The sequence below is a fragment of the Polypterus senegalus genome, chromosome 6, assembly GCF_016835505.1.
Source record: "Polypterus senegalus isolate Bchr_013 chromosome 6, ASM1683550v1, whole genome shotgun sequence".
Taxonomy (NCBI): Eukaryota; Metazoa; Chordata; class Cladistia; order Polypteriformes; family Polypteridae; genus Polypterus; species Polypterus senegalus.
Window position 1 is genome coordinate 35,563,205 of NC_053159.1, and position 144,179 is coordinate 35,707,383.

The window sequence follows — 144,179 nt, forward strand, 5'->3', positions numbered from 1 at the left end:
GTTCCACTTCATTTGAACTATTGTGTGGTGCTGAGGTGTCACCCACGGCATGGCTAAACTCAAGTCCTCATTTGGGATCCTGAGCTGGTTCATTGTGTGGTGGGTGCAGCAACATGCTGTATCAGTGCATGTGCTCCTAACCTTCTCCCTCTTGAGGCCCGGGGCTTTTCTGTAGCCCCCCCCTTGTGCAGTTTTTTTTTTTTTTTTTTTTAAAGATAATCCTTTAATTTGTGCTCAGCCCTTCGGCAGCTGCAAATGCCCTACAGCATATATTTAATGTTGCATTGGGCTTATCTTGACAGATGGGGTCAGGGAAGTTGTACTCTTTCTTAATATCTGTGGTACACAGTTTCCCTTTGCAGTCAGATGAAGGTAATGTCTGTGAATTGTGGACAAGTTGTAATTGTCTGCAGGATGAACTGGCAACTCCTATACAGACAGGCCCGTGGAGAGCTGAACTACCCGTCTCTGATGACACTTGTGGCTTCTCACTCTCTGATGCCAGCCCTGTAGTCCTGTCCAAGACAGCTTGTGATTAGGAAAACAATTAATAACGGGACAGCTGCAGCCAGAGCCTCACGGGTGCAGTTAGCTCTCATTAAGCTGGAGATGCTGCCAAAGCACAGCATACTAGGCTCATCTCTCGGGGCTCTTCATTCTGCTAATCGATGCTTCAGGAAGCTTGTGTTCCCTCTCTTGGCCTTCACAGGCGCCCCTGGTACTCTGGCTGGCAGACGAGCTTCTGCAGCTTTGGTTCTCAGCCATTACCGATACATTTACCGGGGGACGTGTCTTAGCCAGTTGAGCCAATCAGGGTCACCAAACAGCCCTACAATACACTTCAGTGGTCACACACACACACACACACACACACACACCAGTGTTCCCAATCCTCACCCATTGCATCCCAAGGCCACCTAACTCCGAGCCTGCAAGCTGCAGCTTTTAGCTCCTGGTTTTCAATTAAAAACACAAACAAGAGTCCTGTTTTAATTTCTTTTATTTGCCATGAAAATATTTTTTTTTGTCTTAGCTGTCATGTTGTGCAAGAAGAGAATAGGAGGGTATGTCATCTCCAGCTCGACCCGCTTGACCACTTCAAGTGCTACTCAGATCAGTATTAAGACTACGCCGTGGTCTAATCAGCAGCCGAGCAGGACCACCCCACTCCCCCAGTCAGACACAATAAAAAGCAGCAACACCATCAGATATATTAGAAAAGAAAATCAACCCAGACCAACAGTTGGTGGTGAAGCAGAGACCAAGTAGCATTGTGTTCTGGGAAAATTTGGGACCTTCTTTTGAAAAAAGGGTCGAAGGGTTCAGCAGTCAAATTAATGGTTCGGAGCCTGAGGAGACCGCGGCAACAAAATAGGTACAAAGCAACGAGATGGTACCTCAGAGTGCAAAGAGCAAGAGATGGGAGTGAAGGTGGTAAGAACGCAGACAAGCAGCCCTCCAGCTGTATTCGACACGGACCCACGGAAGAGCATGCGGGAGGAAGGCACATGTGTTTTGTGGGATTAATGCATGAAGTGTGTGGCCCTGTGACATCCTTGAGAAGAAAAGCTGGAAGATGCTGCTTGTAGAACCACACAAGTAGAGGAAGAGTTGTTGTCATTGTTTCTGCTCACTATCACCCCATTCAGCAAGTCCATCTGGTCAAGTAGAATTAAACAGGTCCATGCTTTTAAACCTGAATTCTAAACACACACACACACACACACACACACACACACAAATACATATAGATATTTATATTTAGATATGACTAGAAACCCTTCCCAGCAGCAAGAGAGAAAACCACAACCCAGGATCCCCAAGACTCCAGCAGCACTCTCTTTAAAGTCGAACTGTGTTAATCCGTAACGGCTGAACATTCTTTCCGTTGGCATGACTCTGCCCAGGGCTGAAGTATGGGTAGAGCTTGCCAGGGAATTTCTCCCGGAAAGTGTACAACCAGGACATGTCATCAGCATTGTAAAAGATAAGTAGGCCCTTGGCATGGTCCAAGAAGACGCCCACCTTCTCCAGTTTGCTTTTCACATTTAGCCGGGTCCAGGGCTCAGTGCAGGCACTGTACTGGTTTCCATCATGCATCACAATGCAGAAGAAGCCTCTACTCGGCTGTATCTGGATGCTGCCCTTCCGGCTCACCGCTTCATGAGCTACACCAATCATCCACTGAGTCTTCTCAGATACCATCACCTCCCAGTAATGGATGCCCCCTGAGAAGCCTTCAGAGCCGAGGACAGACACCTCAACATCAAATCGGCGAGGAGAGTCCTGGAGGGGTTGTGGGTGCAGGTTACCATATGCCACAATGGTACAGTCATCAGACAATATCAGCCTCTGGTGGGCAGTGATGGGATCCAGAGTCAGCGCAGCAGGCACTGAAAAACAAAAGCAGGTGCCATTAGGAATGAGCTAACAAGCTCATTGCTGGGCCACCTAAGATTCCAACCACTCTTTGCCATCTCATTCCCTCATGGTCTAAAAAGTTTCCCTCTCCATTAACCAATGTTTGTTTCCTTCAGGTGTACTAACCCCCATAACATAAATCCCAATGAAAGCTACCTGGAGAGATGTCCTGGTACAGGGACTTCCAGATCGTGTACTGCAGGGGGCCCATGTACTTGGGTGTGGGGAAGTCTTCATAGGTGAGATTTGTTTCATGGATTTTGCCTTTTACCCTAAAGAAGAGATGCTTAATTAACAAGTTGGACACTGAGCAGTTATCTAATGAGGTAAAACTCGAAACACCTTAACCAATTCCCATTCTTTCAAGCAACAAAGAAAAAAAGTGAACATGAAATGGATAATACACAGAATACTGGTTCAGGTAGAGTAACACTGGAGAAGGCAGCCATTGTGGAAAGCAAGTCACCATGGACAGAGAATCAAATGACGGAGAAAAGTGATCAGCAGACAGAAAAAATGAACTAGACTGGCTTCACATTTTGAACAGTGCCTACAAATTTGTCAGACTAAAAAAATTAATAAGTTAGCATGGAATGCCCACCCAGCACAAGCCCCTACCTTTTGGATGTCAAGGCTACACCTTCAAGGAAGCCATGTTTGTCAGTTTCTCCCAGTTTCTCTTGGAGAATCTGAATGCCCTCCTGTACATCCCGTAGCTGCTGGCTATAGCGCTGGATTTTCTGCTCTATATCATTCAGCGTCCGAGCCGTGTCGGTCTCTAGTTCTTCCAGCATCTGCTTCTGGCGTTCCCTCAGGAAACGGTGCAGACGTTCAAAGGCTTCAGCGATGGTTGCTCGTAGGCTCTTGGCGGAGGACTGCAGAGACACAAGATGTTAAAGAAAAAATCTGTTACTAGTCGGAAAATATACAGCCATATTGACCTGGACATCAACAGAAATTGATGAACATACATAAGCCTGGTCTCCCTGCTCTGTACCACAGTAAATACACTATCATCAATACACTAATAGTCCAATTGCCCTTCATTCACTCACACTATGGAACCAATGCAGGAAGCTCTTCAAGGCAGAGAAGCTCTTATCAGTTGCACCTCTACATGAGGACCACTCTTTTCCACCTTCTCAACATGCACAGTATTTAATATCAGGAAAAACTATGAGCTTAAAACATCTAGAGGTTTATACATGGATAACGTTTTTGCATCCTAAGAGCAATTATACTTATCAACACGATTTTTTCTATTACTTTCAAGCTACTTTGCTAAATGGAGCCTGCCCAATTTTCCTCACCTCCCATCTGTTTCTATTCCAGAAACATTGGTCAGATGTGAAGACCCAGCTAGCAGGTCTACAATTTATAAAAAAAAAAAACATTTTAAATCCTCATTCTTTCAAAGATACCAGAGTACAATGGGGAAAGGATCTTTCATTTAGTATTTCACAAAAGAAGTGGAAGGCAGCCAGGCACGGAATACACTCTAGCTCTGCATATGCAAAGCACTCAATCATTCAACTTAAAATCTTCTATTGAGTGCATTTATATTCATTTAAAAATTGTCCAAAAAGTTTTCAGGGCAATAATTCAACCTGTGAAATTTGCAATTTAGCTTCTGCCTCGCTAAGCCACATGTTCTGGGTGTGCACCAAATTAACAACATTTTGGACAAAAATCTCTGAATGACTACCAGACAGCCTTGGTGTTACAATCCCTCCTAACTAGGGAATCCATTCCCGGGCTCGTTCATTCCCGGATTCCTGGGAATGAAACTGCTGTAATTCCCGGGAAACTGGGAATGGCCAAGCTTGTATATATAGCGCGTGTAGAAGTGTAAAAATCGATCAAGAAATAACAGAGTTATAGTTGAAAATAATTAAGTGGCACGGTTTTTTGGCCCACAGTGTAGTGTGTTGCACATTAATTCAGTCAACCAGCAGCAGTCGTCAGTCTTCCGGCTCCGACTAAGACTGAGTATAGTGGACTGGAAGGAGTCTGCACTCTGAGGCTCACAAATGCAGGAACAGGGCAGACTTCAGTGACGTCTGTCAGACAACATCTTTGAAAAGCAACTTGAAATTGCAATGCGGTCAGTCTGTTGCATCCGCATTATCTGTGCCAAGAAACTTGCCATCACAGAATGATGACAAGAAACTGGATGCATCAGTAAAAGCTGAAATGGCGGTGTTTTAGAGCAACGGCAAGCGCGGGCGTTTTTTTAGAACAAGTGTATCAGTATCTGATCAGGTAGATCGTGTTGCATTCAAAATTTTTTTTTTTTTTTTAAATGTTAGTCTATCATATATCCTCCCTATGGCATTTGCCACTTGATTGACATACAGGGCGGCCAGTCTGAGATCTCTTTTCTTCTAACACATTGGTCATCCCACATGCACCCATACAATCAGATTGTGACTCAGACTACGAATGCCATGAATGTAATTACCCCGATCTACATGCTGTCAAATAAATGAACCACACACCGTGGCGCAACATAAAGGGCGAAACACGTGTCACGTACTCTTTGCATTATTTGACAGTAAAACTATGCAATATCTATATCTATATATAATAGATAGATAGATAGATAGATAGATAGATAGATATATACATACATACATACAGGTGCCGGTCATAAAATTAGAATATCATGATGTTGATATATTTCAGTTGATTTATTTCAGTAATTCCATTCAAAAAGTGAAACTTGTTTATTAGATTCATTCATTACACACAGACTGATGTATTTCAAATGTTTATTTCTTTTAAATTTGATTTAAACAACTAATGAAAGTCCCAAATTCAATATCTCGGAAAATTAGAATATTGTGAAAAGGTTCAATATTGAAGACACCTGGTGCCACACTCTAATCAGCTAATTAACTCAAAACACCTGCAAAAGCCTTTAAATGGTCTCTCAGTCTAGTTCTGTAGGCTACACAATCATGGGGAAGACTGCTGACTTGACAGTTGTCCAAAAGATGACCATTGACACCTTTCACAAGGAGGGCAAGACACAAAAGGTCATTGCTAAAGAGGCTGGCTGTTCACAGAGCTCCGTGTCCAAGCACATTAATAGAGAGGTGAAGGGAAGGACAAGATGTGGTAGAAAAAAAGTGTACAAGCAATAGGGATGACTGCACCCTGGAGAGGATTGTGAAACAAAACCCATTCAAAACTGTGGGGGAGATTCACAAAGAGTGGACTGCAGCTGGAGTCAGTGCTTCAAGAACCACCAAAGACAGACGTATGTAAGACATGGGTTTCAGCTGTCGCATTCCTTGTGTCAAGCCACTCTTGAACAAGAGACAGTGTCAAAAACGTCTCGCCTGGGCTAAAGACAAAACTGCTGCTGAGTGGTCCAAAGTTATGTTCTCTGATGAAAGTAAATTTTGCATTTCCTTTGGAAATCAAGGTTCCAGAGTCTGGAGGAAGAGAGGAGAGGCACAGAATCCACGTTGCTTGAGGTCCAGGGTAAACTTTCCACAGTCAGTGATGGTTTGGGGTGCCATGTCATCTGCTGGTGTTGGTCCATTGTGTTTTCTGAGGTCCAAGGTCAACACAGCCGTCTACCAGGAAGTTTTAGAGCACTTCATGCTTCCTGCTGCTGACGAACTTTATGGAGATGAAGATTTCATTTTCCAACAGGACCTGGCACCTGCACACAGTGCCAAAACTACCAGTACCTGGTTTAAGGACCATGGTATTCCTGTTCATGATTGGCCAGCAAACTCGCCTGACCTTAACCTCTTAGAAAATCTATGGGGTATCGTGAAGAGGAAGATGCAATACGCCAGACCCAACAATTCAGAAGAGCTGAAGGCCACAATCAGAGCAACATGGGCTCTCATAACACCTGAGCAGTGCCACAGACTGATCGACTCCATGCCATGCCGCATTGCTGCAGTAATCCAGGCCAAACTAACTCCAACTAAATATTGAGTGCTGTACATGTTCATACTTTTCATGTTCATACCTTTTCAGCTGGCCAACATTTCTAAAAATCCTTTTTTTGCATCGGTCTTAATTGATATTCTAATTTTCTGAGATACTGAATTTGGGACTTTCATTAGTTGTCAGTTATAATCATCAAAATTAAAAGAAATAAACATTTGAAATACATCAGTCTGTGTGCAATGAATGAATCTAATATACAAGTTTCACTTTTTGAATGGAATTACTGAAATAAATCAACTTTGTCATGATATTCTAATTTTATGACCAGCACCTGTATATATATATCATTTTTAATGTAAGTAGATCATTTTGACCTGGTCATTTTAAGTAGCTCACAAGCCGAAAAAGCGTGGGCACCCCTGAACTAGATACATGTACTTATATGACAGAATGAACTGCTTGTAGATAAGGTTAGTCTTTTATTGGTGTCAACATATTGCAGTAGTTTTATTAAAAATAAGTGTCGGTCGTTCTAAAACCGTTCACATGTGAGGTGCCCGTGCACTGTGTCATCCCTGGGATTCCCGGGAATGACATGCAGGATTCCTGAATTCCTGGGAATGGATAAACCCGTTCAGGAATGGATTCCCTACTCCTAACCCATTAACAGCTGTGTTTGGTGGGCTCCCAGATGGGCTTAAAGTGGAGGACAAGCAAACCGTAATTGCCTTTACCTCACTACTAGCACGTAGACTTATCTTGCTCAAGTGGAAGAATCCCACCCCACCATTTTTAACTCAATGGGTAACTGATGTCCTACACTGTCTGGAATTGAAAAAAAAAATCTAATTCTTAGTTAGAGGATCTGCTCAAAACGTTTTAAAATATGGCAGGATCTAATTAATAACATTTTAGAATAAGCTTCTAGATTTGGGGAAAAGAATACTTTTCCTTCCTGGCTGCTTTTAAAGTTTTGCTTTGTTGGTTGGCTCTCTTCTCTTTCTTTTGGGTGGGGGGTTGAACTTCGGTTTGTTAAGTTTGATTTGAGTGTGAGGATTATTTGCTTCTAATTAAAATCAATTAAAAAAAGGTAAGTCAACTTCAATTTCAAATCCACACATGCAGTCAGACCAGAATTGGGACAGACAAACCAGTGGAGGACACAATAAGAGGAGAATCCTGAAACTAGCACCTATACTCTTCCTCTGTGTGTCTCTGAAAAGCAAGTAGCGGCATGTAAAAAACAAATTCCTAATGCAAGAAATTGTATATGGCAAATAAAGTGAATTATCATTATGATGGGTCCTACAGGATCACACATCGTAAGTTTCAGCAAGGCCTTAATCCCTAAAAACTCTGCATTGCCATTTTACTTGACCACATCTTCTCACATAACCAAAAACAACCATCTTGGAGTCTCTATCATTTTCCTTCACAAATGCTGCTCCACTAAAACTTTTACTTTGCTCAAAGGTCCACTTGGGAATGAAGGTCCAAGTGACCCTCTACACCACTGACCCAGATGGAGGCTAAGTGTAAACTATTCATAAACTCATTGCCTTGGTACTTAGGGCAGAGGCCTTATGGAGAAATGTATGCTTGCACAGGATTGGTTATTTTTAACTTGCCCAGGTCTACCCTCAACATTTTAATGTAAAAGTGAAACACACTGACATCATGCTCAAACACCACTTGGCACAAAAGAGTGGTAACTGGATATCCCAGTTAGTCTTTTATGACACATCCTTAAACACTTTTCACAATGCTTGCTTATGGACCAACTTCATTTCCCACTTATCCATTTTTCACATTCACTAAGTGTTTAGTATGATTGGGTAAGGAGGCTTAATGCCATGGTGTCATTGTATTGACCAGGTCAGGGCTGACAGGCTTACTTTGGATGAGAATGAGCAGAAGCTACTGTAGGATTAATCTGTCCACTACAAACATTAAGGTGGGAAAGCAGCCACAATGCCACACTGCTTAATTAAGCATGTGCACGTTAGGAATGAAACTGAATTTCGCCTTCGGCCTTTTTTGACAAGTTGTTTTTTGGACTGTCTTTTTTGTTAACATGAAGAACAGTGATGCCGGTGTGATCATTAAAGATATCAGTCTTAATCTATCCAGCATCAGCATGAAAGGGCCCAGCCACTCAAGCCAATATTGCTCTTTAATTGATCAGGTCAAAGTGGACTTACTCTTGAATTAGCTAAACCTACAGTAGGTTTGCCTGGGAAGATGGGGCATATCAGCATTTCAATTGGAACTTCACTTGAATCCATAAACAATGACCTAAATGTTGCCACAATTAAAAGTGAGTAATGCCAGCATCTTAAGGTGGCCATTTTTGACAAGAAGCGAGGGTTGTGTGACTAGTTGCTCATGAAGACTCGAACTTGGTGATTCTGGGGAAAAAGAAGAGGATTGAGTCAGATTTTCCTCATCCTTCCAAGCAGCATGCAGGTGAACAACAATGCCACAAGCCAACATTATCAAAAAAATATTCCTATTATTACACTTAAGGACAACCTTTAATCAATCCAAGAATGAATTGGATTAAGTATATTTGAGAATGCTGTGTTAAGCTGGTGTTTCTAATCATGGGGATGTTACATTTAACGACTGCCAGCGGTAGATCCTGAATATGTCATATTACGTGATTACAAAGCACAGTGTATGTCACATAGACAAATGTGTGACAGCCACATCATACTTTTACATTTCCAAAGGATCACAAGATGGCCTTTTTACTACACGCTACCTGATAGAGCTGGTGCCTGTGCAAAGGCTTTAGAGGTGTGGTGAGCTCAGCTGCAGTCTTCCGTCACCATTAACCCATATTGTGTTGTAGTGTGTAAAACATGCAACATCATACAGATGAGCCTCTCTTCTGTTTGTCAGGTCCACAACACTCACGTTTCTTACTCCTCGTAGGTACATTATACATTGTATTTCTGGGTGAATGCTCCCTTGTGATGCAAGACAAAACAAGTCCTGTTTGAACTCTAAGCATGGAGATGCTGACTAATCCCCAGTTGGTGGCCTTTTTGAAGTTGGCATTTGTACCTTTGGACAGAAAGGTTCATCTTAATGCAGCATAAAACTTCAGATTTCTGGGTAACCTCTCCACAGACTGTGTTGTCATTTAACATTAAAAGCAATCCTTCATTTGTAGCTACAACTTTTTCTGACGTTTACATATGCCAGAAACATTAAAACTGACATAAAATGTACAATTAATAAGGTAGCTAAAAATTTTTATTAAATAATAAACATTTTGTTCCACCAACATCAGGGTGTCTTAATGTTAATCACAATCAACTCAAACACAAAAAACTGTGGAAGTCTAAGCAGGGCTTATGTGAAGAAAGCAATATCAAAAGTTTTCAGAAAAGAAATAGTGGAGTGAACACACAAACAAAAATGTAACTTTTGGGATTGCAAGACAGGGAATTGGACTTGCAGACATTGAAAGAGCAAAGGAGGAAGGTTATGGAAGTGCAGACAGAAGTGCAGAACTATGCTTAGCACAGTTCTCCTTTCAGCATCTGCAGAGTTGTATTAAGGGGAGCAGGTGCTGTAGACCCCAAAGTAACATTCATGTGGCAGCTGGCATCTGAATTAACAAAGACTCCACTTCTGCCGACTCCCAGAACTGGGGGCTACACTAGGAATAATGCAGGTCTTGTTGAAGTATCTTCATATACAGAGTCCCAGTGTTACCAGTGTGCCTCCATTGCTGAGGTTTGGGGTGGAAGAGAGAAAATATTCCCTGGCAGCAAAAACTATAACAGGAACGAGCAACTTGCGTGTCTCCCCAGATAATCACTATGGGAAACACCATGCTTAAGAAGCCCAGTTTGATTCCCTATATCCAACCTAAATGGGTGACTGATCAGAGAGTTGTAGTGGCTTGTAAATGTCCTTTTAGTTGTTTCATCTCCGTTTTGGCTCCAAATCTTCACAACTGGTGACAGGTCACTAAACAATAGCACCACAAATGTTAAAGCAGTGCTAAGTGATCGGCTGCAGGTTCATTTGTTCTCGAGATGATTGATTATAAGTAGTCCACAGCAATTGGAGAACATCTTGTATCAATAATTTGTAAAGCTAACCAAACAAAGAAAATAAAAGTATCCATGTGTATCTATATTTACTGTGCCCTGTATTTTTACACACCTGTCCACTTTGTTAAGTGGCTTGTTATTCATTTTTCTGTGGAAAGCAACTTACTAAATGGATCACATTTCAAGTTTTAGTAACAAACACTGATAAGAGGCTGTCAACTGCATTATTTACAATCAGATTTTAATGAGACTTTGCATTATTCACTACAACAGTAACAGTGCCAGCTGTGGGATTTATCGTAAAACCATAATGACCAGTAAATTATTTGCTTTTTGCACATGCAAGCAGCATTCAAACTGAAAAACACAATTTAAATGAATACAAGTAAGCAGCACAACAAGCACCAAGGAAAGCAGCTCTTCTATGCCCAGAACAGGGTTTTCTTTCATTGATGGTGATCATTTAGGGACTGAGATGTTGAAACGACTAGGGCCCAGCCAGGGAAGGGCCATAACACAAAGACAAACAAATCAGAGCTCAATTAAAGTCTGTATTTTTAAAATGTCCATCTCCATTGCAATTCAGAGATGCCATTTTTAGAAGTATACAGGTGTGGAGAGAACTTTCAAAAGTCTATTTTTAGGGGTTGTAAAGTGTGGATGAAAGGTGAAAATAGATAGTAATGTCTGTGTTTTTAAACAGAAACGTAGTGTGGTATAAGCCTCAGTTTAACAAAACTAAAAAGCACTTTGTTGAAAAACCACTTTGCAAAAGGCTTATGAATCAATTAAACACGAATTAAAAACTTGAATGAGAAAGACTGGGAAAAATGATAACTAAAGTAGATAAAGTAGTCAGATTCTCCTAAGAAGATTAATAGGAATGTGGCGATGGATGTCAGGGAAGTATTTACAGTGCCCCATAGAAAGTACTGTGAGACTTGCCTCGAACCCCACCAGACAGACACCGCATTTTTATAAAAAGCTCGTTTTATTTTCTTCCCAAACACACAGTCCCGCACAGTACACTGGGCTCCTCGTCCCAATCACCTTTCCTTTACGTTCCACTCTCTGTCCCTGGACCGCCTTTCCACTCTCCACGGGAGCCTTCTCTTGCTCCCACTTCCAACTCTAGCTCCCAGGCTGTAGGAAGGCGGGCCCTTTTATTCTCACCTGGATGTGCTGCAGGTGCTTCCTCCGATGTCACTTCCTGGTGTGACGGAAGAGCACTCGGAAGCACTCTGGGCGTCCCTGGAGGGATCCTCCTCCTGTGGTGTTAAGGGTCCACAGCTCGCTGAGCAAAGGCCATTTTTAAATAATCACCGCACCGAGGCGGCTTCGTGAGGGGGATGTAGCGAGCTCGCGGGGCAGTGCGTCGATGTGGGCGTTTCTCACTGTGTGCACAGGTGAGGAACTGCCCACATTCGTGATTGCTCCCGCGGCTAATGCTACAGCTGTAATGGCCCCTCACGTTATAAAAAGGAAGCGCAAGTCGGTTGAAGGGGGTGAAAGGAAACGATCGGAGAGAAAAAGGAAAGGAAAGAGGACGGAGGTTACAGGGAGCGAGGAAGCATGCGATGCAAGAGAGACGGACAGGCGGTGTGTGCGTGTGGTGAGCGCACGATCTAGGGCAGCTGTAAGGAAGCTGGGTGTTAGGCCAACACCCAGGCGTTTGAGTTGGATGTTGCTCCCGCTGAGTAACCAGGTAGCAGGAGTGACCAAGGGAAGGCGACTGGCCGCAGAGAGGCCATGGAAAGGCAGCGGAAGTCGGGAGACTTGGTGCTGGAATCCCCAACGTGGGCGACCTGGCTGTTGTGGAAAACCAAGTTCTCTGAGACTGGGATGAGTGCCAACTGAAGCCAGGGATCAGGAGGTCTCCAGTCTCGTGTGAGTGTTACAGGAGGGCAGCTGCAGAGAGCGTCTTGCCTGCTGCTAAGCCCTAACAGGATAAGCAGGTGAGACGCTAACAGAAACGTTACACCGGATTTGTTGTTTTAAAGACTGCTTCCTAGAGAAGATTTTACCTCTCGTTTTAAAGGATTGTTTTTTCCAATGGTTTTAACCTCCACTTTTCATCTTAAAGTATTTATTTATTGAAGAACTGCACTTTATGAACACTGTTTTTTTTGTTGACTGTTTTTAATAAAAGCACTGTTTTCACTTTTAACCATCCCCTTGTTCAGATGCTCAATTATTTGCCTTCACTGACTAGCTCACTCGGTAACATTATCGACGGTGTGGGGTTCAAGGGTTCCCAAACATCAAAGGGAGCGTGGAGCCAGAACCCACATCGTCACACCTCCATGTTCCCGGGTGTGGCGGAAGTAAACAGTCCCGAGCCCTCTGTGACTCAGGGCGCCCCCTGGCGGTGGCCACGGGTCCCAATAGGCGTAAGACTCCTTGTTCTTCTCCCGTGGTCCTCCTCTGATCCAGGGCAGTTGCCCCCTCGTGGCCCAGAGGATGTACATGCTACCCTCAGTTCCTTCCAGGTATCCCAGCCAGTCGCAGCCCCAGTGACTCGCCACAGTATTTACACTCTTGGAAGTTTTCAGTGGGAGGCACGGTGGCACAGTGGATAGCACTGCTGCCTCGCAGTTAGGAGTTAGTGGAGTTTGCATGTTCTCCACATGTCTGCGTGGGTTTCCTCCCACAGTCCAAAGACATGCAGGTTAGGTGCATTGGCGATTCTAAATTGTCCCTAGTGTGTGTGTGTGTGTGTGTGTGTGTGTGTGTGTGTGTGTGTGCCCTGCCCGGGGTTTGTTTCCTTCCTTGTGCCCTGTGTTAGCTGGGATTGGCTCCAGCAGACCTCCGTGACCCTGTAGTTAGGATATAGCAGGTTGGATAATGGATGGATGGATGGATGGATGGAAGTTTTCAGAATAATACAACATTGACGCACAGAGGATTATTTGATTTTTTGACACTTCTCAATAGAAAAGTCTCTGTAACATTAAACTGAAAATAGATCTCAACAAAGTGGACTAAATTAATTACAAAAATAAAATGCAGAATAACAGATTGCATAAGTATACAGTAGGGTGTCTTGCATTGAAATCTGCTGCAATGACCCGGTTACTGCGTTCACCAGACATCAACACAATTTCTATCCGCTCCTCACGTGTTAACCTCTGCGACATGTCAATGGCTGTAAACAAAGAGAAACTTGTAAATAACTCATGAAAGAATAAAGTTACGTTAAAACCAAGCACACCATTGTTTTTCTTGTGAAATTCCCAATAAGTTTGATGTGTCACATGACCCTCTTCCTATTGAAAAAACAAAAGTTGGATCCAAAATGGCCGACTTCAAAATGGCCACCATGGTCACCACCCATCTTGAAAAGTTTTCCCCCTCACATATACTAATGTGCCACAAACAGGAAGTTAATATCAATAACCATTCCCATTTTATTAAGGTGTATCCATATAAATGGCCCACCCTGTATATGTACATATATGTATTGTACATATGTTTTCAACAATTTACTTCACTTGTAATGGTTTCAAATCATTTGTATATAAGTGTCTTTTTTGACACTGATGATATTTGTATAAGTGGTCTTAAATAAATGTTGAAAGAAAACAGTTAAACGACACCAGACGATGAGGATAACACAATACAGTAACTTTACAAGTGCTTTTTCAGAGTTCAAGTTAAAACAGTTTTGAAAAAAGTTAAACAATTCTTGAAATGGAATTGGAAAAGAAAACCAATAAATTAACAGAACCCATCTTTATATATAATACACTACCGTGACTGTTCGTTTGTCTGTCCAGGATTTTAAATCACCTGTAGCTCGCAAACCGTTTGACCTATTGACCTGAAATTTGGTACACATATACTATGTGATGTCTACTATCCGCTTTTGGGGTGATTGACCTCCATGGTTTTCCTCTTTTTTTTTTTTTATTGTAGAAACAATTGTCGGCAGCAGACAGTAGGGTGGCCGTGCAGAGCATGCATATGGGCGCCATTCTCAACCCTACCACCTTCGCCGTATCTTCGCCTACCTCTGCATATCTTAAACCATTCTTGAGGCAGATTGAAGACTTAAGTGCCAGATTAAGTGAAAATTTAAAGAAAACCTACTAATTGCAACAAAAACACTGACTTAATCTGTTTTAACATGAAAAGATGCAGACGAAACAAGAGAAGAAGCGGGCCGCTAGGGTAGAGAAAAGAAGAGCTACTGAGGAAGCAGCAAGCATATCAACCTCTGAGCAAACGAATGCTAAACGTACAGAGAAAGAGGACAAAAACTATGAATGCTCAAGTCAAGTGCATTCACTGCACGTTCTCATAATAAAAAAAAAAAAAAAAAATTCTGAAGGATGCCGTTTTAATTCCTGCTTGTAATATTTCAGTATTTGAGAGGTCTATGAAATGAAGGGATGAGGGGTTTACACTCTGCACAGATGTCTCACTTCTGGTGTGATGTGAATTACTGGTTAGTGAACTTATTTGATATTGGCAAAAGTTCCGGTATTTGCTAGGTGCAAGTTAAGTGCACAAAAGTGTGTTTAGAAATGGGGTAATTACTTTAGTTCTTAAACCCCTGAACCACTGCTTATCGTCTGCTCATAAGCTACCATACGTATAACAACAGGAAACATTCTATGAAACTTTGCTTAGCAGGAATCCATTTTGCCAGGGATCCAGAAGAGTACACTGCAGGAGATGAACATGCTACGATGTCCTTTTCAGATACGGTTGCATGTTTTATTCTTTACATGCTGTACTGCTTGAACTGTCATCCTGGGAAAAATCAGGCCATTTGCAAACAGCAGCACTAACCCTATCTATTCTAAATGTTTCTTCTTCTATTTTTTTCCCCTCACGCTTAAAACTGCCAGGCTACATGGGTGAAGTTAACATAGACAGGTTTAGAAAGAGTGCTGGAGATTGTGTAGATTTTATTTAACGTTCAGAAGTAGTTGTGGAAAATTAAAGTGCTGAACATTGTGATACTGGCTTTTGCATACTGATTTTTATTAAATATCAAATCAAAAATTTCATACAGTATATCACCCAACCCTAGCTACATCTCCTAAACACTGACGTAAAGGGAGCGAATATTTATGTGATAAATTATTTTGTGTACTATGTTTGTCATTAATTTAGACCAGTTTCCAGGGATATGTGTTCAGTTTGACATTGAAGAATCTTTTCCTGGTGATCAATGTCAAAAAAAGGCAAAATAAAGTTACTGTGATTCAATGTTGTATAATAAAAAAATGCAAAAATTTCCAAGAGAGGTCAATTCTTTATAGGCACTTTGTCTACTAATCATACACACATCTTGTCCAGCCTGGCCTTTTCCTGGAGAACCACTTTAAGAAATATATATATATATATACACTAATTCTCAAGTAGTTACTTCTTGCTCCAGGTTGTCTGGTCTATTGACCCGTCTGTCCACTTTTAGTAGATTGGTTTACTCATTATTCTGGTGCCTTGTGCAGGTGAGCACCAGACAGAAACCAATGCCGAAATGTTACTGGCTCTCACATTGCTCACTGAGACTGGGATTGAGCACATATTTACTGGTGCACTATATACAGTATATAAATGCTTTGCTTTCTGAATGGCACACAAGCAGTTGCTGCCAGGCTAAGGCACCTGGGCCTGAGGTGGTTACACCAATAGTGAGCTGAACACAAAGCAGCATTTCTTTGACATGGCAGTCAGGAACCCCTGCAGGGAGATGAAACAAAAAGCAATGGTCTGGAGGGCACAATGTCCGCTATGCTTTAGCCATCTCTGGTGGGGGGGGGGCACTCCAGTGTTACTGTTGCTAGGCAGCTGGTTCTCAACACATCCTTCAGACAAGTGCCACTGTATTAGTGTGCTGCTCAGACAGCACAATGCCACCAACGACAGACTGCTTGCTTCAGCTGGATCATGTTGGATTGTGTGTGAAGGGCTATGAAGCACACTGCTGCCTGGAAACACGACAGTCCAAGGACGACAACTCATAGGAATTACAGGACAAACCTCAAGGGATAGAGAGTAGCAAGGACAGGAGAGCTTAGGACCACAGAGAATCCTGACTAATCGCAGGCTAATCCCAAAATATGGACTTCCTGATTAACAAAGATATCCTTATACTCTAACACATAATGGATACATAGTTACAGACTAAGATGAAAAAGAGCAGTGTATTTTATGCACTTCTAAGTTTCATTTTTACTCAGGTTTTATTCCAGGTAAAAAATTTTGTTCACTTACAGTGGCCACACAGAAATCTTTACATGTTGTTAGTTAAGTTCTGTGTTTAGAATACTACTATGTGTTGCTTGCTGATGTGGAACAGAAGTTCATTTAAACGGGTTATTCTTTTACTTGTCACCATTGGATGATGCAATCAGAAGCAATTTGTATGAAGCAGCATGGCTTGTTTTGACACTTAATCCTCTTCCATCTATTTTCGGTTCAAGCCACTCAAAGCATCATCTGTACATTTAATAGTCTTTATTTGTGTGTTTGCTGCAAGGTCTAAATTGTGATATTTCTTTCACTAGCGCTGTTTAAAAGTTGCATATTTAGCTTTGCTATTTCAAAAGAACTCTGACATGTGCTGTGTACTCTATAACAGTAACATATATGTTTAACTCTTTGAGGGCTGAATATTTTTTCCAAAGAAACAATGGTTTCACACTGAAATCAACATAAAACGTCTGTTGCTGCATGCTGTGGCTGCCAATTTGCTACGAATGTGCAGCAGACTCGCTTCCAGGCTGTCTTTGTATGGCTGGGACTTCAGCAGCGGCAGTCACGGTCGCAGTGCATTACAATCTGATTTTTAAGTGGCAGTCCTCCCTGGCAAACATTGTCAGTAGCACAACTAGCTGGGGACCGATCAGCTGAAGCTGGAACCTCACATTCGTTTTCAATCACTTATATCAAAATCTGAGTCTGACAAGTCATAGTCCAGTTCAGAGATAATAGGCAAGACATCATCCACAGAGTATTTTGATCTCTCGCCAGATGTCAGTGCCATTTTTGCTGTTGTGTGCGCCTTGCTACTCACGTGAGCACATGGAATCTCAGTCAAACCAATGAATCTAACTTTCCTTCTAGTAATGAGAGTCCAACATAACGGATGGTTTTGTCACAGTTTACAGTTGATTACCATCATCAACTCCTCATTTTGACAAAAGTCGACATCAGCCCTGAAAGAGTTAATAGCAGTAACAGTTATCTGTTTTACTTAATCTTTGTTTTCTGTGGCTTAATACTTATTGTTTCAGCTTTACCTTTTCCCAATTATTACACTAAATGGGTTAACCAAACTTCTCCAGTGTGATAAAAGGGGAATGAGTATAAGCTGCCTGTCATTTATGCAGGGTATGAGGTTGAATTCATCAGATAACTGCACAAAAAAATATGCAACAACACTCACCTCCTGACCTAGGACATCGCAGGACAACTGGCAACAGCAGCCATTCTTGGAATTAGGCACAGATATAACCATACCTTCCCAAACTAAAATGGCAGAGAGTATGAAAGAGAGGAAGCCTACTCAGAAACCTCCATCTGAAATGTCTCAAGTAGAATTTAACAGATACCTGTACATAATTTCCAGTTATCCCTTTTACTTTTGTAGAGGCTGGAGACTATCCTGGCAGTTTGAAAACAAAACAGAAATCAGGTATAGAGAGTGCACCAGTCCACAGCAGGACACACAAACACACTTTCTGGGCAAAATGATATGCAGCCTTTTCTTTCCCAAATATAAATACACATCCGCTTGAACATGTGAACTAGACCTTTGTGGATGGTAAAGATTTTCCAGTAACAAGCTCACCTTTGTTTCTGTTAGTTGTCTTTGCAGCAGCTGCAATGCTTCAGTGTGGCCCACCTCACTGTCCTGCAGGGCAACGAGCTGTTCCTTCATCTCCCTCTGGAAGGAACAAAAGACTACTGTCACAATAATGCGGATATGTTAGCTGCCTAAGGACACATCTTAACAAATACAGCAAGTGACAGCATACTGTGAAAAAGAGAACAGTGCACAGAACCCAGTAGGCAAAGGGACAAAGACAACTACAATCTAAAATGCTCCAGGGGACCATCACCGAATTAACATTGTAAGCATTTTCAGTAGCTTTAAAAATACATTTAGCTTATAACATTCAGCCCTTCGGGAGCCAAAGCACTTTCACATTAGCTATTCGCATGCTAGATGATACTCCTATACATTGAACAAGTTGTGCTTCAAACCACCCTTCCTTGACAAACCAGAAAGTCATCAGTTGCATCAGAAAGTAGATGTAGTTCAGCTATACAGCAAAGTACCAGGCAGCCACTGGCCCCCGAGCAGCTCAGAAGAAACTGAATCTAAGCTTTTTAACAGTTGCCTTTTATTCAGCTTGACAAAGGAAAGATGACCATGTTTCTAGGCCTTTGATTACATCCTACCCATCAATCCATATTATTTAAACCCTCTTCCTTGAAGAAACTGACACTTGGGACTGGAGCTAATAACTGCACGATTTTGTGTAAGATGGGCATCAATCTTGGATAGAAATCAATCAGAGGACATATTCACACATCAGGTCAATATAAATTTAGCATGCACATTTGAAATGCAAGAAGAAACCATAGAAAACTGTATGAGTGTGCAAACAGACTGCAGTTGGGCTCCAAGTCAAATGAAGCTCAGAGCCAACAACACCGATTACAGTGCTGCCACCTCCACATTACCCTTCTACTGTCACTTAGGACATATTGTCTGTACTAGCAAATAACCTTAAGGAATGAGTAAAATCCAAAATAAAAATGTCCACTTCTGCGTTTTTAAATAATGAAACTTCCTTTCAGTGAGTGGCTGCATGTGTGAAAGCTGCAGTCACTTCTTTGGTCGTCAGACTAGTGAAGTCAACTTTGACAAGAAACTTCTTAAGTATGCGTTTGTAGAAGCTTCTTTGTGTGACCAACTGACCCTCTGTGACTAGTAAAGCTCACCAATTTTCATGACTTTGAAAATTACTTTCTTCCAATAGCATGCTGAATTTCCAAAACATTTAAATATGTCAATGATTAAAAATAGAAGCAAATAATACTTTATTAGCAAGCACCTTCCATGCTCAGGACAGTATGTTCTTATTCTTTTTCAGATGAAACAGCCAGATTGGATTTTTCTCACTGATATTTAACTACCTCATCTATTTCAAGATATTGAGGAAGGACAGACATTTGACTAACCTTATAGTCAAAACCCCGTAAGTTTTAGTTACAGATTAATTGAATGCCTACACAAAATAAGTGAACTCATAAACCAACACAACTTTGTGGACAGTTTTGCCAAAGAGTTGTAGTCACCCTTTACCTGGCTAATGGCAAGGGACTTGAATGAAGTTTTTTGAACAGGGGATAATTAGAGAAGACTGCATTCACAATGCATGCTATAACATAAAATCCCACCCAGTAACATACGCATCCGGACTTGCACGCCTAAATGTGTTTACTTTTTCTATAGACAGTTGTCGACACAAACGAAGTTTTGTTATCATATTACACTGTAATGTTCATTATATTTACTACTCTTTTCTTACTTTTAAACACTCAATTTGCTGTCTGTTGTTAATATGTTTGATCATCCAGTTGCCACACTATTTTTCACTGTGCAGCAGACATATACAGGTGCCGGTCATAAAATTAGAATATCATGACAAAGTTGATTTATTTCAGTAATTCCGTTCAAAAAGTGAAACTTGTATATTAGATTCATTCATTACACACAGACTGATGTATTTCAAATGTTTATTTCTGTTAATTTTGATGATCATAACTGACAACTAATGAAAGTCCCAAATTCAGTATCTCGGAAAATTAGAATATTGTGAAAAGGTTCAATATTGAAGACACCTGGTGCCACACTCTAATCAGCTACTTAACTCAAAACACCTGCAAAAGTCTTTAAATGGTCTCTCAGTCTAGTTCTGTAGGCTACACAATCATGGGGAAGACTGCTGACTTGACAGTTGTCCAAAAGATGACCATTGACACCTTGCACAAGGAGGGCAAGACACAAAAGGTCATTGCTAAAGAGGCTGGCTGTTCACAGAGCTCTGTGTCCAAGCACATAAATAGAGAGGTGAAGGGAAGGACAAGATGTGGTACAAAAAAAGTGTACAAGCAATAGGGATGACCGCACCCTGGAGAGGATTGTGAAACAAAACCCATTCAAAACTGTGGGGGAGATTCAGAAAGAGTGGACTGCAGCTGGAGTCAGTGCTTCAAGAACCACCACAGACAGACATATGCAAGACAGGGGTTTCAGCTGTCGCATTCCTTGTGTCAAGTCACTCTTGAACAAGAGACAGCGTTAGAAACGTCTCGCCTGGGCTAAAGACAAAACTGCTGCTGAGTGGTCCAAAGTTACAGTCATGTGAAAACATTAGGACACCCTTTGAAAGCATGTGGTTTTTTGTAACATTTTTAATAAATGGTTATTTCATCTCCGTTTCAACAATACAGAGAGATTAAAGTAATCCAACTAAACAAAGAAAACTGAGGAAAAGTCTTTTCAAGATCTTCTGTAAATGTCATTCTACAAAAATGCCTATTCTAACTGAGGAAAAAGATAGGACACCCTTGCCCCTAATAGCGAGTGTTACCTCCTTTGGCTGAAATAACTGCAGTGAGACGGTTCTTGTAGCCATCTACCAGTCTTCGACATCGGTCTGAGGAAATTTTACCCCACTCCTCAATGCAGAACTTTTTCAGCTGTGAGATGTTTGAGGGGTTTCTTGCACGTACAGCCCTTTTCAAGTCACCCCACAGCATCTCAATGGGATTCAAATCTGGACTTTGACTTGGCCATTCCAGGACTCTCCATTTCTTCTTTTCAGCCAATCTTTGGTTGATTTACTAGTATGTTTTGGGTCATTGTCATGTTGCATGGTCCAGTTCCGCTTCAGCTTTAATTTTCTAACTGATGGTCTCACATGTTCTTCAAGCACCTTCTGATACACAGTAGAATTCATCGTGGATTCTATGATGGTGAGCTGACCAGGTCCTGCTGCAGCAAAGCAGCCCCAAACCATGACACTTCCACCTCCATGCTTCACAGTTGGTATGAGGTTCTTTTCTTGGAATGCTGTGTTTGGTTTACGCCAAACATGTCCTCTGCTGTTGTGTCCAAATAATTCAATTTTGGACTCATCTGTCCAAAGAACATTATTCCAGAAGTCCTGGTCTTTGTCAACTTTATCTCTGGCAAATGTCAGTCTGGCCTCGATGTTTCTCTTGGAAAGCAAAGGTTTCCTCCTTGCACACCTCCCATGCAAGTTAAACTTGTACAGTCTCTTTCTGATTGTAGAGGCATGTACTTCTACATCAACAGTAGCCAGAGCCTGCTGTAGTTCTCGAGATGACACTTTAGGGTTTTGGAGACCTCTTTAGCATCTTGCGGTCTGCTCTTGGGGTGAACTTGCTGGGGCGACCAGTCCTGGGCATGTTGGCAGTTGTTTTGAAAGCCCTCCACTTGTAGACTATCTTCCGGACAGTGGAATGGCTGATTTCAAAATCTTTTGAGATCTTTTTAAATCCCTTCCCAGACTCATAGGCTGCTACAATCTTTTTTCTGAAGTCCTCTGACAGCTCTTTTGTTCTCACCATGGTGCTCACTCTCACTTCAACAGTCAGGAGCACACCAAACTAAATGTCTGAGGTTTAAATAGGGCAAGCCTCATTCAACATGCAGAGTAACGATCTACTAATTATGTGCACCTGGTGTGATATACCTGTGTGAGATCTGAGCCAATTTAAGAGGGAATACATGTGAGGGTGTCCTATCTTTTTCCTCAGTTAGAATAGGCATTTTTGTAGAATGACATTTACAGAAGATCTTGAAAAGACTTTTCTTCAGTTTTCTTTGTTTAGTTGGATTACTTTAATCTCTCTGTATTGTTGAAACGGAGATGAAATAACCATTTATTAAAAATGTTACAAAAAACCACATGCTTTCAAAGGGTGTCCTAATGTTTTCACATGACTGTATGTTCAAAGTTATGTTCTCTGATGAAAGTAAATTTTGCATTTCATTTGGAAATCAAAGTCCCAGAGTCTGGAGGAAGAGAGGAGAGGCACAGAATCCACGTGGCTTGAGGTCCAGTGTAAAGTTTTCACAGTCAATGATGGTTTGGGGTGCCATGTCATCTGCTGGTGTTGGTCCATTGTGTTTTCTGAGGTCCAAGGTCAACGCAGCCGTCTACCAGGAAGTTTTAGAGAACTTCATGCTTCCTGCTGCTGACGAACTTTATGGAGATGAAGATTTCATTTTCCAACATGACCTGGCACCTGCACAAAGTGCCAAAGCTACCAGTACCTGGTTTAAGGACCATGGTATCCCTGTTCTTGATTGGCCAGCAAACTCGCCTGACCTTAACCTCTTAGAAAATCTATGGGGTATCGTGAAGAGGAAGATGCAATACGCCAGACCCAACAATTCAGAAGAGCTGAAGGCCACTATCAGAGCAACATGGGCTCTCATAACACCTGAGCAGTGCCACAGACTGATTGACTCCATGCCACGCAGCATTGCTGCAGTAATCCAGGCCAAAGGAGCCCCAACTAAATATTGAATGCTGCACAAGTTCATACTTTTCATGTTCATACCTTTCAGTTGGCCAACATTTCTAAAAGTCCTTTTTTTGCATTGGTCTTAATTGATATTCTAATTTTCCGAGATACTGAATTTGGGACTTTCATTAGTTGTCAGTTATAATCATCAAAATTAAAAGAAATAAACATTTGAAATACATCAGTCTGTGTGTAATGAATGAATCTAATATACAAGATTCACTTTTTAAATGGAATTACTGAAATAAATCAACTTTGTCATGATATTCTAATTTTATGACCGGCACCTGTATCTTCACCTGCAGTCAATGGCAAAGGACACTTGAATATGGCTATTTATCACATGGTTGTTAACTTTTAAAGCAACAGACAAAGAGGAAGAGACTACAGACTTGGGCAAAAGAGCATGGGATTGTTTGACTGAGCTACACACCTGACACCACACACTCACTGTAATGGAGGATGGAGAAATGTAGCTTCTTTAATGCATTGCAAGCTGTGGATCGGTTTTCCTTTTGGTTGTAACCATGCTACACTTTTACTTGTTAAGCTATTTGCCATGTTTGATATGTTGCAACCATCTCATCTGCAATGTTGATCATGCAATACTGTAGCTTCCAAACTCGAAAAATTAAAGGAGCCTTTGCTTTAGAGCTACAAAAGCCTTCACTGGAGAGGCAAGGTGACATGTTTGCAGTTTTCCATGTCACAGCTGAAAATAAACTTAAGTTTTAATGTTGTGCTGCCCAGCCTACAAAGAAGCTTTCAAACCACCCACTGTAATTTGAGCTATCATAGTTAGAGCACACAAGACAATGTGTTTTATTCTGTAGGATATTTTTAAACAAGATGTGACTCAGAAAAATTCAATTTATTTTTGTACAGTGCTTTTCAGAGTTACATGCATGGCGCATTTGCATGGTTTTTTAGCTATGATGCTATAAACCACATATCAATTACATAGACTAATACACGAATTATATTAAACACAATAAAACTGACCAAATATAATTTTATTTGATGAAAAAAATTCATTACATCATAACTGAAATATGGCTAGTTGAGAACTGTGGAGGAAAAAAAAAAAAACTCAAAAAGTCAGTTGCACTGCTGGATAAAACAAGACTGTGTGGTCAGTTGCAATAGATTAAATCACAGTTCTAATAGCCTAGACCAACTTGCCATCCACCCTCGGATTGGGCATTTTGTACTATTTTAAGTAAGTGCTGAGCTGTCTGATACTTCTAATGTGCCTGCTATCTCAGTGTCACTTCCCATGAGCAGAAACTATGGTGCAAAGGCCACACTAGGATACCAAGAAGATCATCAGAGCAGAGGAAGTTCAATAACTGTTCCTGATTGTCACAGATGTACTGTTGTGGAAATGAGTAGAAAACTGAGATGCATTAATCTGGCTATAATTGACTAAATTAATGGTACTTTATTCAAAATGAAAATGCAGAGGCTGGTGGAGAATGTATACAACACGCAAGAAGATCATTTCAAAGCTTTGAGCCATGTAGCTAAAAGTTTGACCTCCACTAATTGTTTTACAAAACTATGAAATCTTTAGTAAATCTGCATGAGGGCATTGTAAAATACACTCCATTGTGCAAATACTGATACGATCAGATACTGTACGTAAGTAGAGCCTGGGCCAATTACTGCTTTGTATGTTAGGAGTTTGAAATTAGCTCCAAACTGGGTGCCAGTGTAAAGACTTAAAGAAATACACCACCCAAAAATCACATTTTGTTATATGTTACTTAGCCCATGTGCTTTATAGTGATGGTCAATAAAAAGTTTTAGTCTAATGTTTATACACACAGCAGAAATAAAGTTTCAGTCTAATGTGACCAGCACTGGACATAACCTAACAACATCAAAAAGTCCTGAAAGAAATATCACGATAATCATGCTGCGCAATGCACATATCAAGTCACTCAGTCATATGGTCACAATGTCCCTAATACATGCATTTTTACTAAAATATTGTTAAATAAACCATTTACAGAAAATACTCTTGTAAACAAAAATGGAATGCACTCAGAAGCACCAGAGCACTTGAAATGTGCTCACCTGGGAGTGCAATGCAGGTAATGCAGCCTCGAGGTAATAAGGTAATTGCTTATTTGGGACTTGAGACATCAGACAGACAAGCCTCTCTTTTGTTTGTCATGTTTTAAAATATCAAACAGAATGGAAGAAAGAAAACACATACTGAGGCTGAACTCACCATACCTGGAAAACATTCATTGAACACTGCTGCGGTCATGCAGAACTATAAGAAAATAAGAGGCAAGCTCATGATACTCTGATTTGTGAAACCATTCTAGAAAGTCATAGAGTGGTTTAAAGTGTCATACCCTGCAATTTATAGTCACAGAATTTAACATCCCCAGGCAAAAAGATTAAGAACCACAGTCTTCAAGTGTGACATCCCTTCCAATTAAAAGTTCTGTAAATGACGTGGTCTTAAATTGCATGCGGTTTCAGTAAAACTAAACAAAAATAGGCCTACTGAGTACAATAGTCACAGAACCTTGAAGCTACTGGTATCATTCCCACTAATTATTAAGATTGTTTATTTCTATATTCAGTGATACACTATGTGGACAAAAGTTTGCAGTCACCTGACTATCAAATCTATATGAGTTTGTTGGACATCCATCATTAACATGGAGTTAGCCATGTCTTTGCAACTATAATGGCCTCCAATCTACTGGGAAGGCTTTCCTTAAGATTTTGAGGTGTGTCTGTGGAAATCTGTGCCCATTCAGCCAAAAGTGAATTTGCAAGATCAGGTGATATTGGACGAGAAGACCTGGCTCGCAATCAACATTCCAATCCACCCCAAGGGTATTTAATAAGGTTGAGGTCAGGGCTCTGTGCAGGCCACTTGAGTTCTTCCACGTCTGTATGAAGTTGGCTTTGTGCACAGTGGCAGTTATGCTGAAACTGCAAAAGGGGGTCACCAAACTGTTGCCATAAACTGGAAGCAAACAACAGAGTAAAATGTGTTAGTTATCCATACCATTAACATTACCCTTCACTGGTAGACATTATGCAGTCCAGGAGGTGGCGTTTCCCTGGCATCTGCAAAATCCAGATTCATCCATCACACTGCTAGATAACGATGTATGGTTTATTACTACATCTTGCCTGAAGAAGGGGCCTGAGTTGCCTCGAAAGCTTGCATACTGTAATCTTTTTAGTTAGCCAATAAAAAGGTGTCATATTGCTTGGCTTTGCTCTACTACAAAGAACAAATTCCCATTGCTCCAAAGTCCAATGGTGGCAATGCTTATCACTTCTCCAACCAACATCTGTCATAGCACAAAGCCATGGAAACCAATTTCATGAAGCTCCTGACACACAGGTTATATGCTGATGTTGCTTCCAGGAGCTGTTTAGAACTCTTTTGCATGTGACACCACAGTGAATTGGCAGTTTTTAGACTATGCTATGCACTTCAGCACTCAATGGCCCTGCTCTTGGAGTTTGTCTAGTCTAGCACTTCTCTCAGCTGTTGTTGCTCCTACATGCTTCCACAGGAAAGTTGCATATACTTGGCTATATATAAGTGAATATGATTTTTTTCATTTATTTATTTATTTATAAATCTCACTAAAGGGTCCACATACAAACAGAAAACTAATATCAGAGTACTAAGCCCTGAGGCACACCATATATCTAACACTTCAGATTACATTAAAGTAAAAAAAAAAAAAACTGACATCTATTAAATATGCATTTAGTAAACCATGTGAGAATAGCATTTGTAAGAACAATATTATTTCCAAATATGTGCAACAGAATAGGATGGCCAATGTTGTCAAAGACTGCTCTTAAATTTACCAACATAACTAGCATTTTCTGATTCTGGTAGCCCCAAATAACAGTGACTAGCTGACACTTATAGTGCATTAAGAACACAACCAGTCAATAATGATCTATTAATAATTTAAAAATGGATGCAGCTTGAACAGTAATCAAGCATTTCAGTAGTTCTGTTGGGTTTTAGCCAAAAGGACAAGTAGTAGATTTCATATTCTTAGATTAGATTCTGCTAGAAGGTTAGCATTTCTAATGCAGTATGTACAAGAACCGATAGGGTTTGACACTGTAAGATTAAATATACAATATGGTATTGAAATATGATCATATAATGTCAATTCCATTTCCAAAGAAGTATATAAAAAGGTAATGTGCACATCAGTTTAGATTTCCAATTTCACTTTCAGCATTCTAATTTAGGAACAACAGTGTACTTAAACTAGGGTTGTCGAAGTCAGGTTAAAGGTCTGCAGATGCTGTAGGTTTTTATTCCATTTACTTTCTTAATTAGTAACCAATCTCTGTCGCTACTGGAGGAAACTTCTGCGTTAAAAACAGCCTGGTTTTTAAATTGATAATGCTAAATTGTTTGTTTTTCCTTAATCAGTAGCCAATGATATACTCAGTTCCCAAACAGGTTTTGCTCTAAAAAAAATAAGTCAATTGTTGCTGTTAAAGAAATTTCATATTTAATTCTATGCTTTGTTAGCGCTTTCATGCTGCAAAACCAGTATTTTCAAAACCTGTTGATTTCCTTTTTTCTGAAAGCAAGATCCAAATGCTTTGTAGACCAAAGCCAACCAATTACCTCGAAGATCTTCACCTTTTTTCAAATATGCTATAGAAACAAATATTTTAAGATTGATACATAGATAAAGTCAGCCAGTCATCTGTTGGCTCATTTTGCATCTCATGGCTGTCTGGCTAATAGTTAAGGAAAAAAGAATGGCTCTGAATTTTAAAAAGCAAGCCAATTACAGCAAAAATGTTCTAGCAGCAACAGTAATTGGTTACTAATTAAGAAAATGGAAGAACAACAGGTGAAGAACAGGTTTAACAGGAAACTGGCTATGTTTTAAAAATCACAAGGTTGTGACATGTTTGGTGCTCTAATTAGTTACCTAGAAAAGTTTGGTGCCATATTCTGGCATAAAATTTAAATTCCTTCCAGTTTGGAAGACAACCATTTTACACTATATTTTAAAAAAAAAAAAAAAAGTTATATTTATATCCAGGCCCCAAAAATCATTATAATTATTTGAAAAGGCTATGCTTTTGCTTGCAGAGCAGGCCGCTAGCCACCACTGAAGAGAACACAGCCTGCTATAGATGAAATTAACTCTGTAATCTTGGTAAGCGGCCAGACACAATTTCCAACATTTTTTTTTTTCAGCTTGCTTAATATTGCTGTAGAAAGACAATGGTAGTGTCAACAAGCAGCGATAAGGGGAAAACTTCATTGCTGGCCTCAAAGTCCAGTTTAGTCTCATCATCAGAAACCTTGATGGTTGACCAACATTAAATTTTAAGTGCTGGAATTACATAGCTTGGAATGATAATATTTTGCAATATGTTGTCACTGATTATCAATCCTGATAATTCTTAACTGACCTGCTCCTAAGTGTGGGTACCAATTTTTGGTCTGAACTGGTAACATGGGTACTACCCTAGGGACTAAATTTGATTTCTTAGACTCTCAAATTAGTGTTACCCAATTATTCTGTGGCGGAATTTGGGCAGAGGACTTTGGCTATGCTTAGAATAAAGTAAGAACTGGAGAGAGTGAAACCAAACCAGAAATAGTTAAATTTAAAAAAAAAAAAAAACACACACACACAATCCAATTAGCATTTTGACTAATCACTATTATGTTTCTAACACAGTCTTCAAAAGGCACAAAAATCTGCCACCATCCTAAGCACTTTTGACACATCTTTACTCTTGGCTCTAAAACTAACACATATTACAAGACACAAAATATTTAAATATGACTTCAACAGATCCAAAATTCTGTTTGTTCTGTGTTAGTGGCAAGTCCTTCTTCAATTGTCTTCTGCCTCCAAAGGATCTGACTAGCCAGTGAAGTTCAAAGATGTCAGCTCTTGCAACAGACTGTAATTGGTTCTGTGTGGTATGTTATGCTTTCCTTTCGGTACAGAACTGCGGTCTAATCATTTGTTGAAGCTAATCAAGTTTTAAGTTGGCTTTCAGCATTGTCAGTTTCTGACTTTGCTTAGCTGAATTATATACTCTTGTTAAGTTATCTGAGCATTCCTGATAAGTTAATAGAGAATTTGCTGAATAGCAGCCAAAGATGGAAATCAGTCACTCATTTGTTTGTAAATAAAAACCAATGTCTCCACAGAATGATATTGGGTAAACCTTTGCACAGTCTGCCAATATAAAAATACTATCCTCATAGAGTTGCATTATTTCTTAAATATTGAATCTTCTGAAGACAGTTGTGAATCTCATAATTAAATATGTTCAAGCCATTGCTAAATCAGATCTACCAGATGGTGGAAAATATGGTACAATGTTTGTGGTTTGGCATTTCAAATTCTCAGCCTGTTTTGCTGGAAAGTGAGAGTGAAAACATTTTTACAGCTTTCCACCATTTTCTCTTCAAAAAATGCTGTAATGGGTAACTAATACTGAAGGTGTTTAGGCACAAAGTTACCTGTATGCATCCCAAATATTTCAAAACAAAGTAATATTGAAGTAATTTACTGGGTTGGAGGCTTGGTGTGTGCAGAAACAACTATTTGTTGGGACAGGATAGTAGGTAGGGATGGATGGATGGATATACACACACACAGAAAAATAAATAAATACATACACATATCTCGCACACACATATATACTGAGAATAAATGAGTTTTGCAATAGAATGACTTGCTATGGTGAAAATGGGGTTTGCTAGCTCCTGCTTAATAAAAGCATTTTTAGGGTATCCACACAGGCCATAGCAATTATTATATGTCAAGACTTAACAGATCTTTATCTTTAAAGCTATGATCCATTGCAATATTTCACAACATTGTTGAGTCTGGGAGATGGCCATTTGTGGTCATAACATGTGTGTAGTCATATATTATTTATACTTAATCTTAAGGTATTATTTATTTATGTCAAAAACTATCCTTATGCAAATTTGACCTATAAAGAGCAAAATAAAGTCGTAGATTAGAGTAGGCAGTTGGCCAAAAATCCATACATCATGGTACAACTGAAAATTGTGATGGATACCAGTATAATGCATTTGTATATACAGTACTTCTCAGACAGAAACATTTTATACATCATAAGTCTTACTAATTAATGTAATTTTTTAATTATAATTAGCACACCCACACCAGTTATCCACAGAAAAGGTGTTGAGACTTTACTACTAGAACTGACAAACAGAACCGACTACATGTTTTCACCTCTCTTGAACTGAAAAAAATAAAGCTGTTCTTTCTCCCAATTACTCCACCGTCAAGCAAACTGAGCACAAAACGAGGCTTCTTCCTGTTTTGCACTTAATCAGGCTGAACCACACAGCACTCTGGACAATTCTCTTAAAGAGTAGGCTCACTTACAATACAAAATTCATTTACAAGTCCATGTCCACACACACACACACACACACACACACACACACACACACACACACACACACACACAAAACAACACACATCTTTAACACAGGCGTTAGAAACTATTTCATTTTAAATTTTGGTTCACTCTGATCAGAAACTATTTTTTTACATTTCTGCTCCAGCATTCCTCCCCCTTTACTTAGTTTTAATCAGAACTAATAGAAAAAATGGTTTAAAAGTTTATTTGCAGATAAGATACATTGCTTATGTAAAATAAGTACGGTATTAAATCAATGACTTGCCTTGAATCAAAAACGTGTTTGTTAAGCAGGTTTAATTACAATATTCTGTATAATTTTAAACAAAAATGTATATAATAATATGCACAATTAAAAATAAAAACCACTTTAAACTAAAGGATTGTTAGATTATAGCTGTAACAAGCTATCGTGCTTACATCACTAAACAAAAAGAAATTGAAAAAAGCAAAAGATAGGCTGTAGAAGAATGCAGTAGCCTGCAAATTTTAGCAAAACTGTCAAGGTAACTAACTGACTACAACTTTATCACAACAGAAACATAAAACTGAGGAGAAACATTTATATCGAGCGTCATAAAAAAGTGTCACAGAACATGTGAACAAAGTTTTAGGAGCCTAATATCCAACAGTTACTGCTTTTATAGTATTGGCAATTTGCATCTTTTAATCAGGTTGCTTACATTAACTTTTTTGCCATTTTTGAAGAACATTGAATTAAGTGTGTTTTTAGTCTACTCACCATACATTAACTTGACCTGAGCAACAGAGAGAGGAAGCACACTCACTGCCTGTTTGTGCAACTCTGAATATGGCACTGTTGATTTACACCACAGTTATTGCCAGCTGTTATGTCAGTACATCCCTCCACCTTGCAGTACCACTTGTTGGTGGCACAGTCATAGCTAAAACAAAATGTTGTATGGATTTGCCTGCCACCACCCATGTTTGAAAATCAATTAGATGATGTAATTCCATCCATCCATCCATTTTCCAACCCGCTGAATCCGAACACAGGGTCACGGGGGTCTGCTGGAGCCAATCCCAGCCAACACAGGGCACAAGGCAGGAACCAATCCTTGGCAGGGTGCCAATCCACCGCAGGACACACACAAACACACACTAGGGCCAATTTAGAATCGCCAATCCACCTAACCGGCATGTCTTTGGACTGTGGGAGGAAACCGGAGCGCCCGGGAAACCCACGCAGACACGGGGAGAACATGCAAACTCCACGCAGGGAAGACCCGGGAAGCGAACCCGGGTCCCCTAACTGCGAGGCAGCAGCGCTACCACTGCGCCACCGTGCCGCCCCTTGATGTAATTCCACATAATGCAATTCTGGAGAAATATTAAAGCTTACAGGGAAAACTTTTATGCTACATAAAACTACTTTCTTTAAAACTAATGGGAACGAAAAATATCATCATTAACCAGTTAACATGTTTTTAAAATACTGATTTCACTCTGGAACATTTTTGGTTTGCTTTGTTCCTGATTTAAAATTATCTTCGGTGAAAAATTGCATTTATTTTCAGTTATCATTCCATTTAACATTTCTAATCCCTGCTTTAATACTCTTAACATACCAACATTAAATTACATTTCCCATTTCCTTTCACATGCATGTTTTATGTTTAAATGTATCTGCAAGTTTTTTGTACACCAATAAAATCATATTTTCAAAATCTACACTGGAAGAAGAATTTCATCGGGTACACCGGATAAGCTGGTATAGGTATATTGCCCACTACCATCAGAGGGGATTGAGAGAGGCTCTACATGTTTTCTTGCTGTTTCCACTACATTTTTTGTCGTACTAGACATTTGTGTGTATTTTTGCAAGATCTGCATGATGTCACTGGTATTGATCCTGTTCAAGTGTCAAATCATGATCATAAGAACAATCCAAAAGAAAGCACAACTTTCATGACTGGGGTGAATGCAAAAGAGATGACTCCTTTGAAAAGAAAAGAAGAAAAATACAAAGACCTTGAAACTATTTGTTTAAGTTGTTGATAATAAAAAAACCTGAAAAGTCAGAATTAAGTACCGATTCCCAGAGAATAGATTCAAGAGATTCATGGCTTAAATTTTGCATCTGATGTTTCACTGAGTGGTGGCTGCTCTGTTTTGTTGGTCTATCCGTGTCTCACCAAGTGGATGCTGTGCTGTCTTATTAAGACAGGTATTTGTTTCTCTTTGGACACTTATCCAGCAAGGTGCCATCAATCTTAATTTGTCCAAAATTCAATGCAATTAAGTACATAAAGCAAGCATGGTGGTGCAGTGGTTAGCAATTCTGGCACAGAGGTCCAGCAACCTGGTTTAGTCTCCTAGCATGATCACAGATACTTGAGCTGTGTGTAGTTTACATGTTTCTGCATGTCTAGGTGTTTTTTCTTTCTTAACCCTAAAAAAGTGAATGTCAGGCTGATCAGCAACTACTGTATGAACGAGTGTTGGAGTATACATGTGTGTCATGCAACAGACAGTTTCATTCCTCCACTTTCCTTATGGAGCTAGTTTATAGTTGAGCAAAAGGCTGGAGGGGAGTTGTAGTTCTACCCTCAAATTGCTTGGATGCAACTGGCATATCCAGCACACTACTAATTTTACAAATTAGTAATTTAGAATCTGAAGTGGAAACCACAGATTCATTTGTTATACAATTCAAATCTATCTGTAATACATACACAACAAAGGAATCCTGCACTAGTACAAGCATATGATAATGTAAAACACTTTAAAGCTAAGCCAAGGCCAGATGGCAACAGAGGAATGAAAACTAGATTCTAATGCACACAGATGTCAAGTTAAATTTTAACACACTGCATACAGTGTACTTCTGAGGTTATTACAGCAAGTGTACTTCAGGAAAGTAATTATGGGGCACCTGTGCTTTCCAATGGTCATTAATCTTGTCTGCAAATATACAGCATCTATCAAGAAAGCGGTCTGTAATGTCATAACAAAATTTGTGTCCAGATGTGGCCAGCATAGCTCATCTGCAGCAACAAAACTGATAGAGGAAAATTCAAAGAGAAAAAGAGGGAAGAGAGCCATGAGCAGCACTGGTGAGGACATTCATTCAGATCAAAAGTATAGCTATTGACAATGACAGCACAACAATCAGTTTGCTGCCAAGAAGAAAAAGGGCAGGTACATGTAGGAACAAGAGTTCTTCTCTGGTGAGTATCACCCTCCAGTAGCACTCTCCTATCCACAGAAGCAGTAAATAATAATTCTTCATAAATTTCAGGTTTTTTTGTGGACTCTAACAAATCAAGGATATGTATTTCAGCTGTGTTAATTTCATGTGTAAATCAAGTGCGTCATGCCTGAGATTTGGTTTTGAGGACGTTATTTGCTCTCAATGTGGGTTTTTTCATATTTTCTTTCATAAAAATATCTCCTTGTTTCACTTTGACTGTACAGTATTAGCTTTTCATTAAGTGCATTATGATTGCCAGCTAGTATTTCAGAGAAGAAATATCATGTGTTACAACATTAAGTCTACCTCAACTAAGCCTAAGTAAGTAGCGGCAGGCTCTGTTGTGCTAAAGTCTAGATAATGAGGCTCACACTCATTCATTGAAGGCCACAGTTGCTGTAGGATTTTGTTCCAATCCAGTTCCTTCATTAAAAGCCAACTGTTGCTAATAACATAACATTTAACTTACTGGCTTGTTAGCGTTTTCATTCTGCCATATCAGGTCATTTTTATATTGCAGATTTTTTCTTTCTGAGGATATCTTCTGAACGAAGTGCGTCCTGGACCAGATTAGTAAATCAATTTCTTTCCACTTTTTCTCTTCCATTTCTTTCCAAATATTTGATCATTTTTGTAAATGTTTAATTGTTAGGTGGTTTTAAAAACCCAAAAAGGTAATTAACAGTGGTTAATGTAGCCACTTAAGACTCTGGGCTTGAATTTCACGTGTAACAAAGAGGCGGAATCTCCCCAAAGTAACAACAAAATTGAGGGTTTTATTGGTTTGGGGAATTTCAGTGTAGGATTTTTTTAAAGAATGATACTGTTATTATGCCGTAGTTGTTGCCAAGCAAAATCTACAGGGACCTCCTTATTTGGCTGAGCAGCAAGCCAGGCTCTTTGCTGGTGCACTCAGCAAAGGCACACTTACTTCAGCAAATTCCTGGGAGAAACCTGCTGACTTCAGGGGGAACAGGCCCTCAAAAATGGAAACTGGCCACAGCAATTAATAAGTCCCAATACACAGTAGCTCATGCCCCCAACAGAGAAAGGGTAACCATCAACCTTTGGTTGTATATAACTGGCAGATGAAGAATGTTTATAAAAATAGAAGATTGATTTTCCAAAAGCTCTTTTATTACTAACCTGCTCACAAGAGAGCAAAAGTCATACAGTGCATATGGATATGCCCAAAGGCAATCCATAAACTAACAAAGTCCCAAAACAGAATCCAATATTTGTGGTCAAAAACAGAGCAGAGGTCAGAATCAAATAACAACACTCCAATACACACAAAGAGGACTCAACAACACCATGTGTAAATAACAATAAACCACATTAGACCAGTGGGTCCCATGGTTCAAACATTTATATGCACATGGACGTTTATATAATCAATAAAATGTTTACCAATAAGACGCTCTAGACTGGGATGTGCTGGGTCGACAGCGTCTCTTTAGCGGTAGAATGGATGGTGGATGTGCGCCAATGATTTGTACTACAAGCTGGCATGTAAAGTTTGCATAAGATACAGTTTCAACAGCTTTTTGTTTGTATAAAACAAATGCATTCCAAATGCACTGTTCCACCAGATGACGAAATATCTTTTTGCAGTATTTCTTTGGTTGCCTCTGCATAACACAATAGGAAGTCAATTTCTGATCTGCACGATCTACGCGGACCATCATGCTATTGTAGTCAACCAAACCACAAGGCTTCATAACCTGCTTATTGCCATTAGCCTGTACAGTAACCGTAGCTGCATTATGTAAAGTGCTAAGAAGACAAACATCTTTGTCTTTCCATTTCAGTGCAAGCACTGTGCCCTTTTGCCAAGCTACTTGGGCACCTTGCTGTAATTTAGCTCTGCCAAAGTTTTCAGGCACGCCACAACGGTTAGGTTGCACTGTTCCATATGCATCAGTCTTTCTTTGCAGCAAGATGTCAAATAGCTCTGGCGAAGTATAAAAATTATCCATGGTTACACAGCAATCTTGATCCAGCAGATAATCTATCAAAGTCAGCATCAATGACGTAGCAACGAAGTACTAATTGTATTTTGGATCAAACATTGTCCCTTTCCCTGTGTACAGAACAGAATTCCAATTGCATCCCGTTTTAGACAAAGCTTGTAAAACTTTATAGCAATTCTTGCTCTTTTTAATGCAATGTACTGTATCCATGATAGTCTGCCCTTATAACTCATGAGACTTTCATCAATGCGGACATCACGGTCCGGAATGTAAACACTCCAGGAATATCTCCCAAATTTTCTTCTGTTTGGGTGCTGGATGGGTATTCTCAAAGTCTTCATTGTTGGTAAAGTGCAAATGTTTCATAATTAGTGAAAAACCTTCACTCAGACATAATTTCTCCTAAAAAACGGCAGCACTGACAGCACTTTCACAGCCCGAGTGATTCTCGGTTCTAACGTGTACACAAGATGTATCTGTACAGTAGCCAGTGTGACACGCAAGACTAACGGTTTTCACAGCCTGAGTAACGCTCGGGTCTAATCCTGAGGAGATTACCAACATATTAAAGCCATAAATCTAACATCCTCATTAAATTAAAAAAATAACCATTTAATCATTCATTACATGCAACAAACTGCATCACAAGACAGATCTGAGAGTATAGGTACTCTGGTCATGTGTGACTGTGCATGTTGTGAACATTGAAGGTGGGCATCAACAGGTGTGTGTGTGTGTGTGAGAGAGAGACACAGAGACAGAGAGAGAGAGACAGAACACAAGCTATAGCTTCCTTTTTGCTGCATGGTACTGATCTCATTTTAAAAATAGCACAATTTTGCCTTCAGCATGAGTCAACTTTTTCAATTTTTGAGATATCACAAGCACTTTCCACTTTAAATCAGAACCTCTTTAAACGGTTGACAGAACCAATCCGTTTTTGTTTTTTTTTGTTTTTTTATTTATAAGCAGTATGAAATCTTGTTCTAGTGTAAAATGACACTAAACATTCTAATACAAAACCTGTGCATTTTTCTGTAAAAAAAAAAATTTAGTGCTGCTATGTAAATCACCTTTCACATAGCATCATATTTATAAATGCAAATTTACAATCTTAAGAAAATGGCATAAGATCATTTGGCATGCTTACGTGCTATTTTATATGGAGGGAATTGAAATGTTGCTAAGAATTTTTTCGGAACCAAATACATGAATAGAGGGCTGAAAAGTGTTATACAGTAGGTTGTAATTTTCTTCCCTTGAAACAAAAGGGTTATCGTTACATATCTCAATTAAAAAAAAAATTCAAAACCGTTGAAAAATGCACTTGTCTGTTACCAAAGGCCCTTTATCACTTTGAAGTTCATTTATTTAGATCAATGACAAAAATAAAGCATTCATAAAAGAAAGTTTGTTAATGGTGTTAAGCGATGCCTCCTCAAAGGACCAGAAAGGAACAAAGGTTCCAACATCCCATATACAATAATCAAGATTTTGCAAATAAAAACATACATATAAACACCGTTGCTATGAAGATGAGAAAGAAAGACTTGGGGGAAAATAAAGCGTAAAAATTGGAATTTTAAAAGCAAACCTGGCTGAAGCAATGCAGTTCAAGCACGAGAAGTATTAACATATAAGACATGAAATAGGTAAAAAGCTTGTTAAAAGAAAGCTAATATATACAATATATTGAAAAAACACTAATATATACACAATATAAAGAAAATCTTACATATACAATATTTTTACCAAATATACACACTTAAGATTCCACAGAAACTGAACTTGTATTTTGCTGGCAGGATGTGGCAATAAAAGACTTTGATCAAACAAATAACCATACAGACTGCCACAGCTATCATGAAGTGTTTGTACAAATGGCATACAGGTTGGGAATTCATTCTGAGGCACACATCTTCCATCAAGAAGCAAAGTGTAGTGCTGTGATCTTGCACATGGGCCCAAAAACAACCATTGATATTATAAATGCTGCAGAAGACAGGGCACCAATTCCACCTGACCATAAAAGATTCTCAGAGAGAGACACACATAAAAATTACTTCATTTGTATGAGAACACCACAGTGCCTTTACTCTGTCAGGGGGCCGAGTTTGAATCCCAGACCCAGAACCAGTTTCAGCAGAGTGCTCACATTCTTCCAGTGCCTGCATAGGTTTTTCCACCATGTACACTGGTTTACCTCCCGTAACAACTGTAAATGTGCCCATTATGAGTGTATGTCTCAGGAGCGCACGCTGCAATGGACTGGCTACTTGTGCAGAGTAGGTTCCTGTTTTGTGTAAGATGCTATCTGGATAGTCACGGTACCTCATAACCCTGAAAAGAATATAAAAGAAAAAAAATGAATGAAGAGGTATTTTTATGATAAAAATAAACAATACACTGCAAAAATGGAAAAATGTATGAAGAGAGGCAAAAACAATGCCTTTGCTAACATACAGAAGTGAGTCAGTTAATGAGCAGCTAGCCCTATCAATAAGTCAACTAATCATTGTGCTTTCTGCTCTCCTTAAACTGCTCACCACAAGCTACATTTGACACTGCTAACTATTTGATATTAATTCAGAAACACTGCTATTTATAAAGCAGCAATTATTGGCATGGAAAGTAGCTATGAACTTTACCAAGAGTAGAATGATACAGAAACTTGAAACAGAAATACTGCAACTGACTAATGTTTAAAATGAAAAAATAATAATAATTCAACTGACTGCCTATGGCAAGGTTTTTAGTTTTTGGTAAATGTGACAATTCAGTCATGGTGGGAAATAAAACAAAAAGCCAAGAGGGTAAACAAAAATATTTTAAAATGATAGTAGCATAAGGTATCACTTACAACAACTGCTAATAGTGTATCCATCAAGCCATGGAGTCCAAACTTGATTAATGAAATTGCAGTATAGGGTTTGTAGCAGCCCTCAAACATTGCCATAGTGGGTAAAATTACAATCTTGAATTCATCTATCATGAAGATCTTTGTTATGTGGGAGAAAAATCATAGCACCCAGAGAAAAAATACACATAGCCATGGAGGTACTATGCAAAGTTCATACAGTCAGTGGCCAAGCTGCGATTTAAAATAAGACTCCGGCACCTTTGAATCAGCACAACTAACTCAGGGTTTTTTCAAAATTATCTCTGTAAGAGTGAGCCCATGTATAATCATTATCAGGAATGGTGCCCCATCAAGCAGGGTGATAGAGAAGCTAAACCACTTCCTTTCTCCAACAAAACATGCCAGCTTCACCTTCTCCAAAAAATATTTAGTACAGAACTAAATTTAAAAATCTTCAATTCCTTCTTCTGTGACTTCTTATTCAATTAAAGGATTATTGGACACACCATCAGTGTGGACATCACAGCAGGAACCAAGTCCCTACAATATTGTTGACTGCCAGTTATGTCACCACAGCTGGACCTTATTTAATCATCCTTTGATTAATAAGAATCCACACAAGGATCAACTTTAAAATATGACCGCATCAGCTCATTATGTGTGTAGGTTATGTGTGTTACAAACCAGCAAAGTGAATACACTTTGTTTTTTTAAAAAACATTAAAAATGTTGAGCAAATATTGTGACTGATAGGGGGCGATATCGCTCCCTTGAACCCTCAGATTTTACTCCAGACACCAGGTAAAAGTCTAATAATCGACTTTATTAATAATGCACAGTGCACAAAGCACCCTCCTCTCCACAATACTCATAAATCACTCACAATAATAATAAACCAATCCTCCACTCCTAGACGCATTGCCACCCTTCCACCCAGCTCAGCTCACCATCTGGGAGTTTTCCCAGTCTTTTTATAGTCCCTGACCCGGAAGTGTTTCCAATCCCCAGTCCACGTGATCTCCTATCACTTCCGGGTCAGATAAAAAGTCGTCTTCTTCACCCCGGTAGCACGTCATTCTTCTCGTCCATGTGACTCGGACGTACTTCCGGGGCGCAAGGCAAATAATTGCTGTTCCTCCCTGCAGCGTTTCCTAGCGGCTCTCATGGTATCCAGCAGGGCTGTGAATAAAGACTCCAATGTCCATGATGCCCTGCTGGCATTCGGGGCACCTCCATGCTGCAGGGAGGGCTCCACCTGGCGGCGTGGGGGTATTGGCAGGAATGAACGGCCGGCCATATATCACAATATATACAGAGTAAACCTTGCATTTCAAAGAAAACAGTGAAATTGTGACAAACAGGTCATGTAGTATAACACTTTAAAGGATGATTAAACCCAATTAGCAGAAAACAATGAGAAACAAAGAAGGCAAAGATGGAGTAATGCAAGGAAACATGAAGTTGTTGAAATGTACTAGAAAAAGAAAGAGATATTGGGTATATGAATGAATGAATGAATGAATGAATGATCCTTTATTGTCATTGTCACAAGTACGTCTATATCTATCTAATGCTAGAGTGGTCTATGTGCATTCCATCAGCCAAGACATTTACGCCTTCTTTTCAATTACTCACTTTTTTTTTTTTTTTTTAACTCTTAACTTCAAAATATCTCAGCTTTACTTGATGACCAGCAGCTTAGATTAGCATGGAAAATATATGCTGTGCGTGTCGGCTACAATGTCAACTACTCAGTAGCACGCCTTGTGATCATAATACCTACAGTACTAACATAAAGGTTGATTAAGCAGAAGCGAGGAGCTAACAGCATTGGAAGCAGTAGCATGCAAATTATTCCAACTCTGTGAAGGGGCCATCTCTTTAGTTAAATTAAATTTGTCTAGCAAAGAGAAGCCATTCTAAAAGTACAACTGAAAACAGAAGAATATGCTAGCAATCTCTTCTCAGGTGGAACAGCAGACCTGGGACAAACCTATGAAAATCCTGATATGAGAAGGATCCTAGCTGTGCATTGGGTAGCACCATGGAGCTTATTTCAACATACCCATACTTACTTTACAGCATAAGGTGCTTTTCACTTCAGCTTTAAAAAGTCAGTATTCAACTCCGATACTTCAGCCATTTCTGGCTTTTGCTAATTAAAGACACAAAAAAAATGGGCCAAAGCCATTAATTCTGCTCTGCTGCTGCTTGATGCTGCCTGGAGCCAAAATAAATCCTCCTGCTGATGCGACAGCTCTGTAGTAGCACAGACAAGAACTAGAAAAATGCACGCTCAGGAGAACATGTTCAGACTGCTCAGAAACAGGCTTAAAGAATGTCTGGAACGCAAGTTGGAACAGTTAGCTCTTAGACTGTGCTCAAAAACTAGGCAAATTTAAAGGGCACTGTCAGAGTACCTAGACTGGGTTCAAGGGGGTGAAAAAACAAGTTCAAAAGAATACCTTATTGACCAGAAGCAAGAAAGTGCCTGCAGGAAACTCAGCTCGAGTTAATTTTATTCTGTATATTTTGCCGTTTGCACTCCAAGCAATATGTTGCTATGGAAACAGGATCTCTCAATGCATTTTTTTAAAGGAACATGTTGAGTAAATAGAAAGTGTTCACCTACCTCAACAGCATGTCAGCATTCATTTAGGGACATGCTACATGCCTGAGGGAAACACTGCTCAAAAATTACTTAAGACGTTTTTGTTATATGGCACCTGTCATACTAAAGTGATGCATGTCAGCATATACAAAATGCCCCGATGCTTAATTTATCTACAGTGCATCCGGAAAGTATTCACATCACTTTTTCCACGTTTTGTTATGTTACAACCTTATTCCAAAATGGATTAAATTCATTTTTTTCCTCAGAATTCTACACACAACACCCCATAATGACAACGTGAAAAAAGTTTACTTGAGGTTTTTACAAATTTATTAAAAATAAAAAAAACTGAGCAATCACATGTACATAAGTATTCACAGCCTTTGCTCAATACTTTGTCGATGCACCTTTGGCAGCAATTACAGCCTCAAGTCTTTTTGAATATGATGCCACAAGCTTGGCACACCTATCCTTGGTCAGTTTCGCCCATTCCTCTTTGCAGCACCTCTCAAGCTCTATCAGGTAGGATGGGAAGCGTTGGTGCACAGCCATTTTAAGATCTCTCCAGAGATGTTCAATCGGATTCTGGGCTCTGGCTGGGCCACTCAAGGACATTTACTGAGTTGTCCTGAAGCAACTCCCTTGATAACTTGGCTGTGTGCTTAGGGTCGTTGTCCTGCTGAAAGATGTACCGTCGCCCCAGTCTGAGGTCAAGAGCGCTCTGGAGCAGGTTTTCATCCAGGATGTCTCTGTACATTGCTGCAGTCATCTTTCCCTTTATCCTGACTAGTCTCCCAGTTCCTGCCGCTGAAAAACATCCCCACAGCATGATGCTGCCACCACCGTGCTTCACTGTAGGGATGGTACTGGCCTGGTGATGAGCGGTGCCTGGTTTCCTCCAAACGTGATGCCTAGCATTCACACCAAAGAGTTCAATCTTTGTCTCATCAGACAAGAGAATTTTGTTTCTCATGGTCTGAGAGTCCTTCAGGTGCCTTTTGGCAAACTCCAGGCGGGATGCCATGTGCCTTTTACTAAGGAGTGGCTTCCGTCTGGCCACTCTACCATGCAGGCCTTATTGGTGGATTGCTGCAGAGGTGGTTGTCCTTCTGGAAGGTTCTCCTCTCTCCACAGAGGACCTCTGGAGCTGTGACAGAGTGACCATCGGGTTCTTGGTCTAAGGACTAAGGCCCTTCTCCCCCGATCGCTCAGTTTAGATGGCCGGCCAGCTCTAGGAAGAGTCCTGGTATTTCTGAACTTCTTCCACTTAAGGATGATAGAGGCCAATGTGCTCATTGGGACCTTCAAAGCACCAGAAGTTTTTCTGTAACCTTCCCCAGATTTGTGCCTCGAGACAATCCTGTCTCGGAGGTCTACAGACAATTCCTTTGACTTCATGCTTGGTTTGTGCTCTGACATGAACTGTCTACTGTGGGACCTTATATAGACAGGTGTGTGCCTTTCCAAATTATGTCCAATCAACTGAATTTACCACAGGTGGACTCCAACTAAGCTGCAGAAACATCTCAAGGATGATCAGGGGAAACAGGATGCACCTGAGCTCAATTTTGAGCTTCATGGCAAAGGCTGTGAATACTTATGTAATGTGCTTTTTCAGTTTTTTTATTTTTAATAAATTTGCAAAAACCTCAAGTAAACCTTTTTTCACATTATCATTATGGGGTGTTGTGTGTAGAATTCTGAGGAAAAAATGAATTTAATCCATTTTGGAATAAGGCTGTAACATAACAAAATGTGGAAAAGGTGATGCGCTGTGAATACTTTCCGGATGCACTGTAAGTGCACTTGATGGCAAACATAATTTTAAGCAACAGAACCTTAACTTCTACAAATGCCTGGTTGCCACAAGTGGCAGATTCTTTAGGGCAGAGGGCAGAAAAACCTCGATCATGAAAAGCTACAGTGGTTGGTAGTTTTCATTTCAATCAGCTTCTAAATTTGAAGTCAATATCTGACATAAAACTGTAGCTTAAATATATGAACTGCTGTAAGTGTTGCAATTACCAACGCAGTGTTTTTTTTCCTTTATAATATTCAGAACATCACTGAATGTTGTCATAAATATAAGAGCTCAAAACTCAAAATCGGTCATGTTTTTTCGGTCACATGATGGCAGAGGTCAAGATTTTAATTGTTTCCTTTCTCTTAACAAGCAGCCAATTAATGTGGAAATAAAAAAGCAGGCAACAGTGAATCCATTAGCTAGGCACCTTTTGTATCTTGTGTGCTCTTTACAAAATATCGCAAAATATCTGTATAATAAAATAGTCTGAAAGAGAGAAAATGCCTAGAACTGGCAAATTATAGAAGGGATCCACAAAACATTTTCAAATTGTTCTCAAAGTACACTCACTCTAAATAAATGAAATGTTTCACTTAACAGTCACTTATAAGAATATGCTTTTACAAACCCCTATAGGGTGGTCCAGATCTAATTATGCAATTTTCATTATGCTCTAACTTAAGTTTATTACATAGAAAATCACCTGAAAAATCCCAGACCATCGAGAAATGTGCAAACTGACAACATGAAGAATCGTCTTTGCGCCAAACTGGAATCGCCCCGCATAAATCAAAGTCATCCAGACGATCTGGGTCTGCATAATTGGATCTGGACCACCCTGTACATATGGGAACCTGGCATGTTGTAAACATTGGAGCGGAGGGGTAGGTAGAGAGAAGCCCCTTTCACATGGCAACCAAATTCAAGCGTGTGAAAGAGCACTTTCCCAGATTAGAAGGGTGTTAACCCAAATCAGACTCAATTAATTTTGTATGTTAACTGAAGCAGGAAGACGCAAAGTATCATCAAATGGAAAATCATGTGGCAGCAAAAAGCTCCACATTGAAATTGCTCAAATTCTATAAATAAGGGTTTTGTTTGCAAGTTTCCGCATGACTGCATTTCCAATGAACCAAACAAAATCTTTTAGCAACATACTTAAAAATTTGCTAATTTTTAGGTTTGCTCAGATATACTGCAAAATGCACTTACTGTAGTAGCTTTTAGCCTGCCCACATGAAAGTTTCCAGCATCTGATTTTGTTCAAATTTGACATGCTTTCCTTCAAGGATATTTGACAGAAAAGTTCAGTTTTTACTGAGATATTATTTCCAATAGTGTATGCTATACACATTTTTGAAATATTGAATATCTCCCAATGGTGAGCAATGGTGAATTTTCAAACTCACCTACTTTCAGACAAAGAAAAATTATGTGCAACATCAATTAAGGATTAGTTTTACTATTTTAAATTTACTTTGACAGAGTTCACTTTAGCTTGTGTGTTTTATATATTTTTATCTTTAACTCATCCAACAGCTGCTCCCAATGACAGAAAAAGCATTCAGACAAAAACTGGGAAACAAAAATGTGACAGATTCTTTAGTGTAGGAACCAAAAAAAAAAAATTTTAAATGCTCTGACTTTGTTAAACGAGTCCTCAAACTTTGAATTTCTCCATGGAATTAGTTTATCTGAACTAATCTAAACACATCAATGTAATACAATACTAAATGTATTATTTGCTCCTTTATGGAAAGGATCATGGAAAGAACTTCAAAAGAGGGGCAAGTCAAAACATCTGCATTGCGATTTCTTGACACGTTAATGGAATAGGAAATCTCTTTATATAAAATGCAGAGTAAAACAAAATGACAACTTGAGCTGAAAATGTTCAGATTATAGGTTGTTTAGGGAAAAAGAAACCAAGTACCACTTAATACATTACAATTCCATCCCCAAATGTCTTCTACTAGCATTCTGTTAGCTTTCAACTATACTATGATTTTTAAGAAGATATGGGTGGTTGGGGTTCCTTATTTTTTTTTAATTTTACTCAAAGAAAATAACATTCTTTGTGATCAAGTGTAAATCAAGTGTAAAGAAAGCCAACAGCAGCAAATCCATAAAAACAACAAAGGCGGCAGAATGTCCTTTTCCCAGAAATAAGTGCTTATTCAAGAAAGTTATTAATTAGATCTTGCTATATTTTAAAATAAGTTTTGAAGAGATCTAAGTAAGAATTAGATTTTTTCCAGTTTCAAACAGTATAGAACAGGGATGGGCAATGTTGGTCCTGGAGAGCCGCAGTGGCTATGGATTTTCATTCCAACCTGCTTAAATATAAACCCATCTTTTCCAATCTCAGACCTTATTTAAATTTTATGGCTTGTTAGTTAGTCTGCAATGCAAGGTTCTTATATTGTACATTTTTTCCTTTCCAAGGACATCATCAAAATGATTTGGATATTAATTGTTTTATTAAATCAGTGCATGATGAACACACAAAGATGTAAATCGAAACAAGCTACATGGTGAACTGCTGACTGCTTTGTTATTTACATCTTATTGCAAATAAGGAGCCATTAAAACAGTGAATGTAGCTGTTTAAGATTGAAATAAGCAATTAAGGGGAACCCAAAAATCAAGCATCAAAATGTAACTTAAGCAATAACTAATTCATCAGCAATAGCTGACTTTTCATTAAGAAACTGGGTTGGAACAAAAACCTGCAGCCACTTTGACTCTTCATGACCGAAATTGCCCACCCCTGGTATAGAACATCAGTCACCTACTGACTTTTAATAGGTGGGCTGGGAATCTTCCAGTTGAGCAAGATAAGTCTACATGCTAGGTAGTGTTACAGGAAAAGGAAATTACAATCAATCAATTTGTCTTTCTCCACTTTAAACCCATCTGGTACACCAAACACAGCTTCCGATTTTCATTATAAAAGTCATAATGATCAGCAAACAGTACTTTGACCCATGACAAAAAAAAAAAAAAAAATTCCCCAACATCTGCTTTTCTATGCTTTACAGTAATTTTGCGGTTATGCTCCTTTACACGAAGTATTATTGTAGTTGAACTTGTAAATAGAAAGCAGTAAGGCAGAATTTATCAGAGACAGAGAAGACAGTAAAATTAGCCTTTACATTAAAGAAAGTGGAGTAATCAACTAAGAAAAAAGCAATCTCAGGATTCAACATATGTAATTAAACACACAGCAAGAAAAGCTGCTTTAATGAATTAAGACCTTTTTATTTTGACCTTTAAGTAAAGCTACATCAGGAAAGATCTGTGGTCTATATTATAAAAATAACAAAGTTAAGACTTTAATATAGAATGTAACCAAGTGTCTGGTTATGCCGAAGCTTAGTGTAGACATTTTTTAAAGTGACAAATTAAGAAAATAAAAATGGAATTAGCTGATCAGTGATTTGGCATGGTCCTTAAAAAAAACAAACAAAAAAAAAAAAACCCTGATTGGAGCATCCCTACTGCGCACTCAAGTAAATGGATTACTTTTTGCACCATAACTGATACAAATGAGAGCTCTTGGCATGGAGGTGAAGGAGAAACTCTACTTGACCCTAGAAGTTTTGCCAGAATTCATTTTGGCTGATTTTATTAAGGCAGTGATAATATATGATGTGATCTTCATATAAGCATGGAGTTCACATCACAACAGGCTGTGATGTAGAAGAATTAGTCAAGATTTCAATGCTGGTTACAATTTTGTCTATGACTGACTTCACATCATAGATTCAATTATTTATCTGCACCTTTCAAAAAACATTAGCGCTGCAGCACAATTAAAAAAGTTAATTGCAATAAAATGAAAAGATTAAACTTATTATTCAAAATTAACTTGTAGCGGCACTACTTGAAATAGGCTACATCCAGCAGCAAACATGGCAGTAATAACACTATTGGACAGATTCGGAGGGTACAGGGGCTGCTGGAAAGAAGATCAGAAAGGTCCTTTAAAAAGAAGTCAATGACACGCCATGGGGAACACAATCATTTTTCAGTTTTGTTTCACCTTTTCACATACTCTTAGATTACAATCTACTGCTGCCTTGGATTAGTTTCATGTGCATGTATATGCTGTCCTGTGCCTGTTTTCCAGTATGAATTTGCCTTGGCTGGCTTTGTGTTCATCTGGGAAACACTCCCAATCACCTCCAATCCTCATTCTACAAAGCGAACCAAAACTTTACATTTCTTTCAGGGGGCTGTTCATAGAGATTTCATACATTCATTGTTACCTGTCCCTGTTATATTGGACAGGACTGTGCTTAACTGTGTGACACACAGGAGTCAACTCTGTAGCTGCTACCAGGAAAGGAGGAGCCATTAACTAGACTGAAAATATGCATAGATTAGGCTTTTAAAGAGTAAAATGACAGACAGAAAAAACTTCTAAATATGCAACAGATAGAGTTATTTACTTGTTGTAATATGTATAATGTTACAGAATAAATCATTTTTGAATTCTAAAATAAATTTACCTATCGTAACCATCAGCCCATATGATTTGAAATATCATGAATTTCCACTTATTTTTGCCTAGTTTTATTCGTTAAAATATATTACAGAATAATGTAGGTTATAATGCAGGCTACAGCAGGTATCCTATAATTAACTTGACAACAAGATACCATGTCTTCAATGTGGGGATGTTGGGGGGGGGGAAATGGTGGAGTTTGGAGTGTGAATGTGATATACTGTAAGAAATAGAGAGTTTCTACTCTGTGTCATCTGCTCTTCAGCTGCTTGAAAATGGTTAGCACCTGCACCATGCTGTTTAAGGTCAGGTATCCTTTCATGGGTGACCAAAAAAGCTACACAGTAAACATATTAAATCGCCAGGGACAGAGCTGATTGACTGGCATTCTGTCTCCCACCCAGACCTATAGCTCGACAGCCTCTTACATTTCAAGGGCAAACTTGCATTAACAGACATCACCGCACGTAGCACCTTGTTCTGGATGACCTGCTGTAGTGAGCATATATTTTGTAAATAATTATTTTATATTATATATATATATATATATATATATATAATTTGTAATGTCTTTCTAAAAATGCTTTACAAGTGGAGGGTAGGGCTTCGGCAAAATTTTTACATTATTAATTTGGTAACATTTTAGTTTAAGGTGTTGCAAAAATGCATTGATTACTCAAATAAAGTTATGTAATGAAATAGCAATAAAAGCTTCTGGTGTAAGCAATACAACAACTTTCATCAGTAAAATGTTTATTCATCAGTGCAATGTGGAATATTAAAATAACTATCACTTTTGAACAATAAGTGGCCTAAGTGAGATATTTCTTGATACTATGCTGTACATGTAAATCCTTCATTTCATAAAAGCAATGTTACCAGCATATCAAAGGTTCTTAATATGTCATGCTTCACATGATGAATAACCACTTTACTGACTGTTTATAAGATTATGACCAAAAGAATCATGTTTCTGTCTTATTACATAAGAATAAATGATAGATGCATTTTTACAGTACCTAAAGTCTTATTATTAATTTTGATGCAACTGGAGCCCAAAAATGCTTACTTTAGTGATAAGTTGAAATATAACCTTAAGTCACAATGCCACACCACTCCTAGACTGAAACTATGCAAGAGGATAGAAGTGCTACTATAAATCTTTTGTCTTGATTAGGTAACTTAACAGTCATTTGAGCATGCAGTTTCACCACAATCTTTGCCTTAAATGGCTTCCTGTGTCTTACACAATTGAATATATAGTCTGGCCTTGCACTAGACTATGTCAGTGACCTTCTCCATCACCATGCTCCTGTTTGCCCCTTCTTTCAGTTAAACTCTTTGTTCAGATGTTCAGGACCATTTGTGTGTGTGTGTGTGTTGATATCACAAATGATGTTGTTTGTTAAGACCTTTCTTTTAGAATTTTACTCTGGTTTATTGTTTTTTATTCTATTCAATGCTTTGTATCTCCTGTATTTAACTTTTTAGTGTTCTATGCAGAAATATTTGTATCTAATATAACATATACTCTGCTGTTTAAATAAGCGCCTTGAGTATGGGAAAGGTGTTATATAAATAAAATGTATTAACAACTGTCAATTTAGTAGAACGCTGGAGCAAAAAATACAAAAAGCCTACCAAAAAAAAAAAAATCACTGCTGCAGGTTTGATTGATGTTTTTTAAAAAATCTGGAAAAAACACGCTGTTAGGTTTTAATAATAAAATTTATATTCAAGTATATAAATATGCTCCATAATCATGTTTCTCTGTATTATTTATCAAGTCTTCAAGTGTGATTGATAACTGTTTAAAGCACAAACAGTGCATATACATATGCGCCAAAAAGAATGTGTAAAATTAAAGTAACTTTGTAGGTGGGGGAAATGATTATACCTACCAGCTTCCCCAAGCCCCCAATCACATATGCACAAGACTCCTCCCTCTACACATATGTATGTGGGCCCCTCATTATCCCTACTGACTACATCAGCACCGTCTAAGTCCAGACTGACGACAAGTAGTATCTGCGCTTCACTTGTGACATACAGACTACTGGATTAACAGATACCTCCAAGCTGCTGCTACTTTCCACCTAGAAGACACTAAAGCCGCTTTGCCAAACCCCTTAGGCTAATGCCAAAAGCAGCACAGCGGGGGCAGATGGGCGATTCTCTGTGGGAGTCTGCAAAGTAGCCGATTCATAGGAAACATTTGACAGTGTGCCAGGCAGCATGCGCAGTGCAGAAGCAATGAGGGAAAGACAAGAATGCTGATAGGTGTAAGTAGGGACACAGGAATAAAAGTCTTTTGATAAGGCTGCTTATCTGCCTCCTACAATCAAACCTTATTTAATGTATCAAGTTTATCATGTCTCATAGTACAGAAAAGCAACATAACAAAAAGAAAGGCAACAAAGCAAAGCCAAAAGAAATGGTAGATTTAAGTAAAAATTTGGGTTGTGCAGAACAGATTAGCATTATATATTCTGCCAGGCTGGGACACAAGTCCTGGCTTAGCAAGCCACTGCCAGACACCCTTAATATCAGCTTCTTTTTCACTGGACTTCTCTAAGGAATATAGCACTCTGCGGCTTACCTAATAAAATGATCAGTAGTCAAGTTACATCTCTGAGCCATCTACGGTACCAGTAAAACGTTTGGCTCAAACAAAGAGCTATAACTCCAGGACTGACAACCTTGAGAGACAGAACTTTATCCAATGGACAACCTAATAGGATGGTCTTACATTCACCCAAGAAACCAATCTCAAGATGTCCAGTACTACCTTTAAAACACCCTAGCACACCCTAAATCAATGCTTCATCAAGCTCACTGCTCACCTTGGCTTTAACTTCTGCTGAGACCCCAGTGTTTATAGGGTGTGGTGGCAGCAGTATTGAAACCACACACACTTGCATATTCCCATCTCCTATTATCCTTATAAAGTGTAATATTCTGTTCATTTCAAAATTTATGTTTTAGATTATTTCTGAAATCAAGTCTATCGCCACGTCAAACCACAACAAAGTAAGTGAAAGTGTAAATGTAGACCTTTGCCTATTCATGATAATCATTCATAAATTGTGCAGATCACTCTATATTTCGGGTGTCCCATCAGAAAACAAAACAGGGATCCCACAACCTACATCTAACCTGGCATTCCTTTGGGGTGGGCATCATGGTGATTCTTTCAATTACCAGCACTGTCAAATTTAAAACTGATAAATTAACCGATGTATCATACACCAAGGTAAAACCAAAACAAGGGTGCAAATCACTTCTCCCAAACACCTACTTATGGCCCCTGTGCAGTAGGTTCTGTGGGAATGCTGATTGGCAAGTCAAGAACCTGCATCTTGACACATGCCCATAATCAAGTAATTTGTCAAATCTGTCTCTTCATCCTCACTGTAGGTCTCTCTAAAACTACATGACACATTTTACAATATGAGCCTCACATACACATACATACATCGATGCAGTGAATCAATAAAACACTGAAGCCACAACTGCCATTCACAGCAAATAGCTATCAAACTACCACTTCTCTCTTACGTTTGTCCTGGGGCATCAGTTTACCAAATCCAAATATGTATCTTATAGTCCTAGTGCTAATAAATAAATTACATTAGAAATAATATAGTACATCACCCCCAAAAGTTAATACATTTAAATCCCAGCAATCCCTTTTAAGCATGTTCTTTCACTGGAATAGATCTACCCGTATTTCGTAGAATAATTTCTCAACAGAAAAACTCCACACTCATCCTTATCCCAATACCAACAAGTTTTTCTGAAATAAGTCTCCAATGTGCTAATTGATAGAGCACTTGACATAGCGAACTAATCATTAGCTACAGGGGTCACTCTTGACTGTCTTAAGACTGCAGTTTTAAAACCCCTTCTCAAGAAAGATAATCAAGACTCCTTTGTTTTTGACAACTTTAGACCAATTTCTAACCTGCCTATCTTAAGTAAAATTCCAGAATAGGCAGTAAATAAGCAGCTGATTACTTGATTCAACATTCTGTTCTTGACAAGTTTCAGTCAAGTTTTAGAACAAATCACAGTATAGAAACTGCACTGTTTAAAGTAGTAAATGATTTGCAGATTAATGCAGACAGAGGCCATAGATCTGTTCTTGTTCTCTTAGACTTGAGTGGAGCATTTGACACCACAGACCACAGTGTTCTTATAAATTACCTTAGAAACTGGGTGGGCCTCTCTAGCAGCATGTTAAATGGGTTTCAGTCTTACTTAACAAGAAGAAAAGTCTTTGTTAGTTGTAGTGATTGTACTTCAGAGATACGCAATGTTGTACATGGTGTACCAAAAGGATCTATTCTGTGTTCCTTTATTGGGGGCAGCAACATCCTTTACATATGTTTCAACTCTGTGATAGCAAATGCAATGTTCTATGTTGTCGTGTGCTGGACTGGTAAAACCACTTCAAGAAGGACCCACCAAACAAGCTGAATAAGGCAGGCTAGTCATGGTGACCAATTTCGACATGCTTGAGGTAGTAGTGGAGGAGAGAAGAAAGATAAAACCGATGGTCATTATAAACAATGCTGCATATCCCCTCTTTAACACACAAACTATTGAGTACTTTCAGCCAAAAAAAAATTTAGCAGATGTGTGTCAAGAAACACTTCTGGGGCTCCTTCGTACCTATGGCAATTCACTTTTGTAATGCCTCACTGTGACTGTAACTGCTCTTTTATCTTTAAGTCAGAAGTTTTCTTCTTTTTTAATTCTTGTGTGCATTTGAGCAGGTTGTTTGTTCTAATACTTCTTTGGCTTCTACAAAATGCCAGATTTCCCCCTTGGGACAAAAAGTAGTATCATCTTACCTATTTATTTAAAATATACATGGGGTATAAGCATGCCATCTGTGGCCATACAAAGGCACACTAGTTAATGTGCAGTGTCTGGCCAAGCGCATCAGTGTGCAAGCAGAGGCATGAAATCGATAGGATGAAAGCAAGGCTATGCACCTAGGAGACTGTAGAAGAAACTAATTTCAAAGCTGCTTGACCAACCTGCAATGGAGGATGGGAGGAATTTAAAAAGGCACAGAGGAGTGCAGCTTTGCTCAACAGTGATAATCTTCTGTCTTTATTAATGGATATATTATGACAGGCAACAGCCACATATAGCATTATTTTGAATTTTTATTTCAATTTATTTATTCGAAATATTTTGATTATTTTGAATTTCCTACTAGAATTAATAAAGTTTATCTAATCTTACATTTGTACAAATGTAGCATTGGCTGTTGAAGTAACTTACTATCTACCATATAGCATGTGCATAATGCAGACTCAACCCACTACTTTGTTTTACCACAGTGATAGGAGGGCCCTTCAAATTGAAAGGGGGTAAAGGTAAATAAAAATACTGGCGTCACTGAAAGAAAATACAAATCACCAGGAAGGATATACACAAAGTTGATAAATGTACAAAGCAAACATAAAATTTCAAAAGCCTGCTAGAACAGGTCTTGAATACTTGTCAACATTTTCGGATACTATGTTATCATAGTACCACAGTAACACTCTCTAAGTGTCAATTTCCCTCTGACTATGGACCCCTGCCAGTTGTGCATTTGTCCTACTCTCCTCCCGACTCTGAACTAATAAGCCCTGGTGGTTAAACAGATCTAAACTTCAACCTAGGTTCACTTTCAAGGTCACCAGTCACCATGCTGTGACCCTGACAGAACCAGGCTAAAACTCCCTTTAGCAGCAAATAGTATGTCGGATCTTGAAGGCATAGCACAACAAAGGTCCATACATACAGTTTCATTATGCAAATTTACAGATGATTTTCAGTTGTAGCCTTCATTTACATAATCTCAGAGTGTCAAAGACCATTCCAGTGCATACTCATGACCATCAGCCATACAGTGGAAAATCCCCAGCAACTCAGTCAGAACACCCTGTGGCTCTACACCGTCTCAATTTGTAGGCGTGGGCTACTTGGTGTGCAAGATTTGACAACCAATGCAGGCTTAACAAGAAGCACAATATGAATGATGCAGCTGCAAGAAAACAAGAAAATCGGGCATTTTGGACAGAAAAAGAAGACAGACCTGGCAAACTGATGTCTCCGTGTTTGTCATAAAGAATGAATGAAGAAAAAATAAAATAGGTTAAGACTGCAGCTGAACTCTCCCTCTAACAAGAAAATGTTAGTATCGCCATTGATGTGGTCCGACAGCACATTAAATTGGCTGTCAAGATGAGAGGGACTTGTGATACTTTAAAATTTTGAGACTATACTGAAAACTCGTCAGGCAGTTGTGTTAACTGTATTTTCTGTGATCATTAACTGTGTGTCATTTACTGTAATTCCAAGCCATATAATCCAGGGGTGCGGAAATTTAACGCCCGACTCGTCCGACACGGGTAAATTGACCTTCAGACAAGCATGTTTTTCTGGTTTCAGTTGTCCGTGGACAAGTGCAATTTTCTGGAGAAAAAAGAATTAAATGTACTATGCAGGGCACATTTTTACCACTACTTTCTAATTTTAAACATTTGGGTAGTACTTCATGCGGAAACAGTCTACTTAGGCATGTTTGGCATGTTCGTCATGTCTCAAATTAGTCTTCAATATTGTTTACAAAATGACGGCTGATTTTTCAAAGGGGAAGCACTCTTGTGGTCTTGCATAAGTATTTTACCCTACTATTTACACACATTTTTTTCATGCCAACATTATGATGTAATTTGATGATTTTTCATTATAAATCGATAACTTTTATATATTATTATAAAATTATTTTTTTCTACATAAAAATGAGGTAATTTCACCTACAATGCAATTGTTTTCGCCACATACAGCTTGTTAGGCAGTTAATCTTTCCTGAAATTTGCGATTTCGCGTAAGTTGTGATATATTGAGGAGTTAAGAAATTTATTGCGTGACATCAATTTTGATGAGCTGTCTATAGATCATTTTTAATTAGAGAATTTTTCATACAGAACAAGTTGGTTTCGTGCTGTCAGTTTATTAAAAATAAAGAAGAAAACATTTTAACGGTTTCCAAATGTTATGAAATATCAGTAAAAATCTTCACTTAGATGCGATTATTTTTTTCCCCCAACAACATTGGTAATATTTACTTCTTTGGAAATATACCATCTTTTGGAATTTCAAATACGTCATTAGGAATTATTTATTATTTTTCAGTTTTAAAATGGAAGGCAGTTTTGGTATCAATAAAAGAGATCAGAAAAAATAAACTATTTTTCACTTTTGTTATTTGTTTATGGGCAAGTGAATTTAACTGGCGGACAAGTGGATTTTCTAAGTTTACTTGTCCATGGACAAGCAGAAACAAATTTGATTTCCACACCCCTGTAATCTAACATCCTCAGTGGAAATGAGATTCAGTAACTGCAGCTGTAAAGTGTGATGTAATCTCCGACTCAAATTGGTATAGTGTGACACTGGCCTTACATGCTTACACTCAGCATATCTCTCTACCACACATACACTCATCCCCATGTCCACACTTGCTGCCCTTGCTTCTGACACAGTACATAAGCAGGATGTACCACCTCACCAGCATGCACTCAATCCATTCACCTACAGCCCGTGTGGAGGTCTCTCTGCTCTGCTGTGGGATTTAGCTCTGTTCTATGCCAAACTACTTCTGCTCTTGCCCTACACAACCTCTTGTCACACTGTTCAGTGCCTTAGAAACTAGAACACATATTTCCCTTCATATAGCAAACAAGTATAAACAAAAAACACAAAATAATAATAGGTATGATACAACGCATAGTTCCCTTCATATAGCAAACAAACGTAATCAAAAACACAATATAATAAAAGGTATAAAATGTAAGCAGTCCCTTGTAAATCATCTCCAAAACAAAGAAGGATTAAGATTTCTTGAGAATATTACACAGAAACATCATGTTCAGGAAATTGTTGTCAACAGTCTGCTTGGAAAAAGATGGGAGCACACAAGTTCTAACAGCTTCTTATGGAAATGGCCAGTGAAAAGAACACAGAGCTGCATCTAGCTTTAAAAATGGAGAGGCATGATCCTTTATCAGTGTGTTTGTGACAAGGAGTCAATGAGTCCTCCCAGTTTAAATGACACAGCACTGTGCCCCTCTTTAAACAATCAAGGAAATGTGTCAGCGAGTACTTCAGACCAACCACATTGGAGCGCTGCATGTGCTGTTCCTGGTCACATTGAGGGTGGGAGATTAAATGAATAAATAAAAAAAATAACACACACACACAATAAGAGCAACAAGGTGTTGTTTTCACTCAAGGGTCAGGCTCCTCTTCCCTCACCAACCTCACAGTTCTTGGCTGCACTCCACTCGATGTGATGAGATTTTGTTCAGCACGTCTAAAAGATCAATAATTACAACCTTGAGGAAAGAAAAGGCTGCTGCTTTGACGCATGTTCACTCTTTAGCATGCAGTGTAGAATAAGACAGGCTGCAATGTGCCAGTGAGGGCAGCTTGTCTTCAGTTTCATTTGTAAGCACTAATCAGAACAAGGTAAAAAATAAATCCCAATTCTCACACAGACACCAATTATTAAACGACAAAGGGAAAGCAAGCCTTGAGAAGATTGTGTCCATACAAGGCTGGCTTATGTAGAAAAAGGAAAGACTTTTGAAGAAGCAAGGCCCAAGTGTGGGAACAATGGTAGAGGAGGAACAATAGCACTAGAAAGGAGTCTTTGGGCGAAACCAGAAGAGGGCTTTAAGGGCAGTAGGATCATGTGACAGAAGAGACAGACAGGTGAATGAGAATCAAAGGAAGCATGTCAAAATGAATTAAGGTGCAAAAGTGAAAATAAAATGGTGCGAGGGGGAGAAAGGATCATGTGCAAGTACAAATTGCATTTGGGATTTAAATAAAAAAAATAAAAAAAACTGACAAAAAAAAAATGTACATGTAGAAGAAAGGGAGAATGGTGGCTGACAAAACAGGCTTTGAGGAAGGGGACTGTGTAGGAAACAAACCTGTAGGAAGCATAGAACGAGAGCTTTAAGAAAGCAACTTTCTTGTGAGAAAGGAAGAGGCTCACAGTAAAGCGAGCCCTGTCTAAGGCAGGATGCAGTAATTGGTGGACAAGGCAATTTTAAGAGTATAAAGTTATGACAGGAAAAAAAAAAAAAAGCACATTTGCATGTGACGCACACATATGCAGCAGGAAAGGTCAATCAGATATATACATATGTAACAGGAAAGGCAAAAAAAAACCCACACAATATCTGTGACAGCTAGAGTAACAAAATATGTGAAGATGTCACTAAAAAGGCAAATTATATGAAGGAGTAACAGGAAATGGTGTATTAAGTGAGTAAATGGTGTGTTACGTGAGTGACTGCCCTCCATCCAGCTTGCCCATGTGATGTACACCTGCAGCACAGATTCCTGTTTGGACAAGGTGTGGCAGACATGCTTTCTAATAAGTGTGCTGCAGATTGCTGGGCAATTCCACATTACCTGCATAACCTGTCAGTCCAGTGTTCCTTTCAAATCCTAAGAGCCAGATATCCTGTGGGTGTTTCACCTGAATCATAACAAAGTCCAAGATTATGCTTGGTGATACTTGTCTTTTTGCAGCAGATATCTGCAGTTAAATTAAAACTGGAGGACACCAGATGACTACCCAATTCTGTACCATTCAGCAGCAAGACCATGTCTTAGAAGCCAATGTCATATTACGTGATTTTTTGTTGTGGGGTACGTTAGATTTGCTGATCGCAGCATCTGATCTCATTGGCTCACCAAGTCATATTTACTGACATAGCGCCAATCATCCAACGCAGTCATGCTTACCCCTATTTCTGACAGGCAATAGCATGCAGCCTGATGGAGCCAGCGTTATAAGATGGGTTACAGGTGTGGCAAGTTCAGCAGCAATCTTTGCCCTTTATTTTTTTCTTCCATTCCCTTATGGTACATAACACACAAGACATCAGTCAGATAAACTTCTCTTCTAATTGCAAGGTTCAAAATACTTGTGTTCCTTATTCCTCATTGTTGCGTTCTATGTACAGTATTATACTGTCAGCTGAATGCTCATTGGTTCTCAACTCTTGCATGCAAAAAGTCCACTCCTCTGACCAAAGAGAAAAATCAAACCTGTTCAATTTTATCATAGCTAGTCAAAGACTAGTTGATCTTAGTCATTCGGTATGTTACATTAGACAGTCGCCTTCATGGAAGCTTGTCACTGGATGCATTCGACAGGCTAATATTAAGTAAATAAAGGCTACAACTGAAAGTTCGCTGGAAACTTTGGTTACAACCCAGCACTGAGATACATTAATCCTTTAATGAATACAGGAAAAACTCAGGAGTTAATTGGTGTAGTGTGTCTCAGAGTCCAAATTGCAGCTACTAAATCCAGACAGTGAAGGCCAAAAATAGGCATTCACCAATCCTGCACATGGCCTATTCTCCAGATTAGGACCAGGCCCAGGATTGGAAGTGCCTCATCAACATTTTTTTTTCCATTCATGCACCGAAGTGAACCAAAAAAAGCATAGCCCAAGCCCACGTCAGGGCTGATTCAGTGGCTCATACTATTGCACTAGTCTCGACATGAAGTAAGATGTCGAGGATCTTTGCTGCTTGCTCCCGCTGGTAGCAACACTCATACACGCAGGCGTGTACACCACACCCAGTCCCCTGTTACACATTAGCTGGCAGATTTTTAACATGCTGACAATTTAATCCTTTACCATTCCAGTTAGGTAGTGTTTAGGTCATTTTTAACGGAGCAGAATCATCACTTTTTCAAGCTAAAATTAAACTCTTATTATGCTGAAAATATCAAGAATTATTGTCTTCTCTCATCTTTATCTCCTGGGAATCTGGTCTTTCTTTTCTACCATGACAAAGCCTGATCCTGCAATATTTCTCTGTCTTATAATTCCACCTGTCAGAATCAATTATTCTGCAGTTTTACTTTCAGGCATGTGACTCTAAGCATCCCAATGCCGCATTCACCACTACCTTTCAACTCTTGTAGCTTTATACTGATGGAGACTGGTCTCATGAGATTTCAATACTCTGCCTGTTTACCACTTTAGATGCTCTCCAATTGCTGCATGCTACATTTGCACCTCTGGTAGATATGACCCAGAAACTGCAGCTTTTAATAGACAACATATCCTGCATAGTTTCCCGTTGAAGCTTTATTTCCAGACATATGACTGACTATCTAAGGGTCATATAATCTACTAGTGCTGGGCAGTATGACCAAAATTCTATATCATGGTATTTTTCATAATTATACCGGTTTCACGGTATTGGGCGGTATTTTTTTCCCCCCATGAATGAGTGGATGTTAACCACATTTCCAATGCAATTACTGGCTAAGAATAACCTATTCCACTGTCATGAGAACTGAACATTGTACAAAAAAACATTTTAATGTGCACACAAGTATTAATACAGGTTTGCATGGCCCCATAAAGTGATAGTTTTCAAGGGGGTGGCACTAATGAAGAGAAGGAATCACATTGCATGACGTTGCAGTCAAAATAGAGCCTTTTTATTGAACAATATTTGCAAACAACTTAAACTAAAATTTTGACAACATATTTTCTATCATCCAAAGAGGCATTTAGACTTAGTAGAATATCCAGAGGTGCTTGTCAAAAGTTGTATTGCACTGAACAATGTCTTAGAAAAGGAATAAATACAAAATGTTTTTTGTAAACCAACTACACTTTGTTAATGTTTACAATCTCTGTCCACTGACAAAGTGACTTTTTAAACAACTTTACTATCATTTAACTGCATAGTATTTAAAACTAATAAATAATAACAATAAAATAAATAGTGCAACTTCCAGTAATAATACGGTTTCTTCCAAGTCTTCTAGCCCAGGTGCATTACACAGTATTCACCAAATAAAAATAAAATAAAACAAGTGCAACTTGGTAATGACAGCTTTACTAGCTGAACCATCATTAAGGCAAACTGCATTAGTATGGACCTTGCTTCAAGCTAAGTTATATACATAAATAATAAAACTGCATAAACTTGCATTTATAATGCTATTTGTGGTATAGCCCTATGGAAATTTATTAGGGCCACAGTGAAGAAAAAAAAATACAGACGCATTGAAGAAGAAGAAAAAAAAAAAAAAACACTTTATGTCAAGATTAAAGTCCACTTTATTCTCGTAGTTTATTTTGTCAATAAAGTAGAATGTCGTAAACTAAACTTCATCCTAAAATCAATGTTTAATTCACTAGTTTTTCTTTTTGTCATAAGTTATGTAACACATTAAATGCTTTATTAAGTGTTCCCCGACCCAGTTGTTAATCGCTACGCTCTTCTTAAACTGACTTCCTCTTGCACTAAGAGGCAGCGATCACCGCACAGAATACATTCACTTCATGATATCCCTGCTCTCTGAAAATGTAGAATGCTAAGATAATTTTCATGATGAAATGCATTAAAACAGGTATTAAACATGCACAGTAGTGATGCAGTAGTGTTGCTCCCTCACAGTAAGAGGTCCCCAGGTGTAAGTTCAGTGTAGAGAACTTTATGGCAGATGTGACAAGGTCCAAAAAAAACTGGATGTATGATTGGGTAACGCACAGGTTTAACTTAAATACTGTGTAAATGTTGGGGTCGTGATCTGGTGGTCAAAGACACAAACACAGAATTCAATGGATGTTCTTCTGAACGGGCTTTCTTTATTGCATGCATGCTGGCTCTTTCTGATGTATTAAACCCCCAGTTCCTATCCTTCCTTTTTCTTTCTCCACAACCAATCCCCACACGATAAATGTCCTTGTGAAATTAAAACTAGTTATAAACTTAGACCACAGAGTGTTCAGAACTTTAAAAAAAAAAATCTTTGTTATACATGTTTAATTATGCCATCCATTCAGGGTTGCGCCCATCCCAGCAAGCATTGTGTGTGAGGCAGGAGGAAATCCTGAACGTGGCACCAGCACATCGCAGAGTGAATACGAGCAACACATACACTAGCAGGGTTAATACAGCATAACAAAACCCCACATCCTACTTGACTTTGAAAGGAAGCTGAAGCACGCCGAGTAAACTAACCAGAAAAACTTGCAAATTCAAAGCAGGGAACACCCGGGCAATGCAATCTCCACGCCACCATTCCCCCACATGATCAATACATGCTTTAATGCATTTCATCATGAAAATTATATCAAGTATTTATCTTAGCATTCTAAATGTTCAGGGAGCAGGAATATCATTAAATTAATGTATTCTGTGTGCTGTCTGTGCCTCTTCTTAGTGCAAGAGGAAGTCAGTTTAAGAAGCACATAGCGATTAACATGGCTTAGCGAACACAACACAAAGCATTTAATGTGCTACATAACTTATGACGGGATTTCAGAAAAATCTAGTAAATTAAATATTCATTTTAAGATGAAGTTTAGTTTACAATGTTCTACTTTAATAACAGATTACGAGAATAAAGTCAACATGTCAACTTTAATCTCGACAAACGGTGAGAATAAAGTAGAAATGTCAACTTTATTCTAGTCATAAGCGTCGAGATTAAAGTGGAAATGTCGAGAATAAAGTCAACATGTCGTCAACACTACTACACAGTACCCAGGTACATTACACAGTATTGAAAAAAATACAACTTGGCTTGCTGTATTATCCAGTAGTATAGAAACAGTATTCACACATTTGAACTAAATGGTCCACATCCGACCTCTTAAATCCAAAGTATCTCCAGACAACAGACGCGACTCCTTTTTCCAGCAAAAGTTCTTCTGTGTCATAATATTCAATTTTATTGTCTGCTACAGCTTTAGTTTCGGAATGTTCTCTGTCCATTTTTACCATGCAATACCTCTACTAACGCATGCACTCCATTGTATGCTTTTAGCAGTGTAGCAGTGAAAAAAGGTGCCCACTTAAACAGTTTCCTGCTGTGCCACGTTCCAAACGTTGTTTAGGCAATTTAAACCAGTGTTGCGGTACAAGAAAAATCCATATCATAACAAAAACAAAAAACGGTTTTTGGTATGAACCAGTATACTGCCCAGCACTAGAATCTATTGCCAGCATGCCTGCTCTTCTGACTTTAACCAGCCAAAGCCTTGCAACTCTACTGCTGGCCATCACCTACACTCTGACCTGGACATTCTATAGCTGCACCTTCCTGAGGTCTAATACCATCATACTTTATTAGGTTGTACCTTTGTGATTACCATAGCTGATATTGCAACATTTTAGGATCCTTTAGCAATACTCCAAGATTTTAATAAAATCTGCAGTTTTACATCCAGGGATCAGATCCAAACAGATCCAAATGGTCAAACTGCTTTACCTCCTGGATGTCTGGTCCTTGTAGCATTCCCTCAGTACAGTCCGTCGTCACTGAAATTTTAGTATATTGCAGCTCTCTGATCATAACATCCTATTATTGTACCACTATAGAGGCTGATCATGTCAAATGTTGCTCATCACCACCCTTACTATTACTAAGGTTACTCCTAGTGCTGAGAGGTATACCTGTTCATACCAAAAAGCATTTTTTAATTTTTGTTATGATATGGATTTTTCTGATACCACAATACCAGTTTAAATAGCCTAAACAACGTTCGGAATGTGGCACAGTGGAAAACTGTTTAAGGGGCTACCTTTTCACTGCTAAACACGCATGCAATGGAGTACATGCGTTAGTGGAGGTATCAAGCGGTGAAAATGGACAGAGGTCATCCAGAAACTGAAGCTGTAGCAGACGATAAAGATGAACATGATGACACAGAAGAAGTTTTGCTGAAAAAAGGAGCCATGTCTGCTGTCTGGAGATACTTTGGTTTTAAAAGGTTGGATGTAGACCAAACAACTATTTACTGCAAATGCTGTCGAGCTAAAGTTGTCGCCAGAGGCGGCAACACTAGCAATTTGCCGCACCACATCAGCCGCAAACATGCTTTGGTGTACCATGAATGTATGGAACTAAGATTGGCACCCTCCACGTTCTCAGGTAAAACTGAAAAAGCTACAGGACACTCGAGTCAGACATCACTTGTAAACGTGTTTGCTAGAGGTACTACCTACGACAAAAGAAAGCAAGCGGTGGATCGAGATAACCAACAGCATTACAATCCATATTGCTAAAGTCAGTGGACAGAGATTGTTAACATTAACAAAGTGTAGTTGGTTTACAAAAAATATTTACTATTTATTCCTTTTCAAAGACATGTTCAGTGCAATACAACTTTTGACAAGCACCTCTGGATATTTTACTAAGTCTAAATGCCTCTTTGGATGGTTGAAAGTATGTTGTCAAAATTATAGTTTAAGTTGTTTGCAAAATTCGTCCAATAAAAAGGTTCTATATTTTGACTGCAACCGTCATTCAATGTGATTCCTTCTCTTCATTAGTGCCACCCCCTTGAAAACTATCACTTTATGTGGCCGTGCAAACCTGTATTAATACTTGTGTGCACATTAAAATGTTTTTTTTTGTACAATGTACAATTCTCATGACAGTGGAATAGGTTATTCTTAGCCAGTCTACTGCAGTAATTGCAGTAGGAAAATGTGGTTAACATCCACTCATGCATGAGAAAAAATACCGCAGAATACCGTGAAACCGGGATAATTTAGAAAAATACAGCGATATTGAATTTTGGTCATACCGCCCAGCACTAGTTACTCCTGCATCATTTTAAGATATTATGGCTTTTCCTCCAAACTTTTTTACCATTCCAGATCCAACAATCCAGTCCTCCTACCTTCCTGATGTGTGTCTCAACACCTCATCTGATCAAGCTGGATACTTTCAGATGTTTTTTTTAAAGAGAGCATAGTTGGAAGTAAATGATATTTTTAAAGGAAATGTGGGGCTTTTTTCTTCACTTCGCAATGATGCCACTGAACTCTGAGGCTATGGGGTTTGACAGCTGGGCCCTACTTCACATACACTTGGTGTGCAAATTGCTGTTGGGGGTGCATGAACTGTGGCTCAGTTCCACCCTTCTACATACTTAATCTTTGTTACAGGAAACTATCCCAGGATTAAAAAAAAAAAAACACACAACCATGTTCCTTCTTCGCAACATGTATTTTTAACTCTAACAGCAGCAGAAACAGTTTCTCAATTACTACCTTCCAGTGTTATCATCAAAATTCTATAAATGCCAAAAAAAATACTTCTTTGATCCTGGTTTAATCTGTAGCCTTATAGTAAAGCTCAGGGCCATCTTAAAGGGCAAAATGAGTACAAACAGAAAAGCATGAGTGTCACAATGGCAATGCAGTGAATCAGGGTGATTTGTAACTTGAGGTAACACAGCAGTAATGTCAGTCCACACACAAACCAATTCAATAGAAACTGCTGGCAGTGTATTGGCAAGAAAACTAGTCAACAGAGCGATACGTTGGCCCAAAATTTCAATCCTGCTCGCACAAATGAGTTTCCAGACACAGGGGAAATCAGAAATGTTACAAAGCAGGATGGCGCAACCTGAAGACAAATGCAGAAATATAGGCAGCCGCAGAGCTGAAATTGATCACTCCCCTCAGATACCACTAGCAGTTCCATTTGCTCTGCTCCTGCCAAGTAGATAATTGCCGCAAAGGGAAGAGCTCAATGGCACACAAAGTCAAAGCAGGACACAGCTCTTATTATGGATATCTGTTCCAATGAGTCACATTTTAATGTTCACCGAATATGAGGGATACCTCCTTAGACACAGCATATAAAAAGATAGAACCATAACCATCATTGTAAATGTGTGCACAGAAAAACCTACAGCTTCATGCCAATAAAGGTTCATGGATTCAGTGTCTACATCATGACCTCAATTAGCCCAGAGTGTCAAACACTGTGGGAGCAGCTGGCACTTAGATTCAAGAGAACACAAATACACACACACACACACACACACACACACACACACAATCGTGTGGGCTGGAGATTTAGTCGAGACAGCGCTGGCAGCCACCCAAGCAAAGGAGCAGAAGCTCCGCTTGATGTGATCACTTGACAGCATTGATTTTTCATTGGCGCACACCTGCTTTCAACCCCCACTACTGCATAGGCAAGTGTGTGCGAGTGTGCATACATGTCAGCTTTTAGACCTGGCTAAAGACAATGCATTATCCCTTCCTTGATGCTTCATGTAGCCACATTTAAACATGAGCCAAGTGGACTGCAAACTAAGCAATGATGTGATGCTAATAAAATTGTCTGTACTCTCTTTAACCATTACCTATCCCCTTAAAAAAAAAAAAAAAAGGATAAGCTACAATTTTCAAATCCTAGGCAATCACCAAGTCCTTTAATTCCAATTCTGATGGAAAATCTGGTAATTCCTGTCATCTAGACACACAACATGTTAATCAGCTAGGGTAGGATGTGTCTGGGAGGCTCACAGACTGGAAAGAGGGGGGCAGCTAGGGATCTGTGCTATATTAACCCTTAACTACTCACACTGGTATATTTTGTATACCAATCTCAGCTATTTTTGTCCAACATCCTTTTACATGAACGTAAATCTATCCTCCGCTTGATTCACTACAAGTACAGTGTTGCAATGGTTTCCCTCCAGTGTGACCCCAGCCAGTTTTATGAGCGGATGCTCTGTCACAAGATCCATATGGTGTTTTTGGTACACTGTGCATATACTTACATAATTACGATAACGATAAGATGTTCTTCCTGCAATGACTTTGTCTGCAATGAACATTCAACAACTGAAATTAAATGTGATACATGTGCAAATCCTGCAGTGGATGAAAGTGAGACCGGTGACGAATGAGCAGTGGAGAAGTGGATCAGGTTTGTTTTAGATAGTCAAACACTGTGTCATACTATTCAGTAATACAATATTAAATTAAATTAAAAATGTGCAATTTTAAATTATTGCAATATTTTATATTACAACCTCATACAATGTATATAAATAGCCATTTTAACACTGCAGCACAAATACTTATGAGGTGAGAAATGGTGCAAGAAGTCAAGGGTTAATAAGTGGAAGTTAGAACTGTAAAATGATGCAGTAGTTGCAGAAGATAACTGCAGTGGCAACCACAGCAGTATTAGATTAGACATGCCTGCTAAGTATCATTAAGTTGCTGAAATTTGCCACCTTCTCAAAAAATAGTTTCAGCCATTTTTCATTAGGCAAACGACAGGGTTACTATAAAGCCAAGTCTGTACAGTTCATGCAGAGAACCATGAGAATATAAAGAGAAAACACAAATTCTAGTAAGATGCACAACACCTTATAGACCTGCTGCAAAACAAAATAAGTAAAATAGAAAAGTATGCAACCCTACCTACATATTTATAGGATATAAAGGTTCAGCCTGAAAAGCCGTTAATCGTAAAGCCTACGCATCCTTGACGCATATCTCTGCAGCAGGAGATTCCTTAGGATAAATATAAGAATCAAGGTGAAGGGAAGGGGCACTTCTGTCTAATCCGTTTTCCTGTCATTTAAGCTAGTCTATAAAATCCAGCTCACACAAGCCCCATCTGTGAATAAAACATTGGTTCAACTGTAAGAATCAAAAATGGCAGTCCTTGCTTCAAAAGGGGTTTCATAGACCATAAAGTAGTTCAGGGTCCTGAGCATCTGTCTTGATACTACACAGTAATGGTTTCAATTATTAACATTAGTCACGTCTGTGGTCCACATGCAAGATATATGGAAGCAGCACACAGACTGACAGTTACATAAATATGTGCACAACAGACTACTACTGTGAATGTATAACATCCTTATTTGTTTGCTGAACGAAGCTTCCTTAAAAATGTGAAGTTTGATATGCCTATTGTTGGACAAAAAAAAAAAAAAAGCTGAATTTACACTATGACAATGGAAAGGAGTATAAGAGAATTGGGTGAGTGACAAAATGAAAAAGAAAGGGATCTAAACCCCTGGGGTGCTGCAATTTAGATTCTTATTGGAAATTTAATCTAAAATCAACAAGCTGCTCAAGAGAATTTACAACAGTACAATTTTCAAAGGGGAGTAGGTCCACACAAAAGGTACCCCATAAAACATGTGCGCATTCATTCATTTTATACACCAGCTTCATCGAATTTTAGGGTCAAACTGGGGCCAAGTGCATCACTCCAGAAAATGGCAGGAGTAAGAAAACACCAGAAGAAAAGGAGAGACAAAAACCCACCAAAAACACACACAGAGACAAAATTTCAGGTTTGAAATTTAGGCTAATATGGCCTAAAAGCAAATTTTAATTGTAATCGGTAAAAAATAAAGCCTTTCATTCATCCCATATTAAACCTATTAAAAAAAGATAAAGAAAAAAAAAAAAAGACATCTGCCAAAGTAGAATGTCTTTATGAGATAATACGTACACTTGATGTAAATGTGAACATCTTTTATCAGTAATTTGTCACATTTAAAACCACCTTCCAATAACCCTAGGAGTCCACATTTCTGTGTTCACAGCATATGTGGAGAACAAGAGATTTAACTCTCACGCACAGCTACCGACGGATCCTGTGCAATTCACAGTGACGTGAGTAAGTGGCTTAACATTGCATTGTAACAGGCGCCAGCACGGAAAGAGCAAGTGGTTCAGAACAGTAACACTAATTAGGTTTTACACATGCCAGGGTGGTGTATCAGAAAGCACATCTCATATTTTTGCATGGAAATAGCATTGCAGTCATGGAACAACATTGGTTCCACTCTTATCAATAAATCTTTGTACAACTGATGTGTGGTTCAAATAAAATAAAAAAGCTAATCAGATGAATTTTGGTTTTCTGCAAACTCTTGACAAAGAGAGGAAAATAATATTTGAGTCCAGTTCCCTATCTTGCCAGGAATCAAAACTCATGTGGGGTTTGTTTCCATGGCAAACAGTTGATTTCTTCATACAAGAAGAGCAGCATCTGAAGGTCTTAAGAAACCTAAATGTAATTACTAAAAAAAGGGCATACCTTCATGGGGGAAGCATGCTGATCTACAAATCAATGTTTTTCAGTAAGATACTAAAATATTGAGATACTAACTCCAGGTTATAAAGTCCTGAATAGATTCACGTTGACTCATCTTGATGCAGAATACTCTCCTATTATAAATCGTTACAAATAGTTTAATTACACACTGGTAGGAAGAAATGTAAAAGGCGTTTCAATTGGAGATACTCGGTAGTATGGAGTAACAATGAAATACACTGAAGTCAATAGGGGTCAGAGTAACTGAGCCACACATATGAACCTATGACCCTGACAAATTAAGGCTGTTTTGTGGGTCAATGGAGGAGTAACACATTAAGTAGGCACATCTAATGAAACAGCAACACAAAGCAATAGGAAAAACATTTTACAGGATGCAGTTAATTTGCATCTAGTGTTTTCATATTGATAACTTCTACAACATTGATTAAAAAAAAAAAAAAAAAGAGGAGCATTCAACCACCATGCAAAAGAAAATAATTGTTACTCACTAACGTTACACAAACATATACACACATACAAAATTTGCATTTTTTTAATCAATAAAATAATATAAACGAATTTACAGTGGCTTGAAAACGCCTTCAACAATTTTATTTAGAACAGCATAGCCTTCGATTTTGACGTGGCCGACTGGGTACTTTTCTTTGAATCCCCAACATCAGCACAGGGCCAAACAGTCTTTGGAAGCCAGTAGTCTTTTGGGATACTACTTTAAAAATTGCATATATTCATAAAAAATAAATTACAAATTCTTCTTTGGAAAAAAAGGCAATGTAATGGCGAGCAGGTTTGAGACATTGTCCCATATTATTAAGAGCTCATGTCTGACTGGGTCTCCCAAGGACATTTACACTCTGCATTTTACGTCAGCACAGTGTTGCTCTGGCATATTTGCTTCAGCTCCTTGTCCTGTTGAAATGCAATCATTTTTCCTTCAAAAGATGTCAGGAGTGCCTGTCCCTGCTCTGGAAATGCATCATCATAACGTGACGTTACCACCACCAAGCCTTACCACTGAGATGATGTAATTTTGCTGGAATGCACGTACACTTAAATGGATGCATGATTTTGAAAATGGAAGGATGGTTAGGTCTCAGAGTTCTAGAAGAGACACTTCCCCTTTAATATTATCAGATGACAAGATATTTTACCATTTATTTACAGTAAACTTTAGGTGATGTTTTGCAAAAACTTTGTAGAGAGGATTTTTTAAGATAAGCCTTCTCCCTTTTATTCCTCACAAATGTATTCTCATCCAAGGACTAGGATCATCATCTTTAATTGCAGAAAATAACGTGTAACACAGTCACAGAGAGACTACTGCAAGACCAGCTGATACCAAGAATTGTCCTTGTTGTCCAATCACTATATAAGAGGGCCTAACTTAGCAGTACAGCAATATTTTTGTACTTTCTTCTCTTCTGTACAGGGCTTGCCTTTAGCTCAACAGGCTGACCAATGCCTTTGAAATGGTTTTGTACTTTTATTTTTGACGACTATCAACCTTAAAATTTTTTTCACATTTTGTTCCTGTTACACTTTCCAAACATAAATGTACTGAAAAAGTGTGTTACCTCTTTACCACCAGAATAAATTCAATCCATTTTTTAATGACAATATATTTTTAATTCAAGAACATCTGTTTCTCTAAAACAACACTCATTTCTCATTCATAAAAGTACTCACATCCCCGAGTCAACACTTTGTTAAATTAAATGGAGAGCATTGAAGAACAGCAGTTTTCAGGTCGTACTGTAGGACTGTCAGTTCTGGGCTCTGGTGGGGCCCTTCCTTTTTGCTATGTTACACAGGCCATTGTCCTACAGGAAAATTAATCTTTAACTTAAATGCATCTCTTTGGCTGAGCGAAACAGGAGATTCTTAAGGATTTTCCTATATTGGTAAATTGATAAGCAAGATCATCGTCTTGGTTTGCACCAAACATCATGCTTTGCATTCAGACTGAAGAGCACAACTTTAGTGTTATTAGTCCACACCATTTTCTTCCAAAAGGTTTCAGATTTTGTCACATGACATCTGGCAAATTTAACGTACAACTTAATGTTGGCCTAGTAGCTCCATTCTACTAACTCCCCCAAATAGGCCAAATCTATGAAGTGTGGAAAAGATCATCAATGTCTGGAAAAAATGTTCACATTTCATCCAAAGAGCAGTATCCAACTGCAACAGGGTAACACCTGGCCTCTTGGGGAGTTCTTTGAAAACTGCCTGTCTTGTCCAGCTGCTCAATTTGGTAGGATGGTCTGAACTTAGTGTCTATTTAGTGATACTTTTATTTTTAAATTTTGTTACAACTGTTCGCCGCATTACTAATATTTTAATACTCCAGCTTATTTTTTCCTGCCTATATCATCTGGAGGTTTCATTGGCAGCTTCCTAGTTGTACAGTCATATGAAAACGTTTGGGAACCCCTCTCAGTCTGCATAATAAATTTACTTTCAACAAAAAAAAAAAAAAAAAAGAAGATAACAGTGGTATGTCTTTCATTTCCTAGGAACATCTGAGCACTGGGGTGTTTTCCAAACAAAGATTTTTAGTGAAGAAGTATTTAGTTGTATGAAATTAAATCAAATGTGAAAAACTGCCTGTGCAAAAATTTGGGTCCCTTTGTAATTTTGCTGATTTAAATGCCTGTCACTGCTCAATCCTCATTACTTGCAACACCAAATTGGTTGGATTAGCTCGTTAAGCCTTGAATTTCATAGACAGGTGTGTCCGATCATGAGAAAAAGTATTTAAGGTGGTCAATTGCAAGTTGTGCTTCCATTTGACTCTCCTCTGAAGAGTAACAGCATGGGATGCTCAAAGCAACTCTCAAAAGATCTGAAAACAAAGATTGTTCAGTATCACGGTTTAGGGGAAGGCTACAAAAAGCTCTCTCAGAGGTTTAAACTATCAGGTTCAACTGTAAGGAATGTAGTCAGGAAATAGAAGGCCACAAGCACAGTTGCTGTTAAACCCAGCAGGTCTGGTAGGCCAAGAAAAATACAGGAGTGGCATATGCGCAGGATTGTGAGAATGGTTACAGACAGCCCACAGATCACCTCCAAAGACCTGCAAGAACATCCTTGCTGCAGATGGTGTATCTGTACGTCGCTCTGCACAACTTGTACAAAGAACATCTGTATGGCAGGGTGATGAGAAAGAAGCCCTTTCAGCACTCACACCACAAACAGAGTCGCTTGTTGTATGGAAATGCTCATTTAGACAAGCCAGATTCATTTTGGAACAAAGTGGTTTGGACTGATGAGACAAAAATTGAGTTATTTGGTCATAATAAAAAGCGCTTTGCATGGCGGAAGAACAACACCGCATTCTAAGAAAAACACCTACCTACTGTCAAATTTGGTGGAGGTTCCATCATGCTGTGGGGCTGTGTGGCTAGTTCAGGGACTGGGGTTAAAGTCGAGGGTCAACTGAATTCAACCCAATATCAACAAATTCTTCAGGTTAATGTTCAAGCATCAGTCACAAAGTTGAAGTTACACAGGGGTTGGATATTCCAACAAGACAATGACCCAAAACACAGTTCAAAATCTACAAAGGCATTCATGGCATTCATGCAGAGGGAGAAGTACAATGTTCTGGAATGGCCATCACAGTCCCCTGACTTGAATATCATCGAAAATCTATGGGATGATTTGAAGCAGGCTATCCATGCTCGGCAGCCATCAAATTTAACTGAACTGTAGAGATTTTGTATGGAAGAATGGTCAAAAATCCAGACACTCATCAAAGGCTATAGGAGGAATCTAGACGCTGTTATATTTGCAAAAGGAGGCTCAACTAAGTATTGATGTAATATCTCTGTTGGGGTGCCCAAATTTATGCACCTGTCTAATTTTGTTATGATGCACATTGCATATTTTCTTAATTTTAAGATTAAGTTCCCAAACTTTTTCATATGACTGTCTGACAGGAAGACTGATCCGATTGCGGCTTCAGTTATGAAACTTCAAGTCAATAATATTTATTATACAAATCATACAACTGAACATGAGGAGTCAAAATGAATACAGATTTACCTTGTTAACATAATTAGGGTAGTCTCTAAACATACACTCACCCATTTTATGTTGTTACAACAAAAGGGGTGAGTAGATATTAAGTAATTTTAGATTTTTATTTTTAATATAATGCTGAAGACCGTATATTTGACTCATTTAAACACTATAGAGAATTACTTCTAGACAACTACAAAAAATAAAAACCCATTTAAAGTAACTTTGCACAACAGCAAAACAAGAAATAGTCAGTGCAGGGTAATTACTTTCTGAAAGCATTGTTCGTCCGTGTCTTTACCCAGATATGTCATGTCATCGTCCAACCCGCTATATCCTAACACAGGGTCATGGGGGTCTGTAAAGTCAATCCCAGCCAGCACAGGGCACAAGGCAGGAACAAATCCCGCGCCAGCCCACTGCAGGACACACACACACACACGGGGGACAATTTAGGATCATCAATGCACCTAACCTGCATGTCTTTGGACTGTGGGAGGAAACCCATGCAGACACGGGGAGAACATGCAAACTCCATGCAGGGAGGACCCGGGAAGTGAACCCAGGTCTCCTTACTGCGAGACAGCAGCGCTACCACTATACCACAGTGCCGCCCTACCCAGATATACAACCTAATTAAAGAGCTCTTTTGTCTTCATTTTAAAGCTTACTACCAAGCTGTGGAGACTTAAGAGACAGGGAGAATAGATTTCGCCACACAGATTCATTAAAGGCAGGTGAGACACTACCTCCTAACTAATTGACTTACTGAGAGATGAACTACATCTGGCCAAACTAAGGCTCATAATTTGAAAGGGAGCGAACAGGATTAAGTGGGCTTAGAAAAATGTGTACGGTAAAGTACTTTGTGCATAGAGTTGAATGTTTTTGATATTTTGTCTGTTTAGTGTTATATGGAGTGCAAACCTTTTGGGGATTACTGGAGGAAAAAAAAAAAAAAGTAAATTAATCTATGTTCATATTCAAAGTTTAAGAAACAAAATGAAAACATTGCTGAGAGCTGAATATTTTTTTTTTTTTTTCTTTTCTTAAAGCAGTGAGGGACTGTAGCAAAGGTGACTTGTCAAGAGAGGAGTGGAAAACAAAACTTCATTCTATGCAAATCTCTGATAAAAATAAAGTTTCAGAACACACTGTCATCAGGAAGTGGGAAGTCAAAAGTAAGACGAGTCAATTCGGCCCCTCCCTTGGCATTCCACAATGCACAATAACACAACTGCATTTAGGGTGAACATAGGCAGCATGGTCATTGAGGCTGCTGATTCACAGCTCAGGAGTCCTGGGTTCATATCATATCCAGCCTGGACACTCTCTGTGGAGTCTGCACATTAAAATGGTTATAAAACGTTATGACGTTGCTTTTTGAAACTAATGGTAAGGACACGTCCTTCAGTGTAATTCATAGTGAACAAAGACATGCCTGCTCACTTGGGATTTTAATCAAGTTACAACGGAAGACAATCCACAGTGCCAACAGTCATCAGGCCAGCAGCATCAGACACGTAGGAATACATGCAAGGGGTCTTAAGGACTGCAACTCACAAAGCAGTTTCACCCTCATTTTCAGAGAAAAGGAAAAAAAAAAAAAAAAACCACCTCCATATGCAGGAGGCTATTCAAGTAGGGCAGGATCCTGCTACGGCTTTACTATTCCAAGCTGACAACTTGAATTAATTAGCCAAGCTTCACCACCCTCCTCTCTTTGGTGGTGCATTAGGGATACAGAAAAAGCTCATCAGTCCTGACACATCTGTGTCTTGATCACAGTCAGACGTGTTCTCATTTAAAAAACAAATCATCACTTTCTGATATAAAACTCCTCAAAATGAATTCCCTGGCAATCCCAACCATCAAATCACTGTAACAGATAAGAAGTACAACTACCACCGCTGCTCTGACACAAATGATTTCTTTAAAATTGAAGATGACCACACAGAGTGAGCCAATCTAGAAAACACACTCAAAACAAAATGTTACTGGAGCCTGGTGTATTTATCCCTACAATCCCTACAAACTCAAGGTCAACACAACAATAGACAGGCAAGGCAGGGCTTCTAAAGGAAACCTACTTTAAAGTATCCAACCCACGCATTAGCTATAATCTCTTTCCCTGCCATTCCTATTATCTCCTTAAATCTATATCTATATCTATAAATAAATAAATAAATAAATTTTTAACCTCATGACTTCATGCAGAATTAAGATAAATGTTATGATGGTCACCAGAGTTGACTATTCTAACACCATACTTTGAATGTCTTCAGTTCAAATGTCCATATACATCTATGCATGTTCTGTTTTACTTCACAGGAATATTTTTTTCTGGAAGTAACTTATTTAACAACGTTTTAGTAAAAAAACACACGTGTTTGAGATGTAAGAAAATGACTTGACAGGTGGATTTCACAATGCGAGTAACACAATATTTTTTTTTTTTTTTTTGATGAATGTTTTGATAATGTTTGTTGTTGTGTAACATTGGTCACCATAGGTCTTCTGTTCTAATGTTTTTATTTCCATTCTTCATGAAAATATGATAATAAATTTCTTTGACATCACTACAAAGTACATGGGATTAATAACATTAACAAAATCTTTTTGGGTGGAGTACTCTTAATTATGTTGATATGTTCACACACATATGCATACACAAACAAAAGGGTAATGTTTGCATATAGGTGGACAAACTGAATTTTTAAAAGAGAGCTGTCTTGCCCGAAACTAAATGGTCAGATAACTTCATGGTCAAATTCGGAAGCACTTCAGGAGAGCTTAAAACAACCAAAAGGCTGCTAAACACCACATTTCTGTCCACTTGTTTCCTAAAGGCTTTAAATCAGTAACATCACAGAAAGGCATTCCGAGTTGTTCAGCATTTTGTGCCATAATACAGGCTTCCACACCAAAGTTTGAAAGAAAATTCCAGATAATGATTCTCAACTGCATGATGTGCTGAAAGTCAGATTCAGTCTCAACATACAGTTCCTTTCACAGTGTGCTATAACTAAAACTGCAGAGGGGACAAGTAACTTGCTGATAATTAAGCAGAAAGCTAGCTGTCAAACTAGATTCCAAACCAGGATCTACCTGAACTTCACAGTGAACTCTTGAAAGGAGTAGGGAAAAAAGGTTTCACAGCACAACAGCAGTAATCAGATAGCCAAAACACTTATTCTTGAAAAAATTATCAGTGGAGATTTCATATTATCTCTGCCAGTCAACACCACTATAAATGAGGTTTCACAGCTTGAATCAACTGCAGGATTTGCTTTAAATTTAGTCCTTTTTTTTTTTTGTAACAGTTGTACCAGACAGACAAAGCCATTTCAAGACAGACGTTTTAAGTCACAATACCAAAATCAATTTGATTTACTTGCATCTAAAATTTTCAAACTGCAAAGCAGTACTGCAAAAAATAAATAAATAATTAAAAACACACAAAGAAAGCTGTGTGTTAACTTTACTAATCTGAATGTACAAGCCTGCGGTAAAGTAACTCCGGAAGAGACAAGGCAGAAGCAAGAGCCATGTCAGGGGCTTCTCTGCTTCACTTTAACTAACATTATAAATCAAGCATAATAAAAAAAAAAAAAGAAGCATTCAGGATTAAGAATAGTGGAAAGAGTCGGACATACCCAGAAGTATCCAACTTTGCCCTTAAATTAAAGGCAGTATGCAGTTTTAGGAAGTCAAAATGACATTCACTGTACTATGTACACTTTACAATAAACCTGATCGACTTGAAATCCCATCCATCCCCCCAAAACTATACAGTCTCGTGTATCTTACCTGAATCTCGTCGAAGGCCTCGTCAATGCTGGTCACCTGATGCTGTTCATGCAGGGCGGGCTCATCACAGAAAAAGCAGACTAAACTCTTATCACTCAGGCAGAAGAGCTTCACCTTCTCATGGTCCTTGCAAGGGTATGTGGTCCTCTGAGCATTAAGAATGGCATCCAGCGGGAAGGCAGAATATCGTTCAACAATGTTTGACAGTTTGAGACTTGGCGAGAGTAGCGGGTCAGCAAAAGTCCTGCGGCATTCGGGGCAGTCTCGTGCCCCATGGGGCTCTTGCCTGCTCCAGTGCTCCGTGATACACTTTCGGCAGAAATAGTGCTCGCAGCCAAAACTCACCGGGTCCTGATAAATGCTCAGACAGATGGAGCAAAGCAACTCATCCTTTAGACTGCACGCCATTGAAAAAGGCTGTCGTGACCAAGCACGGAGCATCCAGTTATCTAGAGGGTTGGTTTGACACCTCCAAAATGGTCATTCCCAGATAAACAAAGTAAATATATCACAGGGTCAGGATCAATGCAGGAAGGCAGCCTTTTCAAAGAAATAAAGTCCTGAGTCTACGTTTGCAGGATGTCACACTGCTCTGCTTGGAAACAAAATAATAAATTCAGACATAAAGGAGCAGCTAATTACAAGACACCTCTGTTATCCCTATCCAAAGATTAATCTTTATTTTCTAATAAAATATAAAAATAAATAAACAGTTTCGGAGCTCTTGGAATCGGTTATCACTACAGGTAGGACTTCACAGTAAAAACTCACTCTTTCTCACGACCCGACACAGTCTGCCCTAGCTGGTTTCATTGCCACTTAGGTTTCCAATCCTTTTGTTGAGTAAGCAATTCACAGCTGGTTTCCTCACCGAACTTAACTTCTCCTGGTAAGAGAAGAGTGGGGGGATTTACTCACCGACACTCTGAACCAGAGAAGAAGCAGCTCGTCTATTACGGAACTTCGCTTATTTAACTGTACGTGAATCTGTATACCATATGTCATTCACAGAAATGTACCTCGCCATACAACAAATTCAACATAATCATTCGAACCACCAGATGTCTAAACTCCCAAGCCTTAAAACACTAAAATGTTCAATTAATTATCTGAATTCTCCCTTATTTCTAGCAGCGCGACACAACACGGGCCGAACCAGCTCGGTCGGCTCGCTTTTCGGAAGAAAACTTACTCGTCGTGTCCCTGCGGTTCGATCCACGGTGTCTTTCTTCTCCGTCACTTGTGGGTTGTTGAGGCGAAGAGAGGCTACGACCTCTGATTTGTCAGCAGCAGTCGCCCACAGAACAGAGAATACAAGCAATTGGCAGCCTGTCGCCGTGGCTCCGAAGGTTTCCAAGCGATGCTTGAAGCGTCTATCTTAAGTAAGTGACTTCTTACTGCAATACTTGCTGCCAATGCAACTCTGATTTTCAGTCCAGCAAATGTTCTAAAATTATTTTTAAAAAGATTCCAGAACGCAAGCATTACATTCGTCGTCTGCACCTCATTCACTCTTCTTAACAGATATCAGGAAGGAGCAGAGCCTAGCGGACGGGACAAACCAACGGTCTACCTGCACATGAAATAAGGGGGGACGCTTAAATATTTATATAACTCTTTTCATTGTAAACATTATCATACATTTTATATAAAATATATATTAAATTTAAATCTAATTTTATATCAGGGCAATATTTTTTATCTACAGCCAATGTCAAATTTAATATTTCCTCAATATAAATATAAACTGTGTCCCCTCCTTTGCTGAAGTGGAATATCCCGAGCTTCCTTATTGTTCTGCATGCGGGCCGGTTTCCGAGGTTTCGCTTATCCTGAACCAAAAGACACAGCTGATTCTAAGTTAAAAGATGTCACGAGCGACTGGGGTCTTATAGCAGAATGAGTGATGGTGGCAGGAGACGTTGTCTCGAGACATGCTTTGTTATGAACGACCATGGACTTTGTGCTTGACCGGGCTAACTTTTATCTTTTGATGTGCATATACAGCATCTTAGGGCCTGAATGGGGTTGAAAACAGACATAAGCATTAGCAAAAATCAGCATCATTTATTTATATGTACATTTTTTATGAAAACAATTGACACATAATCCTGCACAAAAGTAACATTTAGCACAGACACTCAAATTAACCCATAAAAGAAGTTACAGGAAAATGGAAAACTACGATGAGTGTATGTTTTGGAAAATATAAACCCTTTATTAACCGAAAGTTCTGGTTTATAAGTTCCTAGCAACAATTGCATTTTGCCAGGAATTAATTCATTTTAATTTTTGCTGTTTCCCACATCCCAAAGAACAGGCAGGTGCATTGACCCACAATGGATGTGTATGCTCTGCCCTTTCCTTACCCTCACTTGTTCTAGGCAAGCTGTTGTTAACAGAGCACAAAAGTTTCAAGGTAAGTAAGTAATCTCATTGATCATGGTGTGTGGCAACAGTGGTGATATGACGCATGTGGTTTGCCACGTGCATGTAAGAATTTCCCTGTACTCTGTACATGTGACAATAATGACCCAATAAACCTATGATTTTGGGAGGATCAAATAGCCAGATTTTGTCTCTCATCTCCATAATTCACCACTTCTTTCATGTACTTTATGATGCTAACTGCCCATTATTAAACTTCACATGAATGTGCATAACTGTGTGACTTTTATAATTTATGATGGTTTTGAGTTGTTTTTTTCACTGTTGATGTAATTCTCTACCATTCTGGAATCTCATTTGAAGACTTGGTGGTGCACCTTGTTCAAGACAGAAGTGATACAAAGTGGTATAGTACGATATGAATAGGGATTCATAATAGCTAGTCCCAATGCCTGTTACACTTTTACTTTATGCAGATAATTAAAACATTTTTTTTCACTAGGAACAGCTGACCTCTCAATCTGGAGGTAAAAGTTGAATCTAGTGTACCATCCCATACACTAGCAGCCTTTTGAGTCCCTGAAGCTAAAGGCATTAACCAATCTACAATGCTTATTTCTTTTGTGAGTTCTAAGAACCTGTACCTTGTGCTCACAGTGTACACCAGGGGTATCTAGCTCCAGTCCTGGTGGGCCGCAGAGACGGCAGGTTTTCATTCGAACCATCTTCATAATTAGTAAGCCATTTTTGCATACCAATTAACTTGTTTTGCTTAGCTTTAAGTGATGTGACTCAGCCCTCTAAGTTGTTTCTTTTTTCCTTAATGAGCATCCAAACAATAATGAGACACAAAACAAGCCGCCACATGACCAGCTAACCTGAAAATAAAGAAAGGTGAAGGTCTCGGTCATGTTGGTCTGTTCAGGTCACCAAAACATCTTGACGGTGGTCTTAGAAAAAAACAGCAAATCAACAGTCTGCTGTGGCAGAATGAGAGCAGCAACAAATCATGATATTCAATAACAGCTTTAATTAAAAGTAAGAATTGGCTTCTCATTAAGAAACTGGTTGGAGTGAAATTGGCTGGAGTTTGACATTCCAATTTAGCTTGTCATCTGTTGGCTCATTTCACGTCTCATTTCTATTTGGCTGCCATATAATGAAGAAACAAATCAATTCAGAGGACTGAATCCTTAGAAACAGAGCTATTAAAATGAAATGAAAAGAAGTTAATTAGCAGTGAAAACTGCTTGCTGATTAGGAAAATGGTTAGAATGAAAACCTGCAGCCACTGCGGCCCACCAGGACCGGAGTTGGACACTCCTGGTGTAAAATTTTGAATTCATAATTTCTGCAAGTTAAAGGATACAAAGCCATTGACGGCCATTTATTTCAGAAACAGAAGTTTGCAAAGCACTGTAAGTTCTAGGAAACATTGCTTTGAGCACTTTGCTTTTTCCTCCTTTCTGCTTACAGACTCTAACTCAGAAGAAGACCTATTTGAATTTAGAACCCCAGGAAGGACTAGAACTTTACAGAAAGATGACATCCACACTCACTGAATACAAAATCCAACCCACACACATTAGAAGAGTTAACTTGAATGGGTGTTGTTTTGAGTTTCAGAAACACTGCCACATTGAGCAATGGTTAGAGAAGCCTGAAGGTCTTAAAATTGATGAGCCCATCAATTCATGGGAAGCACACAGGTTTGCAGTTTGCTTTACACTTTCCATTTCCTACTCTAGAATTATCTGGAAACTTTGAGGTTAGCAAAAACATTGTTTTTCTCTTTCTTAAATGTTCTGAACAAAGATCAAATTGTTGGATCTTATTGTTGGTTTTATCCACTGAAGTGAAAAGTGTTATGATCTCATTTTTTTGTTAAAGGTTTATTTACCATTTGGGGGGTTTGAAACATATAGAATTGAATTCAAAGTCCACATTTTGGCAATACAAATTAGTTTGAAATAGTTCAAATTTGTTGTTTTACCACAACTGCTTATTGTTTTATTATGTATGACTTACTTGGCAGACATCTTTATCCAAGGCAACTTACAACATCAGATCTACAATTGATTACTTAACCTTTTGATTTTTTAGTTTTAACACCAACTACCTTTGAACCCACAGCCTCAAGATTTAAAGGGCGTAACCTTAACTCCTATGCCACACTGTCTTTTCTTATGGCTGCCACCATATTGTAACTACAATGTTGCTATGCTCGGATGGTCCGCGATGCAAGACTGAGACTTCATCAATGCAACCATATAAGGACCAGTGAGTTGACTTCCTCATCATCTGTGATTGCAGATTAAACCTGAAATGAATGTTGATTCCCTGTTTTCAGAACTTTCGCAACAAACTTTGAGCTAGATTTTAGGCCTAAATTTTGGATTGGGTAAAAGATCAGCCTGTCCTCTTGTTTGCAGACTTTGGCTCAAATCTTAGGCTACATTTATTCTTCCAAACATTTTAGATCCAGTAAAAACATTTCTAGGTTGTTAATTATTTTAGTTTCTTTATTTTTACTATGCAACATCATACCTTATCAGAACAGGTTTTGAGACTTGTTCTGAGCTTCACAGAACCCACATTTAGTTCACACTGTATTTATATGGAATCATGGAAAAATTATTTTGATTGTAAAATGTAATATTGTTGGAAATATGCAACAAAATTCAAGCATCTCTTTAGAAAATATGAGGAATATCAAAATCGAACAGGTCTTCAAGAGAATATCATTTAAATCTCTGTTAGCAGCAACATGGCTTGACCCAAGTTTCAGGATGGTTTGACTCGTGACGCATGTGGCATTAAGGAGTAAGGAGGATCATGTAACACGAATACTAGCTTGTTGCCATTAATGCTTATCACCAATCTCTGTAACTGTTGCTGCAGTACATGTTTCAGATATACTAATATATTAAAAAACTTAAATCCAAACCCTCTTTTTAATGACACTCTCTCTTGCTCTACTAATACATATTAGTAATTAAGGCCATTTCTCATTTCTTGTGAATTTAGCTAACACAGTTATCATACATATAAGAACAAAGAAATGTACAGAATATCAATGAAGCACTTATGAACTGGAATGATTATTTTAAATTCTTAGGAAGATAATTGTGCAGGAGCAAGTTAGACATGTGAACTAATAACGAACAATGCAGGATAAACAGACCAGAGATGGTTCTCATTTCTTAAGGGACCTTAGTAATTTAAATAGTGTACATTACAGAATATGGAAGAGGACAACAGACAATTAAAAAAAAAAAAATCAAAGGGTTTCAGACAATAAAATGATAGCAAGTAAATTAATATCTCTCTATTATAATCAAAAAATCTTGGGAAGAGAGACGAGACGTGACTTTTTCAGAGAGATACTTTCACGTCCCAGGAGGCGAGACTTTGTGCCAAGAGATTTAACCATGCCTGGGGCTGGAAATAAAAGACAAAGAGTAGATGACAAAGTCGAACGTCGTAAGAATTCAAAAACGTATGCGCGATTCACATGCAGAACAGGTTAGAGATAGTGTAAGTACTAAAATTTGAAAGTCTCCAAAAAATGATTGTAAAGATCACATTAGCGGAAACAAACGGAAATTATTACTCGTTGAAATAATGGAACAGTAAAAAGAGATTGAATATATTGTTCCGATTTAAACTTTAAGTCGGAGACTTGTAGATTGTCTAATTTGTGTTGCCCTCAGGGAAAATAGTGCTTCTCCCAATGAAGAGGCGTATCTGTGAGAATTAAAAGATTTGTTGTTTGGTGAAAGTGAAATCCACATACGCTGTCACGCTTGGGTCACAGAGTTGCACAGATGCACAAGATTTTAGAGACAGAAACGATATTCAAACACTTCAAACAAATATAAGTCTCTTTCAGGAGTGAATTGAGCTCTGTGTGTAGTCGCAGGGGACAGTTCTGTCTCTCAATTAAAAGAATAGAAAACCTTCCTCTTCATAGGGGCTCGCCTCGGTAGCAGGACCCCCAACAGGAGCAGAGGATGTCTGAGGGAGAAGAGAGCCAAAGCAGTGAGACAAAAGGACAGCTGCTGTACAGGCTTTTAAATGTTTGAAGCGATGCGCGAGATGCAGATCACGCGGCACAGCAGCAGGAGGAAGCCAGCAGCTGATCGAGGAAAGAGGAGGTAAAAAAAAAAACTCTATTTGTTTCCCATTGTATCACCATTTAAGAGGGGGTTTCGGAGGAGCGACTGCATCTCCTTGGGGTGCGTTCAGCCCTCCTCACCACAACCCAGCGGCAGAGATGCTGGCGCATAGCACAGGCCAGGGGTTGGTGAGCGAAATGAGCAGGGGGCTAAGCCCCCTAGTTTTAATTAAAGATTGAATGGTGTGAATATCCTAAATTTTATATTTGGGGTAATATTTCTTCTATTATAAGAGTAATTTTAATAGTAGTCAACAATTCATTTCTGATTTAGATTTTTTTTTGCATATGTTTTTGTATTGTGGTGATCAGCCCGACTACAGACAGACACAGGACACATAGAAGTCCCAAAAACACACACGTTTAATTTTCCTCTTTGTTTTTTACAGCACCACATAATGCACAAATCCCCAAAAATGCTCACAGTCCTTCTTCTTCTTCCTTCTCTTTTTCTTCTTCTAATCTTTTCTGCCGCCTATACTCCTCTCCCGCTAGCTCTGTCCTCTGCCTCCCCACTCCGGCTCCTTTAAGTGAGGCGGCCCCTTTTATAGTTCACCCAGTTGTGCTCCCGGTACTTCCTGATGACCTTCCTGCAGCACTTCCTGATGTTGCGAAAGTGCTGCATGGGCACCCAGAAGCACTCTGGGTGTACCTGGTTTCTGTTCCAGCAGCACTTCCTGGTGTGGCGGAAGTGCTGTATTCCATGGCTGCGGAACCATCTTGTCGCCCCCTGGCGGTGGCCACGGGCCCTAACAGGTTTGAGCTTCTAAGCTCCGATCCCATGGCTCTGATCCCAACCAGGGCGGCTGCCCTCTCTGTTGTCCTGGGGGAGGTATTGTCCCTCCCCGAGTCTGTCCATCCTTCAGGCATCCCATCCCATCCACCACAGTGTATTAACCATGCAAAAGATCAAAATTAAAATAGATACAGATGGAAGCTGAACTACAATGCCACTTACTTGCTACCAATTAAGTATTTGCCACCTGGTTACATTCTACCATCTGCACTATTCATCAACAGCTGTAGACTGGCATTAAGTCTGTTAATTGTGAAGCATCATCACGTTTTTCTTTTACTTTTCATAACTTTTCGGTGATGTTGGATTTTTGTGCTCCTTATTCCTTCAGTTGCCTGCAAATAGCCAAGAATTTCTTGTCACTAAGTCAGTCAACCATGGACATGATTGCGGACATATTTGTTGGTCAACTTACAGCTCATTGAAAAAGTGATGCATGCCTTCAGAAAAGTTATGAAATAAAAAAGCAATTATCCCCTGTATGCCTTTGATGTGTGATTGAGTAAAAGCAAAGCAAGTGTGAAAAGAGATCAAGTATCGCTTATTTTACAAAGACATTCTAAAATGGCCTGGAAACATTTGTTGGTAAAGCTAGGAAAGACCATAAATAATTGGATTAGAGTGATTTTTCAAATCAGCTGTTTTCTTTAATTAATATCACAACATTTCTGCAATCGTGTAATCATTTAGCCTGTCTAAATGGAGAGAAGTAATTACTCTGCTGTTTGGTATCATTGTGTATCCCACACTGAATATGGACCAGAGGAAGGAAAGGAGTGAGTTGTTTGAGGAGATTAGAAAGAAAATTATAGACAAGCATGTCAAAGGGAAAAGCTATAAGACTATCTCCAAGCAGTTTGATGTTCTTGTGACAACAGGTGCAAATATTATTACAATGTTTAAGGTCCATGGAACTGTAGCTACCCTCCCTGAGGAAAATCGGCCCCAGAATGGGCAGAAGGATAGTGAGACAAACAGCCACGCACAGCTTCCAAAGAGATACCCGCTGAACTCCAAGGTCAAGGTCCATCAGTGTCTGATTGCATCATCCTTTGTTTTTTGAGTGACAGTGGGCTCAATGGAAGACCCAGGAAGACCCCACTGTTGAAAAAAAATCATAAAAAAGCCATACTAAAATTTGCCACATTGGGTATTGACAAGCCGCAATGCTTCTGGGAGAATGTCATTTGGACAGATGAGACACTATTGGAGCTTTTTGGCTCTATGTTCACAGAGGAAAAAATGAAGCTTTCAAAGAAGAGCACACCATACCTACTGTGAAACATGGAAGAGGCTCGGTTATGTTTTGGGGCTTCTTTGGTGCAACTGACATGGGGTGTCTTGAGTCTGTCTAGTGAACAATGACCATCAAGACATTCTGGATTGTAATGTACTGCCCAATGTCCATCTCAATTGCAGGTCATGGATCCTCCAACAGAATATTAACCCAAACATGCAGCTAAAAGCACCCAAGAATGGCTAAGGGCAAAACATTGGACTATACTGAAGTGGCCTCCTGTGAGCCCTTATTTGAATCCTGTTGAACGTAAGGGAATTAAATTAAACTTACAGTGTGGAGAAGACCCCCTTCAAACCTGACGCAGCAGGAGCAGCTTGCTCAGGAACAGTGGGACAACCCTCCAGTTGACAGGTGTAAATATCTCATGGACAGCTACAGGAATGACTTGTTTGCAGTGATTGCCTCGAAAGGTTATGCAACAAAATATTGGGTTAAGGTTCCCATCATTTTTGTCCATGCCATTTACATTTATTTATAGTGTTCTGTTGAATTAAAAGTCTGATTTTTGTTATATATAAAACAAACAATGATGGGTGCCCATTACTGTTGTCAGTTGCAAGTTATTTCAGAGACAATTGTGGGATTTTTATTTTTCATGGAGGAGTGCCAACAAATTTGCCCACATCTTTACAGGGTGTTCCAAAAATGTATACATACTTTGAATTATAAATAAAATGTTTATTAAGCTACATCTAACTTTAATAATTAAAATTTAAGAAGACAAATGCAGAATCATTTTGAGTTACCACAAGTGTTTGAACTGCTGGCCATTCTGGTCCAGGCACTGCTGATGAAACAGACCAACATTCAAAGTGTGTATACTGTACATTATTTGTAACACCCTGTATCTGGAGAGAGAGAGAGAGACTGACTGGACAGTGGTGTTTCTGTATTAAGGTCATGTGGGCTTCTGAGACTACAATTCACACAGGCTTATCAAAATTGGACAATAGAAGATTGGAAAAATGTTGCCTGGTCTGATGGATCTCGATTTCTGCTGCAACATTCAGATGGTAGGGTCAAAATTTGACATCCACAACATGAAAGCATGGATCCATCCTGCCTTGTATCAACGGTTCTGGTATGTGGTGATGATGTAAATGTGTGGGGGATATTTTCTTGGCGCACTTTGGGCCCCTTAGTACCAATTGAGCATTGTTTAAATGCCACAGCCTACCTGAGTATTGTTGCTGACCATGTCAATCCCTTTATGACCGGAGTTTACCCATCTTCTGATATCTACTTCCAGCAGGATAACATGCCATGTCACAAAGCTCAAAGCATGTCAAACTGTACTTAAATGGCCTCCACAGTCACTAGATCTCAATCCAATAGAGCACCTTTGAGATGTGGTAGAACGGGAGATTCACATCACAGACATACAGCCGAGAAATCTGTAGCAACTGCATGATTCTATCGTGTTAATATGAACCAAAAATCCATGAGCAATGTTTTCAGCACCTTGTTGAATCTGTGCCACGAAGAGTTACAGCAGTTCTGAAGGCAAAAGGGGGTCCAACCCAGTGCTAGCAAGGTGTACCTAATGAAGTGGCTGGTGAATGTATATTCCAACATATATACTTATGTGTTCATGTATATATATTGTCATTCATGGGGGCCTGAGGATCACCTTCCAGACTCTGGTATGCAATACCACCCTGGGTGAGAGGGAACATGGTCACTCACTGTGTCCTCACTACAGTGCTGTGAAACAGCCCCATGAGGGCAACTGAACTCCACCTACAGCATCCCAGAGGGCCTGCCTCACTGGTCTGGGATGCTATAAAACTGAGACTTTCCCAGAGAAGGGAATCTCACTTCAGGGTGGAATTCTCTATGACTGACCTGCTCAGACAAGTCCTTTATTCCTCAGAGCCTAGTTGGCTAGGTAGTCATAGAAGAAGTCTGTTTTCTGTTGTGCCTCCAATCGCCTGTTTCTGGACAATATAATTAAATGGCGGCAACCCAACTATTTGTTTGGCATTCATCATGATGTATACAGATGGATGGCGGGCAGGGGCTGATGTCCCAACCAGAATCGTCCAGTGTTCCTTACCTGACAATAAGGCTGTGATAGTGAATGACCACATGGAAAGACAGATTTTTCCTTTCCTTAACCAGGGGATTGGCAGGGGGTGCCAATGTGGAAGTCAATACATTGGCGTCCAGGCAGGGATGGACTAAAGATCAAAGACATCCTATTCTGACTATTTGTCCCCCTAGGTGGCAGTGTCCCTGGGCTACAATACCCATACAGACTGTCGTGGGGCATGCTGGGAGCTGCAGCCCTGTTGGGTTATGGGAATGCTGCAGGGAGTAGTAATACCTTTTTTGTGGATCTTCTGCCTGATCTAGGAGTGCTTCCTACTGCCAATGTTCAGGCACTGGATGTAATCCTAGGTCATATATATCATATATGAGCAACTCTGTTTCAACCTGGCGAATTGGAATCGGATGTGGAGGATGTTCAAAGCTCACCTGGGAAGAGTAGAGGAAGAAAGAACGAGAGAGACGAGAATTGTATTTTCTACAAAATGTCTGTGTTGAAAGTACTTTATTGTAATAAACCTTTCATCTGAACTTCATGTTTTTTGTCTGTGATGTTGTGTCTGGGGTTTAGGGCTCTGTGGCAACCACTACAGTGCACACTATAAATATAAAATAAATATATATGAAATAAATGACTAGATATTGTGATACAGGGTAGGTACTTTAGGGACTTTCAAAACTTGACTCGATGTTATTTTGGAGAATTAAGCAGGTATGATTAGAGAGCTTTCTTAGGTTGAATAGCCTGTCCTTACTGTAAATACACATGCTGTATATGTAAATATAGTGTCACACACAATGCAGTGAATAGCACTGCTGCTTCGTGAATCTAGTATTCTGTGTTTGAATCGAGCACCTGGCCATTGTCTGTGTGGAGTCTGCACATTCTCTTCATGTAAGACAGGGTTTTCCTCCCACATCCCCAAAGTCATGCAAGATGGCTAACTGGCACTTACAAATTGTTCATAATATAGAGGTGTGTAAGTGGACCGGACTGGTGTTGCTGGAATTCACTTTGAGCCCACTGTGACCACAAATTTATTGGATAAATTAATGATTTCTTCTAGGAGCATCAAAGAGTGAAGTGTTGGCCCTGAGTGACCCTCAAGGTGTCAGTCTATAAATTAACTGTCTGCCTTCACTGATGAGTTCCTTCCTTTCATTTAATTCAAAACCATCAGTTAGTGAGTAATCACAGAATCTTTTGGACAGCCTCTTATAACTGTGTCCCCAATCTACAGTGTGACCTGTAAACATGATACAAAAGGATCCCTGTTTATAAAAAGAGTTGAAGATGACATCATCCATTCAGGGATGTTAAGGTCCAAGCTTATCTTGGCAGCACTGGGCATTAGGCAAGAACCAACTCTGCACAGGACACATGTAAAGTCACAAATATCTTTGGGATGTTGAAGAAAAACTGCAGTCCCCAGAGTAAAATTGTTTTCAAACACATGGAAGAACATGCAAACTTCATATTTCCAGGTCTTGGTGCTAACCACTGCACTCTAATGCCATTTCTGCAATATTCAGTTCAATCGAAATGTGTTTAGCATTAGTTGAAAAGTTGATGGACTGATTGGTTTATTGTCCACTGCTCTTAATGACCTGCAGTGGGCTTGTGCCCTGCCCGGGGTTTGTTTCCTGCTTTGTGCCCTGTGTTGGCTGGGATTGGCTCCAGCAGACCCCCGTGGCCCTGTAGTTAGGATATGGATGGATGGATGGATGCTCTTAATGACAATACTTGACACAATTGAACCACACATGCAGTAAAATCAAGACAAGATGACTGCTGCAGTAAACTCACAGTGTGTATTTCTTGCTCAGTACACAATATATAGCAAAGCATAGGGAAAAGAAAGAAAATAAAAGATAATGTACAACAAATAGAACACTTGCATTTTCCTGCTATTCTGTCATTTCATTTAAAGCACTGGGGGATAAGACTTTAATTTAAGCAGCCTGCCACTTTGTCTTCCATTTTGCCAGGCTCCTCATTATTGTTTAGTAGGTTGTCTGATAAATCCACCTGCCTTTCTTTAAGAGACCTGGAGCAGACTGTCACCACTCCATCCTCTCTGATGTTGACCATCCAAATGTTCAGATCTGCACATTAGTCATATACTAGAAGTGTCACTTTCAGTCTTATTATTCAGTCAGTATTACTATTTTCAGCAACTAAACTATTTGCCCCCTTCCTGATTTCTTATTGTTTTGCATGTTTGTCACACAAAATGTTTCTGATCATCAAACACATTTAACCATTAGTCAAATATAAAACAAGTAAACACAAAATGCAGTTTTTAAATGATGGTTTTTATTATTTAGGGAGAAAAAAAATCCAAACCTACATGGCCCTGTGTGGAAAAGTAATTGCCCCCTTGTTAAAAAATAACCTAACTGTGGTGTATCACACCTGAGTTCAATTTCCGTAGCCACCCCCAGGCCTGATTACGGCCACACCTGTTTCGATCAAGAAATCACTTAAATAGGAGCTGCCTGACACAGAGAAGTAGACCAAAAGCACCTCAAAAGCTAGACATCATGCCAAGATCCAAAGTAATTCAGGAACAAATGATAACAGAAGTAATTGACATCTGTCAGTCTGTTAAAGGTTATAAAGCCATTTCTAAAGCTTTGGGACTCCAGCGAACCACAGTGAGAGCCATTATCCACAAATGGCAAAAACATGGAACAGTGGTGAACCTTCCCGGGAGTGGCCGGACGACCAAAATTACCCCAAGAGCGCAGAGACGACTCATCTGAGAGGTCACAAAAGACCCCAGGACAACGTCTAAAGAACTGCAGGCCTCACTTGCCTCAATTAAGGTCAGTGTTCATGACTCCACCATAAGAAAGAGACTGGGCAAAAACGGCCTGCATGGCAGATTTCCAAGACGCAAACCACTGTTAAGCAAAAAGAACATTAGGGCTCGTCTCAATTTTGCTAAGAAACATCTCAATGATTGCCAAGACTTTTGGGAAAATACCTTGTGGACTGATGAGACAAAAGTTGAACTTTTTGGAAGGCAAATGTCCTGTTACATCTGGCGTAAAAGGAACACAGTATTAGAGAAAAAAAACATCATACCAACAGTAAAATATGGTGGTGGTAGTGTGATGGTCTGGGGTTGTTTTGCTGCTTCAGAAACAGGAAGGCTTGCTGTGATAGATGGAACCACGAATTCTACTGTCTACCAAAAAATCCTGAAGGAGAATGTCCAGCCTGTTCGTCAACTCAAGCTGAAGCGATCTTGGGTGCTGCAACAGGACAATGACCCAAAACACACCAGCAAATCCACCTGTGAATGGCTGAAGAAAAACAAAATGAAGACTTTGGAGTGGCCTAGTCAAAGTCCTGACCTGAATCCAATTGAGATGCTATGGCTTGACCTTAAAAAGGCAGTTCATGCTAGAAAACCCTCAAATAAAGCTGAATTACAACAATTCTGCAAAGATGAGTGGGCCAAAATTCCTCCAGAGCTGTAAAGACTCATTGCAAGTTATCGCAAACGCTTGATTGCAGTTATTGCTGCTAAGGGTGGCCCAACCAGTTATTAGGTCCAGGGGGCAATTACTTTTTCACACAGGGCCATGTAGGTTTGGATTTTTTTTTCTCCCTAAATAATAAAAACCATCATTTAAAAACTGCATTTTGTGTTTACTTGTGTTATATTTGACTAATGGTTAGATGTGTTTGATGATCAGAAACATTTTGTGTGACAAACATGCAAAAGAATAAGAAATCAGGAAGGGGGCAAATAGTTTTTCACACCACTGTATTACATCAGATCCTTACATGCAGAGGCCCAATCAATAGCTACTGGTTCATTCAAAAAGAAGAAGCTCTTCATGTCTGTTTTCTGTGTAAACATGTCTATAAGCCCCATTTTGAGTGTTAAATCTCACACACTTCTGGTGTGATTCTAAAGCAATGTCAGCATGAGGGATGGTCATGTCACATTTTTAGAAGTAACCCAGTTACTGATACATGACAAAAATGACATGCAGAGGCAGAAATGATTTTAAGTATCCTCCAGGCTACCCAGTCAGTGATTTTGGCTTGAACTACCAACTTAAATTTTATTTCCAGATTTTGCCTCTGCACATGCTAAATCTCAATACAATTGTGCATCTTTAAAAATGAGCACTGTTGCACTTTCATTTATACGAGCTGTACTCTAAAGAAGTGCCCACTGTGAGATATGCGTCTAAGTAAAATGAGTAAATAGAAGATTATTTCTGTGCCTTTTAAAATCACTTTCACAGATATCAACAGACAAGGGTGAAGCATGACTAAGTTAAATTTCTGGTTACTTTAATGCTACACAAGAAGCTTGTAATCAAACTTTTAACTGCACTTTCTTGTTATTACAGTGTCAGTGCCTGGCATGAAATGGAAAAAAAAACAGAAAAGAGAAACCTCACTGGATGCAGTATGGCTGAGAAAGCAAGTCTTTGTGCTCCTCCATGCACATACACTGCTTAAGGGCTTGCGTGTCACTTACAGAATAAAACAGCTGCAGCTGTCGGGTGTGTCCTTTGGGGAATGCTTACATTGCCAGGAAATGAGCAACTCATTGAATATTTATGGCATTTTACAGAATATTCAAAACTCCAGGAGTGAGTATCTCATTGAATATTCAGAAATCTAGATGATGTGTACCTTACTGAATATTCATGAATCCAGAAAAATGCTACCCTATTAAACATTCATAAATCCAAAAAAAAACAAATATGGCTTCATTAAATAATCAGAAATGCAGAAGATGGAGCACCTCTTTAATTATGCATACATGCAGAAGAGATGTCATCTCACTGGATGCTCAGAACTCAAGATAATGTCCACCTCACTGATTAGTCCGAGTTTAAGCAGGTGCATAGTACACTCAAAATTCTATGTTGTACATCTGACCAACATGTAACACGTCACTGATCTCCAGCTCCAGCAAGTGTTACTTGTCAAAAGTGGACCTTAACTTGAAACCTCTGGATTCTTCTTCTTTGTAAAATCATACTCCTGTGTTTTAGAATGTTATGTTATGTTATGTTATCAAATGACCAGCTTGGTTTGTGTTACTCATTCTGCTGGGTGAACACCTCATAGAAAATTCAAAATCTTTGGAAAGAGTGTCTCATTGAATATTTATGACACAACAGTAGGAGCAACTTATGATTTATTCATAAATCCATAGGTGGGGCACTTCATTAATATTTATAACTCAGAATGAGGTGCACTTCATTGTCCACAGAGGGCATACTTCATTAAACGTTCATAAATCTGAAGGGTAAGCATCTTATGGAACAATGAAAATCCCACATATGAAGAGCTCATTGATTATTTATAACCTCAGAGGATGAGCACCTTATTTAATGTTCTTGACTCTGCAGGATAAAATCTTGTAGAACAATGAAATTTCCAAGGATGATTGTCAAATGAAATATTTAAGACTCAAGATGCTGTGCACCTGACAGAGCGCTGAAAACTCAGAAGAATGTGCACCTGATTAAATATTCATTAATGGAGAGGAAGAGCACTTTATTAGTAATCATAGCTTAAAATCATAGGTAACTCACTAGGTGTGAATAGAAAATGCATCTGTACACCTTAGAGAAGGTCCAAAACTGAAGAGGATGAGTATCTTAACTCCAGAGGATGCACACTTAACTGAATGTTCATAGATCAAGATGATGATTTGGAGGCTGCGTGGGAACCTAATCCAGGTATTTAATATCCTCAAAAGCTTTGATAAAGTAGATCCAGCAACAATCTTTCGGCCTAAAGGTGAATCACATACTCAGGACATCCGTGGAAATTAAGGGGAAGTGCATTTAAAACTAAAGTCAGGAAGCACTTCTTTTAAACAAAGAGTTGTGGGACTCTGGAACAAACTATAGAGACATGTAGCTTTTAGAAGAAACCTTGACAACCTTTAAGAAGAATCTGGATGAGATTCTTGAAAAGCTTAGCCATTAGTGAACAAACAGGATTGATGGACTGAATGATCTCCTCTCATTTGTCAAATTTCCCATTCAGGTTCAATAAAGTTCACAGTGATCTTGAACTTGAGCGTGATCTTATCTACACTTATTATTATTTACTCGAAAATGATGTGTACATTATTAAATATGACATCTTCAGCGTTCACCTCACCAATAATTAAAAACTCATGACGATGTGCACCTTATTCATAATTTAAGAGGAGGTATACCTCATTAAACAGTACTGAGGAAGAGCAACTCATTGAAACTTCATATATCCAAATTGATGTGCATTTTGTTAAATAATAATAATAATAATAATACATTTTATTTATACAAGGCGCCTTTCAGAGAACTCAAGAACACCAAACAAACAATAAATAAATAAATAAATAAAAGACACAATTATAGACAACTTAAAACATCAGAAAATCTAAAAATTAAAACCAAACAAAACCACTATAATCAGGAGGAAGAAGAAAAAGCCATTTTAAACAAATGTGTTTTAAGTTTACATTTGAAAGATGAATATGATTTGATATTTCGGAGATCCGCAGGTAATGAGTTCCAGTGCTTGGGAGCAGAACGGCTGAAAGCTCTGCTCCCCATGGTGGTTAGAGCGCAGGAGGAAGGGTCAGATGGGTGGAGGAAGAGGATCTAAGGTTACGGGAGAGAATGGCAACATGTAGAAGGTCAGACAGATATGGAGGTGCGAGGTTATGGATGGCCTTAAATGTTAGTAGCAGAATCTTAAAATCAATACGAAACTTGATCGGGAGCCAATGAAGCTGCTGCAAGACCGGAGTAATATGGTGAAAAGATGGGATTCCAGTGATGATACGTGCTGCAGAATTCTGGACTAACTGAAGCTTATGAAGAGATTTATTAGGGAGACCAAAGAGGAGTGAATTGCAGTAGTCCAGACGAGAAGTGACAAGACTATGAACAAGAATGGCAGTGGTATGAGGAGTGAGGGAGGGGCGAATGCGATTAATATTACGTAAGTGGAAGTAAGCAGACCGGGTGATGTTATTAATGTGACATTGGAAAGATAGAGTACTGTCGAGGATGACACCCAGACTCTTGACCTGAAATGATGGGGAAACAACAGAGTTATCAATAATAAAAGAAAAATTATTGGTTTTGGATAATGATGATTTTGAACCAATGAGGAGAACCTCAGTTTTATCACTGTTTAATTTAAGAAAATTTGAAGAGAACCAGAATTTAATTTCAGAAATGCAGTCAATAAGCGAGTGTGGTGGAAAAGAGGAGGTGGGTTTACCAGCAAAGTAGATCTGGGTGTCATCAGCATAACAGTGAAAATTAATGTTATATTACTACTAGCTGTAGTTGTAATACTAGCTAGACGAAGACACGTAATAGAATAAATGTAAAAATATATGAGATCTCTTGCCCAACGTGTACACTCAACGCTCCTCCTATTCTTTCCTCAGTATCCTTGTGTGTCTCTAGCCCAGTGCTTCCTCTCTCAATCACATCCTGTAAAGTCTGCTACACAGACTGTATTATTTCAAGGGGACTTTCTCATCTCCTGTATGTTTTTTGACTACCCCAATGGTAGATAGGCTCCCATTACCAGCTGTGAAAACATTATTTGTATTCTTGCAGATACTTCTTTTCTCTGAATGTCACACGGTTAGTACACCTTACTAGTATTTAGCATTTAGCAGTCCTCAGTACATTATTCACTTTGTTATCATTAAAATGCTCCATTTTAAATTCTTTTTTTGTAAAAACAAAAAAAAAAGAATGGTCTCAATCAGAAATTTAATTTTCATGTTATCAGACATAATACTGAGCCATCAAAGCCAAACCTGCCAATTAAATGGATCGGAGAGCCCAGGCACGCACACATACATAGAACAGACAATAGAATTTTATTATGTGGTAGATTAAAAAATGAAGAGAATGGACATCTCATTTGGTACATTATATGGTATTAGAATTATTATACCTTTATAATGCCTCACCTTTTTTTAATTTTGTTTCTTTTTAGTCATTCTGGTTGTCACAAAAACCAAAGACAGGGGTCATAAAAGGTTTGCGGCAGCCACCTGTATAATGTTCCCTGGCTGTAAAAGGGGTAAATTAATAGCACTGATGTGCACAGATTGGAGTCCAAAATAGAACTTATCAGGTTAGTCGAATATGGTGGCTTTAAAGGATAGAAAAGCAAGTGAGGTCATCAAGGAAGGAAGCAGAAGTGTCCTTTTCCATAGTAGTACTAAATGGTAATCAGGGTGTTGCATTTTGGACGCCAGTGTTTCTAGGTGAATAAAGTGTGCTAAATGATGCGATTTGCATTCAGAGACTTGTAAAAGTGTGACTTAGAATGATATTTGAGTGAGACCAATGGAACTGTGCTTAGAGTTTAGCCGTTTGGAGTCATGCTGTTCATACATGAGCTTCACAGTTTCAGTATTGTGTGCATAGTCCAATTTCTTGTGTGTATAAAATTGAGAAAAACTGTAAGAAGGCAGAAGAAAATTAACCTTTCAACTAGCAATCTACGGAACTATTAAATATGTCATATTGTGAGCGTATTGTCCTTTTCATTTCAGGCCTGGTTTGGGAGACTGTCTATGGCTAATAAAAATAAACTTAGGTTCTAATCTCTGTGGGAAGAGAGAAATGGGATCAGTGGTAGCCCAAGATGGAAAATTATATGCAGAGATAACCCATAGAGGTAAGTATGGATGGAAAAATTAGAAGAAGTTACCAGAAGTATTGTGTGATCAAAAAATGAAGGCAAAATTTAAAGGTAAGGTTTTATTGACACTGGTAATGAAGTGTGAAAATGAGATATGGTCAGTGAAGGAAGCACAGGAGAAGAATTTAGATGTGGCAGAAATGAGAATGTTGAGATAGATAGATAGATAGATAGATAGATAGATAGATAGATAGATAGATAGATAGATAGATAGATAGATAGATAGATAGATAGATAGATAGATAACGAAGTTTCCACAATGAAAAAGAGTTGGGGACCATCCCCGTATAATGTCCAACGGACAAATAAAGCAAAAAAGGCAAAAATGTCAATCAAAACATTTTTAACAGTAATTGACAATGGAGTTTACAAAGGTGGCGTATTTATACTGATGAAAATGGTGGGCATAAATGATGTGGCAGGAGATGATGTTGTAACTGCCAGACGGATGTGACGTCATCAAAAGGAAACTGGAAGTGATATGATGACGGAAGTGACGTCATCTTCAGGAGACCGGAAGTGACATCATCTGTGGGAGGCGGATGAGGAAGACGTTTGGTGGCCATCTTGGGAACCCGGAAGTATGAGAGGTAGGTTATTTTTCTTTTTTTTTGGTCTGATGAAAAAGAAAGTGAGGCATTAGTACTGCAAATCAACCCCTTGTCTCGCGATGTTTCACTCACTTCAGGGCTTGTTGACTGCCTCCTTAGCACACATGTGTGACAATAGATAGATAGATAGATAGATAGATAGATAGATAGATAGATAGATAGATAGTATGAAAGACACTATATAATAGATAGATAGATAGATAGATAGATAGATAGATAGATAGATAGATAGATAGATAGATAGATAGATAGATAGATAGATAATATGAAAGACACTATATAATGGATAGATAGATAGATAGATAGATAGATAGATAGATAGATAGATAGATAGATAGATAGATAGATAGATAGATAGATAGATAGATAGATAGACATACTTTGATCTGAACACACACCAGAATGACTGTAAAGTAATAAACTTAAAAAGAAAGACAAGTTCTGACTTGGCTGTCACATTCACTGTGAGGCGTTATGCAGGTATAGTGTTATGAGTATAAAGTGTTTCTTTACGCTCTTCTGTGTAAATTCCTTATTAATGTTAGTATGTCAGAAACAGGATGTGCAGCATTGTTCATAATGGCACTCAGTTTTGTTTTAATTCTGTCCTTTGCTACGACCTCCATCTGTGTCCCAAAACTGAGCTTGCCCTTTTGATTAACTTGTTGATTTGGTGGGCCTCTCTTGATGTTACCATCCCAGAAGAGTTATAGAAGATGTGAAGGATGTCACTTCCCACATTAATGGAACACAGTCTCCTAAAAAAAGAGCCTGCTCTTCCCTTTCTTATTTAGTTCCAGCATGTTGGCGAGACCAGTCCATCCCTAAGTACTTGTAAGAGTGGACCACCTCTACATCCACTTAACAGGGATGGCTAGATGATGTTAAAGACACTCGGGAATTCAAAAATCATAATCCTCACAGTGCTGCCAGTTATGTCCAGATGAGAATAAGCCTTGTAGAACAGACAGATAACTGCATCCTCCATTACTTCACTCCAGTCTTTGTCCGATAGGCACACTGCAGTGTGTCAAAATCATCTACCACAAGAGGACTCACATAGTCCAGGAAAGTGTCTGAAAGATCTTCATGATATGAGATGTAAGTTGCACTGGTCTGTAGTCATTAGATGAACAGTTGCCTGTCTTCTTTGGAACAAGAACAATGCAGGATGTTTTCCATAACAGTGGCACTTTCTGGATCCTTAGGGACAGACTGAACAGGTGACAGAGGACACCACAAAGTTGGTCAGCACAGGCCTTTAAGAACTCAGTGACTGACTCCATCTGTTGCAGATTTGGATGAAAGAATCAGAGTTACAAACAAATGTAGGAGATATATCTAAGAGAGTACAGGAAAGTAGGTTGAGGTGGTGTGGACATGAGATGAGGACAGACAATGGATATCTGGTCAAAAGACTGATGGGAATGGAAGTACAGGAGATGAGAAAGCGAAGTTAAGTTGATAAAGTAAAAGACAATCTGAAGGAAAAGGGCTTGACTGAGGAGGAGTTTTAGGACTGAGGTGTAGGGAGAAGGTTGGTCAGGCACAGCAACACCAAATAGAAATGGGAAAAACTAAAGAGGGAAAAGAAGAAGAAGAATGGGTCAGCTTTCTGTGGGCAATTGCATTTACGGCTTCAAGAATTGTGTAATAAAAGAGCAAAAAGAAAAGCAGAAACGATTGAACAGAACCAGACACACTGCTTAAATAATTCTTTCTAAATTTAACCTTTGGAAAGCAACACTTGCTGCTAAAATGTAAAAGAACTAGAGTTAGGAATAGTTTTATACTAACAGTAATAAAACTTTTAAATAAGCTAAATTTAATTTTGTTGAAATAATTGCCAGTAATTATTTTAGAATTCAGTTTTAATGTATGTAGATATGTTACTAATTTGTATTTTATTGCAGGCCTTGTATGTAGGAATGTGTTCTTGTATGTTTATGTCTGGATAAAGCATACTTCCACTTGTGGACAATACAGGTAAACTAACCATAATATCCCTAAATTCGCTGGCACTTACTTTATTAATTCAGTTCATCTGGACTGTTTATGGAAAGCTCTCAGCATCACAACAACTGTCATCTGTTTGTTAGTTTTGAAACTTCATGTTTCTTAATTACAAAAATATTTGTTATCATTTGCAGATGAAGGTTTTGTGTTTCCATCAGAAAGTTAGATTTTGTCCTGCTTGCATTGAAAGGCTTCACATACTTTAAACCCTGTGGCTAATGATCTCTCTTAATGACAGAATGCAAAAGAAAGAAGCTGAGAGTACTGTTACTCCCCCCCCCCAATTTCCACCCACACTTGGATCCACCTTTTCTCCTGAATTGAAACTATCACCCGCCACTTCAGAGTCCCAGACCTTCGACTTTCCAAATAGCAGGGCACACCAGAAACAAACAGGTCTCCCCCGACAACAGAAAAATGGTAGAAAATTAATTGTAAAGTAATTATTTCCTAATAAATAAGAAAAATGCTAAAATATTCAGTTTAAAATTACAAAAATGATCAAGTTGTGGGGAGCAGCCCAGACACAGTAGGTAGACATGATCTTATAGCACCACACACGTTTATTTACACTAATATATACAACAGTGACACACACAACCCAGTGCCGCAGCACCAATCACCCCCAAAGTCCAGGCCCTTACACAATGCCTCTTCTCTCTTCTGGTCCACCTCCATTCCTCTCCTCTCATCCGAACTCTGTCCTCTTCCACCCGACTCCAGCCATCGAATGGAGGAAGGCAGCCCCTTTTATACACACCCGGATGTGCTCCAGGTGCCTCCTCTTCCACCGGCACTCCCCAGTGTGGCCGAAGTACCGGGTCTGCATCCGGAAGCACTTCGGGTGTCCCTGATCCTCTTCCCCCCAGCACTTCCGGGTGTGGTAGAAATGCTGAGGTCCAGGGCTCCGTAGGTATCAGGGCACCCCTTGGCGGTGACCATGGGCCCCTACAGGGCTGAGCTTCAAAGCTCTGTACCCATGGTCCCCAAAGCCACCAGGGTGGTCACCCCCTCATGGTCTGGAGGAGGTGCAAGCCCCAGCCGCATGCCACAACGTATATACTGCTACATTAGCATTAGTACAAAACAGGGCTAAAGGCAATAAGTACACTAGGAGCCATAATGTAAAACGTCGGTTAATAATATCATATTGATCAGTGGTCAACTACCTGGGAAGGGGCAGCATTAAGACTGAAAATTATTATTGTCGTGAAATAAAAGGATTTTCCATAACATACAAAGAGATGGGGAATGTCCTCATATAATGTCCAGTGGACAAAGCAAAAAAATAATTGAAAAAACAATCAACAACTCAAAAAAGCGATTGACAATTAGAAACAGTGACATGGCATTTTTATAGAGAAAAAAATATGGCCAGCGAAAATGATGTGGCAGGAGATGACGCCGTAATTGGGGGGCGGAAATGACGTCATCATTGTGAGACCGGCAGTGATGTCATTGTTGATGTGACAGAAGTGACGTCATCCTCAGTGAGCCGGACATGACGTCATCCTTAGGGAGCCAGACGTGACGTCATCAGCGGGAGACCGGAAGTGACGTCATCATCTGGAGTCGGATGTGGAAGTGATGTTGGGCGGCCATCTTGGAAATCCAGAACGTTATGTGGTGAGTACATGGGATTATTTCTCTTCTTTTGGTCTGATGATAAAGAGAGAGAGGTGTTTTACTCACTTCAGGGCTTGTTGACTGCCTCCTAAGTGCACGTGTGTGTGACATTATAAAATAGCAGCAAAATACTAAACCACTAAAAATCAAACTACAGCAGAAATGTTAGACTTATCTTTTTAAAGCCGACCACTTCATTAATATTCAAAACATGTTACATATAGCAAGAAATAACTTAGTTTTCTCAAAGACCACCTTTAAAGAGCTCTAAATCCAAAGAGGACTGTTTCATTTATGTTAGGTAGAATGCCCAGAGGGGACTGGGCGGTCTCATGGTCTGGAATCCCTACAGATTTTATTTTTTCTCCAGCCGTCTGGAGTTTTTTTTTCTGTCCACCCTGGCCATCGGACCTTACTCTTATTCTATGTTAATTAATGTTGACTTATTTTATTTTTTTACTGTCTTTTATTTTTCTATTCTTCATTATGCACTTTGAGCTACTTTTTGTATGAAAATGTGCTATATAAATAAATGTTGTTGTTGTATAGTGTGTCTCATATATAGATTGGAAATAATCACAAATATAAAGGAAGCGAGCTCAAAACAGAACTGAAGTATAGTGAAGAAGATGTGGGTTGACAGGAAGGGGTGTGTCTCTGGAGTGTGGAACCGGAAGTGAGGTCAGAACAGTCAGGTGGGTCTGCAGAGGATGAAAGAGAGACGGTGTTGCCGGACAGTGCCACTCCCATTATACTTATTTAAACCAATCAGCTGCATCCCATTCACACGTGTGTGACACCATACAGAGTTTAGCTGGATTACATTTACAAATGGCATTAAAATATATATTGGGTGTCATCCTCATATCCACATAGACCGGATGGGTGCCTCACATAACACACAGCAACTCCGAGTTTAATGGTAGTTTATGTTTTTTCTGCGTAGCACAGTGCTCAGCAGCTGTTGACTCATAGTTAGCATCTGAATGGGCTACTTGTAAAGATCCAGCAAGAACAAATGGAAACAAGGTGACATACCACTCTGCCATAATGAACTTTAGTGTATTAGCATGATGGTAAAGATATGACAGTTTCTTGAAGGAACACACACAACTGTGTCCACTCTGTCACTCCTGTGACTCACCTGACTACTCCCATCACACTACACATTTCTTTTATCTTTACTGCTCACTTGATTGTTGCTTGTGGAGGGAAAACACGTTTGCATATCCACTCGTGCGGAATGTGGCCATCACTGATGGAAACGCTCTAGTGCTGACTCCAGAGGGTAATGAAGTAGCTTCACTAATCATCTTATGAAAAAATGCATGCAATTCCAAAAAATACGGTGGATTTTTTTTATTTTTGAAATTGCTTGATCGTTTTGTGCTGAAATTAAAAAGTGTTGCTTAAGGCTAGTAAGAAGTGAGCACCTTATGCTATTATGAAAAATATCTGCTGTGAGAAATTCTGTATTTTGGTAATTACCGGTTAGTATTTACTCCTAGAAAAGTCATTTTATGTTATGATTAAGGCATTCAGGTACTGGTAAAATCACTTTTATTTAAGTAAAATGTAAGGCTGTTGTTGAAATGGCGCAATAATTTTGAATTATGTTTTAAAAAGCACAGGCTGTATATTAGCACCAGCAGCAAATGTGCTTTTGTTAATAAATGTAAGTTCAAGCACCTTTGTCAAGACTGGAGCAAAAGCACAAGAAGCCTGTGAAGTGTTGCCCTAACATATTCTCATAGTACATGGAGGGACCTTGGAGGAATGATTTTTGAAAACCAACGATCGGAATACCCCACCCCAAAATGTTCATTAGAGATTATTAAAAATATTTTTTATATTTTTCATCTCATGTTTTTATGGAGAATGGACATAACAAAGTTTCTGATGGAATGAACCCCAATGGTGACCAACTCTGCACAACAGCAAACAACATCCGGTTCGAAGCTGCTAATGGGCAATGGGTAATGGGTGGTTCAAACACACACAGAGCAGCACTCTGTTGGTAGTCTAGTTGAAGTCAAGGTCAAATGAACATAGACACTGTTGGCTTGTGCAGATCAGTAAACTATTTGGGTACTCATCAGTAATAAGTACACAGTATAAGTTTAATATGTCACTGCACTCTGTACAAACAAAAACTATATTTTATAAACCCACTCACATGTACAGCTAACACAAGGCCAGATTTAGCACACGGGCTCATCATTTAGAACTGCTAGACAAGCATTAGAAGACAAGAAAGGGACAACTGCAAAATGGGCATTGTACTATTTCTGTGTGTCAGAGTCAGCCTGACATTGGATCTTCTTTTCCTTGTTTGGAATGGCATGATTTACCTAAGTGGGGGTCTGCACATGGAGAAAAAGTGTAAAGCCTTGGAACATTGCTCGGCACACCTTTGAAGCCAACGGATGGATGGGAGATACCGTCATCCGACCTGGAAAATCCTTTCGAAAATGGCAGACTGTATACATCGAGCCCCCAGTTTGGTGATAGTCTTGTCATGGCTTCCTCGTCTGTTATGTCGCGTAAACCGTCATTAAAGAAAGCTACGTTTTTTCTCCTATGTGATTTCTTACCACCGCATCACTAAGGGAGGGGTATCGTCTTTTTATTTTATATTTAAATAGTTTCGGGTTACGTAACATGTTGCAATTACAAAAGAACTTATTCCAACCAGGGAGCTAGCACTGGGGAGCTGGATTTATTTCCATAATGAGCCAACACCCTTCAGTGAATTTCAGAAGTTTTTAGTCCTTTTGTCCAAAGAAATCTCACTACAGCACATTGTTCAACAATGATAGAATACCACAGCAAAGCATCCATGCTCATTTGACCTTGGCTTCAACCAGACTAACAGCCATGTGCTGCACTGTGCGTTTTTAAACTACCCATAAACCATCATGAACATGTTGCATTGCATCAGCTTCTATCCATTGTGGTTACAACGTAATTTTCAAATGGACTTTGCTTTTTGATTTTCCATCATAAAATAAAAAGGATATTAGCAAATGTAAAAAATAAATAAATAGATATAGAATAAGGATTAATCAAGTTTAAAATGTTCACGAACGTCTCTGAACACATACAAATCGAGTTACGACCAAAAAGTTCGCCAAACATTTGCATCTGTTCACGACTACACACTCGTTATACGAACAAGCCAGTTTCCCTTTTGGTTTCTGCGTGCCGATGATTTCTGCACGTGTTCAGTCTCTCCCTGTGCATTCCCTGTGCAGCGAGCAAGCGAGAGAGAGAGAGACACAGAGACACACGAGAGAGAGACACACACATGCTCGCGCCCGCGAGAGAGGGACACACACATGCTCGCGCCTGCGAGAAAGGGCTGGCAGCATAAGGCTGAGGAGGCAGTTAAAGAATGCACCGGGCTTGTTTTTAAAGAGACGGATTCGAGCATTGTTTTAACCTCGTCGTATTCAATGAAGACATTTTTCTATTGGATTTTAACCTCCACTTTACTTCTGTTTACAGTGATCGGTTCTTAGCGTGCATTGTTGCAATTTTACTTTTCTTGGTGGTTTATTAAATTACAGATTTTTCCAACGTTCATTTTTTCCCTGTGGTTAAAACTCATTAAACAAAGTGTTTTTAGTGAGCGGTTCGTAGCGCTATAGCACGAACTCATGCAGTGTTAGTTTTCTCTGTTGTTCAAGATTTTCTCAGTGTTATTCAATGTTTTTACATTTAGTTTACAATTACGCTGTTCATTCTATGGTGTGATTAACTATATTTGTGCTTAAAAATCCTTAAAAAAATATATTTACATACAGTTCCTACGGCCTGGAACGGATTAATTGTATTTACATACAATCCTATAGGGGAAGTTACTTTGGGTCACGACCAAATCGGGTTACGACCAGAGTTTTGTAATGAATTACAGTCATGACCCGAGGTTCCATTGTATAGTGTTTTCTTATTGGTGGACTAGGTAACTTAAGAATTGATTGGATTGCACACTTTTATCATGGTGGGGTGAGCAGCTTGATGGAGAATGGAAATAAATTGCAGCTCATGGTTAAAGAAACAAAGTTTTCTTTTCTATGACTGCTCTGGTGTCTCATTCATGATTTAAATGATATAAACTGTTTTTAAAAAAAGGAATAGTCACACAACAGATATTCATAACTTTAAAAATAAACTTAGTCAGTATTTACATCCCCAGAAAAAATTCCTTAACTACCTTACTTTACTTAAGCATGCACCACTCTAGTTTCAGTACTCATTTTAGGGTGTAAGTTGCTGAAAGGATGCTTATTCATTTGGCTGATGCCTTTATCCAAGACCACTTACAACATTTATGTTACAATTAGTTACATTTCTTTTGGTTTCCTAAATGGAGCACAGGCAGGTCTTGTTTATGGTCACACAGTGTCAGTGGTGGGATTTGAACCCACAACTTCAGGGTTTGAAGTCCAAGGCCTTAACCACTACATCACACTGCCAGAACCATGTTACAGAAATAAGATGATTATTAGCTCACTCTCCATGACCAAGTGATGGTAATATTATTTTCCTTATACAGCACCACACAATGCATAAATCAGCCACAATTATTCAGTCCCTTCTTTCTTTTCTCTTTCCTTTATTCTTCTGCCGCCCTCACTCCTCCACTTGTAAGCTCTGTCCTCGTTCTCCCGACTCCAGCTTGACTAATGGAGTGAGGCGGCCCCTTTTATAATGGCGTAGATGTGCTCCAGGTGCTTCGTGATGATCTTCAGGCAGCACTTCCTCCTGTTGTGGAAGTGGCGCATTAGTGCCCGGAAGCATTCCGGGTGTGCCTGGATTCTATTCTGGCAGCACTTCCGGGTGTGGCAGATGTGCCGTAGTCCAAGGCTCTATAATCATCCGGGTGCCCCATGGCAGTGGCTACAGGCCCCAACAGTGTTGAGCTTCTGTACTTTGATCCTGTGGCCCCCTTGTGGACCAGGGCAGCTGCCCTTTCGTGGCCCAGGGGAGGTATTGTCTTTCTCCCGGTCCTTCCAGGATCCCCAGCCATCCGACACACAATCTAAGGGGGCATTGGAACAGAGCAGCTCTGCCACTGAATCACAAGAAGTTATTCGAGATGATCTGAACATCTAGACAGGATGACCCATTCTTTAGAAGGGGCTTCCTGGAATAAAGGATTACTTTATGTTGCAACTTTGGCTATTTGACCAATATTTCCCCAAAAACCTGAAATTAAGTTGTGGAGGCATAACAAGATCAAGCATTAGAAGAAAATAGCTTGTAGCTTTATTTTTAAAGTGGTTTATCTTCTTGAAGAATGTGTTTCTGGTTCAACAGATAAATGGTGTTTCTTGTCAGCCTTTGCATTCTTGGCTTCTCATTTGTGTCTTGGTCAATGGCATGGCCTGTAGAGACAAGATGTAGGAGAACATCCAGGAGATAGTGAAGGAATGAATGTAAATCACAAGCTGGTATCATTCTGGAGTGTGTTGAAACTGCTGCTGGAGACACAGAGGTCTGATGTACACTTCTTAGACAGTTCACCACAGAAGAATCAATGGGTGAGTGAGTGAACAAGAAACTCTTTAGCAGAATATACGTTCACTGAACAAATTCTTAGGTCCACTATACTAGACTAGTACTTGGTAGGACCTCCTTTTGCTCTTAAAATAGCTCTGATTCTTCGTCACATGGATTTCTCAAGATGTTGGAAACCTTCCTTTGAAGTTCTGGTTAATGTTGACGTGACTGCATCACACACTTTCTGTCAGTGCATATTCTTGCTGGGAATCTCCCTTTGTACCACATCCCAAAGGTGTTCTACTGGATTCAGAGCCAGTGACTGGGAAAGACACTGAAGAACACTGAACTCACTGTCATGTTCATGAAACCAGTTTGAGATGACTTTTGTTGTGTGACATTGCAACCCACTCATCTAGAACGGCAGCTACATAACCAAATTGAGGGAACGTTGGACTACATATGCCATACCTCTTGCAAATAACCCAGTCGATGATCAAATAGGCAAAAAAGTAAACAGTATGTGAAATCATAAAGTGAATATATATTGACAAAAAGACATGAAACAAACTCCAAACAATGTATATATATTGTGGAATATGGCTGGCCAATTATCCCGGCCAATACTCCCAGGCCGCCAGGTGGAGCCCTCCCTGCAGCACTGAGGTGCCCCGAAGGCCCGCAGGGAACCATGGACAATGGAGTTTTTATCCACAACCCTGCTGGATACCATGGGGGCCGCTAGAAGGAGCTGCAGGGAGGAACAACAATGGTTTTCCCTACAACCCGGAAGTGCGTCCGACTCACATGGACAAAGGGAATGACGTGCTTCCGGGTTGAAGAAGAGGAGTTTTTATCTGACCCGGAAGTGCTAGAAAGTCACATGGACTGCGGGTTCAAAAGCACTTCCAGGTCAAGGACTATAAAAGGACCATGGGAAATCCCAGATGTTGAGCTGAGCTGGGTGGAAGGGTGGCAATGAGTCTGGGAGTGGAGGATTGATTATTGTATTGAGTATTGATTATTTATGAGTATTGTGGAGAGGAGGGTGCTTTGTGCACTGAATAATTATAAAAAAGTCGAATTATTGGATTTTTACCTGGTGTATGATATTTTGTCTGAGGGTTCAAGAGGACGATAGCACCCTCTATCTGTCACAATATGTATATATATCACACCAAAATGACTGGCGGAATCTTCTATACTAATAAAAGGCAAAGCCCTCACTCACTCACTCACTCACTCACTCACTCACTCACTCACTCACTCACTCACTCACTCACTCACTCACTGACTCATCACTAATTCTCCAACTTCCCATGTAGGTAGAAGGCTGAAATTTGGCAGGCTCATTCCTTACAGCTTACTTACAAAGGTTGGGCAGGTTTCATTTCGAAATTCTACGCATAATGGTTATAACTGGAACCTATTTTTCTCCATATACTGTAATGGACGTTAGCCCGATGGCCGTTAGGGGCGGAGCTGCATGTGACATCATCACGCCTCCCACGTAATTACGTGAACTGACTATTACCGCAGTATGTAGAAAAGAAGGAAGAGCACCCAAAGAGCGTTGAAGAAAAACGGCGAATACTTTATTCACGAGATACAAGTTTAATGAGAAGACACGAGGTATAAACGAGACTTTGGATTACTTTGTAAAGGAGTTAAAAATTGCTGTAGCGAGAAACTTTTTAGTGCTGGGTCTTACCTAACATTAAATAATGCCGTGGACATCGCGAGATCGCACGAGATAGCACAGGCACAGCTCAGAAGCTTCGATGCATGTACTCCGAGCGGCTCACGTGAACTGAACTATGAACGCAGTACGCAGAGAAAGCAAGACCTCTAAAGAGAGCAGAGAGTTTTGCTCACGTGAACGTGTCTGCAAAAAGTGGGGTTTCCTGCACTGCAAATATACTACAAAAGTCGGGCAGCGTGTGCACGCGCGCGCACGCGTGCGTAGCTGTGCCGGCCTTTGAGACGCTGACTGCGCCTCTGCCTTAAGTCAAAGTGAGCACTTTTAATTTTTTTCATCCTCCCCCTGCGTTATAGCCCAGACAAGTGCAAACACAGGACCCCTTTTCTACACCGCAGCAAACTAATATTAAGGTGCTTCGCACTTTTTTTTGCACGTATACTATTATGAGGTCGTCAGCTCGGATTATAAAGACACGCACAGGAGTGGAGGACTGACAGTGCCATCACAGCCGATTAATGGCAGGGACGTCTCACCAGTCTACACAAGACCCACCCAAAAGGCGCACATATCGTCAGCAAAGACATCTCTCTACACCATATAAAACAAAAAGGCAACTTTCCTTTCTTTACACCTTTTTTCCTTTTATCCCAAACCAAAGCCTTTCTCTCTTAACACTGCAGAGGACACAAAACTAATTTTCTTTAATTGCTGGTAATGCCGGTAAGGCACATTACCAGAGGCAGAAATTTGAACGTTCACATAGAAAACGTAATTTCTATACCACAGCCGTCGTGTAGCGCCTTTCAAAAGGGATCAACTACCGAGAGATCATCCATATACATTTTAGCTGCTGTTAGTACTATTTACCTGTTGTGTTACACCGTCTTTAAAATGTAGTTTACCCGCAACCACTCCAGTAGTGCTCAATGTACCTGTACTTCTTAAAACGTTAATGTTTTACTGTTTAATAACTTATAGACTATATTTTATTATTTTTCCCTTGCACTCAGTGACCAAAGCTATACACACACATATAGACACATACATATATATATACACATATATATACCTGTGTGTATGTATATATTTATGTATGTATGTGTGAGAAAACACTAAAAAGGAGGCGTGTCAGACGTCGTGGTACATTTTCTGATGCAACTAGACGAAAACAACTTCGTGACGCTGCCGCCAAATACACGAAACAATTAATTGACAATCATGTTACGTTATTTTCAAAATGTTTCCTTTTCTTTTTCTTTACTTCTTTAACACACTACTTCTCCACTGCCAAGCGTGGGTATTTTGCTAGTATAATAATAAAAGGTGCTGCAAGAAATATACAAACAAAAATCCCTCCCTTGTCCCGAAACTGAACATGAAACAGATACGACACACGGAGAACATGAAACACACATGAAACTCCAAAAGAGTAAATAGAAAATGAGTAATGAGAGTGAACCTTGTCCAGCTGATAAGTGTCCCCTGTAAATAACATATGGATGAAAATGGTTGTTCGCTCCTTCCCCAAACTATAAAAAACAGTCTGCACCGTGCTGTCCTTGGCATGTTGATATGATCCTGATCCCTGGGGTTTGCGAAGCAGTTGGTGAAGCAGTTGAATATTTGGCATTGAAAGCAGCAAACGTGAAAAGGGTGTAAATTCTGTATTAACATCTTTCTTTGGTTTCCATTGAAGTGTCCGGGTTGTAACTGATCCATCGTTTCTTTTTGTCCTCTTATTTATATTGCAATGGCCCAGATGGAACTGATGTGATTGACAGGGACAATTACCTTGCGGAGTCACGGCTCTACAGTGTTCTCCTTCCCCCTTTGTTTCCAGGGGGAAAACATTTAAAGAAACACACAATAGACTATATAAACGGGACAATGCTATACAAGATGCAAGTCAGCACAGAACACATATAAGACATCCCCATTCATGTAGCACCGCTACAACATGGTGCACAATCACACTGGAAGTAACCAATAGAAGAAGGGTAAGTTGTGGCATGAAGGGATGCACATGGTCAGCAACAATGGTCAGACAGGCTGTGGCATTCAAGAGATGATTGATTGGTATTAACAAGCCCAAAGTGTGCCAAGAAAACATTCCCCATAACTTTACACCACCATCACCAATCTGGATTGTTGACACAATGCAGGTTGGGTATATGGATTCATGCGTTGATGCCAAATTCTGACCTTACTATCTGAATGCCTGAGCAGAAATCAAGATTCATCTGACCAGGCTGTATATGTGGAATCTTCATCTCTCCATTTTTTTGAGCCTGCGTGCACAGCAGCCTCAGTCTTCTGTTCTTGGCTGACAGGAGCAGAACCCAATGTAGTCTTCTGATGTTGTAGCCCATCTGCCTCAAAGTTTGATGTATTGCGCATTCTCAGGTGCATTTCTGCTCACCACAGTTGTACAGAGTGGTCATTTGAGTTACTTTAGCCTAGGGGTTTCCAACCTTTTTTCCCCCCCGAGAGCTACTTTTACAAAATGAAAATGGCCGAGAGCTACTTATGTTTTCTAAAGTTTCTTCTCAAAGCATATTTCTACCCAAACAAACTGAATCAGTTTGTTTTGCCTGAACATTTACAAAATGTTGGTGTCAACAACTCAAATTTTTCATTAAAACGTCACAAAAATATTGACTTCACCTGCAAGTGCATTTTGTATGTCTGTATGCTGTCAGAGGTGGCTGGGGTGGTGACCTGGCCGGGACGCCCAGGAGGACCGGAGGAAGGCTTGCGCCTTCCCCAGACCATCTGGGGGTGACCGCCCTGGTTCCTTTGGGGGCCACGGGTACAGAGCTTTGAAGCTCCACCCTGTTGGGGCCCGTGGTCGCCACCAGGGGTTGCCCCCATGCCTTTGGAGCCCAGGAAGTGCTGGGGGGGAAGAGGAGCAGGGACACCTGGAGTGCTTCCGGGGATGCAGCCGGCACTTCTGCCACATGGGGGTGTGTCCATGGAAGATTGCCGGAACCCACCTGGAGCACATCCGGGTGATGATAAAAGGGGCCGCCTCCCTTCATTCAGCACGAGAGTCGGGAGTGGAGTGGACTGAGCTGGAGAAGAGAGAAGGAGGCGGTTTGAAGAAAGGCATTGTGTGGCCAGGACTTTGGGGGTTTGTGGTGCACCTTGAACTGTGTAAATAGTGTAAATAAGCGTGTTTGTGGGTGACATGAACGTGTCTGCCTGTCTGTGTCTGGGCCAGCCTCCACAATGCATTTTCTAGTGTATCTCATAGTATTGAATTAAAACATGAATGCTGTCAAAGCAAAACAATGTAATTCCAAATACACAGATATTACTTCTTCATTTGTCATTTTGTTCCATGTCACTGTCTCACTTTATTCACTGGTCCAGTTGCATGTGTGATGTGTTTTTTAGTTAGTCAGATGACTGGCACTGCATGGAGTCAACAAGAGAGGCAGGTGTCTGGTGGAGTGGAGCCACTGAGGTTCACTCTTATGGAGTCATTTAAACGTTCGTCTCTCAGTCTTGTTCTAAACTTTCATGTCAGACTCACAGAGGTATGGAGACCCAAACAAAGCAGACATTTTCAGAGCTGCTTGGTGAAGATTCTTATAGTTATCTGGCTCTACTAAGCTCTAGAAATGCTGTTGAGACTCTAACTGCACATTATTTTGAAGGTTTACTAATATATAATATATAAAATCCAATGTCTGTCTGTCTGACTGTATGTCTGTCCGCTTTCACAAGAGAACTACTTAACAGATTTAGATCAGGTTTTTTTTTTCTATAATTTGCTTGAACATTCCGGTTGATTTTGCGACTCCTCTCATTTCTCTATGTATCATAGTTCGCTTGCGGTACCGATTTGTTTCCACAAAGCTGAGGAAGGGGCCTTCTTCAATCATTTGCCAGCTTCGAGGCGTGTACATTTATTCTGCTTAGCTAGCGAATGAGAGAACAATTGAATTCAACTTTGTTTGATATTTAAAATAAAATGTTACTTAGGTGCTGATGAGTATGAGTCCGGATATTCTCTTAAGTGTTTACCACAGCTAGAAAAGCTAGATTGGATTTCAGATTGTGGATCGTGATTTTGGTTTAAAAGGATCATGATATGATTTTTTGGAAAGATCGCCCACCCCTAATTTGACTAATCCATCCCTCCATCCATTATCCAACCCGCTATACCCTAATTACAGGATCATGGGGGTCTGCTGGAGCCAAGCCCAGCCAGCACAGGGCGCAAGGCAGGAAACAAACTCCAGGCAGGATGCCAGCCGACCACAGGGCACAATTTGACTAATCAAGTTTTCAAATTTATGTTTCATTAACCCTTTGGTGAGCTACTTGGCAAGGGGTTGCGAGTTACCGGTAGCTCGCGAGTGATGCGTTGTAGACCCCTACTTTAGCCTTTCAGTCAGCTTGACCCAGCTTAGTCATTCTCCTCTGCCCTCTCTAACCAACAAGGCATTTCTGTCCCAGAATTGCCACTCACTGGATTTTTTTTTTTGTATTTCTCAGTATTTTGAGTATACTCCAGAAACTGTTATGTATGGAAATCCTAGGATATCGGCAGTTACAGAAATACCCAGACCAGCCCATCTGGCAACAACAATCAGGCCCCGGTCCAGATAACATTTTTTTCCTTATTCTGCTGTTTGACATGAACATTAACACTAGAATTACCAGAGCCTACGAAAAAACTTGTAAATCCGTCCCACCTTAAATCGCTTCTTAAAACCGTTCTCACCTCTCCGCCAGCGTCTTTTGTTAATCTAAATGTGCTGATAAAAGAAAAGCTGCAAGTTGACGGCTATTCAATCCCCCCACCGACTTAGAACGTGCACAGACTTCTCCCAGCTCATGCCTTGATTGATTTTCTGGGAGTGAAGCGGAGTTTTAGAGTGGAAATAATAAATTGTTGTTTGGAACACACGCATTTCATGTGTGTTCCGTTTCTACAGTAATCTGTGTACACACATTGTTAAAACAGAAACGTTTTTTATATTCTAGTAGTAGATGACAAAATGTAGACATAAACTATATAATGTATGAAGCCTGAAGTCCAAATATCAAAGAAATATTTTCACAGAAGGTACAAATCTTGGGCGGCATGGTGGCGCAGTGGTAGCGCTGCTGCCTCACAGTTAGGAGACCCAGGTTCGCTTCCCAGGTCCTCCCTGCATGGAGTTTGCATGTTCTCCCCGTGTCTGCGTGGGTTTCTTCCGGGCGCTCCGGTTTCCTCCCACAATCCAAAGACATGCAGGTTAGGTGGATTGGCGATTCTAAATTGACCCTAGTGTTTGTGTGTGTCCTGTGGTGGGTTGGTGCCCTGTCCAGGATTGGTGCCTGCCTTGTGCCCTGTGTTGGCTGGGATTGGCTCCAGCAGACCCCTGTGTTCGGATTCAGCGGGTTGGATAATGGATGGTACAAATCTAACACAACAATTGCACTTTTATTCAAAAATATAACTGCGGAAACAAAAAGCTGCTTTAAAATGCGACATTGACACATGTTTATTATGACTGCCTCAGTGGCGCAATAGAATCAGCTGCTGACTGGGAATCAGAAGGTCGCGAGTTCGATCTTGCACCACTCTGTTTTGAGAAGTAAACTGCTCTTAGTCTTACTATTTTAGAATAAAAACATACATTTGATTTCAGTCTGTAACGGCCAGTGTAATTCATGATACTTGTAAAGGTTAGCTTTGGGTTTTTTTTTTTAGTCAGTTTTATTATCTCAGCCGCGTTCATGAGCCCAAACACACTCCATCCCCGCATCTGACACTGCTGTTCTCACATAGACGCGCTGTAACAGAGGTAATAAACTCAGCTCCCTTCTACATCGGAGCAAGAATGCACATACCATTGCTTGCATACTAAAGTGTCAGCAGGCACTTTTCGTGGCATTACACACATTTTTGAGCATGCCCTCTGCACACTGCTTGTGACTTTAGGCTTTAGGAAGTTAGTAAATAAATAAAGGTAAATCGTGTCATAAAATGATTTCTTCAAAACGTCACATATATATGTCTCTTTCTTTTTATAAAACGTGCGTTGATCACCGCCAGCATGTTGTAGCATACAGCATCTGGCCACCTGTATGTTCTTGCGTGCACTGAATAAGAGACATACAGTCTGACTGAGAGAATCAGACTGAACAAAAGCAAACATTTAGAAATGCCATACTTTTACAGCTGATCAGACGCTGTTCGTTTTCAAATATAATTGCATTTGTGCGATGATGTTTTCACATATATTGTCTTTCTTTCAGGTGTGTAATAGAAACCACAGCATAGAGAGAAGCGATTTAAGGTGAGACGGATTTACGAGTTTTTTCGTAGGCTCTGGTAATTCTAGTGTTATGTAAAGCTCCTGCCCTGTATCTATCTGCATGATTTTATGAATTGCACTGATGCCATATAACTGGCTTATCAGACAAGTTGCATGGATAAGCAGTTCTTAGAACTTTAGAACATTAGAACAATCTAGACGCGAACACCCCAACCAAGCTCACCAGTCCTAACTAAGTCTAGTTTTAAAAGTCCCTAAAGTCCTACTGTTTACCATATTACTATGTAGCTTATTCCAAGTGTTGTTGGTTCTCTGTGTAAAGAAAAACTTCCTAATGTTTGTGTGAAATTTACTTTAACATGCTTCCAACTGTGTCCACGTGTTCTTGATGAACTCATTTTAAAATAATAGTCTTGATCCACTTGACTAATTCCCTTCATAAGTGTGTAGGTGTTCTTAATAATTTTCTCAGTATGAGTATAAATTATAGCTAGTAAATTATTCCTAACAATAGTAAATGTGGCTTGTATTGTATCCTGTGGCCAATGTGGCTTAAAGGTAAAAGTGGCAGTAAAGGCTTTTGGTTCAAAACTACCTACTGACTCGGTAAGCAAATCCATGCAAATCCTTTAACACAGAGGTGGCCAGATCCCCATCATCATAATGACAGCTTATCTCAAGGTCACATATGCCTCAGCGCTATGCATGTTAACACTATATAAACCAATCAAAAACATGTGTACCTTCAAAACAGGATAAAAGGAGATTATAATATAATCTTTTTAATAGCACATCTAGTGAAGCTCAGATAAGTATCAGATAATGCTGATAAAATACCTGTCTGTCATCGCATACCTCTCATAATTTCCATTGAGTTAAATCCAAGTTAATGTTATTGCACTGAGTCACAGTTAACAGTGAGGGCTAAGGAAAGCACACAAGTGTTTTCAGTGATGAGTGATGGACTCCCAAAAAGTCCACCCACAACTGAAAAAACAATGTGTCCGGCACATGCCTTTCTCTACATAAAGCTATGATTTTCAGCAGTAAGATACTATTGGCCAATACAAAAAAAAATGTCTAAATTCTTATATCTGTAGAGCAAAATCTACCAGAGCACTTTCAATCAAAATAAGTGTGCCAAGTTTCATTTGGATCAATGATTGATTCCTGAGTTATCATGTCTGCAGGACCCACTCTGATACACACACAGACAGACATCACTCCAAAAGCCTAAAATATGATGTCAAGTTTGGGTCACAAAGTTGCACAGAAGAGTTCAAGGAGTAGAAACTTTATTGCTGTTCTGCCAGTTACAAACACAAGTCCCTTACAGCGGTGAACCGGCCTCACAGAGAACAGATGTCAAACGTGACACACCGGCCCCAACTCCTGCTCAAAGGAACACAAAATCTTTGGATTTGGTCTCGTCCGTTGCAAGAGATGAACGTCTGAAGTGGAGCTCCTCTAGCAGCGGTGTTATTTTTCATATTATCTGCTTATTATCCTGAGATATCCTGTACTTATTCAACCTGAGGGGCACTGCTATAATATATGTAATCATATATAAACATGGCCAACAAGAAAGGGTGTCCGAAAGAACCGAAAACTAAAGCTGCGTCCAAGCTAAGATCGGCAAGAACCTAGTTCAAGATACGGCCTTACAGAGACTGACCTGGATCAAATGGACGAAAGCCCAGACTCCTCAGGACCACGGTCCGCCACATCGTCGCTAGCTGAGAGCGAAATGGGGAGCGAATGTACGAGCGTGAGTGAAGCAGGTCTCGATATCTCGCGATTGGAGAAGATCACCTGAAACTGGAAAAGGTCTTGCAGTCCGCGGTTTCAATTACTCCACGTGAGCCGGGAACAGCAGGGACACCGGCTACAATAGAGCCTGCCGCTTCACCTACGGTACAAGAAAGCACAATTGAACTGTCTGAACTGAAGGTGATGTTCGCTGAGATCATGCAAGAGATAAAGAAAAGCGAGAAGGCAAATGAGAAAGCAAGGGCAAAGGCAAATGAAAGGCTGCGACAGGAACTGCAACTGGAGCTGCGACAGGTGCTGGGTAAAACTGAAGAGCACATTCAGGAGAACTCGGTTAAACTGAGCATGCTTAATGATCAACTGGAGGATCTCAAGGAGACATTCACGACTCGTATTGAAATAGCTGAAAATTTAGCTGCCAGTTCCGAAGAAAAAGCAGTAAATGTCAACTCCGAATGCAAAAAACTCAGAGACAGACTGGCTGCTTTGGAAGATGGAAGCAGAAGGAATAATGTCAGAATTGAAGGTCTGCCTGAGAATCGAGAAAGTTCAAGCCCTGTGAAATTCGAAGCTGAACTTTTTTCTAAAATAATCGGGGAGGACTTTAAAGCAGATTCTGAGATAGCAGCGGCTTACCGCGTACACGGATCAAATACCGTTAGACCCAGATCTTTTATTATTCGCTTTGAAAGATTGTCATTTAAGTTAGAGGTGATGGCATTCCTCAAAAACAAGCAAGAGATTATATATGAAAACAACCACATTCGTATCTTCCCTGACTTCTCTTCAGCAACAGCTACTAAACGCGCAGCCTTCTACAACATTAAACAGTGGTTACGGCAAGCCAACGTCAAATACAGCCTCTTGTATCCGGCAAAACTGAAAGTGGAATGGCAGGGTCAATTCTATGTCTTCGCTAGCAAGGAAGAAGCAGAAAAGAAATTAAGAAAGCTGATCCCGGGACTATTCTGATACATAATAGTGAGTCATGGCCGTTAATGATATGGCAAGGATTAATAATCTACTGTCTGATCTAGTTGTTTAAAATACGGGTTTTTATCAGCATATATTCTCATATATTCTCATTATTACTAGGGCGCTATCTGTTTATGTTTTATTGTGCTTATTGTGCTTAAATACTTTTTCTTTTTTCTCTTTTTTTTTATTATCTAATTATTTTCTCTCTATCCTAAACGAGACTGTTCAACATCGTACCCTTGGCTTATTTTTATTGCTATTATTGCATTAAGACTTATTATGCTTATTCTAGACAAATTTCTAACACCTTTCCCCGGGTTTATTATCCGGGTGTATTATCTTAATACACTAAGATTGCTGAAGATTATATTGTGATGATGTGGGTTCTGGCTCCACACTCCCATCTGATTGGAAGCACTTGAACCCAACACCGTCGATAATGTTACAGAGTGAGTGAGCTAGTCAGAGGAGGCAATAAACAATTGAGCAAGGGGATGGTATAAAGTGCAAAGTGCTTTTATTAAAACAGTCAACAAAAACAGTGTTCATATAAAGTGCAGTGATTCCAATTCTTTAATAAATAATCCAATTAAAGAAAAACGTGGAGGTTAAAACACACAAAAAAAACAATCCTTTAAAACGAGGATAAAACATCTTACAGGAAGCAGTCTTTAAAAAACACAACAATGACAAGCCTGGTGCATCTTTTCTGTTAGCGTCTGACCTGCTTCTCCCAGTTAGGCTTTGCAGCAGGCGAGACACTCTCTGCAGCTGCCCTCTTCAACACATGCACGAGACTGGAGACCTCCCGATCCCTGGCTTCGGTCTGGCTCTCATCCCAGCCTCGGAGACTTGGCTTCCCTGACAACCAGGACGCTCATGCCAGGGAGTTTACCGCCCAAGCCTCCCGACTCCCGCAGCCTTCTCGGCCTTACGCGGCCAGCCATCCTTCTCTGGTTACTCCCGCTACCTGGTCGCTCAGCGGGAGCAACAACAACTCCAACCCCTGGGTGTAGGTCTAACACCCAGGCCCTCGCAGCTGCCTGCGAGCGTTTGTTTGCTTGCCCACACGCTCCGCGTGTCTGTTCCTCTCTTGCACCACCTTGCTTCCTCACTCCCTGTAACCTCTGTTCTCTCTTTCCTTTTGTTTGTTCGTTTCCTCCCATCTTAACCGATTCGCGCTTCTTTTCAGCCATAGCAGCTGTAGCAAATTACGGGAGCAAACACGGATGTGGACAGTTCCTCACCTGTGCACTCGGTGAGAAACGCCCACACCACAGATCGACCCGTGGCTTGCTATGGCCCAGCGTCCCCTCGCTAAGCCGCCACGAGAGCGGTGATTATTTATTTTAAAATAGGCCCTTACTGAGAACGGTGTGGACCCGCTATACCACATATATATATTTTAAGGGCACAATTTTTTAGACTATATTGGTAATAGATATCTCTATTTTTTAATCCTAAAACGCCGCTGCGTGGTGGCTTGTTTTGCTTTGGACGTGCTCTGTCACTGGGTATATCAGAGGACTGGGACTGTGTGAAGTGGGTTCTAACTCCACTGACGCCTGGTCCCAAGCCCAGAGTGAGAAAGGAGGAGGGTGGTCGGCCTGCCACGCCGATCAGAATCGGGAAACCGAAGAAAATAGGCAAGAAACCGCATGAATATACGACTTAATCACTTACAAATAATGCTACTGCATCTGGGGCAGCCGATGCGCCAGATTTGGGGACCAGGGATGCTGGTGAGAAGTGTGATACTGGCCAAAGACCCAAATTAATTACACCAAAATCAGAAATACGAATCGCCGCGTGGAATGTGCGAATGGGACATCACGTCGGTCAAAAAGAAATTATTGCCAAGGAATTATCGAAATGCAAAATATCGATCTGTGTGCTATCAGAACTGCGGCTCATGGAATCCGGGACAATGAAGGTCGATCTGCCAACAATCCATGAGACGATGACGCTATTCTATTCCGGTGGTGACAAACGAGAGGCTGGTGTTGGCTTTATGGTCCATCGACGGACTGCCGCTAGTGTTATCGCATTCCAACCGATATCTAAGTGCCTGGCGGTTATCTTTATCGATAGAACGATCAAGACCCATATCGTATCCATCTACGCCCCAACTGAGACCAGCCCGGACACAAAAAAGGACGAATTCTATGATCAGCTGCAACACACACTGGATATGATACCCCAAACCGAATTAATTATACTCGCAGGCGACTTTAATGCACATACGGGTGCAGATCGAACCGGATGGGAAGAAACAATGGGCAAATTCGGATATGGGGAAATCAATGACAACGGAGTACGCCTTTTATCTTTCGCAGCGTCAAACAACTTGATTGTCGGCAACAGCCTCTTTCGTCACCCCCTCAAACATCAACTGATGTGGCGAAATCCATCCAGCAACGATGCGGTGATGTTGGACTACATTTTGGTCAATACTAGATTCAGATCAGCGCTCAAAGACGTACGTGCGATGCGTGGACCGGACTGTGGATCAGACCATTATGTTATCCGAGCAAAATTGCGAATGAAATTACAAAGAGCAAAGAAAAAGGCGTCACCACCAACTAGGAGGAACTGGGCCTGTCTACGAGACCCAGCAACCGGACGAGAATTCCAAATTGCATTATCCAACAAATTCGCAGCACTCACAATACCGGGCGATATCGAGGCCGAAGTAAAACAACTATCGGAGTCCATTGTAGGGTGTGCAATGGAGCTGTGCCCACCCATCCGTTAACGGACGCAGCAATGGATTTCGGACAATTATCTCGACCTCATCAACCAGCAAAAACAAATGAAACACGAGCAAGACCGACGATTAAACAAAGAAGTTCGACAGAAAATGAAATCAGAACGGAAAGCGCACTGGAATAACGTTGCGGCCGACATGGAAGAAGCAGCGTCGAGACACGAGTACCGGACACTGTACCAGACAATCCGACGGTTACGCAGCAAAACTACATCAACGAATGACAATATTAAAAAGTCGGATGGAACTTTTGTGAACTCTCCTCATGAGTGCCTGCAGCGGTGGAGAGAATTCTTTCACCAGTTGTACAACCATGATCCGCCACCAGGTCCAGTGCCTGAACCACCAATTATCGAGCAGCCGATGAATCAGTTTCTCGATACCAAACCAACAATCAACGAGGTGAAGACGGCAATAAAATCTCTGAGAAATGTAAAGCACCGGGAGGAGATCAAGTAACCGCCGAGATGATCAAAGCCAGAGGAGACATCTTATTACAACTCCATGTTCTCGTAACGCATATATGGCATTTGGACCGTGTTCCATCAGTGTGGAAGAAAGTGATCATTGTGCCTATTTTGAAGAAAGGTGACAGTTGGGAATGCAAGAATTATCGCGGTATTAGCCTCCTCTCGATCGTCAGCAAATTTTTAATGAAAATCATACAATCGAGGCTACAGAAACATCGAGAGCAAACGAGTCAGGAAGAACAAGCTGGATTTAGACCACATCGAGGATGCATCGACCAGATATTCGCTCTCCGTCAGATAACGGAAGAAAGAATCTGATGCGGTAAATGAACTGTCATCGTCTTCATCGATTTCAAATCTGCTTTAGATTGCATCGACTGGACCAGTTTGTGGAGAGCCCTAGAGATCGAACATGTGCCGCCAAAACTCATTCATCTTCTTCAAGCATTATACGACGGCTCAACCAGCAGTGTCCATATCCGGAATGATATGTCTGAGGAGTTGCCGATTCGAACTGGAGTCCGGCAAGGAGATGTTGCCTCGCCGCTTCTTTTCAACATTGTGATCGACTCGATTATGCGAAAAGCATTCGATGGCCGACACGGAGTTTGATACGATGATACAAACTTCTTAACCGATCTAATGTTTGCCGATGACAGTGCTGTTTTCGCCGACACAGATACTGAAGCAATGGACACTTTGTATGACATTTCCCACATTGCACAGTCATACGGATTGAGAATCAACGTGGATAAGACCAAAGTACTTACAACAGACGGATCGGAAGCCAGAGTTTACCTTGATGGAACTCGAATCGAGCAGGTACCACAGTTCAAGTACTTAGGATCACTGGTCACGGAGAAGAAAGCAGCGTCGGCAGTCGAAGTTCACAGCCAGATCGGCCAGGCAACAGCAGCATTCTCTTCACTCAAGTGGTTCATATGGAAGCAGGCAAATATTACAATCAAAACCAAAATACGCCTATATAGGACGCTAATCCTTCCAATTCTTCTTTATGGATCGGAAACATGGACATTGCTCAAGCCGGACCTCAACAAGCTCGAGGGTTGAGACAGATTCTCCGTGTCTCACTCTGCAACCGCCTCTGAAACGAGACAATCAGAGAATGGTGCGATCAACAGGCACCGATCAGCGGAGGAAATTCAAAAACGTCGATTAAGATGGTTCGGCAACATCTGTAGGATGGATGAAAATCGACTTCCACACAAACTTGTTACAACAACAAGCACCGAAGATGACATGGTTGAAACACGTAGAGAACAACCTAAAGAACCAGTGACTGACAACAATCGAAGCAAGAACCATCACAACCGATCGACTACAATGGAAGAGTGTGGTGAATAGAGCACAGTATCCAGCGGCACCAACAGCAGCGTATTGGCTAAGAGGTCGACCCCCTTTCCAAGCGTCAGCAATGGAATAAAGAAGAAGAAGTGGGTTCTAGCCTCACGTGGGGAGGCAAAAAGGGAGGGTGGGGGGTTAAGGGGGGAGAGAAAGAGAGCAGGCTTGATCTATACCTAATCTATCCTTTTAATCTTTATAATTATAACTACCAACGTAATAATAAGCTGCATGGCAACAACTCTAGGGGAAATAGGAAATTAAGGCCGAAGCTCTCTCACTTCCAGTTAAGACTATAAAATGACATCAAAAACTCAGAATCAGTGTCTCCATGATGGGACAGTTAACTTTGTAAGCTGGAATGTTAAAGGCCTGAATCACGAATTAAAGAGAAAGAAAGTACTCTCTCACCTAACAGGTCTAAATGCTAAAATAGTATTTTTACAGGAGACCCACTTACTAAGCAAGGATCAGTTCCGGCTGCAAAAAGACTGGACTGGCCAAATGTTCCATTCTAGTTTTACAAAGAAAACTAGAGGTGTGGGAATTCTCATACATAGAACAGTACCATTTGTAGCATCAGATGTAGTATTGGATCCTGAAGGGAGATATGTAATGGTCATGGGAGACTTATCTAACTGTAAAATGATTTTGATAAATGTTTATGCACCTAATGTTGATGATAAGGAATTTATACAAAATTTATTTGCATCCATTCCCAATCTGAACACTCATAAAATTATAATGGCTGGGGACTTTAATTGTGTTCTAAATCCACTTTTAGATAGGACTTCTCCACAGGGGAACGCATCTAACACCGCAAAGATAATTACAAAGTTTATAACTGATCACAACTTATCCAAAACCCAAATTCAAGAACATATTCTTTCTACTCACCAGTACATCATTGCTACTCAAGGATTGATTACTTCTTTATAGACAATAATAACTTCTTGCCTAAGATTAAATCTTGCAAATACGATGCTATTGTTATTTCTGACCATGCACCTATGATCTTGGAGCTAAATTACTAAGCCCCATACACTCACCCGCAGATGGGCTCAACCCGCTTCTATTAGCTGGCGAGAATTGTACTGAATTTATATCCAAACAAATCAAATTCTTTCTAGAGACAAATACATCCTGAGATCTCTGCAGGAATACTCTGGGAAACTCTTAAGGCCTTCTTAAGAGGACAGATTATCTCATATCTTTCCCACAGAAATAAATAAAACCAAGAAAGTAGCAGAGATAAAAGCGAAATTACTAAAATAGATGAAGAACATGCCAGACTACCAAGCGAGACTCTACATAGGAAAGGCAGGCTCTACATTCAGAATTAAACCTCTTGACAACTAAAGAAACTGAACAACTAATTTACAAATCCAGACATCATTACTATGAACATGGAGAAAGCTAATAAGCTTTTAGCTCAACAAATTCACAAGCAAGAAGTAACATAATCTCGTAATCACCAAATGACGGAGATAAAATCATTGAACACAAAAAAATAATGCACACTTTCAGAGACTACTATAAATCCCTATATACTACTGAGTTTAAAGAAGACAATACACAATCTAATGCATTTCTGGATACATTACAGATACCACAAATAGACACTTTTAGTGTGGAGGAACTTGATAAACCTCTGCCGTTATCAGAATTACTAGATGCTATAAAGTCACTCCAAGGTGGAAAGCAGCAGGCCCTGATGGCTACCCTGCAGAATTTTACAAGAAATTCTCCCTCAGCTAGCTCCCTCCTATTAGCAACATTTACAGAAGCCAGAGATAACCAATCTCTTCCACAAACCTTTCGCCAAGCACTAATCACATTTTTCCAAAACAAAATAAGGACTTATTACAATGTGCATCATATAGACCAATTTCACTTCTGAATAACGACGTTAAAATACTCTCTAAAATCATAGCTAGAAGGATGGAGAAAGTGCTCCCCTTGGTAATATCACAAGACCAAACTGGATTTATTAGGGGCCGACACTTATCTTCAAATCTTCGACGCCTGTTTAATGTAATATACTCACCAACTAAATCAAACACCCCAGAAATATTATTATCATTGGATGCAGAAAAAGCATTGACATGATTGAATGGAAATACCTTTTACTACATTGGAGAAGTTTGGGTTTGGCCCGAACATTTGTGCATGGATTAAATTACTGTATACTAACCCAGAAGCATCAACAACATTTGCTCAGACTACTTTAAACTAGAACGTGGCACTAGACAAGGATGCCCCTTGTCACCGCTGTTGTTTGCAATTGCCATTGAACCACTGGCAATACATTGTCGAAATACTGATCAGATAAAGGGGATTAGCAGAGAAGGACTGGAACAGAAAATCTCATTATATGCAGATGATATGGTACTGTATATATCGGACCCAGAAAATTCTGTGCCTGCAGTCTTAGCAGCACTCACAGAATTTCAAAAGATCTCTGGTCTCAGAATTAATCTGAATAAAAGTGTACTCTTTCCAGTGAATTCTCAAGCATATAATATTAGATTAGACACCCTACCTTTTATCATTGCAGAACAGTTTAAATACCTGGGGTAAACATCACAAGTAAACATAAAGCTCTTTATCAACAAAATTTCACCTCTGCATGGAAAAAATTAAACAAGACTTGCATAGATGGTCAACCCTTCATCTCACACTAGCTGGAAGAATTAACACTGTTAAGATGAATATTCTTCCTAAGCTCCTTTTTATTTCAAAACATCCAATATACATTAATAAATCATTCTTTAAGCAATTAGATTCAACAATAACCTCATTTATTTGGAATTCAAAACATTCACGCATCAAAGAGCGACCCTACAAAGACAAAAGGCAGAAGGCGGCATGGCTCTACCTAACTTCCAGTTTTATTACTGGGCAGCAAATATACAGGCGATAAGAACCTGGACACAAATAGAAGAACATACACAGGCATGGACCGCAATAGAAGTAAAATCCTGCAGTACTTCTTTGTATTCCTTGCTCTGTGCTCCAATAAACACACGTTATCGGCAATATACTAATAACCCAATTGTGCTCCACTCACTTAGAATCTGGAACCAATGTAGAAAGCATTTTAAGACGGAGAAGCTTCTATCTGTGGCACCTCTGCTCTTTCAACCTTCACAAACATATGCAGTTTTAATATCTGGAAAAATTTGGAATTAACTTGCTTAGAGATCTTTATATAGACAACGTCTTTGCATCCTATGAACAATTACATTCCAAATTTAACATTCCAGCTACACATTTCTTTCACTATCTTCAAATCAGGAACTTTGTTAAACAGAACCTTCCAGATTTTCCTCATCTTGCACCCTCATCCATGCTGGAAAAATATTGCTCAATCTCAAGGACTTAGACTCCATCTCTACAATATATAAAATCATTTTACAATCCCTCCTTTCAAAGATCCAAGAGGACACTGGGAAAAGATCTCTCAATTAATATATCAGAAAAGGAGTGGAAAGTAGCAATGCAGAGAATTCACTCGAGCTCCATATGCAAAGCATACAATTATACAACTCAAAATTATATATCGAGCACATCTGTCTCGACTAAAACTCTCAAAATGTTTCCAGGGCATGATCCAACCTGCGACGCTGCAACCAAGTCCCAGCCTCACTGGGTCACATGTTCTGGGCCTGCACCAAATTAACATTATTCTGGACAAAATTTTAATTACCTTCAGACAGCCTTGGTCTCACAATCCCTCCTAACCCATTAACAGCTGTGTTTGGGGTTCTTCCAGAGGGGCTTAAAGTGGAGAAAGACAAACAAATTGTGATTGCATTCACTACACTTTGGCACGCAGACTTATTCTGATAAACTGGAAGAACCCAAACTCTCCTCTTTAAGTCAGTGGGAAACTGATGTGTTATATTATTTGAAATTGGAAAAATCAAATACTCAGTTAGAGGATCTACAGACTTTTTCAAAACATGGCAGGATCTAATCAGTAATATTTTAAAATAAGATCATAAAGCACAGAGAATTTATTAATTTAGGTATGTTTACAAGCCTTAAATTTTACACGTTTGGGCTTGCTCTCTCTCTCAGGGGTGGGGATCGATCTGTTCTTAACTCAATTTTTCTTTTTGTAAAAACTTGATTGATTTGTATGGATTGCAATAAAATTAATAAAAATATAATAATAATAAAAAAAAAAGAACACAAAATCTTCATCATGGGGATCCAGCGAACCAGCGGCAGTGGTCACAATGTAAATTTGTTCACAGATTTTTGACCCCAGTAAATAAACTGCTCAAAAAAATTAAAGGAACACTTTGAAGACACATCAGATCTCAATGGGAAAAAAATCCTGTTGGATATCTCTACTGATATGGACTGATATGGTAATGTGTTAGGAATGAAAGAATGTAACATCGTTTGATGGAAATGAAAATTAATTCAAAAACACCCCAAAAATCAAAGTGAATAAATGATGTGGCAGGCTAATCCATTTTGACAAAATTTCATTGCAGCAACTCCCACTCATACTCAGAAGTTTGTATGGCCCCCACATGCTTGTCGAGGGGGCATGCTCATAATGAAATGATAGAAGGTGTCCTGGGGGATCTACCCCCAGATTTGGACCAGGGCATCCCTTTGCTCCTGGACAGTCTGAGGTGCAACCCGGTGGCGTCGGATGGACCGAAACATAATGTCCCAGAGGTGTTCTTTTGGAGTTACATAAGGCGAGCATGGGGGCCAGTCAATGGTATCGATTCCTTCATCCTCCAGGAACTGCCAGCATACTCTCGCCACATGAGGCCAGGTATTGTCGTGCACCAGGAGGAAACCAGGACCCACTGCACTAGCATAGAGTCTGACAATGGGCCCAAGGATTTCACCCTGATACCTAATGGCAGTCAAAGTGCATTTGTCTAGCCGGTAGACGTCTGTGTGTCTCTCCATGGATATGCCTCCCCAGACCATCACTGACTTACCACCAAACTGGTCATGCTGAACAATGTTACAGGCAGCGTAACATTCTCCATGGCTTCTCCAGATCCTTTCACGTCTGTCACATGTGCTCAGGGTGATCCCGCTCTCATCTGTGAAAAGCACAGAGCGCCAGTGGTGAATCTGCCATTTCTGGTATTCTATGGCAAATGCCAATTGAGCTCCATGGTGCTGGGAAGTGAGCACAGGGTCCACTAGAGGACGTCGGGCCCTCAGGCCACCCTCATGAAGTCTGTTTCTGATTGTTTGGTCAGAGACATTCATACCAAGTCCCGAGGCTTGAAAAACATCTTGCATGACCCCAGTTTCAAAGGTATCACGTCCTGGTGAGCTGAATGACTTCCGGCCTGTCGGTCTGATGTCACATGTGATGAAGACCATGGAGCGGCTGCTGCTTCACCACCTGATGCCACAGGTCCACCCTGCCCTCAACCCTCTACAGTTCACATACCAGGAGAAAGTGGGAGTGGAGGATGCCATCATCTATATGCTACACCGATCCCTCTCCCACTTGGACAGAGGCAGTGGTGCTGTAAGAATTATGTTTCTGGACTTCTCTAGCGCCTTCAGCACCATCCAACCTCTGCTCCTTAGGGGCAAGCTGACAGATGGGAGTAGATTCATACCTGGTGGCATGGATCGTGGACTATCTTACAGACAGACCTCAGTATGTGCGTCTTGGGAACTGCAGGTCGGACATTGTGGTCAGCAACACAGGAGCGCCGCAGGGGACTGTACTTTCTCCGGTCCTGTTCAGCCTATATACATTGGACTTCAATACAACTTGGAGTCTTGCCACTTCGTGGGCTGCATCAGGATTGGTCAGGAGGAGGAGTATAGGAACCTAATTAAGGACTTTGTTAAATGGTGTGGCTCAAACCACTTACACCTGAACACCAGCAAAACCAAGGAACTGGTGGTGGATTTTAGGAGGCCCAGGCCCCTCCTGGACCCCATGATCATCAGAGGAGACTGTGTGCAGAGGGTGCAGACCTATAAATACATGGGAGTGCAGCTGGATGATAAATTGGACTGGACTGCCAATAGTGATGCTCTGTGCAAGAGAGGACAGAGCCGACTATACTTCCTTAGAAGGCTGGCGTCCTTCAATATCTGCAATAAGATGTTGCAGGTGTTCTATCAGACGGTTGTGGCGATTGCCCTCTTCTACATGGTGGTATGCTAAGGAGGCAGCATAAAGAAGAGGGATGCCTCACACCTGGACAAACTGGTAAGGCAGGCAGGCTTTATTGTAGGCACGGAGCTGGACAGTTTGACATCTGTGACAGAGCGACAGGCACTGAGCAGGCTCCTGTCACTCATGGAGAATCCACTGCATCCACTGAACAGGATCATCTCCAGACAGAGGAGCAGCTTCAGCGACAGACTGCTGTCACCATCCTGCTCCACTGACAGACTGAGGAGATCATTCCTCCCCCACACATGTGACTCTTCATTTCCAACCGGTTAAACATTAACATTATACAAAGTTATTGACTGTTATACCTGCCTCATACTCTCCACCCTGTATTTTTTAACTTGCACTGCGCTTTTATTGCTCTTTAATTAATATTGTTTTTATCAGTATGCTGCTTCTGGAGTATGTGAATTTCCCCTTGGGCATTAATAAAGTGTCTATCTATCTATCTATCTATCTATCTATCTATCTATCTATCTATCTATCTATCTATCTATCTATCTATCTATCTATCTATCTATCTATCTATCTATCTATCTATCTATCTACCTACCAGTGGCCTGCTCAACGTCATTTTGTTGGACTCTGGCAGTGCTCATCCTGTTCCTCCTTGCCCAAAGGAGCCGATACCGGTCCTGCTGATGGGTTAAGGACCTTCTACGGCCTTGTCCAGCTCTCCTATAGTAACTGCCTGTCTCCTGGAATCTCCTCCATGCCCTTGAGACAGTGCTGGAAGACACATCAAACCTTCTGGCAATGGAACGTATTGATTTGCCATCCGGAAGAAGTTAGCCTACCTGTGCAACCTCTGTAGGGTCCAGGTGTACTTTTTGTAGTTTATATAGAAGCTGATATTATGCACTCACTGGCCTCTTCATTAGATTTATCTGTCTTTCTTTTCTGTTGATTATGACCTTGACCCAATGGTGGCCCTGACTTGTGAATCATCTTTCTATATAAAAGCGGTCAGGATTGTCCTTCCGTCCTGTGAGTGCTACGCAGGCGCGGAGTTTCACACATGCCCCGTTCATTTTGCAATGCACAATGGGATTTGTAGTTTCGATTTTCCAGGTAAAAGATGATTTTCTACTCCAGACTGTGCGATATCTTCTTCTTCTTTCTTACTATTTAAAAGCGGTCGGAATTGTCCTTCCGTCCGTGAGTGGAAAGCGTAGCGGTATTCCGCTTATCACAGACTTACTACTTGCAGCTTGCGGTACGAAGCGACATGATGTGAGCAGAGTTCTGGTGCTCCCATCGTTCCCTTGCTTTGTGCGCGATGCGCTGGAAAAATAGACAAAACTATGTCTCTGGAAATAATTAATGTTGATGGAGTACAAATGTCTCACTTCGTAGTAAATATCAGGGGGGTTCAAAAGGGCGACCTCAATATAGAAAAAAAGTTAAAATTTCATCACAAAATTACAGAAACTACGAGTATTAAAGTAATACCGCTCAAATGCAATATAACCAAATTAATTAGTTTGAATAAAATATCAAATTGATCTACATATTGAATTACCTTAAGAAGGGGTCAGCTTAAAAGTCGGTCGCCTTAAAAGGCGGGTCAGCCTAGTTGGTAGATAAAATTAGTCAGATGATGTGGATATTTCCTCTAGCTGGAATTGAAAAATGACAGATAGTTAGCATAGAGTGACTGTCCTCCCAGTTATCATTTTGGTTCACTTTTTTGGGGTTTGTTTAAGTTTTATTTATTTGCTTTCTGCTGCTTGTGTTGTTAACTGGTTCTGCAGAAAATGTGCGTCTACATAACTTCAGGCTTGTACAGGCTTGAGCACATAATGATATACACTTAGCATGAATATATTCTGGTGCTAATCTGGACATCACCAGGTGTATTGTTTGGCAGATTATATTATAATCTCTCTTCATCCTGTTTCCAAAACACTTGATAGATTGATTTAGCACTGATGTGTGTACTACTGTGGTTTGTGTGATCTTGCATTTTAAGATCCTTATTTCCTTATATATATATTGCATGCTTACAGTATTACCAGTACACTGCACAGTGAATACACTGGATTTGAACATACCTAGTTTTCATCCTCTTTCTCTGTACGTTTAGCTTTCATTTGCTCAGAGATTGATGCGTTTGCTGCTTCCTGAGCAGCTCTTCTTTTCTCCACTCAAGTGACGCGCTTCTTCTCTTCTTTCATCAACATCTTTTTGCTAGTAATCCCAGAATCTTATTCTCTACGATTGATCGTCTGCTAAATCCAGGTTACTCAATGGAATGCCTCCAAAAAACTTCCAGTGAAACTTGTGAGGCTTTTGCTGTATTTTTTAATAAAAAAATAAATGCTATTAGAAATAATATAGTATATCTCCCCAATACTGAACCACTTAAACCCCAGTACTCCATTTTAAACAAATTAAATTCTTTCACCAGGATAGATTTACCTGATTTATATAAAATAATTTCTCAACTGAGACCCTTCACCTGCGTCCTCGACCCAATACCAACAAGTTTTTTCAAAGAAGTATCTGTCGTACTAATTGATAGTATTCTTGACATAGTAAATTCATCATTAGATACGGGGGTCTTCCCAGACTGTCTTAAGAATGCTGTAGTTAAACCCCTGCTCAAGAAAAATAATCTTGACTCCTCTGCTTTTGAAAATTTAAGACCCATTTCTAACCTGCCTTTCTTAAATAAAATTCTAGAGAAGGCAGTCATTATGCAGTTAAATGACCACTTAAGTAAACATGCTATTCTAGATAAATTTCAGTCGGATTTTAGAACAAATCACAGCACAGAAACTGCACTCGTTAAAGTAGTAAATGACTTGTGGGTCAATGCAGACAGAGGCCATTTATCTGTTCTCATCCTCTTAGATCTGAGTGCCGCATTTGATACCATTGATCACAATATTCTTAGAAATCGCCTTAGTCAATGGGTGGGCCTCTCTGGCAGTGTCTTAAATTGGTTTGAATCCTACCTGGCAGGTAGAAAATTCTTTGTAAGTTGTAGTAATTATACTTCAAAGACACATGATATTCTATGTGGTGCTCCACAAGGCTCTATCCTGGGTCCGCTGCTCTTTTCGGTTTACATGCTTCCATTAGGTCAGATTATCTCGGGGCATAACGTGAGCTACCATAGCTATGCTGATGACACACAACTGTACATATCAATAGTGCCTGATGACCCCGACTCTGTTGATTCACTGACACAATGTCTTATTTTTGTTTCTGAATGGATGAGTAGTAATTTTCTCAAGCTAAATAAAGAGAAAACAGAAACTTTAGTGATTGGCAATAATGGATATAATGAGGTTATTAGAAATAAACTTGATGCATTAGGATTAAAAGTCAAGATGGAGGTAAAGAATTTAAGGGTAACTATTGACTCTGACCTGAATTTTAAATCACATATTAATCAGATTACTAGGACAGCATTTTTCCACTTAAGAAATATAGCAAAAGTTAGACATCTTATGACATTGTAAGATGCTGAGAAATTAGTTCACACTTTTGTTTTCAGTCGACTAGATTACTGTAACGCACTCCTTTCAGGATTACCAAAAAAAGACATCAATCAATTGCAACGAGTGCAGAATGCAGCTGCTAGAATCTTAACTCGGAAAAGAAAATCTGAGCACATTTCTCCAGCTTTGATGTCACTACATTGGTTACCTGTGTCATTTGGAATTGACTTTAAAATCCTGCTTATAGTTTACAAAGCCTTCAATCATCTCGCTCCATCTTATATTTAGGAATGTCTTACATCTTACCCTCCAATTTGTAACCTTAGATCTTCAAATGAGGGTCTGCTTAGAATTCCAAGAGCTAAAATTAAAAGAAGTGGTGAGGTGGCCTTCTGCTGTCATGAACCTAAAATCTGGAATAGCCTGCCAATAGGAATTCGCCAGGCTAATAAAATGGAGCACTTTAAAACACTGCTGAAAACACATTACTTTAACATGGCTTTCTCATAGCCTCATCTTAGTTTAATCCTGATGCTCTGTATATTCAATCAATTATTATTACTACTTCATGTTCAAAATCCGTACTAGCCCCTACTCTCTCTTCTGTTCTTTTTCCGGTTTTCTGGGGTGGCAACCTGTGCTACCACCACCTGATCAAAGCACCGTGATGTCCCTACATTGATAGATTAAAGGCCAGAAGTCCACATGACCGTCATCATCAAGTTCTTCCATGAGAACCCTGATTACCATGACGACTGATTGAGGTCATTTATGTTAGGTAGAGTGCCTAGAGGGGGCTGGGCGGTCTCGTGTCCTGGAACCCCTGCAGATTTTATTTTTTTCTCCCGCTGTCCAGAGTTTTTTTTTTTCTTTTCTACCTTCCCTGGCCATCGGACCTTACTTTTATCCTATGTTAATTAGTGTTCCCTTATTTTAACTCTAATTTATTTTGTCTTTTTTCTCTTTCTTCATCATATAAAGCACTTTGAGCTACATCATTTGTATGAAAATGTGCTATAAAAATAAATGTTGTTGTTGTTGTTGTTAGGTGGTGAAGTGGCAAGAGAGATAGCCAATTAGAGACAGGGGATGATTAGGCAGGCCAGAATGACTAGGCCACAGAGGGCCTGGACATCACGATACGCCCTACTCTTTACAAAGGATGCCCAGGGATCTTTAATGACCACTGATTATCAGAACCTTGGTTTTACATCTTGGCACCATTTTTACAGCGCAGCGTTCCCATCACTGCACTAGGGCATTGAGATTCATGTGCAGACCACTGGGTAAGTACCTTCAGCTGGACTCTCCAACATCTCTTCCAGCAGCAACCCAAGCTTTTCCTGGCTGGTCTCCCATCCCAGTACTGGTAGGGCCTGAACACACATAGATGCAAGTGGATGACATCTTCTGAGGTGTATGTGGTATGGCTGCTGACAACAGAACAAGCATTGGCACATAGAAATTACAGTAACTAATATGCAAAGCTAATAAAAAACAAGAATAATGTAAATAATTAACATAAATAACAATATTTCCATAAGCAAATGAATCAAACATAAGCAAAAGAAGACAGATAAAGAGATTGAAATACCAGTAAGGGGAGGAACCCTGACTGAAACATAACACTGTTGTGCTGGCTTTGGCTTGCCTTTTCCTATAACATGGCATGTCAGGCAATGCAAATCATTTGTTTGTCTTTAAGCAGTAGAGAATGAGAAGAATGTGGCAGTGTCTTTCTGCTGGTTGGCAGGTTTCACTTAGTAAAGACGTTAAAGAGATGGAGAAGAAAAGTCAGTGTGCTGAGCCTGTCGTTTAATGTCCAGTACTGTCACAGTATCTTGTATCAAAACAACTTCCGTCATCATTATCTCACAGCGTGTCAGTCAGATAAGGAAGCCCTGAATAAAGGAATCAAGTGCATATTGTGTTTGCGTCCAGAGCCAAGCATTTTAATGGAAAGCTTTCGATCATCTTTATCCAAAGAGAAATATCCATGGAAAAAGGTTCAAATTCTATTGCTCCTACTTGACAATTCTTTTCTTTTCTACTTGTTATAACTACCACATTATTGAAAAGAAATGCTGGGAATTTCATTCACTTTCTGTGTGTGACATTAAGGGAGTGAAGGGGCAGGAGATGGTCAGAGTCTGAATGAACTGTAAGTTGAAGTGGCGCAAAGAGCTATTTGTACTTAGACACAAGACACAATTTACTAGGAATTGTTACCCATACTGGGAATCAGTACGTCATGAGGCACACTGGGAGTCCGATATACTGCATGGTCAGAGGCTGAACCATGAGGGGGCATGATTTAAAGAATTCAGAGTCAGTAGAGGGGCTTTTTCAAGATCACATGTGCAGGCCCGGATGTTCACTGGCAAACTTAAGAAGGGCCTGCACAAGTGCCTTCTTGAGCAGGGGGACCTTGTGGGCCCTGCAAGATTTCAATCCATTACGGCGGAGTGTGTTACCAATGGTGTTCTTGGTGATTGTGGTCCCAACTGCCTTCAGATCATTAACAAGCTCCTCCCGTGTAGTTTTGGGCTGATCCCTCACCTTTCTCATGATCATTTACACCCCATGAGGCAAGATCTTGCATGGAGCTCCAGACTGAGGGTGATTCGTGGTCATTTTATATTTCTTCCATTTCCAAATAATAGCAGCAACAGTTATAACCTTCTCACCGAGCTTCTTGCTGAAGGTCTTGTAGCCCATTCCAGCCTTGTGCAGGTCTTGTCCCTGATGTCCTTTGACAGCTCTTTGGTCTTGCCTATGGTGGTGGAGAGGTTAAAATGGAAGAAATTGATTCTGTGGACAGGTTTGCTTTATACACATCACAAGTTGAGATCAGGAGTACCTGGAATTGATTGATTCATTGATTGTGGGAACCAGAATTCTGGCTGGGTTGTAGGAGATCAAATACTTATTTCACTCAATGATATACAAATCAATTTATAACTTTTATGTAATGTGTTTTTTCTGGATTTCTGGTTGATATTCTGTCACTCTCCATTAAAACGAAACTACCATAATAATTATGGTAATTATGTTAATTTCTTTCTAAGTGAGCAAACTGAAATTCAGCAGGGGATCAAATACTTATTTCCTCCACTGTATAAGTTCCATAAATACTAAAATACAAAAATTACAAAATAAAAAATACATTAATACAAAAATGCCCACTAGGGGAAGAATACCATCACTACCCCAAGTAGGAACAAAAAAGCATTGAAGGATCTTTATAAAATAGAAAGCTTTATTCTTGACAAAATCATTCTGTGAACAAAAACAAGCGCCATTTGACACAAAGGCAAAACCAAATTGCCTATAAAGCAAAGGCAATCCAAACCATACAAATTCCAGTCCAAAAAACAGCAAAAGGTTCAAAAATACTAGAAATCCACAAACGTTGCAGCAATCAGTTTTCCAAATAACAGGCCCTACATTACTAAAGAACTAATGATTAAAAGAGAACATTAAAATACGGTAATAAAGAAGCTCTGAAGGAAGTACAGCGTGTGCTAAAGAAATGGCTGTGTGAAGAAAAGGAGGCTTACAAAGCTAAAAGCGAAACAAACTCACTGAGAATAATATGACAGGCGTCTGGAAAGGACTGGCATGGTTACTGGACTCAAGCAATTGAGGACTCAGGTGCTAGATGGGGATGTGGACAAAGCTAACGCGCTGAACTAATTTTTTAACAGATTTTCTCTCCCACTGCCCTCTCCTTCCAATGACTAGTCTCCACACACCATCCCAACTACATCAACAACTCCTACCATGTCAACTGGAATGGCCACCTCTGACCCTCAGTGAAGGCTGTCCATACCTGAAGACTAAGTAAGAAGTCAACTAAAGAAGCTACACACAGTAAAAGGTGCAGTGGCAGATGAAGTCAGTCCTTGAGTTCTTGAGGCCTGTGCTGACCAACTTTCTGGTGTCCTCTGTCACCTGTTCAGTCTGTCCCTACAAATCCAGAAAGTTCCATTGCTGTGGAAAATATCCAGCATTGTTCCTGTTCTAGGCGCCTCTTCACCTAATGACTACAGTCGCCACACCAAAGATCCTCTATGTCCGGTCACTATTCAAGGGGTGGATGTAGAGGTGGTCCACTCCTACAAGTACTTGGGGTCCACATTAATGAAAGGTTGGACTGGTCTTGGAACACAGAAGAACTATATAAGAAAGGGCAGAGCAGACTCTTTTTCTTTAGGAGACTGTGTTCTACTAATGTGGAAAGTGACATCTTTCACATCTTCTACAACTCTGTGATGGCCAGTGCAATTTTCTACACTGTGGTGTGCTGGTAGCATCACTTCAAGAGAGGCCCAATGAATCAACAAACTAATTAAAAGTACAGGCTTAGTTATAGGATGCACTCTGGAACCCCTGGAGGCCGTAGCAAAAGAGAGAACTCAAACAAAACTGAGTTCCGTGATGAACAATGCTGCACATCCTCTCTGTGACACACTAGCACTGAGGAATATACTGTATATATATATGTTGCCTCTGTCCATCTATCTATAACCTGCAATTGCTGAGCGCTTTGAGTAGTGAGAAAAGCGCTATATAAATGCAAAGAATTATTATTATTATTATTATTTATTAATATCCATCCATCCCTTATCCAACCTGCTATATCCTAACTACAGGGTCACGGGGGTCTGCAGGAGCTAATTCTATCTATCTATCTATCTATCTATCTATCTATCTATCTATCTATCTATCTATCTATCTATCTATCTATCTATCTATCTATCTATCTATCTATCTATCTATCTATCTATCTATCTATCTATCAGAAGACAATCAACTCAGCCCACCCAGAACACATTCAAAATGAACTGCCAGGGACTAAGGGAGAGGATTTATAGGTGCAGGGCAGTTTCTGTCTGTGATTGGCTGGTGGCCCTGCCTCATGGGAGCATGCACCCACAAAACACATGGGACATAACCAAGGCATTGATATATAGACAAAATGAAAAACAAAGAATACAGATAAACACAAGTAATTTTTGTGTGAGCAATAGAATCAAAAGTGAACAAAAAGAATATAAAGCAAAGATCTGAAGCACAGCCAGAGGAGGAACTCCGGCTGAAACATGACAGTTTATGAATTGATTCATTTAGGTAACTAACTGGTTGTCGAATGTTAACTACACTGTTACGCTAGCAAAAGAGGTTGTACAGTATTAATGGTTGTCAAAATGCGTCTCACAAGCGTGAGTCAAGTGAACTATAATGTGCCTTTTGAATCACTCAGGTAGGTCCATCTGTTTTATACTTATTTGGGTATTTATTTATAATAATCAGGCTGTTGTCAGACATCCATATTCCTAAATGAATTTTGGTCCATCAGAAACAGAGCTGAGACTACCACCATGGAGCACACCATCTGAATTTCTTCTTGACAGTAACATCTTCTACTTCAAAGCTTCCTCCACATCTCCTGTTCTCTTTTTGTGATGGTGCCCTGTCTTTTTCTTGCTCAACCTATCTTCAAACTCACTTACTCTCCAGTTCAGCCAGTGCTGATCAGTACAGAGGCTACATTCAGACTGATGTCAGATTAGTGAAGCCATCTCTGGCTGTTTGGACTCCTTAAACAAGATTGGTGAGGTGTGCTGCTTCTCCTTCATCCATGCTGTCAGTCTGACTTTTGTGGTGCTACCTTTATGGCCGAGAGCTTATTATGGCCCACTGGCTGAACTTTTAGGTTTTGAAAAAACAATACAATTTTAGTGTATTTTCGTAAAAGAAATAATGTAATTGGAACATGCAATTACACTAATGGATGGCTATTGGCTTTAGTCCACTCAGTGAATTTAGCAGTTTGATCCTCGCCCTGAAAATATTTGACTACCACTGACTTACATGAATTGATTGAATCAATATATTAATTATTTCTTACGTCTTGACAGGAGATTGAATTTATACACTCTGTAACCAAAGGGGGACAGAGCAGAGCCCCAAACACTGGACACAACTACCAAAGGCAAACCCCGGGTTCAAATCAAGCTATTTTGTTGGTAACAGTACCAGGTGTGAAATAAATGCCAATGACACTGCAAAAAGATTTGGGGCTGCCACTCCATATACTGAAAAAAGGCAAAAGGTTTAAGCAATTGTCTTAACAGACTTTCGTCCAAAGCAGAACTGGTGAGACAGACAAAGCATGGCAGTTTTAAAGCTGGGCAGGGGCAATGACATCATCTGGGCAGAAACCGGAAGTGGTGTCATCGGCCCCAGAGCCGGAAGTGACATCATCATTAACCAGAGCGCACCACCCCTCCCTTTCTGCACCTTTGCACACCCCTTCATCATCAAGGAGAAGACACAGCCACGTATTCAAAGGCTTTGGAGTTTACTCCAAGTGGTGACGACAGGGCTCAGGAGCAGGGACATGTACTTGTTGAGTTCTACACAGGGACAGGTCAGTTCTCCCAGAGCTTGAAACTGCCTGAAGTCCTTCAATGACCTCTATGAGGCCGATCATATTTTGAAAAGGTTGTCCCCAGGCTGGCTGGCCGAGATATTCGGGCAATGAATTCAACAGGAGGAAACAATCAAGGTGTTATTTATATCCGGCCTTAGTCAGCATCCGATTTTGCTGCATAGGCTAAATGCCTGAGAGTGGGTTGGCCGCTTAGGATCAAATCTCCATCAGAAAAGTTTCTTCACCTGCTGGCCTGGGGCTCTCCCACTGTTCCCAGAGGAATGCCTTTGTGGGGTTCTGCTGGGTAGTCACTCACTTCGAGAGTCCAAAACAAGTATCTTGCATTTCCCCCTTCTAGTATGACTCTATTCTGTTAGCCCCCTTTCCCATTGGTCTGTACTTAGTGCTGACCCCAAGGATGGAGCTTGCACCTGGTCCTTCCAACCCGCGACCCACACCCCATACTTAGCCACTCGGGTACAGTACTCTCCCACTTGGACCCTTAAGGGCCAAAATTCAGAAGTCAAGTCGTGCTCCCAATTCCTCATGGAATCAACCATTCTGCTGGCTACACCACTGTGAAATAAATGCCAATGACACTGTTAACAAGCCCAGGTGGAATTTCCTGTGGTCGGTCTGCAGAAGAAAAAGAGAAAGGATTAGTGTACTCTGCCACACCCTGGTCTGCCATGGAATTATCATTTTTTGAGCCCTCTTGTGACACAGGCTTCTTTAATCTGAACATTACAGTACAGCTCAGCACAATTCTTCCTCCCTTTCTCTCCTTCCACTCTTCCTCATCAATCTGGCATTTATGGTGGACTTGCTAGGCAGAAACAACTTGAGTAAAACGCATATGACAGTCAGCTTGGAGTTTCTGAAATGGTCTTTAAAGAAAAGAGCACGAAGGAAAAGATTCTCTGGTCTGATGAGGCAAATAGTGAAGTTTTTGGGTAGAACTCCAATGACTATGTCTGGCGAGGACCATGCACTACTCATCGCCTACCTAATATCATAGCTACAGTGAAGCATGATGATGTCACAATCATGTTACTGTATTGGGGTGATGGGACAGTGAGACTGATCAGAACTGATGGAATGATGAATGCAGCCAAATACAGAGTGTACATGATGTTGGACTGGGGCAACAATTTACCTTTCAGCATGACAATGAGCCAAAGCATACAGCCAAGCAGATGCTGGAGCAGCTTTGGGACAAGTCAGGACTGTCCTTGAGTGTCACAGTCAAAGACCAGACTTGAACGAATAGAACATCTGTGCAGAGACCTGAAAATGGTAGTTTAAAGACACTTCTCATCCAGTCCAGTGGAGATTGAGAGGATCTGCCAACAAGAATGGGTTAAATTGCTCAAATCCAGGTGTGCAGATTTACCCAGGAAGACTCAAAGTTGTAATGGCTGCCAAAGTTGTTTCTACAAAGTACCGAATTAAGGGTCTTAATACTCATATGAATTAGAGATTTCAGTTTTTGATTTTTAAAATTTTAGCAAACCTTTCTGAAAATATCTTTTCACTTTGTTATTATAGGTTATTGAGTGTTGATTCAAATCTTCTTTCGGCTGCTCCTGTTAGGGGTTACCACAGCGGATCATCTTCTTCCATATCCTTCTGTCTTCTGTATCTTGTTCTGTTACACCCATCACCTGCATGTCCTCTCTCATCACATCCATAAACCTTCTCTTAGGCCTTCCTCTTTTATTCTTCCCTGGCAGCTCTATCCTTAGCATCCTTCTCCCAATATACCCAAGCATCACTCCTCTGCACATGTCCAAACCAACGCAATCTCGGCTTTCTCACTTCCAAACGTCCAACTTGAGCTGACCCTCTAATGTACTCATTTCTAATCCTGTCCATCCTCGTCACACCCAATGCAAATCTTAGTATCTTTAACTCTGCTACCTCCAGCTCTGTCTCCTTCTTTCTGGTCAGTGCCCCACCATCTCCAACTCATATAACATAGCTGGTCTCAGTACCGTCCTGTAGACCTTCCCTTTAACTCTTGCTGATACCCGTCTGTCACAAATCACTCTTCTCCACCCACTCCACCCTTCCTGCACTCCTTTTCACCTCTCTTTCACAATCCCCATTACTCTGTACTGTTGATCCCAAGTATTTAAACTCATCCACCTTTGCCAACTTTACTCCCTGCATCCTCACCATTCCACTGACCTCCTTCTCATTTACACACATGTATTCTGTCTTGTTCCTTACTGACCTTCATTCCTCTCCTCTCTAGAGCATATATCTCTACCTTTCCAGGGTCTCCTCAACCTGCTCCCTACTATCGCTACAGATCACAATGTCATCAGCAAACATCATAGTCCACGGGGACTCCTGTCTAATCTCGTCTGTCAACTTGTCCATCACCATTGCAAATAAAAAAGGGCTTAGAGCCGATCCCTGATGTAATCCTACCTCCACATTGAATCTATCTGTCACTCCTACCGCAGACTTCACCACTGTCACAGTTCCTTCGTACATATCCTGTACAACTCTTACATACTTCTCTGCCACTCTCGACTTCCTCATACAATACCACAGCTCCTCTCGAGGCACCCTGTCATATGCTTTCTCCTGGTTCACAAAGAAGCAATGCAACTCCTTCTGGTCTTCTCTGTACTTCTCCATCAATATCCTTAGAGCAAACATCACATCTGTGGTGCTCTTTCTTGGCATGAAACCATACTGCTGCTCACTAATCATCACCTCACTTCTTAACCTAGCTTCCACTACTCTTTCCCATAACTTCATGCTGTGGCTCATCCATTTTATCCTCCTGTAGTTACTACAGCTTTGCACACCCCCCTTTTTCTTAAATATCAGCACCAGTACACTTCTTCTCCACTCCTCAGACATTCTCTCAATTTCCAAGATTCCATTATACAATCTGGTTAAAAACTCCACTGCCATCTCTCCTAAACACCTCCATGCTTCCACAGGTATGTCATCTGGACCAACGGCTTTTTCATTCTTCATCCTCTTCATAGCTGTCCTTACTTCCCCCTTGCTAATCCGTTGCACTTCCTGATTCTCTATCTCCACATCATCCAACCTCTTCTCTCTCTCGTTCTCTTTATTCATAAGCCTCTCAAAGTACTCTTTCCATCTGTTCAACACATTCTCCTCGCTTGTGAGTATGTTTCCATCTTTATCCTTTATCACCCTAACCCTTTCCCAGCTCAGTCCCTCTGTCTTGCCAATCGGTACAGGTTCTTTTCTCCCTCCTTAGTGTCCAACCTGTCATACAACTCATCATATGCTTTTTCATTAGCCTTCGCCACCTCTCTCTTCACCTTGTGCCTTATCTCCTTGTACTCTTGTCTACTTTCTGCATCTCTCTCACTATCCCAATTCTTCTTCGCCAACCTTTTCCTCTGTTTACTTTCCTGTACTTCTCCATTCCACCACCAGGTTTCCTTTTCCTCCTTCCTCTGTCCAGATGTCACGCCAAGCACCATTCTTCCTGTCACCCTTACTTCTTCTGCAGTAGATGCCTAGGTATCTGGCAACTCTTCATTGCCACCCATTGCCTGTCTTACCTCCTCCATGAACTCAGCCTTGCAGTCCTCCTTTTTCAACTTCAACCATTTTATCCTTGGCTCTGCTCTCACTCTCCTCCTCTTCTTGATCTCCAATGTCATCCTACAGACCACCATCCTATGCTACCTAACTACACATTCCCCTGCCACCACTTTGCAATCTTCAATCTCCTTCAGATCAGCTCTTCTGCATAGGATGTACTCTACCTGTGTGCATCTTCCTCCACTCTTGTATGTCACCCTATGCTCCTCCCTCTCCTTAAAATACATATTTACTAAAGCCATGTCCATCCTTTTCACAAAATCCTCTATCATCTGACCTTCTTCATTCCTCTCCTTGACACCATACCTGCCCATCACCTCCTCATCTCCTCTGTTCCCCTCACCAACATGTCCATTGAAATCCGCTCCAATTACCACTTTCTGTTACTTGGGTACACTGTTCATCACTTCATCCTACTCACTCCAGAAATCTTCTTTCTCATCCATTGCACACCCAACTTGCGGGGCATATGCACTAACAACATTCATAAACACACCTCCAATTTCCAGCTTCATAATCATTACTCTGCCTGACGCTCTTTTCACCTCCAAAACACTCTTGACATACTGTTCCTTCAGAATAACTCCTACCCCATTTCTCCTCCCATCACCATGGTAGAACAATTTGAATCCATCTCCAATCCACCTGGCCTTACTCCCCTTCCATTTAGTCTCTGGAATGTACAATATATCAACCTTCCTTCTCTCCATCATATCTGCTAACTCTCTCCCCTTACCAGTCATACTGCCAACATTCAAAGTTCCTACCCTCAGTCAGACTCTCTTTACCTCCCTTCTCTCCTCCTGCTTTCAGACATGTCTCCCCCTCTTCTTCTTTGGCCAACAGTAGCCCAATTCCTGCCAGCACCCTGTTGACTAACAGTACTGGTGGTAGTCATTGTTAACCCGGGGCTCAACTGATCTGGTAAGGAAATTTGTATTGTTGTCCGCATATTGATTTGGCAAAAATTTACACCGGATGCCTTTCCTGACATAACCCTCCCCATTTATCCGGGCTTGGGACCGGCACGAAGAAACACACTGGTTTGTGCATCCCCTGTTGGTGGGTTACTTTGGGTTACTGGTTCACATTGTCATTATAGGTTATTGAGTGCTGACTGATGGGCAAAAAGGCAAATGTATCCATTTATAGTTAAATCTACAAAACAATAAAGCATGCAGAAAGTAGCACTGTATACTATATTTTGTGTCTATCTGACATTATTGTATATTGGATGCAGCCATGCTGTTTGTGGGTCATTATTTAAAATAATACTAGATGTGGGGCACGTGATGTCAAGAAAGTGAATGTACAAAGGTCATGCCAATTGATTTCTGGATCATCCAAGAATAAGAATCCACAAAAGACTTTCATGGTAGGCTTGCTTTTTATTAAGGATTCATCTTCTGGTCGCACTTTAACTTTAACAGACATAACAACAGATTAGATAGAATGTTCATTTGTCTATTGTCCATTTTTCTTTATAAAATACCCTTGGTTTTCAGTTGGGGATGACCTGCAAAATTAATTTCCTGCTGTTATGAATTTCCAGTTTGTATGCGCTGTCTGTTATCTTTAATATATATTTTGTTACGAATCATGTTATCATGAATATTATTTTGCTAATTTTATATGTTATGATGGATGGCCGGGGACCATGTCCTACCGGGAGGCCTGGAGAAGCAGGGGACCGGGAGAGGGGCAATTCCTACGACGGGACACAAGAGGGCAGGCCCCCTGGGTTGCATTGTGGCCATTGACAGGGGGCACCTGGTCAGCTCCGGAGCCTTGGTCTGCAGCATTTCTGCCACATCCCGGAAGTGCTACCAGAAGAGGAGCTGGATTCCCATGCATTAATAAAAGAGGCTGTCTCACTCCATTCAGGGAGCCGGAGTTGGGAGGCAGAGGATGGAGCTTGTGACAGGAGGAGTGGGAATTGTGTGTGCAGAAGAGAACTGTAAAATAAAAGTGTGTGCTTTTAGTCATTGTGTGTCCTAGTGTCTGCCTGTGGCCAGATATATATATAGTAAGAAAGGCGCTATATAGGCCCTGACCCGTTTCACAAGCACCAAAAGCAAAGCACAAAACATCCTTCTCTTTACCATCACTCCTCTCCGTGGCAAGAGTTGCCCTCCTCCTCCCGACTCAGGCTACCGGAGATGTGACTTCTGGCTCACCTGGAAGTGCTTCAGGTGCTTGATCACCTGCCTCCGATTGCACCTCCGGGTGTGGCTGAACTACGGCCCAGACAAGCCCAAGAACCCTTGCAGCGCCCCCTTGTGGTTACCCCTGATCCCAACAGGGCTGTGGGGGCTGCCACCAAGTGGTTGGGGGGAGGTTCTGTTCAGTGCATGCCTGCTCCCCCGGAACATATGCAGAAGGGGCGTCCGCCAGTATATATATCCCTACAGATTTTATTTTTTCTCCAGCCGTCTGGAGTTTTTTTGTTTTTTCTGTCCCCCCTGGCCATTGAACCTTACTCTTATTCGATGTTAATTAATGTTGATTTATTTTGTTTTATAATTGTGTCTTTCATTTTTCTATTCTTTAATATGTAAAGCACTTTGAGCTACTGTTTGTATGAAAATGTGCTATATAAATAAATGTTGTTGTTGTTGTTATATATATATATATATATATATATATAGATATACAAAGTATATAGATATATATATAGATATAAATATAGATATAGATATATATACACATATATATCTGTGAGTCTTATTTGTCAACAGTTTATGCTGTGACACATACAACACAACCCACGAGTTGAATGGCGTGACCAAAATTTGGATTCAGTTACATTTCATGGCTGGCACACATGCAGTAGTGAGCCTGATATCACAGAATATGTATGGTTTGTACCCCACTATGCTACTTGACACATTGCTGACACAACAAGTACAGCCAACCGATCACACTGCAGGTCTGACACGAATGCAATCCCTGAATTATGTGTGCGGCGCACAGCGGCCATAATTTAAGCTTTCAACACAACATACTTGGCAAGTCCCTGTTATGGCTGGCACAAACACAGCCTTACAGGATATGCGAGGCCAGATGCCTCACTGTTCTTCTTGACACATAGCTGACATGTTAAGTATGGCCAACTGATCACACCACTGGTTTTACTCAAAGCGATCTATGAATTTCACATGTGGCCCAAAACGGCTGTGAATTAGGAATTCTACACGACATACATTCCCACACACAGCACTGAATGTCAAGGCCACCAGCTTGCAGTGTGCTACATCACTGACATATCAACTATGGCCAAACAATCACACTGCATGTCTGACACACTTCACCAACTGAAGACCATTACAACAAGAGATATTTATAATATCTATGCAACAAACGTGGATGACAGAGATTTCATCCAAAATGTATTTGCATCTTCCTAATGTGAACACTTTGTGAAAATTATAGTGGCCAGAGACTTTAATTGTGTTTTAAATCCAGACCTGAATAGGTCTCAGCTACAGTGGCAATAACATTTAATGCTGTAAAAATAGTTGCACAGTTTGTAAAGGATCAGAATTTATCAGACCCATGGGGGTTTTTAAGTCCTAATCTAGGAGCATATTCCTTCTTCTCACAAGTTGATCATTGTTACTCAAGAATCGATTATTTCTTCATAATTTTTCACCCACAATCAAATCTTGTAAGTATGACCCTATTGCAGTGTTTTTCAACCTTTAAGTATTTGCAATCCAAGTTTTAATAACAGTTTTAATCGCATAACATTTTTTGAAAGGAGCCCACTAATACCAATTTGTTCTTTTTTAATTAATGATATATCATAGATGCATATTTTATTATACCTACTTAACTTTTATCGACATTTATCTAACTCTATATTTATTTTCTAGTATCAGAATGTAGTTTAAGTTAATTTGTTTTGGTTTCAATAGATGTATTTTTCATATTTTTGATTCTTGTTTTCTTTTTTTCACATCTTCGTGCCCCCCTTTTTGTTACTTTGGCCCCCCTAGGGGGGCCCGCCCCACAGGTTGAGAACCACTGCCCTATTGTTATCTCTGACTACGCCACTCTGATCATGGAGCTTAAATCACTACACCCTACACACTCTTCTCATAGCTGGTGTCATTAGCTGATGGGAACTGTACAAAATTCATATCCAAGCAAATTGATTATTTTCTTGAGACAAATGTATCCTCAGAGGTCTCTGCAGGAATTTGCCCTTTAAGACAGAGAAGATCTTATCTGTTGCACCTCTACATGACAACCTCCTTTTTCCACCCTTTGAAACCTACACAGTATTTATTGTATGGAAACATCTAGGATTAAAACACTGAGAGGTTTGTACATAGATAATGTTTTTGCTACTACAAACAATTAAGTGTCAAATTTAACTTCTCATCAACCTTACCATATATATATTCGCGTATAAGTTGGGTCTTGAAACTCGAAAAATCAATCATACAATCAGACCCCGACTTATACACCTGTTCAAAAATGCGACACTTAATATATATATACATTTTTTACATCTTCTTGCCTCCTCCACTCTGCACAGCACTCACAGTACCAGTGTACAGGCTGGCCATGATATCCAGCAACCTCAAAGGGATCCCGCAAATCCTCAAGATGTCCCACAAGGTAGCTCGATCAACTGAGTCGAAAGCTTTGTGAAAATCGACAAAAGCTGCAGAGAAACTCTGCCGATATTTGCATTTGCGCTCCATGAGAACCCTGTCATAAAACCATACTGTTCCGGTTACTGGTAGGTGAGCAAGTGATCAC

General features: G+C 40.0%; 1 protein-coding gene across 2 annotated transcripts; it reads right to left on the reverse strand.

Moving 5' to 3' along the window:
- Nucleotides 1–982: 982 nt before the first annotated feature.
- Nucleotides 983–76,751, reverse strand: trim62.1 (tripartite motif containing 62, tandem duplicate 1). 2 transcript variants are annotated; one of them, XM_039755807.1, is made up of 6 exons: nt 76,416–76,751; nt 75,224–75,815; nt 18,211–18,306; nt 3,040–3,296; nt 2,578–2,693; nt 983–2,393 (listed from the first exon to the last, which is right to left on the reverse strand). In XM_039755807.1, exons 2-6 carry the CDS (start codon nt 75,662–75,664, stop codon nt 1,843–1,845), a joined length of 1,461 nt encoding a protein of 486 aa, XP_039611741.1. In that variant the 5' UTR covers nt 75,665–75,815; nt 76,416–76,751; the 3' UTR covers nt 983–1,842. The 2 variants fall into 2 exon arrangements, with proteins under 2 accessions (XP_039611741.1, XP_039611742.1); XM_039755808.1 differs by having other exon boundaries at nt 75,224–75,818.
- Between the last annotated feature and the right edge of the window lie 67,428 nt (nt 76,752–144,179).

Coding starts and splice junctions, on each gene's coding strand:
- trim62.1 (XM_039755807.1), bottom strand. CDS start 75,664: ATGCTCCGTGCTTGGTCACGACAGCCTTTTTCAATGGCGTGCAGTCTA. Junction 2,694..3,039: donor GTAGCCTTGACATCCAAAAG/GTAGGGGCTTGT, acceptor TCTCTTCTTTAG/GGTAAAAGGCAAAATCCATG. Junction 2,394..2,577: donor GTACCAGGACATCTCTCCAG/GTAGCTTTCATT, acceptor TTTGTTTTTCAG/TGCCTGCTGCGCTGACTCTG.